The 144,179-nt window shown below is 24.4% G+C and overlaps 1 pseudogene; it reads left to right on the plus strand.

The window, feature by feature from the left end:
- The first annotated feature begins 91,248 nt into the window (after positions 1–91,248).
- On the plus strand, positions 91,249–93,816 carry LOC147067683 (uncharacterized; annotated as a pseudogene).
- The last annotated feature ends 50,363 nt before the right edge of the window (positions 93,817–144,179 follow it).

The following is a 144,179-nucleotide window of genomic DNA, read 5'->3' on the forward strand; positions in this document are numbered from 1 at the left end:
GATGACATAATAATTAATCATGTGTAACTGATTAAAATTTCGGTAAGGTGTAACGGTACAAAAAAAAACTGGAATATATAATACACATAAATTTACATATCATGAATAGAAAAATAGATCATAAGGAATTTTTAACAAAATAAGTCATCAAAAAAAAATCATTAAAATTATAAACAAACATTAAAGTTTAATTTATCAAACATAAAAGGAAATATAATAAACAAAATTGTGTTATAATATATGTGCAAAAACATTATAATCAAATTCAGAATTCATAAAGGTTTTAATGTATAAATTAGTAACAAAATATATTTATTATCGACATACAAGCATGTTCAACATTTAAATACATTCGATTAAATGTTTTAAGACTTGATATAAAGGCTTGATGTATGATATTTCTTCTAATACTCTAGACTCGAATTTTTTTTTCTTTTATATTTTTTATAAGCTTATTAATACTTCAATTTTAATCCGAAAACAGATGGTAGAATATATTCTTTAAAAATTTTGAATAATTATGAAGCGAAAATTCTTTGTTAAATACAAAAAAAAAATTAATATCGCAAATTTTTCATAAGAAAACGCTATTTGTCTATAAATATTTGTGGCAATATTTAACTAAAAAAAATATTGGTATTTGACTATACCATAGACTCGTAAATACATTTATGTTAAAATTTTATCGTGATAGAACGTGTTCCATTTTTCACGCTTCAGATCAAGATTATCATAATTAATTTAAAAATCCAATTTTATTTTATTTAAAAATGTATAAACTCGTTTGTGTTAAGTTAGTTTCTAAAAATATATTATTTAGAAATTATGGTTTAAAGTTGAGTTGTGAAGAATTGTTATCTCTTGAAGCCAAAATCATCAAATGATATTGCAAACAATATATTATTTTTTCTTTTGGTTATTATAATGAGCAACACTTTTCATATAATAGTAACATCTAAAACCTTAATCCGTAAGTTTGAATTACTAAAATGATTGTGTTGTATATGCGATATATGTTATGTTCGAGTTTTCGATATTTCTCGTTATTATAATCAGTATAATATAGCAAATTATTTTTTTGGATTTTATAATACAAGAATTGATTAAATTAATCATATATCAAAATTCTTGCATTAAAGGTTTATTTTTTACGTATTGTTTTTATAAAAGATACAGTAATAAAGTCTAAAAAGATATGCAATGATTGTTTGTTCAAATGATAGAAATTTCTTAAATTGTATAACCTTGCTTTGGCTCAAAAGGTAAATATTTATACAGCTAAAAAATACACAATTTATCTCATTTGCAGTTAGATTATGACTGTATCTTCTTTCAAAAAAAAAGTATAAAAGAACGATTGAATAGGTAAAATACATTTGGCTTATAATATACATCAATTTTATTTTTTTTAGCATTGTAAAGATGTTATAAAATTTTAAAAAGTACACAATATAAAAAAATTAAAAATTTATAAAAAAAAACAAAGATTGAACCCTGACGATATTCTTTAAACTTATTACATAATTGGCGATTTACCGTATGAAATGTAGTTTATTATAATAACTTCTTGAATTCGGGCAGTTATAGGGAAAAGCAATATAGTGTACTTTTAATTTCATTTGTCCATGGCTAGAATACTAATCTCTATTTTTCTAGTTAAAAAATCGACTGTGTTTAACATACAGCACTTAGGTTTTCGTAATAAATATGTTTACCTTCAGGTTCAAATATAAATTTTTCAAACCAAATTTTATTTAAACCTGTATAAAAACAGAAATGCGAGCTATTAAATAATTTGTAGAATAAAATTGTTTTGTGTAGCAAGAAAAAATGTTCAAGATATAAGTAAGCGCAGTTATTATCTTGGATTAGTTTGGAAATTTTTCTGTAGTGATAAAAGAATAACTGTGAGCTTGAATTTTAAGTTTTACTTGGCAAAAAATCTTCCTTGAGAGAGTGAAAATGATTCACTCTGTGTTTACACTACATACTTTGATTAACTATTATATTTTTGCACTTCGATAACTGTCTGTGTAGCTATCATTGCAACTTAGTATTAACAATATTAATGATTGAATTTTCTCGTTCTCTTTAAACAAGCTTTTTATGAAGAAGAAGTTCATTAATTAAAGCCATCTTACTGCCAATTTTACAAAACGTACACTTCGATTAATTTATGCGATACATAAATTATCTGCTATAAAACTCACCTGATTGTGGTGTTGGAAGAACTGCTAACTATTCTGAAGAAAATGAATACAATAACAGTCGTTTTTGGCATGATGGTATTTTTACAGACGATCAGATTCTGATTACAAGGTAAAATATTGTTTTTTTAACCTTTAATTTATTTAAAATTGCATTTATTTTTATTATGTACGGAAAAGGAAGAAATTTATTTTTTATATTCTTAAATAAAAAGATATAATTAAGCGGCTTTATATATATGAAGTTACATCTAAAAACGGTTATAAAGGACAAGAAAGTCAAGGATAATTTTTTTTATAAGCTGGCCAAATAATGCAGGGAAATATATTATTTCGGTTTATATAATATAAAAACTTAAACAAAAATATATTTTAGATAAAAAAAGATAAAACTAGACAAATAAATCACTTTTATGGCTTTTTAATGTAAAATACATTAAAAGTACGTAAATATATATTTTTTACAGTTAGGCGTGCCAATATTTATTTATAGGTATAAAAATAAAGTCTTGAAACAGTGCATAAAAATATATTAAATTTTGTATTTATTTTTATAAAATGGTTACTGATGGTCATGCCGAAGTCAAATCATATAAAGACACAAATCATTTTGTACTTTATAAAAATTCATAATTATTTTAAATGCATTTATATAAAAAAAACATTTATTGTATAGAAAATCTAAAAAATAGTGTCATAGAATCTTTTTTTTCAATCGTATTTTAAGACGCATAAAAACCGAATGATATTACTTTTATAATGTGGCAAATCATAGGTCAATACAACATCAGAAAATGTTTTATTGGATACTAGCGTGAAATTGATTTAAAACAATATCAAGCTTTACAATGCAATCTTATCTGGAAATCATTAATGTTAAATATCAAAATAATATTTTAAACAATAATATAAAAAAATTGATTACTATTATTCATTCGTTAAGACATAGTTATTTGTTAGTAATACTTAATTTGCATATCTGCTGAAAAATTGCAATTAAAATAATGTAAAAATATTCGAACGTCATTCTTATTGCACGAGTGTTCAACTTTAGAAAAAGTATTTTTTTAATATATTTCCAAAATTAATTATGTCATATTAAACATTATTGCATAGAATTTACTTTTACTCGAAAAATGTGCCTAAAAAAACCAATAAAATTAACATATAGGTAAATAAATTCTAAATAAGATAAAGTTTTTTTTTCAGAATAGATATCTATTTTTTTCATGATTTATAGTGTCACATAATTTTTTAACTTGGCTATAGATATAATAAGTGTGAATATTTCATTACGAATATAGAAAATTATCAATGAAAATGATTTAAAAATATTTCATATCCTATAATCAATACATATAATCCAGGTACGAAGACGAATTTTTTTTGGATTGTATATAATAAAATTTGTTTACATCTTTAAATTCAAGTTAATACAATTTGCCTTTTAAATATATATATATGTGTATTGTATATATAAAAAATTCGGGAATTAAATATTGCCCAAACTTGACGTACTTATTAGCCAGATGTCTACTTATTTATGCATCTTAGCTGATAAAAGCATCAATTGTTTATAAAATAAATTAAACATCTTTATTTTATACAGAGAATATAAAAAGTAATAAATAAAGAAGATTTTATATGGATATATACAATATTATATGCCCAATTTGCTTTTGAGATTCTATACACGAATCAAAAAATCAAAACATAATTTTGCATATTTGATTTAAAAATAAATTTTATATGTTTAAAATATAATAAAAAGATTGTTTAAATTCAAAAATATGATCCTCTTTAAATAACGAAATTTATTTTATATTAAATTATTTACGGAATTTATCTTCATAGCAAGTAGTATTTTTAGATCTAAAATTTCGTATTTAATGTAATCTTACTGCAAGGTTTACAGCTAACACTATTTGATTAGTCGCCTTTTATTAAAGTTTCTGTTACCAACATACAAATTATTGAGGTGCTGAATGGATTATGAACTGTTCCCGAACGTATAACAAGTAAAAAGGCAATTGTTAGTATGATGAGGTGTTTTCCAGAGACTGGGACTTCTACAACATATATAATTATGATTTACTAGCCGTTTTTACATTATACCACAAAATTCAATATTCAGCAAAGAAAATACATTTTATTTTTTTTATATCAAATAATATAAATTTAAGCCAGATCTATGAGAAGTAATATGTTGCGTGATGATGAAAACTAAATAATATATGTAGAATTTAAGTTGTTTTATTCATGTTAGAGCATTCAATTATAAGATTTACTTTAAGATTTTGTATTACGCAATAAGAAAATTTAATTTAAAATTTATTATAAAATAAAAACAGTAAAGCTATACTAGAAATTACAAGTGTGCAAATTTTTTGCTTTTCATGATATCGTATAAGTTAAATATTTTATGTTTAATGTTTTATACAGTCAGGCATGGCAGAGATAATTTATACGCAATAATAAAAACTTGTAATTGTGTAACAATAATAGCAATTTTTATATTTATTTGCATAAAATGGTACTGATAGCCATGCAAAAGTCAAATCATGCAAAGACACAAATCATTTTGTAAATTACAAAAATATTAAATTCTTTTAAAATGCATTTTCGATACCAAAAACATCTATTGTAAGTGATTTTTTTCAACTAGTGATATAAAATCTTTGTTTCATGGTATTTGAGATAAATAAGTCATTTAAAATATAATTTTTATAATGTGCGAATCATAGGTCAATGCAAAAAACAAAAAATCTATACTTTAAACCCGTTTAAAATTTGTATTTTACACTGCGGGCTTTTTTATGCTTTTGGAGCAGGAATATATTGTTTTTATAAAAAAATGAGTTTTAAAAAAACAATATGCAAAAAGATAAAATTATAATACATCTTAAAACATAGTTATTTAGTATGTAATACTTAATTTAAATATTTGCATATAAAAATCAATATAAAAATAATAAGATTTATGCCGTCAATCGGATTTAACGATTTTTCGAATTTAGAAAAAGCATTTTTTTTTATTTTTCTAAAATAAATTATGTAATATAAAACATTTTTGTAATGAATTTACTTTTATTCGAAAAATGTGTCTAAAAAAAGCAGAATAATTATCATATAGTTACAAAATTTAAAATAAGATGAATTTTTCAACACAATAAGTTAACTGTTTTTTTCATGATATATAATGTCATAACTTTTTTTTATCTAGACTGTGAGCATAATATGTGTGAATTTTTCATTATGAAAATAGAAAATTGTTAATATTTTTGCTTTTAAAACATTAATCATCCTTTTACCTCATATATCATGATACATAAGCAATGATTTTATGGATTTAATATAATAAAATTTGTTTACATCTTTAAATTCAAGTTTATGTAAGATCTAAATCTCAATATTTAGATCTTACAAAAAATACAAATTGCACTAATTACCCAGTATATATAATTTGTGCTTATAAAAAAATCGGGAAGCTTATTAGTGCCCAAACTTATTATACTTAAAAGCAAAATGTCTATTTTTTTATGCATCTTAGCTGAAATAAGGCATTAATTAACAATTTAATAAATTAACAATTTTAGTTTGTAGATAAAATAAAAATAGTAATTGAACAAGGAGGATTTATATTGATATATACAATATTATATGCCCAATTTGCTTTTGAGATTCTATACACGAATCAAAAAATCAAAACATAATTTTGCATATTTGATTTAACAATAAATTTTATATATTTAAAATATAATAAAAAGATTGTTTAAATTCAAAAATATGATCCTCTACAAATAACGAAATTTATTTTATATTAAATTATTTACTGAATTTATCTTCGTCACACAAGTAGTATTTTTAGATCTAAAATTTCGTATTATATGCAATCTTACTGTAAGGTTTACAGCTAACACTATTTGATTAGTCGCCTTGTATTAAAGTTTCTGTTACCAACATACACCTAATTGAGTAGTTGATTTTTTTATATACTACCCGAAAGTATAACAAGTAAAAAGGCTATTTTTGATATGATGTTATGTTTTCCAGAGGCAGTGACTGCTATAATGTAGTTAAATTATATTTTAATAGTCGTTTTGACATTAGATCACACATATAAAATATTATGCATATGACATAGATTTTAATTTTTTATTACGCTGATCGAAATAGGTATAACAAGCCTTGATAACTTGGCTGAAGTTGAGAATTGAAAATATAGGAAATATGACATCTTGGCAAATGAACTTGGTTTAATTTACAAATGCAAAACAAGAATAATAGCATATGTGATGACTTGGGATGGAGTGGTTACAAAATATCATAAAAATTTGTTAAGGAGTTAAAAATACCGGACGAAGTAGAAGCATACATGCAAGCTCTCACACTCCGCAAGACACTTGAACTCATCTCATTTGAGAGAAGAAAGGCAGTTGATGAAGATAGATCAGAGGAAGGTGTCAAAAGATGAATCAACGAGTTGTGCTTACTTTCCAACACGCTGAACACGTCTAAATAGATAAAATCGATAAAAAGAAAATTAACCCATAAAATAAATAAATATAATTAATTTTTAGTATCAAATAATATAAGATACTTGATCTATGAGAAGTAATATGTTGCGTGATGATTAAAAACAAAAAAAATAGAGTTGAATTTAAGCGTTTTTTTATATTAGAGCATCTTATTTCAAGATTTGTTTATCATTTTGCATTACGTAATAAGAAAAGTTAAATAAAAAACTTTTATAAAATAAAAACAATAAAATAGTGATTTAGTTGCACGTGATATAATTTTTTATTTCTAATGTGACAAAAAAAGATCAATATTACATGCTTTATTATCCTAAGCGTTGTATAATTAATATGAAGGTAATAAAAATTAAATCTTAAAGTTGTCCATTAAACTATAGCAATTTTTATATTTATAGGAGTAATCAGGTTTAATATCACCATGTAGCAATCAAATCATAAAAAAACACAAATCATTTTGTAAATTATAAAATATATAATTCTTTTAAAATGATTTTTCAAATAGAAAAAACATCTATTGTAGAGAGAATCTATATACTAGTGTCATAAAATCTTTATTTAAATGTTATTTGATCTACATAAAGCATGATTAATATAATTTATACAACTTGGCGAGTCATAGGTTAATATAAAAACTTGGAATCGATACTTGAAAACCCATTTAGAATTTTATTTTATACACTAGCAGGCTTTTTTATGCTTTTGGAGCTAAAAATATATAGTTTATATAAAAAAAATGTGTTTTAAAAAAACAATAAGAAAAAGATGATATTATAATACATGTTAAAACCTAATTTTTGATTAATAAATACTAGATTAAAACCTTTAAATATCTTATAGTAGCAACGAAACATAATATTTTTAGTTCTTTTTTTGATTGCACTCTTTTAAGGTTTAGAAAAAGCTATTTTTTAATCATATATCTAAGATTAATTATGTCATATTAAACATAGTTGTATAGAATTTACTTTAATTAGAAAAATGTGTCATAAAAAAGTAGAACAATTATCATATAGCTAAAAATATTTAAAATAAGATAAATTTTTTTTTCACAATAGGTAACTGTTTTTTTCATGATATATTCTGTCACAACATTTTTTATATAGACTATAGACATAATAAGTGCGAGTATTTTATTATGAATCCAGAAATTATTGATATTATTACTTTTAAAACATTGTATATCCTATAATCAATAAATATCAAGGTACGAAGATAATAATTTTTTGGATTTGATTAGACAAGCTTTGTATACATGTTTTTTTACAAGTTGATGTAAGGTATTAATTTTTTGATTTAGAATCTTACAATACAAATAAATCCAATTTCCCAATTTAATTATAATTTTATTTAAAAAAATTCGGGTAGATTAACTTAACCCAAATTAATGGTATTCATAGCCAATATGTAATTATTTACGCATATTAGCTAACATATTAGTATAATAAAAATATATTGAAAGCATTTTTATTGTTGTAGAAACGATAAAAGATGCGATGAATATAGAGTTATGAAAAATACAAACAGCTTTTCTTACTCATTATCCCCGTAAAACCCTTTATCCTTACCATATAATAAAAATGTGATTTCGCAGATTTGAATCAAACGATAAACTTTCTAGTATTTTAATTATAATATCACTAAAATTTATTTTCTATTTCAAATAAATCATAATTCATCTTAGAAGCATCAATAAGACATTGATCCATATCTTGTTAAAGATAAAAAGAAATCTATCACAACTTTTTACTTATTGATATTGGTAAATGCTATTTGATATGAACTACCGAAAGTCGTATATCAAAACATTTGGAATGCCAATTAAAGCAGAAACATATGTACAAACAAAACTATTAAGTATAGAAAGACGCAGGAATGAATAGTCTTGAAATGTGGGGGTATGTTTGAGAAATATTAAAAAAAGTATTGATTGGCAGATTTTCGTGTTCAAGTAATTAAAGCGCCTACAGAAAATTCGGATCGGTTAAAAATCATATGTGCCCATAAATATTTACAAATAAGATGTTTATAAAAAGTTGCAAAACCATGGTTACAAAATATTGTGCAGCCCAATAGCATGTCTTAGCGCATATATATAAAACCTTTTTTTAGAAAGTTATCTGTGGGTTCGGATCCAGTTAAAACGATTTTAGAATTGCCTTGCCGTTTATTGATAATGAACATTGAAATTTAAATTATGTAATAAATTACTCTATATTTTGAGATCTTTTGATTTGATTTTCTCTTTTGAAGCGCCTATAAGATTATAATTTGTTAAAAATATATTTTAAAATTCGAGATGCTTTTGAGAACTCGAACTTATATTATTCCAAAGTATCCGTAATATTTTAACTACGCTAAATACTGTCAAAAAAATAAAAAACTAATCATTATCTAAATTTTTTTAAATTACGAATATCATAATAATATAAAATGGGATAAAATACTAAAAATGGATATGAAATACACAAACCGTATTATTTTACATGAAAATAAATAAAAGCGTTTTTAAGTATTTTTAGATCAATAAAGTAAAAAACGTAAGAAATAGAGTTGAAAATATACAGAATGTGTATTTAAATTATTGTATTAGATCGGTTAAATTATTAAGCAAAATATTTGAAATTATATTCTACTATACCAAATGCAACAAAAGCTCATCATTTTATTCATGTGTTAATCTCGAGATAGGAAGGGTATCATGAGGATATAGAATAGGAATAAATAGTAAAAAGTATCTTCGAAATTTTCCCCAAGAATTGTATCCCTCGATAGATTTGAGAATGTATAAAAATATAATCAAAAAATTAACCCGTAAATAAGATATTGTAATTATGAATTAAATCAGAACAAAGAAACTAAAGTAGCAAAAACATCCAAAATGATCCAGTAAAAAAAAAGGTGCAATAAACGGACTAAAACACTCTAGAAAAAATAATAATATGTTTCGAATATCATCATTACGATAAAAGCGTTCAAAAATGCAAGTTTATCAATAGAATGATTTATTCAAGGGGGTATAAATGATTATATATGCTTTAAGCGTATGCCACGACTTCGTTGGTACAATATAATGACTTACATAACGACAAGTTTGCTCTGCACTTGAATTTACAACAAGTAAAGAAGCTAGGAAATATAATTATATTGGTTTAAAATGCATATAAACTAGTTCAAAAATTGGATTGCGAAACTTCGAAAAAAATTAAAATAAAAAGCGATGATATTTCAAATCTTAATACGGATTGAATGGACAGTAATTTTTTAAAATGCGAATCCGATTATCATAAATTATTTTCGATCTAATCAAGAGATAATGGTTTACAAAGAAACGGAATGTAGCCTTAAACGAAGAAAATAGGAAAGTAGTTGCTGATCTACATAATTTTGTCAAGACAAGCGCCAATCAACCTTCAGATATTCATGAAATTATCAAGATCCTTTTAATACATTCAGTTAAATTACGAACAGATCACCAAAAAAGGGGATCTGCATAAATAAAATAATTTAATTTAATTTTAGTAAAAGAAGAAAAAAAGCTATAAAATGTTCGGAATGAAAAAGACTTAGTGCTCCTTTATAGCGCAAGAAGAAAGTACACAAAAAAAATAAAAAAACAGCTTAAGACAATGCGACAGCATAAAAAATCTTGGATATATAACGGATGTATTGGGTGTTTATAATTACAAAATAATATAAATATAACAGAATTACCAATCTTAAAAGTTATGTGAATTCAGATACTAAACAAAAAATTCGTATTAAATATAAGTAAGTTTAATTTACATGTAAAAAAATGAAAAAAATGCCGTTGAAAAACACATTAACAGATTTTGGTAGAAAGTAGGTGAAAAAATAGTGAATGCAGTTTATAAAATAACAGTATGATTATATTAGAGAAAGAACGTGATGATCAGTTTTTTTATAATTTCAAGAATTTGAAAAAAAATTTAAAAACACCTGCTAATGTAAAGGCTGCAAAGTAAATGAAACGCTTAATAACTTTTTTATATAATATGACATCCTTGCATCAATATCTCACGATTTATCACTGAGATTGATGAAAGGAAAAATCTCAAAATAATGGTAATACGAAAAAAATCGCATTTCAAAAAAAAATATTTTAAATTGTGGTGAATATAGACCTGGGTCCTGTATGAATAAATACTTAAGATTGAAAAAAAATGATGACTGAATCTTTATCACTTGAAGTGGAAATATAAAATTAATTATGAAAAAACAACTGCTACCATAAAATGGGTACAAAGAGCTACAGCCCCACACTAATATACACTGTTATAAATGTAAAATCTTGTATATAACAGAGTCCCACCTGGCTTATTTATAAAAGCATAAAGGTCAAAAAATCTTATCTACATATTAGTGATTTTGGCAATACTTAATCTTCCAGAGTGGGTATACAGGTGTATAGATTCGATAACGATAAAATAGAAATTTAAATATGAATTAACAACAATGAAATATTAGTAAAAGCGTTATGTGAGTTTTACTGCAATGTGCTCGTCTGAAACCACTTCTTTCTGTTAGGTGTACGATCCATTATGTAAATTGCAAAACAAAATTTAACACTTTTCTGTATCAATATCATTAGATATTTCTTCCATTAGCACAAATCGTTTCTTAGTCTTTGATGATCTAAAGCTTGTGTCCAAAGACCCGAAAAACCACATAAAAATATTAGAAGTAACAGTCAATTTCTTACATTGCATAGGATTACAATCTGTGACAAATTGATTTTAGGTGTGAGGAATATGCGAATCTAATGGCGGACAAACATGTATTCTAATACATCAGTATATAGAAAATAGTGGATTAGCAAAGTAAGATAAAAAACTCACCACATTTTGTTTATAATTATATAAACAATGCAAAATTCTGTCAAAATCAGCTGCAAAAACCAATTCAAATAATTTAAAGAGCACACAGTTGCACTGTAAATTACTCATTGCGCGTTCTTAAATTAAATTAAAAGAAATTTCTAAAATAGATAGTTAGATAAGGAAAATTTAGTATAGTATCTATTCACTTACAGCCAGAAACCAAAGAAAGAATATTTTTACTTTAAACAACTTATAGGAAACTATTGGGCATTTCTTAATCTAAGCAAATACAATTTTCTGGTAAATAAGACACCTTTAACTGATAATCGTAAAACATGAAAAGAGCAGCTATGACAAAATGATAATGTATGACACGGCCAATCTTTTTATAGAATCCATTGAGTTGAAGCAGAAAGAAAGTTTCATGTGGAAAATAAAAGACTAAGAACTACAAAAAGCTATCTTATCTAGAATAACCCAATGATTGACATGTGTGGATCTGCAATAAGCTATAAATATAAATTAAGCCAAAAGAAGAAGCAATACACAGTTTTTTATTTGGTTAAAAATATTTATATAGAAAAAAAAACATAAATTCAACACTGTGAGACGCATGTAAAACAGTAGATCACCTAGAAATCGGATGTAAAAGCATGCTTAGTTATTACTATACACGAAGACATAGAAGTTTTACGATAAACACACTTATTGCTCAAAAGAAAATACAACCATGAATAATCGAAGAAAATTAGAAAGCACATGTGAGAAGAAATTTTTAAAATCAAACTAGCTAAAATAAAGGAGGATACCATGATAAAAACGGACATGAATTTTTACATGATCGACCAGAAATTTTCGTGTACGATTAAAAGGAAAATAAAATTACGTTTTTAGAAACAGGAATAACGAGTGATGATAATCTGATGAATAAGAAAATGTTTATCTAAGAAAAGACGATAGATAGGCAAATAAACTCTACCTTACATACAATTCTAGAAGTCAAATATTGCAATACTTCATAACTTGAGATTTTTGTATACAAAAAATGATTAATCGCTTATCAAAACATTTGGAATGCCAATTAAAGCAGAAACATACGTACAAACAACAGTATTGAGTATAGAAAGACGCATGAATAAATAGTCTTGAAATGTGGAGTATGTTTGAGAAATATTAAAATAAGTATTGATTGGATGATTTGTGTGTTCAAGTAATTTAAAGTGCCGCCGGAAAATTTGGTGCGGTTAAAAATCATATGTGCTCATAGATATATACAAACAACATGTTTATAAAAGGCTGCAAAAGAACGGTTTTAAAATATTTACAGCCCAATAGAATGTCTTTGTGCATATGTTTAAAACTTTTTTTAAAAAAGTATCCGTGGGTTCGGATCCAGTTAAAACAATTTTAGAATTGCCCTTGCCGCTTATTGATAGTGAACATTGAAATTTCGAAAATGTAATAAATTATTCTATATTTTGAAATATTTTGATTATGTTCTTTTTTGAAGCGCCTATAAGATTATTTTTGTTATAAATTTTTTTAAAATTCGAGCATCACTAGTGCTATTAACATTTGTTAAGAGTTAGTGCTACAGATCTCAAATTTTCTGTCAAAGTAGAAATTAAGCATGCCATTTTATTTAAGTCATGTAATAAAAAAAAAGAAATAAAATCATTAAGTAATTTTTTAAAAAATACGAAGATCATAATAAAATGGGATAAAATCTTGAAAAATGGATTTGAATTTAAACAAACCGTATTATCTTATATAAAATTATATTAAAGCGTTTTTAAGTATTTTTAGATCATTAAATTAAAAAAAGTGAGAAATAGTTTGAAAATATACAGAATGTGAATTTAAATTATAATATCTGATTGACAAAATTATTAAGTAAATATTTGAAATTATATTCTACCATATAAAAGGCAGTAAAAACAATCATATTATGTGTGGATACATATTAGGATTGTATTTTGGATTTTATATTCAAGCATAATGTGACTAATTTCCTGTGAGCTATTCCCATCTATACTCTTGCCCATTAAAAATAATCGTTTTATTTACAACTACTTGTCCATTTGAATATACAGACTCTAGTAAGTTTGCCTTCTTTTAATTAATATTTACAATATTAGGGAATCTAATGTATAGAGTCAGAAATTTATCGACCGGTGATTAACAGTAGATAAACTGCTGATTGATCAAAAATAATATGTTAGCCGGATATAAATAATGCTATTTATTGATTAGATGATGAAACTACTTAGTATGGTTTATTTCTTGTCATTCACAAAATTACCCATATTGGATTTGCTATTAAAGACCAAAAAAACGAGCGGGATATTTTGCTAAACAATAGTCAAATGAACTTGATTCAATCACATTATCAACAAATATACTAAGTTGAAATCATAAAATAGACTAAGTTCCATGATTTTAACCACATACCTGATCCATATTCAGAAAAATACAATTATATACTCTCAATAGTTTTTATCTGTTAAAATAAAAAGTTCAGAATTCACACAGAGATGTCCAAATACTGCACTAATCACCCCTTTTACTAAAGATAGCATTTACGCAAAAAACAAGAATAAAAACTATTAAAGTGTAAAAGTATAGCCAATAAATTAATAGATGCCTTGTTTTTTTTTCATTTTAATGTTATTGGTCATATATCTAAGAATCTTTGTAAAAAAAGTTGTTAATTTTATAATTTTAATGTTATTTTTTAAGATCAAGTAAAATTCAGACGCTTCACTTTCAGTGCCCTTAGAACTACACCTTTCAGCTGAATAATAACGTTTACAGTAGATTTATAAACCTATAAATTGTCATTTTGAAGATAGTTATATGGTTATCTCACATTGCTAACCAAACATATAGAAAAGATAAAGCTTTAATTTTGTATTTAAAACAGAAAATTATTCAGTGGCTTTTTTTAAACGGTTAAATTGTGCGGAAAAAAACTTTTTGTCAACAAACACCAGTTATATAAATACAAAAATCTACCATTAACAAGAACATGACAATGTGTTAGGTGATTCGCTGATAGAACATTGAACCGCCTTTTTGCGATCGCAACGTATTAATACTTAGAAGCCATCTCGAAAAAAATAATTAGCTGAAACATAAAAAAATTAAAGGTTATAGAATAATTAGACACTTATTCTGATACCTAACTAGCTTATAAAGACATATAAAACTATTGAACAATTTTTAAATTTTAAAATTGTGACGTATGTAGGATTTCACAAACACCAATACAAAAAGTTTAGAGAATCAATACCTATTATTTTCAATTTTATATAGAATGACCATTTTTTTGCAACCTAAACGCAACAAAAGATTTTTCACGATCTAGAATAATTTATATATATTGTAATTATGGAGTTTTTGATAACTTGGATTATAAAGTATTTTTTATTTTGTAGTTCTGATGATGAACTTAATCCTTAAATTCGATACATAATTTTCCAGCAGAGAAATATTCGTACATTATTATTATTATTTGAAATTTTGAGATTTGGTTAATAATAGTTTAAGAGGTAAATTATAGATTTAAAACCAAACAATATGAGTAAATCTAATGTTTTTTACAAGTATATAGAAAATCGGTGTACAAAAATAACTAATCTTCCGAATAAAATTTGAAATTAGCAGGTGTAATTTATTTTTACGCTTGAATATCTATGAAGGCTCTAAATCTTACTTGTATGGTCGAATCTTACAATGAGAAGACAAGAAAAGATTCATAATATAAAAATAATGTAATTATAGCGAATGATATTGTTTTTATATTTTCATCACTATGATCTCTATAAATAAAATTTTCTTTTCCGTTTCGATAATCTATTTAAGGAAAGGTAATGCATTTTTAGTGTTAGAAAGAACTTGTTTCTGGATTTATGTCTTGTCGGTTTGTATTAAAATAATAATATGTTTGAACGCATTCTAGTACACGTTCACAGATTAAATTTTATTTATTTTAGACTGTAGTAATAGTATGTTGTATGCAATAATATATTATAAAATCTATGAAAAAAATAAAATAGGGTGAAAATTCAGGTAAAATCAGACACTTGAATATTGAATTAAAATGCGTTTGTAAAATACGGGAAAAACCTTACCGATAGTCTCAAATCATGTATAAAATATGTAGATTCGGCTAGGAAGTTTAGATATAATAACCATACGTCTTTTCTCTATAATCATACAGGGAGAAACTAGGTATCAACGTAAATATGATATTTTAGGTTGTAATAATACCTCAATATAACCAAGCTAGCAACTTCAAATATATATAATAATATCTATGGTTTGTTGATGGCGCCTTTTTACAAAATAGAATTCTTATATTATCTATGAGGATATAAAGGATTATACTGTGATTTTTTAAGAAGAAAAATCCAGATGAAAATTCAAAATGGATTTACGCACATATTTGCTGCAAATTTTTTTTACAGGAAAAGCATATACTATAGTATTTGGATTGTAATTGCATGGAACTTCTTTTTTTTGAAATTACAGATTATAAAGAATTATACAACAGTTAAATCATCTATTGGTAAGTAAGTAAAGTTTTTTGTGATATTTTGTCTTAATTTATCTGTCAGACATCAATGTGAATTTTTCCTCTTCAAATTTGCAATTTTCCAAGAGGTGTATTAATATTTTGTTTTCTGCGCATATATTTTATTAAAATGTAAATACTTAGCATGAAATGACAATTGAAGGAGAATATTCATAAACAATGGCTGTGATAAAAGCACAATAAGTTCATTAGTTTTGAGGGGGTACATAAATAGAAGGAGGCAATAAAAATAGTATAATTTCAAGAATTACAAGCTATATTTGCTCTATAGAGAAATCGAATGTCAAATTGAACAAAACTATAATTTGTGTTATAAAATCACCCACTTTAAAACAAAAAAATTAAAAGAATTAAGAAAATTAATCTTTTTTTAGCTGATTAACAATGTTTCCTTAAAATCATTAATATAGTAGACAAAAAAAAGTTTTTTACAAATAATTTTACCATCATGTTTATTTTATTAACATTTCGAAAACACAATAATTAATCATGTGTAACTGATTAAGAATTTTAGGAAGGTTTAAGGGTACAAAAAAACAACAGGAATATATAATATACATAATTTAATAAATCTTGATTAGAAAAATAGTTAAAAGAAAATTTTTAAGAACATTAGTCATCAAAAAAACTTAGCTAATTGACATTATAAAAAAATATAAAAGTTTGATTTTAAAAACAATAAAAAGATAATATATGAACCATACTTGTAAATAAATTATTCATATTCACATATATTTAAATCGAATTCTGAATTTATCAATAAATTTTTTGAATAAATTAGCAGCCTAAATATATTTCTTATCGACATACAAGTATATTCAACACTTAAATACACTCTTTTAAAAGATTTTAGGAGTAGATCTATTTTACGTTTGATACATCTTCTAGATACTCTAAACCTGAATTTTTATATTTTTATATTTTTATGCAATGATAAGCATATTTATACATCAATTTTAATTAAAAAATAGATTTTAAAATTAATTCCATAATAAATATCGAATAAATATAAAGCGAAAATTCTTTCTAAAATACAAAAAAAATATATTTATATCGTAAATTATTTGTAAAAAAAACGAAATATTTCGTAAAATATCCGTGTAAAAATTTAACTAAAAAAATATTGATCTTTGAATATACCATAAAACCATTTATACATTGATATTTTAAGTTTATCATAAATGAAAGTGTTCCATCGGTCACCCTTCAGAACAAAGCTATCTAAATTAATTTGTAAATCCGTGTTGATTATATTTTAAAATGTATAAACTCGTTTGTTTTAAGTTGGTTTCTAAAAATAGATTATTTAGCAATTATGGTTCAAAGTCGATTTTTGAAAGAATTGATATTTCTTGGAGTCAAAATCTTCGAATGTAAATGCAAAAAAAATATTATTGTAGCTTTTGGTATTATAATGTGCAACACCTTTTATAAAAATTAAAATTAAAGCCTATATTCGTAAGCTTGAATTGATAAGATGATTATGTTGTATATGCAATATATTTTTATATTTCTCGTAATTTTAATCAGCTAAATTTAACAAACGAATTTATTGTAATTTATAATGTAAGGATTTTTTAAATTAATCATATATCATAATTCTTGCATATAAAGTTATACCTTTACTTATTATTTGTATAAAAGATACAGTAAGAAAGTCTAAAAAGATATGCAAGTATTGTTTTTTAAATGTTAGCAATTCCCAAAATTATATAACCTTGTCTTGGCTTAAAAGTAAATATTTATACAGCTAATAAATATATATTAAATCCTATTTGTAGTTCGATTGTACTTAAATTGTTTTTTCGAAAAAAATGTTTATAAAAAACCATGAAATAGGTAAATTTTGGTGTGGCTTATATTCTACATCAATTCTTATCTTTTTTAGCATTGACATAATGAGATAAAATTTTAAGAGGTAATTATATAAAAAAAAAACAAAAATTTATAAAAAAATGTAAATTTATGTTTGAAGATATTCTTATCTCCTTTCAACTTGTTATATATATTGTGATTTACCACATGAAATGTAGTTTATTATAATAACTTCTTGAATTTCAAGCAGTTTTTACGTAAAAGCAAATAAATAGCACTTTACATTTTATTTGCTCCATGGCTATAATACCAAACTTATATTTTTCTTCCAAAATGAATCAAAGTGTCAAATATTTGGCGCTTAGCTTTTTATAAATGTTTACTTTCTGGTTCTGATGTAAATTTTCCAAACCAAATTAAATTTAAACCTGTAAAAAAAAACAGGAATGCGAAGAAGTAAAGAATTTACAGAATAACATCTGATATATTTTTCAAGAAAAATTAATAAAATATAAGTAAGCGCAGTTATTATCCTGGATTAGTTTGTACATTTTTTTTGTAGTGATAAGAAAATAGCTGTGTTCTTAAATTTTAAGTTTTACTAAGCAAAAAAATAGCATGAGACATAGAAAACCTTCTTGCCCTCTTTGCACGTAATACTTAAATTTTTCAGAATATTTTTTTAAGATTAGAAAACCGTCTGGGTAGATATCATTGCGTCTTGGTATTTACAATATAATGATTGAAGTTTCTCGTTCTGTTTAAACAAACTTTTTATGAAGAAGAAATGCATTAATTTTTGCCATCTTACTGCTAATTTTACAAAACGTTTACTTTGATTGTCTTATGCGATATACAAATTTTCTGCTATAAAACTACACCTGATTGTGGTGTTTAAAGCACTGTGAACCATAAGTGAACACAAATGCAAATAATAAAAGCCGTTTTTGGCATGATGGTGTTTTTACAGAAGATCAGATTCTGATTAAAAGGTAAAATAGAGTTTTCTATCCGTTAATATATCTTAAATTCAATTTTTTTTTAATATGCACGCAAAAGGAAGAAATTCATTTTTTATATTCTTAAATAAAAAGATATAATTAAAGTATTTTATATACATGAAGTATCACATTAAAACTATAATAAATAATAAAAAAGTTCAGGATAATTTTTTGTTTAAGCTGGCCAAATAATGCAGGGAAATATATTAGATCGGTTTACATAATATAAAAACTTGATACAAAAAAATATTTTTTATAAAAAAGATAAAACTAGACAAATACCATCATTTTTAAGGCGTTTTTTCTATAAAATTTAAAAAAAGTACAAAATTTGGTAATTTATAAAGTCAGGCGTGGCACAATAAATTTGAAATGATAAAAATAAAATCTTGTAATTGTGTATTATATATAGCAAGTTTAATATTTATTTTAATAAAAAGGTTACTGACCGCTAAAAAAACAAATTATTTTGCATTTTATAAAAATTTATAATTCTTTTTAAATGCATTTTTGAATAAAAAAACATCCATTATAAATAGAATCTATGAACTAGTGTCACAGAATCTTTTTTTTTCAATCATATTTTAAATTGCACGAATATTGAATAATATTTCTTTTATAATGTGGCAAATCATGGGTCAATACAAAAGCAGAAAGTGTTTTATTGAAAACTAACGTAAAATTGATTTGAAAAAACTTCAAGCTTTACAATGCAATCGGATCTAGAAATTATATAAATTTTAATATCAAACTCATATTTTTAACAATAAAATTAATCAATATTTTAGGTTTTCATTCGTTATAAGATTGTTATTTAGTTAGTAATACTTGATTTGCATATCTGCAGAAAAATAGAAATCAAAAAATATAAAAAATTACGACCGTTATTCTGATTTCACGTGTTTTTAAATTTAGAAAAAGCAAATTTTTTATATATTTCTATAATTAATCATGTTATATTAAATATTATTGTATAGAATTTACTTTTATTCGAAAGATGACTCTAAAAAAAGAAGAAAAATTATCATATTGCCAAAAAAATATAAATATGATAATGTTTTAAACACATTTGTTAACGTTTTTATACATGATATATTATATCTCAACATTTTTTAATTAGGCTATGGAAATAATAATTGCGAATATTTCATAAGAACATAAGTAATTATCAATTATTGCTGAGATAAAATTGATAATTTTATAATCAATAAGATATCATGGTACGAAGAAGATTATTTTTCGGATTTGATTAAAACATTCTTTGTTTACATGTTTTTGTACAAGTTGATGTAAGATATAAATTTTGTGATTTAGATCTTACAAAAATACAAATACATACAATTTACCAATTTATATTTGTTTTTTATTTATAAAAAATTCGAGAAGACTAGTTAGTGCCCAAACTAACGTTTTAAATAGCCAGATGTCTACTTCTTTACGCATTTTAGCCGAGATAAGGCATTAATTGTCTATACACATAATATAATATCTATAGTTTGTAGAGAAAATAAAAAAAGTAATAAATGAACTATGATTTATATAAACATATACAAAATTATATGTTGTTGAGATTCTTCACACGAAATATAAAATCATATTGTAAATTGCAAATATAATATAACAATAAATTTCATATGTTTAAAATCAAATAAAAACATTAAAATATTTTTTATTTTAAGTCAAAAATATGATCCTCTATAAGTAACAAAATTCATTTCATTTTTTATTGTTTCCAATGTTTTTCTCTTTACACAAGTAGTATTTTTAGATAAAAAATTTCGTATTTAATGCAATCGTACTGCAAGGTTTCCAGCCAACAATAGTCAATTTTTTCACCTCTTTGTAAAGTCTTTGTTATTAAAATACACCTGAATGAAGGTATTGAATTATTTCTATACTACCCGAAAGTATAATAAAATAAGTAAAAAGGCTATTTTTGATATGATTTGATGTTTTTCAAGGACTGTGACTTCTATAACGTAGTTAAATTATATTTATCTAGCCGTTTTTTTACATTATACTACGACATAAAATATTCTGCACAGAACATTGATTTTTTTTATATCAGTTGATAAAAATTTAGGCTTGACCTATGAGAAGTAATATGTTATGTGATGATAAAAAATGAAAAACAGATGTAAAATTTTTGTGTTTTTTTCATGTTAGAGCATTTTATTTCATGATTTATTTATTTTAGATTCTTTATTACGCAATAAGAAAATTTTAATACAAATTTATTATAAAAAAAACAGTAAAAGTAGAAAATAATATCACGTGATATAATTTTTATTTATCATGATATCAAATAAGTAAAATATTATATGTTTTATACAATAAGGCGTGGTATAGATAATTTATACGCAATAAAAATAAAATCTTGAAGTTGGGCATTAAACTATAGAAATTTTTATGTTAAAAAGAGTAATTAGGTTTTATATTATAAGCCATGCAGCAGTCAAATCATAAAAAGACACAAATCATTTTAAAAATTACAAAAATTAATACTTCTTTTCGAATGCATTTTCGAATAGAAACAACATCTATGTAAGAGAATCTTACACAGTGTCAAAAAAAATCTTTATTTCAATATTATTTAGGATACAAAAGCCATTAATAATCTAATTTTTATAACGTTAAGAGTCATGTTTAATGCAAAAACAAAAAATCGATGCTTGAAAATCCATTTATAATTTTTTTGATACACTAAAGGGATTTTTTTGCTTTTGGTGCTAAGAATAAATAGTTTATATAAAAACAATAAGAAAATATCTTATTATAATAAATATATAAACCTAATTATTGGGTAAAGATACTAGATTAAAAGCTTTAAATATACAATAGTGGCAACGAAACAAAATAGTTTTAGTTCTTATTTTGATTGCACTATTTTAAGATTTAGAAAAAGAAATTTTTTAATATATATATCTAAAATTAACACGGACATATTTACAAATATTGCATAGAATTTAGTTTTATTCGAAAAATGTGCCTAAAAAAAGTAGAACAATTATCATATATCCAAATAAATTTAAAAATGATTAAGTTTTTGACATTATAGTTTACGTTTTTTTCATGATATAATATATCACAACATTTTTTTATAGAGGTTATGGAAATAAAAAGTAGGATATTTCATTTCAATATGGAAAATTATTGATATTATTGCTTTAAAAACATTAAATATCCCATAATCATCACATATATCATGAACGAAAAAGATTATTTTTCGGATTTGTTAGGATAAACCTTGTTTGCATGTTTTTGTTCAAGCTGACGTAAGATATAAATTTTGTGATCTAATCTTACAAAAAAAACAAAATAACTTAATTTCCCAATTTATATACAATTTGTGTTTATTAAAAATTCGGGTTATTAACTTAACCCAGATTGATATGTGTTCATAGCCAATATGTAATTATTTACGCATATTAGCTAATATATTAGTAAAATAAAAATAAATTGAAAGCATTTTTCTTATTTTAGAAACGATAAAAGATGCGATAAATATAGAATATTGAAAAATAAACACAGCTTTTTTTACTCAATATGCCCGTAAAACCCTTTATTCTTACCATATAATAAAAATTTAATAACGCAGATTTGAATTTAACGATACCCTTTCTAGTATTTTAATTATAATATAACTAAAATTTAAATTCTATTTCAAATAAATCGAAATTCATTTTAGAAGGCTCAATAAGACTTTGATATATGTCTTGTTAAAGATAAAAAGAAATCTATCACAACTTTTTAATTATTGATATTGGTAAATGCTATTTGATATAAACTACCGAAAGTCGTATATCAAAACATTTGGAATGCCAATTAAAGCAGAAACTTATGTACAAACAAAACTATTAAGTATAGAAAGACGCATGAATGAATAGTCGTGAATGTTGAGGGAGGTTTGAGAAATATTAAAAAAAGTATTGATTGGCAGATTTTCGTGTTCAAGTAATTAAAGCGCCTACAGAAAATTCGCATCGGTTAAAAATCATATGTGCCCATAAATATTTACAAATAAGATGTTTATAAAAGTTGCAAAACCATGGTTACAAAATATTGTGCAGCCCATAGCATGTCTTAGCGCATATATATAAAACCTTTTTTTAGAAAGGTATCCGTGGGTTCGGATCCAGTTAAAACGATTTTAGAATTGCCTTCCGTTTATTGATAATGAACATTGAAATTTAAATTATTATGTAATTAATTACTCTTATTTTGAAATCTTTTGATTTGATTTTCTCTTTTGAAGCCCCTAAAAGATTACAATTTGTTATAAATATATTTTAAAATTCGAGATGCTTTTGAGAACTCGAACTTATATTATTCCAAAGTAACCGTAATATTTTAACCAAGCTAAATACTGTCAAAAAAATTGAAAACGAAATATTATCTAAATTTTTTTAAATTACGAATATCATAATAATATAAAATGGGATAAAATACTAAAAATGGATATGAAATACACAAACCGTATTATTTTACATGAAAATAAATAAAAGCGTTTTTAAGTATTTTTAGATCAATAAAGTAAAAAACGCAAGAAATAGAGTTGAAAATATACAGAATGCGTATTTAAATTATTGTATTAGATCGGTTAAATTATTAAGCAAAATATTTGAAATTATATTCTACTATACCAAATGCAACAAAAGCTCATCATTTTATTCATGTGTTAATCCGAGATAGGAAGGGGTATCGATGAGAATATAGAATAGGAATAAATAGTAAAAAGTATCTTCGAAATTTTCCCCAAGAATTGTATCCCTCGATAGATTTGAGAATGTATAAAAATATAATCAAAAAATTAACCCGTAAATAAGATATTGTAATTATGAATTAAATCAGAACAAAGAAACTAAAGTAGCAAAAACATCCAAAATGATCCAGTAAAAAAAAAGGTGCAATAAACGGACTAAAACACTCTAGAAAAAATAATAATATGTTTCGAATATCATCATTACGATAAAAGCGTTCAAAAATGCAAGTTTATCAATAGAATGATTTATTCAAGGGGGTATAAATAATTATATATGCTTTAAGCGTATGCCACGACTTCGTTGGTACAATATAATGACTTACATAACGACAAGTTTGCTCTGCACTTGAATTTACAACAAGTAAAGAAGCTAGGAAATATAATTATATTGGTTTAAAATGCATATAAACTAGTTCAAAAATTGGATTGCGAAACTTCGAAAAAAATTAAAATAAAAAGCGATGATATTTCAAATCTCAATACGGATTGAATGGACAGTAATTTTTTAAAATGCGAATCCGATTATCATAAATTATTTTCGATCTAATCAAGAGATAATGGTTTACAAAGAAACGGAATGTAGCCTTAAACGAAGAAAATAGGAAAGTAGTTGCTGATCTACATAATTTTGTCAAGACAAGCGCCAATCAACCTTCAGATATTCATGAAATTATCAAGATCCTTTTAATACATTCAGTTAAATTACGAACAGATCACCAAAAAAGGGGATCTGCATAAATAAAATAATTTAATTTAATTTTAGTAAAAGAAGAAAAAAAGCTATAAAATGTTCGGAATGAAAAAGACTTAGTGCTCCTTTATAGCGCAAGAAGAAAGTACACAAAAAAAATAAAAAAACAGCTTAAGACAATGCGACAGCATAAAAAATCTTGGATATATAACGGATGTATTGGGTGTTTATAATTACAAAATAATATAAATATAACAGAATTACCAATCTTAAAAGTTATGTGAATTCAGATACTAAACAAAAAATTCGTATTAAATATAAATAAGTTTAATTTACATGTAAAAAAAATGAAAAAAATGCCGTTGAAAAACACATTAACAGATTTATTAGAAAGTAGGTGAAAAAATAGTGAATGTAGTTTATAAAATTACAGCATGATTATATTAGAGAAAGAACGTGATGATCAGTTTTTTTATAATTTCAAGAATCTGAAAAAAAAATTAAAAACACCTGCTAATGTAAAGGCTGCAAAGTAAATGGCACGCTTAATTTCTTTTTTATATAATATGACATATCCTTGCATCAATATCTCACGATTTATCACTAGAATGATATAAGGAAAAATCTCAAAATAATAGTTATACGAAAAAAATCGCATTTCAAAAAAAAATATTATAAATTGTGGTGAATATAGACCTGGGTCCTGTATGAATAACTACTTAAGATAGAAAAAAAATAATGACAGAATCTTTATCACTTGAAGTGGAAATGTGAAAATAATTGATGAAAAAACAACTGGTACCATAAAATGGGTACAAAGAGCTACAGCCCCAGCACTATTATACACTGCAATAAATGTAAATCTTGTATAGAACAGAGTGCCTCCTGGCTTATTTATAAAAAGCATAAGGTTAAAGGATCCTATATACATATTAGTGATTTTGGCAATACTTAATCTTCCAGAGTGAGTATATAGGTGTATAGATTCGATAACGATAAAATAGAAATTTAAACATGAATTAACAACAATGAAATATTAGTAAAGGTATTATGTGAGTTTTACTGCAATGTGCTCGTCTGCAACCACTTCTTTCTGTTAGGTGTACGATCCATTATGTAAATTGCAAAACAAAATTTAACACTTTTCTGTATCAATATCATTAGATATTTCTTCCATAGCACAAATCGGTTCTTAGTCTTTGATGATCTAAGGTTGTGTCCAAAGACCCGAAAAACCACATAAAAATATTAGAAGTAACAGTCAATTTCTTACATTGCATAGGTTTACAATCTGTGACAAATTGATTTTAGGTGTGAGGAATATGCGAATCTAATGGCGGACAAACATGTATTCTAATACATCAGTACATAGAAAATAGTGGATTAGCAAAGTAAGATAAAAAACTTACCACATTTTGTTTATAATTATATAAACAATGCAAAATTCTGTCAAAATCAGCTGCAATAACCAATTCAAATAATTTAACGAGCACGCAATTGCACTCTAAATTACATATTAAGCGTTCTTAAATGAAATGAAAAGAATTTCTACAATAGATATTTTGATAAGAAAAGTTCAAGTTGTGTATCTATTAACAAACAGCCAACAACCAAAGAATGAATATATTTTTACTTTCAACAACTTATGGGAAACTATCGGGCATTTCTTAATCTAAGCAAATACAATTTTCTGGTAAATAAGACACCTTTAACTGATAATCGTAAAACATGAAAAGAGGAGCTATGACAAAATGATAATGTATGACACGGCCACTATTTATATAGAATCAATTGAGTTGAAGCAGAAAGATTGTTTTATATGGAAAATAAAAGACTAAGAACTACAAAAAATCGTTCTCATCTAGAATGACCGAATGATTGACATGAGTGGATCTGCAATAAGCTATAAATATAAATTAAGCCAAAAGAACAAGCAATACACAGTTTTTTTGTTTGGTTAAAAATATTTATATAATAAAACCCATAAATTCAACACTATAAGACGCATGTAAAACAGTAGATCACCTAGAAATCGGATTTAAAAGCATGTTTGGTCATTACTATACACGAAGACATAGAAGTTTTACGATAAACACACTTATTGCTCTAAAGAAAATACAACCATAAAGAATCGAAGAAAATTAGAAAGCACATGTGAGAAGAAATTTTTAAAATCAAACTAGCTATAAAAAAAAAGGATACCATGATAAAAACGGACATAAATTTTTACATGATCGACCAGAAATTTTCGTGTACGATTAAAAGAAAAATAAAATTACGTTTTTAGAAACAGGAATAACGAATGATGATAATCTGATGAATAAGAAAATGTGAATCTAAGAAAAGACATTAGATAGGTAAAAAAACTCTACCTTACATACAATTCTAGAAGTCAAATATTGCAATACTTCATAACTTGAGATTTTGTATACAAAAAATAATTAATCGCTTATCAAAACATTTGGAATACCAATTAAAGCAGAAACATACTTACAAACAAAAGTATTGAGCATAGAAAGACGCATTAATAAATAGTCTTGAAATGTGGAGTATGTTTGAGAAATATTGAAATAGGTATTGATTGGCAGATTTGTGTGTTCAAGTAATTTAAAGTGCCGCCGGACAATTTTTTGCGGTTAAAAATCATATGTGCTCATAGATATATACAAACAACATGTTTATAAAAGGCTGCAAAAGAACGGTTTTAAAATATTTACAGCCCAATAGAATGTCTTTGTGCATATGTTTAAAACTTTTTTTAAAAAAGTATCCGTGGGTTCGGATCCAGTTAAAACGATTTTAGAATTGCCCTTGCCGCTTATTGGAAATTTCGAAAATGTAATAAATTATTCTATATTTTGAAATATTTTGATTATGTTCTTTTTTGAAGCGCCTATAAGATTATTTTTCTTATAAATTTTTTTAAAATTCGAGCATCCTTGGTGCTATTAACATTTGTTAAGAGTTGTGCTACAGATCTCAAATTTTCTGTCAAAGTAGAAATTAAGCATGCCATTTTATTTAAGTCATGTAATAAAAAAAAAGAAATAAAATCATTAAGTAATTTTTTTAAAAATACGAAAATCATAATAAAATGGGATAAAATACCAAAAAAGGATTCGAAATCAACAAACCGTATTATCTTACATGAAATTTAATTAAAGCGTTTTTAAGTATTTATAGTAATAGAATTAAAAAACGTGAGAAATAGCGTTGAAAATATACAGATGTGAATTTAAATTATAATATCTGATTGACAAAAATTATTAAGGAAATATTTGAAATTATATTCTACAAACCAAAGGCAGTAAAAACAATCATATTATGATAGGTTCAATATTAGAATCGTATTTTGGATTTTATATTCAAGCATAATGTGACTAATTTGCCGAGTGCTATTCCCATCTATACTATTGCCCATACAAAATAAAAGTTTTAATTACAACTACTTGTCCATTTGAATATGCAGACTCCAGTAAGTTTGCCTTCTTTTAATATATATTTACAATATTAGGGAAATTAATGTATAGAGTCAGAAATTTATCGACCGGTGATTAACAGTAGATAAACTGCTGATTGATCTAATACAATATGTTAGCCGGATATAAATACTGCTATTTATTGAATTGGATGATGAAACTACTTAGTATGGTTTATTTCTTGTCATTCACAAAATTACCCATATTGGATTTGCTATTAAAGACCAAAAAAACGAGCGGCTATTTTGCTAAACAATAACCAAGTGAACTTGATTCAATTACATTATCGATGAATATAACAAATTAAAAATATTAAATAGACTAAGTTCTATGATTTTAACTACATACTTGATACATCTTCAGAAAAATACAATTATATACTCTCAAATGTTTTTATCTGTTAAAATAAAAAGTCCTGAATCCACACAGAGATGTCCAAATACTGCACTAATCACCCTTTTTACAAATGATAGGATTTTAACAAAAACAAGTTCAAAAACTATTAAAGTGTAAAAGTATAGCCGATAAATTAATAAATGTCTAGATTTTTTTCATATATATATTATAAGTCATACATCTAATAATCTTAGTAAAAAAAGTGTTTATTTTTAATTGCACAAAATATGCTTTATTTTTATAATATTAATGATAGATATTGTGATTAAGTAAAATTAAGACGCTTCACTTTCAGTTGTCCTTAGAACTACACCTTTCAGCGGAATAATAACGTTTACAGTAGATCTATAAGTCCATTAATTGTCATTTTGAGAATAGTTATATGATCTCCCCACATTGCTAACCAAACATATAGAAAAGAAACAAATTGAATTATAAAAATTTAAAACTTTATTTAAATCATAAAATTATTCTGTTACTTTTTTCAAACGGTTAAATTGTGCTGAAAAGACTTTTTATCAGCAAACTCTAGTTATCAAAATACAAAAACTTGCCATTTACAAAAACATGAAAGTGTGTTAGGCGTTCGCTTTAAGCATTGAAACACCTTGAAGCAATCGCAACGTATTAATACATAGAAGCAATCTCGAAAAAAATAAATAGCTAAAATTTTAAAATAATAAAAGTTATAGAAAAATTAGACAGCAATCTGATACTTTACTAGCTCCAAAATGCATATAAAACTATTGAACAATTTATAAATTAAAAAATTGTGACGTATGTAGGTCTTCGCAAACACCAATACAAAAAGTTTAGAGAATCAATACCTATTATTTTCAATTTTATATAGAATGACCAATTGTTTGCAACCTAAACGCAATAAAAGATTTTTCACGATCTAGAATAATTTATATATATTGTAATTATGGAGTTTTTGATAACTTGGATTATAAAGACTTTATTATTTTGTAGTTCTGATGATGAACTTAATCCTTAAATTCGATACATAATTTTCCAGCAGGGAAGTATTCGTACATTATTATTATTTGAAATTTTGCGATTTGGTTAATAATAGTATAAGAGGTAAATTATAATTTCAAAACCAAACAATATTAGTAGATCAAACGTTTTTTTTAAAGTATATAGAAAATCAGTGTACAAAAATAACTAATCTTCCGAATAAAATTTGAAATTAGCAGGTGTAATTTATTTTTACGCTTGAATATCTATGAAGGCTCTAAATCTTACTTGTATGGTCGAATCTTACAATGAGAAGACAAGAAAAGATTCATAATATAAAAATAATATAATTATAGTGATGATATTGTTTTTATATTTTCATTACTATGATCTCTAAAAATTAAATTGTCTTTATCCGTTTCGATAATCTATTTAAGGAAAGGTAATGCATTTTTAGTGTTAGAAAGAACTTGTTTCTGGATTTATGTCTTGTCGGTTTGTATTTCAATAAGAATATGTTTGAACGCATTCTAGTACATGTTCACTTATTCAATTTTATTTATTTTAGACTGTAGTAATAGTATGTTGTATGCAATAATATATTGTAATAATCTATAAAAAAAAATAAAATAGGGTGACAATTTAGGTAAAATCAGACACTTGTATATTGAATTGAAGAATGCGTTGGTAAAATACGGGAAAAACCTTACCGATAGTCTCAAATCATGTATAAAATATGTAGATTCGGCTAGGACGTTTAGATATAATAAATATGCGTCTTTTCTCTATAATCATACAGGGAGAAACTAGGGATCACGTAAATATGATATCTAAGGTTGTAATAATATCTCAATATAACCAAGCTAGCAACTTCAAATATATATAATAAGTATCTATGGTTTGTTGATGGCACCATTTTACAAAATAGAATTCTTAAATTATCTATGAGGATATAAAGGATTATACTGTGATATTAAAAGAAGACAAATCCAGATGAAAATACATTATGGATTTACGCACTTATTTGCTGCAAATTTTTTTTACAGGAAAAGCATATACTATAGTATTTGGATTGTAATTGCATGGAACTTATTTTTTTGAAATTACAGATTATAAAGAATGATACAACATTTAAATCATCTATTGGTAAGTAAGTAAAGTTTTTTGTGATATTTTGTCTTAATCATCTGTCAGATATCAATGTGAATTTTTCCTCATCGAATTTGCCATTTTCCAAGAGGTGTATTCAATATTTTATTTTCAGCGCATATATTTTTTAAATATAAATACTTAGTATGAAATGTCAATCGAAGGAGAATATTCAGAAAAATGGCTGTGAGAAAAGTACAATAAGTTCATTAGTTTTGAGGGGTACATAAATAGAGGAAGGCTACAAAGATAATATGATTTCAAGAATTATAAGCCATATTTGCCCTATAGAGAAATCAAATATCAAATTTGAACAAAACTGTGATTTGTGTAATAAATTTATTAACTGTAAAACAAACAATTTAAGAAAATTAATCTCTTTTAGCTGATTAACTATGTTTCCTTAAAATCATTATTGCTATATTACAAAAAAACGTTATTTACAAAAAAATTTACCATCATTTTTATTTTATTAAAATATCGAAAACACAATAATATATCATGTGTAACTGATTAAGAATTTTGGGGTGGTGTAAGAGTACAAAAAAACAACAGGAATATGATATACACATAAATTAATAGATCTTGAATAGAAAAATAGCACAATGAAAATTTTTAAAACATTAGTCATCAAAATAAATTAGCTAATTATCATTATAAACAAATATTGAAGTTTGATTAAACAAACATAAAAAGATATTGAGAGAGTATAATTGTATTTTAATTCATATGAAAACATATTTAAAAAGATTTCTAAATTTATTAATATTTTTTTTGTATAAATTAAGGAACTAAATATATTTCTTATCGACATACAAGCATGTTCAACTTTTTAAATACATAATATTTAACGATTTTACTCGTAGATCTAAATATTTGATGTTGAATATTTCTTCTAGATACTCTAGACTCGAAGTTGTATTTATTCATGGTTTTTATAAGCGTACTTATACATCAATTAAAATTAGAAAATAGATGGTAAAATTAATTCCATCTAATTATCGATCAAATATAAAGCAAAAATTCTTTGTAAAATACAAAAAAAAACATATTTATATCGTAAATTCTTTGTAAAAATATAAAAAAATATTTATATCGTAAATTCTTTGTAAAAAAAACAAAATATTTCGTAAAATATTTAGTTCAAAAATAACTAAAAAAAATATTCATCTTTGGGTATACCATATAAACCATTTTTACATTGATATTTTGTATTTATCAAAATAGAACGATTTCTGTCGGTCACACTACATAAAAATAGTATCTAAATGCATTTACAAATTCGAGTTTATTATATTTAAAAGATGTAATAATTCGTTTGTATTAAGTTATTTCTGAAAATATATTATTTAGCTATTATGGTTCAAGGTCGATTTTTGTAAGAATTGAAATCTCTTGAAGTCAAAATCTTCGAATTTAATTGCAAACAAAATATAATTTTAGCTTTTGGTTATTATAATGTACAACACCTTTCATATAAAAGTAAAATAAAAATCCTTTATTCGTAAGTTTGAATTACTAAAATGACTGAGTTGTATATGCGATAATTCGTATTTTTATATTTCTCGTTATTTTAATCATCCAAATTTAGTAAATGGATTTTTTTGTAATTCATAATAAAAGGATTAATTAAATTAATCATATATAAAAATTATTGCATTAAAAGTTAAATTTTTACTTATTGTTTTTATAAAATATGCAGTAATAAAATCTAAAAAGATATGCAATTATCGTTTTCCAAATGTTAGTAATTTCCAAAATTTTATTAACTTTGTTTTGGCTCAAAAGGTAAATATTTATACAGCTAATAACTACACATTAAATCTTATTTTTAGTTCAATTGTACGTATATTGTTTTTTTTTAAATAAGCATATAGAACATGAAATAGGTAAACTTTGGTGTGGCTTATGATAACCATCAATTTTCATTTTTTTTTGCATTGAATAATGAGATGAAAATTATAAAAGTATATTTTATAAAAAAACAGAATTTTATGATTATATCAAAATAATTCGTGAAGATATTCTTAATTTCTTATAACTTGTTACATATATAGCAATTTAATATATGTAATTTAGTTCATGATAATAACTTCTTAAATTCAAGCAGTTCTTACCCAAAGCAATATAATAGCACTTTTGATTTCATTTACCCCATGATTAGAATGCTAATCCTTCATTTTTCTTGGACAAAGAATTACTGTGTTAAACATTTAGCACTTAGATTTTTGTAAAAATGTTTACTTTCTGGTTCTGATGTAAATTTTCCAAACCAAATTAAATTTAAACTCTGTATAAAAACAGGAATGCGAACAAGTAAAAAATTTACAGAATAACACATGATATTTTATTTTAAGAAAAATGCATAAAATATAAGTAGTCGCATTATTATCTTGGATGAGTTTGTACATTTTTTTTGTAGTGATAAGAAAATAGCAGTGTTCTTGAATTTTAAGTTTTATTAACAAAAAAATATAGCATGAGATATAGAAAACCTTTCTGCCTCTCTTTACACCTAATATTTGGATTTTAAATAATTATTTTTGCGCTTAGATAGCTGTCTGCGGAGTCATTATTTTTACTTTTAATTTTCAATATCAATATTTTAAGTTTCATGTTCTCTTAAAAAAAGGCATCATTAAGTAGAAATTTTTAATTAAAAGTCATCTTACTACCGATTTTACAAAACATACACTTTGATTGTCTTATGCGATTAATAAATTTTCTCCTAAAAAACTACACCTGATTGTGGTGCTGAAAGCACTGCAAAACATGCGTAAAGAATGCAAATAATAAAAGCCGTTATTGGTATCGTGGTATTTTTTTTATAGATTGATTCTTATTACATGGTAAATTTAAGTTTGTATATACTTTCATTTTTTTTAAATTATATTTCTTTTTTATTATGCACGGAAAAGGAAGAAATTTTTTTTTATAGTCTCAAATAAAAAGATATAAGTGAGAGGCTTTATAAATATGAAGCTGCATCTTATAAAAGAAAATAAAGCACAAAAAAATACATGATGTTTTTTTTAAGCTGGCCAAATAATACAGGGAAATATATTATTTCGTTTTACATATAACAAAAACGCAAAACATAATTTTGTTTAAGATTAAAAAGATTAAACCTTCAAAATAAAATCATTTTATGCCCTTTTCCTCCACAAGACATATTAAGTTCAAAATTTTATATTTTATACAGTCAGGCGTGGCAAAGTTAATTTGAAAGTAATAAGATTAAAATCTTGAAGTGTACAATAAACCAAAGTAATTTATGTCTTAATTAATAAAAATGAAACTAATTGCATAAAAAACACATAATTTTGAATTTTACAAAAATTCATAATTCTTTTCAAATGCATTTTCGAATAAAAAAAAACCATTTTAAAGAGAATCTAACAACTAATTTCACCGAATTTTTGCTTTCAATCATATTTTAAGATGCATAAATATTGAATGATATTACTTTTATAATGTGGCAAATCATGGGTCAATACAAAAGCAGAAAATGTTTTATTGGATACTAGCGTAAAATTGATTTAAAACAATATCAAGCTTTACAATGCAATCTTATCTAGAAATCATTACTGTTAAATATCAAAATGATATTTTTAACAATAGTATTTTTTATTTAAGGGCTATATTTATAGTCGTAATTTTAGTTTTTGTTCTCAGGCACAGCTTGCTTGATTCTCTGTACATACAGCGTATTTATACTTTCGGCTATCTTCTCCTTTCCAAAGTCTTCTTCAATACCCCTCCTTCTTTCGAGACCTATTAATTCAAGGGTTTTTCTCAATCCCAAGGTTTGAATATATGCCTCAACCTGGTTCGTGACATCTAGTTCCTTCTGGTACCTTAATATCACAATCATATTTTTAACAATAAAATTAATTAATATTATTATTATTCATTCGTTAAAAAATAGTTATTTATTGGTAATACTTGATTTGCATATCTGCAGAAAAATATAAATTAAAAAAATATAAAAATTTCGACCGTCATTCTGATTGCACGAGTTTCAGAATTTAGAAAAAGTATTATTTAATATAATAGTAAAATTAATCATGTCATATTAAATATTATTGTATAGAATTTACTTTATTCGAAAAATGTGTCTAAAAATAGAAGAAAAATTATCATATAGCCAAATAAATATAAAATAAGATGAAGTTTTTTTTCACTATAGTAAAGTGTTCATTTCATGATATATTATGTCACAACATTTTTAACTAGGCAATGGAAATAATAAGTAAGAATATTGCATTAGGAATATATAAAATTATCAATATTATTACTTTGAAAACATTGTATATCCTATAGTCAATACATATATCATGGTACGAAGACGATGATTTATCGTATTTGATTAGATAAGCTTTGTTTACATGTTTTTCTCAAATTGATGTAAGACATAAATTTTGAGAATTAGATCTTAATTAAAAATCAAATTTTAAATTTCCCAATTTATAATTATATTGTATTTATTAAAAATTAGGGTAAATTAATTTAACCCAAATTGATTTTGCTCAAAGCTAATATGTAAATATTTACGCATTTTAGCTGATATTTGGTACAATGAGAATAATTTAATGCAATATATTTGTTTTAGAAACGATATAATTAATAGGTCTCGAAAGAAGGAGGGGTATTGAAGAAGAATTCGGAGAGGAGAAGATAGCCGAAAGTATAAATACGCTGTGTGTAGAGAGAATAAAGCAAGCTGTGCCTGAGAACAAAAACTAAAATTACGACTATAAATATATCCCTTAAATAAAAAATAATAGAAATTAGAAACGATATTATACATAATATATATAGAGCTTATATAAAATACACATAGCTTTTCTTACTCAATATAGCCGTTAAACCCTTTATCCACACCATATAATCAAAATGTAAAATCGCAGATTTGAAGTTAGCAATACCCTTTCTGTGTTTTATCTATAATACCACTATAATATATTTTCTATTTCAAATAAATCGAAATTCATGTTAGAAGCCTCGATATAACATTGATCTATGTCTTGTTAAAGATAAAAAGAAATCTATCACAACGTTTTACTTATTGATATTGGTAAATGCTATTTAATATAAACTTCCAAAAGTCGAATATCGAAACATTTGAAATGTCAACTGAGGCAGAAACATGTATACAAACAAAAGTATTCAGTAATGAAAGACGCATAAATAAATAGTCTCGAACAGTAAAGGTGGTTTGGGAAATATTGTTATAAGTATTGGCAGATACGTGTGTTCAAGCAATTAAAGTGCTATCAGAAAATTTCGAGCATTTAAAAACCATATTAACTCATAAATATATACAAACAAGATGTTTATGAAAAGTTGCAAAACAGCGGTCATAAAATATTTTGCAGCCCAATAGAATGTCTTAGCGCTTATGTTTAACACTTTTTTTAGAAATGAATCCGTGGGTTCTGATCCAGTTAAAACGATTTTAGAATTGCCCTTGCCGCTTATTGAAAATGAACATTGAATTTAAATTATGTAATAAATTACTCTACATTTTGATATATTTTGATTATTTTCTCCTTTTAAGGCCTATAAGATTATATTTTGTACAAAAATATATTGTAAAATTTGAGACTGATTTTTATTTAAGGCTCAAATTGACAAAAGTAGACAAGTACTCATACTATTTTATCTAAGCTACGTACAATAAATTTATGGATATTCAATCATAATCTAAATGCAAAATTATAATAAAATGGGATAAAATAAAATGGAATAAAATACACAAACCGTATTATTTTGTATAAAATTTGATGAAAGCTTTTTTAAGTATTTTTAGATCATTAAATAAAAAAAAGTGAGAAATGGTGTTGAAAATATACAGAATGTGAATTAAAATTATATTATCAGATTGGTTAAAATATTCGAAATAAAATCTACCATATAAAATGCAGCAAAAAAATCATTTTATGTATGATTCAATTTTAAAATTAAATTTTCGATTTTATATTCAAGAATAATGTGATTAACTTCTCGTGAGCTATATACATCTATACTTTTGCCCATGAAAAATAAAAGTTTTAATTACAACTGCTTGTCTATTTGCATATACAGGCTCCAGTAAGTTTGTCTATTTCTAACTTAACTTTACAATACAACCTTTAATATATGTATAGAGTCTAAAATTATCGACCGGTGACTAACAGTAGATAAACCATAGATTCATCTAAAATAATGTGTTCGCTAGAAATAAAAGCTCTATTTATTTACAATTGATAGTGAAACGGCATAGTGAATTTACTTTCGTGGCACTCACAAAATAAGCTTACTTTGATTTTCTATTAACGACCAAAAAGACGAGCGGGGTATTTTGCGAAAAAAGATACTGATAAACTTGATTCAATTACATTTTTTACCAATTAAAAAAAACATAAAATAGACTAAGGTTTATGATTTGAACTGTATATCTGATCCATCTACATAAAAACCAATCATATACTCTCAATAGTTTTTATCTGTTGGAATAAGAAGTCCAGAATCCACACAGAGTTGTACAAATACAGCAATAAATACTTCTAACATTAAAGCTCGCACATTTAAACAAAAAATAAAATTAGCATAACGCGTCAAATAAATTACTAAAGTGTAAAATTTTAGCCGATAAATTTATGTATGTCTTATTTTTTATTCATATGAATGCTATTATTTATATGAATAGAATCTTATTAAAAAGGTTTTATTTTTTTAATTTCACAAATATACTTTTAATGTTATTTATATAATGATCTATTTTATGAAAAAGTAAAATCCAGACGCTTCACTTTCTGATGCATTTGTAACTACATCTTTTAGAGAAATAATAACATTTGCAGTAGACCTATAAGCCTTTAAATCGTTATTTTGAGAATATTTATATGTTTATGGTCTTATTGCTGATCCAACATCTAGAAAAGATAAAACTTATATTTTGTATTTAAATCATAAAATTATTTTTTGACTTTTTTTAAACGGTTGAATTGTGCAGAAAAAACTTTTTGTTAACAAATACTAGTTTACAAAATACAAAAATCTGCCATGAAAAAAAAACAAGAAAATGTATAAGGTGAATCGCCTTGAAGCGATCGATACGTATTTATACTGAGAAGCGATCTCCAAAAAAATATATATCTGAAACTAGAAATTTCATAACGATTATAGAAAATAAGACACGCATTCTGATGCTTATCTAGCTCTAAAATGCATACAATACTATTAGGTAATAAATAAATCCAATAATAGACATGTGTTTAGGATTTCGCAAAACACCAGTATAAAAACTTTAAAACATCAACACTATTATTCTCTATTTGTTATAGATTGACTTATTGTTTGCAGACTAAACGCAAGAATACCGATTTTTCTGGATCTAGCATAATTTTTATTTTTTTTTGTGTATTTATGGAGTTTTTGATTACTTGAATTACAATGCTTTATTATTTCGTAGTTTTTATAAAATTCTTAATCCTTAAATACCATACATAATAAAACAGCAGAAAATATTTATACTTACTTATTTACATTTGATTATGTATTATTTTGTAAATATTAGCATAAGAGGTACATCATGATTTCATAACCAAACAATTTGAGTAGATCTAATGTTTTTTTTTGAAAGTATAAGAAAACTGGTGTACAAAAATGAAAAATGTCATGTACAAAATTTTAATAAGAGAGTGTGATTTTTTTATACCCTTGAATATCAAAGAACGGATTTACATCTTACTTTTATGATTGAATTATATGATAAGAAGGCAAGAAAAGATTCTAAAATGGTAATTAACTGTAATTATAGCGATATAAAATATTTGTTTTTTAATACTTTTTTACTATTATCTATATAAAGTAGATTGTCTTTATCCGTTTCGATAATATCTTTTAACTGAAGGTAATGGATTTTTAGTGTTAGAAAGAACTTGTTTCTGGATGTATGTCTTTACGGTTTGTATTATAATAAGAATATGCTTTGGGAGCATTCTAATATACGTTCACACATTATATTTTCTTGATTTAGACTGTAGCAGAAGTACGTTGTATGCAAAGATATATTGTAATAATCACAGAAAAAATAAAATGAAGAGACGATTTAGATAAAATCAGACACTTGAATTTTAAATCATAGAATGCGTTTTATAAATACGTAAAACTATACCATATAGTGTCGAATCATGATATAATTCGTAGATTCAGCTAGAAAGTTAATATATAATAAGCATGCGTCTTTTCTCTATAATTATACGGGGAGAAACTAAGTATCAACGAAAATTGGATATCTACCGTCTATATAATAGCTCAATGAAACTAAGCTAGAAACTTAAATTTTTATAACGAGTATCCATGGTTTATTGATGGCGCCATTTTACAAAGTATGATTCTTTATTTATCTATGAAGATTTAAAGAATTACAGTGTCATTTAAAAAGTAAACAAATCCGGATTCAAATACAAAATGGGTTGCTGTGCTATTTTATGCAAATTTCAACCGGAACAGTCTATGCTTCAGCACTCAGATTTTAATTACATAGGAGTTCTTTTTTTTCGAAATTACAGATTATAAAGAATGATACAACAGTTAAATCCTTCATTATTTTGTAATCAAAGTCTTTTTTGGCTTCTTTTGTCATAATTTTTCTAATCGATATCAATGTGAATTTTTCCTCTTTAAATTTGCCATTTTCCAAAGGTGTATTCAATATTTTGTTTTCAGTGTATATATTTTATTAAAATATAAATACTTAGCATAAAATGACAATTGAAAAAAAAAGAATATTTACAACCAATAGCTTTAAAAAAATAACAATAAGTCGATTAATTTTTAGGGGGTACATAAATAGAGGGAGGCAATAAAAATAGTATGATTTCAAATATTACAAGCTATATTTGCACTATAGTGAAATCGAATATCACATTGAACAAAATGAAATGTTAAATTAAATTACCGACTTTAAAACAAAAAAATAGAGAAAATTAATCTCTTTTTAGCTGATATGCTATGTTGACTTAAAATTATTATTATTATTATATTGCAAAAAAAAACGTTATTTACAAATAATTTTACCATCATGTTTATTTTAGTAACATTTCGAAAACATAATAATTAATCATGTGTAACTGATTAAAATTTCGGTAAGGTGTAGCGGTACAAAAAAAAACTGGAATATATAATACACATAAATTTACAAATCATGAATAGAAAAATAGATCATAGGGAATTTTTAACAACATTAGTCATCAAAAAAAAATAACTAATTAAAATTATAAACAAACATTAAAGTTTTATTTATCAAACATAAAAGGAAATGTAATAAACAAAATTGTGCAATAATTCATGTGAAAACACATTATGATCAAATTCAGAATTCATAAAGGTTTTTTTATATAAATTAGAAACCAAATATATTTATTATCGACATACAAGCATGTTCAACATTTAATTACATAATATTAGATGTTTTAAGCCTAGATAAAAGGCTTGCTGTATGATATTTCTTCGCATACTCTAGACTCGAATTTTTTTTATTTTTAATTTTTTATAAGCTTATTAATACATCAATTTTTATCCGAAAACAGATGGTAGAATATATTCTTTAAAAATTTTGAATAATTATGAAGCGAAAATATTTTGTTAAATACAAAAAAAAATTAATATCGCAAATTTTTCATATGAAAACGCTATTTGTCTCTAAATATTTGTGTCAATATTTAACTAAAAAAAATATTGGTATTTGACTATACCATTAACTTGTAAATACATTTATGTTAAAATTTTATCGTGATAGAACGTGTTCCGTTTTTCACGCTTCAGATCAAGATTATCATAATTAATTAAAAAATCCAATTTTATTTTATTTTAAAATTTATAAACTCGTTTGTGTTAAGTTAGTTTCTAAAAATATATTATTTAGAAATTATGGTTTAAAGTTGAGTTGTGAAGAATTATTATCTCTTGAAGCCAAAATCATCAAATGATATTGCAAACAATATATTATTTTATCTTTTGGTTATTATAATGTGCAACACTTTTCATAAAATAGATACATCTAACACCTTAATCCGTAAGTTTGAATTACTAAAATGATTGTGTTGTATATGCGATAAATTGTGATGTTCGAGTTTTCGATATTTCTCGTTATTATAATCAGTTAAATATAGCAAATAATTTTTTTGGATTTTATAATACAAGAATCGATTAAATTAATTATATATCAAAATTCTTGCATTAAAAGTTTATTTTTTACGTATTGTTTTTATAAAAGATACAGTAAGAAAGTCTAAAAAGATATGCAATGATTGTTTGTTCAAATGGTAGAAATTTCCAAAATTGTATAACCTTGTTTTGTCACAAAAAGTAAATATTTATATAGCTAATAAATACACAATTTATCACATTTGCAGTTAGATTATGCCTATATTGTTCTTTTAAAAAAAAGTATAAAAGGACGATTGAATAGGTAAAATTCATTTGGCTTATAATATACATTAATTTTTATTTTTTTTAGCATTGTAAAGATGTTATAAAATTTTAAAAAGTACACAATATAATAAAATTAAAAATTTATAAAAAAAAAACAAAGATTGAAGCCTGAAGATATTCTTTAAACTTATTACATAATTGGCGATTTACCGTATGAAATGTAGTTTATTATAATAACTTCTTGAATTCGGGCAGTTATAGGGAAAAGCAATATAGTGTATTTAATTTCATTTGCCCATGGCTAGAATACTAATCTCTATTTTTCTTGTTAAAAAATCGACTGTGTTAAACATACAGCACTTAGGTTTTCGTAATCATTATGTTTACCTTCAGGTTCTGATATAAATTTTTCAAACCAAATTTTATTTAAACCTGTATAAAAACAGAAATGCGAATTATTTAATAATTTGCAGAATAACATCTGGTCTGGTCTATACGGAAAAATGTATAAAATATAAGTAAGCGCAGTTTTATCTTGGATTAGTCTGGAAATTTTTTTTTGTGATAAGAAAATAGCTGTATTCTTGAATTTGTAGTTTTACTGAGCATAAAACATAGAAAGCCGTTCTATCGCTATTTATACTATATACTTTTATTTTCTATAATATTTTTCTGCGTTCTATAACTGTCTGTGTAGATATCATTGCAACTTGGAATTTACACTATAATGATTGAATTTTCTCGTTCTCTTTAAACAAGCTTTTTATGAAGAAGAAGTCCATTAATTAAAGCCATCTTACTGCCAATTTTACAAAACGTAAACTTCGATTATCTTATGCGATATATAAATTTACTGCTATAAAACTCACCTGATTGTGGTGTTGGAAGAACTGCTAACCATTCTGAAGAAAATGAATAAAATAACAGTCGTTTTGGCATGATGGTATTTTTACAGACGATCTGATTCTGATTAAAAGATAAAATAGTGTTTTTTTTAACCTTTAATTTATTATAAATTGCATTTATTTTTATTATGTACGGAAAAGTTTGAAATTTATTTTTTATATTCTTAAATAAAAAGATATAATTAAGCGGCTTTATATATATGAAGTTGCATCATTAAAACGATAGTAAATAATAAAAAAGTCCAGGATGATTTTTTTTTAAGCTGGCCAAATAATGCAGAATTATATCATTTCTGTTTACATAATATAAAATCTTGATACAAAATTATATTTTAGATAAAAAGATATTATTTTCGTAATAAAAATCATTTTTATGGCATTGTTCCTTACAATACATAAAAAGTACAAAATTTTATATTTTATATTTTATACAGTCAGGCATGCCAAAATTAATTTATAGGTAATAAAAATAAAATCTTTAAGTTCTGCATTAAAATATAGAAATTTATTAATTTATTTCAATATAAAGGTTACTAATCGCTAAAAAAACATATCATTTTGTACTTTACAAAAATTCATAATTCTTTTTAAATGCATTTTTGAATAAGAAAAACATCTTTTGTAAAGATAATCTATAAAATAGTGTCATAGAATCTTTTTTTTCAATCGTATTTTAAGACGCATAAAAACTGAATAATTTTACTTTTATAATGCGGTAAATCATGGGTCAATACAAAAGCAGAAAATGTTTTATTGGATACTAGCGTAAAATTGATTTAAAACAATATCAAGCTTTACAATGCAATCTTATCTAGAAATCATTACTGTTAAATATCAAAATAATATTTTAAACAATAATATTAAAAAATTGATTACTATTATTCATTCGTTAAAACATAGTTATTTGTTAGTAACACTTGATTTGCATATCTGCTGAAAAATAGCAATTAAAATAATTTAAAAATATTCGAACGTCATTCTTTTTGCACGAGTTTCAGAATTTAGAAAAAGTATTTTTTTAATATATTTCCAAAATTAATCATGTCATATTAAACATTATTGCATAGAATTTACTTTTACTCGAAAAATGTGCCTAAAAAAACCAATAAAATTAACATATAGGTAAATAAATTCTAAATAAGATAAAGTTTTTTTTCAGAATAGATATCTATTTTTTTCATGATTTATAGTGTCACATTATTTTTAACTTGGCTATAGATATAATAAGTGTGAATATTTCATTACGAATATAGAAAATTATCAATGAAAATGATTTAAAAATATTTGAATCCTATAATCAATACATATAATCCAGGTACGAAGACGAATTTTTTTTGGATTTGATATAATAAAATTTGTTTACATCTTTAAATTCAAGTTAATACAATTTGCCTTTTAAATATATATATATATATGTTAAATGTATAAATAAAAAATTCGGGAATTAAATATTGCCCAAACTTGACGTACCTATTGCCAGAAGTCTACTTATTTATGCATTTTAGCTGATAAAAGGCATCAATCGTTTATAAAATAAATTAAACATCTTTATTTTATGGAGAGAAATAAAAAAGTAATAAATAAAAAAGGATTTATATGGATATATACAATATTATATGCCCAATTTGCTTTTGAGATTCTTCACATGAATCAAAAAATCAAAACATAATTTTGCATATTTGATTTAACAATAAATTTTATATATTTAAAATATAATAAAAAAGTTGTTTAAATTCAATAATATGATCCTCTACAAATAACAAAATTTATTTTATATTAAATTATTTACTGAATTTATCTTCATAGCAAAGTAGTATTTTTAGATCTAAAATTTCGTATTTAATGTTATCTTACTGCAAGGTTTACAGCTAACACTAGCCGATTTTTCGCCTTGTATTAAAGTTTCTGTTACCAATATACACCTAATTGAGGTGCTGATGGATTATGAACTGTTCCCGAACGTATAACAAGTAAAAATGCAAATGTTGGTATGATGAGATGTTTTTCAGAGACTGGGACTTCTACAACATATATAATTATGATTTACTAGCCGTTTTTACATTATACCACAAAATTAAATATTCAGCAAAGAAAATAGATTTTATTTTTTTTATATCAAATAATATAAATTATAGCCTGATCTATGAGAAGTAATTTGTTGCGTGATGATGAAAAATAAAAAATATGCGTAGAATTTAAGTGTTTTTATTTATGTTAGAGCATTCAATTATAAGATTTACTTTAAGATTTTGTATTATGCAATAAGAAAATTTAATTTAAGATTTATTATAAAATAAAAACAGTAAAGCTATAGAAATAATTACAAGTGTGCAAATTTTTTGCTTTTCATGATATCGTATAAGTTAAATATTTTATGTTTTATACAGTCAGGCGTGCAGAGATAATTTATCTGCAATAAAAATAAAATCTTGAAGTTGTGCATTAATAATAGCAATTTTATATTTATTTGTAAAAATGGTACTGATAGCCATGCAAAAGTTAAATCATAAAAAGACACAAATCATTTTGTAAATTACAAAAATATTTAATTCTTTTAAAATGCATTTTCGATACCAAAAACATCTTTGTAAGTGGAATCTTCAAACTAGTGATATAAAAGTTTTGTTTCATGGTATTTGAGGTATATAAGTCATTTAAAATGTAATTTTTATAATATGCGAATCATAGATTAATGCAAAAACAAAAAATCTATACTTGAAAACCCGTTTAGAGTTTGTATTTTACACTGCGGGCTTTTTTATGCTTTTGGAGCAGGAATATATTGTTTTTATAAAAAAATGAGTTTTAAAAAAACAATATGCAAAAAGATAAAATTATAATACATCTTAAAACATAGTTATTTAGTATGTAATACTTAATTTAAATATTTGCATATAAAAATCAATATAAAAATAATAAGATTTATGCCGTCAATCGGATTTAACGATTTTTCGAATTTAGAAAAAGCATTTTTTTTTATTTTTCTAAAATAAATTATGTAATATAAAACATTTTTGTAATGAATTTACTTTTATTCGAAAAATGTGTCTAAAAAAAGCAGAATAATTATCATATAGTTACAAAATTTAAAATAAGATGAATTTTTCAACACAATAAGTTAACTGTTTTTTTCATGATATATAATGTCATAACTTTTTTTTATCTAGACTGTGAGCATAATATGTGTGAATTTTTCATTATGAAAATAGAAAATTGTTAATATTTTTGCTTTTAAAACATTAATCATCCTTTTACCTCATATATCATGATACATAAGCAATGATTTTTCGGATTTAATATAATAAAATTTGTTTACATCTTTAAATTCAAGTTTATGTAAGATCTAAATCTCAATATTTAGATCTTACAAAAAATACAAATTGCACTAATTACCCAGTATATATAATTTGTGCTTATAAAAAAATCGGGAAGCTTATTAGTGCCCAAACTTATTATACTTAAAAGCAAAATGTCTATTTTTTTATGCATCTTAGCTGAAATAAGGCATTAATTAACAATTTAATAAATTAACAATTTTAGTTTGTAGATAAAATAAAAATAGTAATTGAACAAGGAGGATTTATATTGATATATACAATATTATATGCCCAATTTGCTTTTGAGATTCTATACACGAATCAAAAAATCAAAACATAATTTTGCATGTTTGATTTAACAATAAATTTTATATGTTAAAATATAATAAAAAGATTGTTTAAATTCAAAAATATGATCCTCTACAAATAACGAAATTTATTTTATATTAAATTATTTACGGAATTTATCTTCGTCACACAAGTAGTATTTTTAGATCTAAAATTTCGTATTTAATGCAATCTTACTGTAAGGTTACCAGCTAACACTAGTCGTTTTTTCGTCTTATTTAAAAGTTTCTGTTACCAATATACACCTAATTGAGTAGCTGATTTTTTTATTTACTACCCGAAAGTATAACAAGTAAAAAGACTATTTTTATAATGATGTTATGTTTTCCAGAGGCAGTGACTGCTATAATGTAGTTAAATTATATTTTACTAGCCGTTTTGACATTAGACAACACATATAAAATATTATGCATATAACATAGATTTTAATTTTTTATTACGCTGATCGAAATAGGTATAACAAGCCTTGATAACTTGGCTGAAGTTGAGAATTGAAAATATAGGAAATATGACATCTTGGCAAATGAACTTGGTTTAATTTACAAATGCAAAACAAGAATAATAGCATATGTGATGACTTGGGATGGAGTGGTTACAAAATATCATAAAAATTTGTTAAGGAGTTAAAAATACCGGACGAAGTAGAAGCATACATGCAAGCTCTCACACTCCGCAAGACACTTGAACTCATCTCATTTGAGAGAAGAAGAGCAGTTGATGAAGATAGATCAGAGGAAGGTGTCAAAAGATGAATCAACGAGTTGTGCTTACTTTCCAACACGCTGAACACGTCTAAATAGATAAAATCGATAAAAAGAAAATTAACCCATAAAATAAATAAATATAATTAATTTTTAGTATCAAATAATATAAGATACTTGATCTATGAGAAGTAATATGTTGCGTGATGATTAAAAACAAAAAAAATAGAGTTGAATTTAAGCGTTTTTTTATATTAGAGCATCTTATTTCAAGATTTGTTTATCATTTTGCATTACGTAATAAGAAAAGTTAAATAAAAAACTTTTATAAAATAAAAACAATAAAATAGTGATTTAGTTGCACGTGATATAATTTTTTATTTCTAATGTGACAAAAAAAGATCAATATTACATGCTTTATTATCCTAAGCGTTGTATAATTAATATGAAGGTAATAAAAATTAAATCTTAAAGTTGTCCATTAAACTATAGCAATTTTTATATTTATAGGAGTAATCAGGTTTAATATCACCATGTAGCAATCAAATCATAAAAAAACACAAATCATTTTGTAAATTATAAAATATATAATTCTTTTAAAATGATTTTTCAAATAGAAAAAACATCTATTGTAGAGAGAATCTATATACTAGTGTCATAAAATCTTTATTTAAATGTTATTTGATCTACATAAAGCATGATTAATATAATTTATACAACTTGGCGAGTCATAGGTTAATTCAAAAACTTGGAATCGATACTTGAAAACCCATTTAGAATTTTATTTTATACACTAGCAGGCTTTTTTATGCTTTTGGAGCTAAAAATATATAGTTTATATAAAAATAATGTGTTTTAAAAAAACAATAAGAAAAAGATGATATTATAATACATGTTAAAACCTAATTTTTGATTAATAAATACTAGATTAAAACCTTTAAATATCTTTTAGTAGCAACGAAACATAATATTTTTAGTTCTTTTTTTGATTGCACTCTTTTAAGGTTTAGAAAAAGCTATTTTTTAATCATATATCTAAGATTAATTATGTCATTTTAAACATAGTTGTATAGAATTTACTTTAATTAGAAAAATGTGTCATAAAAAAGTAGAACAATTATCATATAGCTAAAAATATTTAAAATAAGATAAATTTTTTTTTCACAATAGGTAACTGTTTTTTTCATGATATATTCTGTCACAACATTTTTTATATAGACTATAGACATAATAAGTGCGAGTATTTTATTATGAATCCAGAAATTATTGATATTATTACTTTTAAAACATTGTATATCCTATAATCAATAAATATCAAGGTACGAAGATAATAATTTTTTGGATTTGATTAGACAAGCTTTGTATACATGTTTTTTTACAAGTTGATGTAAGGTATTAATTTTTTGATTTAGAATCTTACAATACAAATAAATCCAATTTACCAATTTAATTATAATTTTATTTAAAAAAATTCGGGTAGATTAACTTAACCCAAATTAATGGTATTCATAGCCAATATGTAATTATTTACGCATATTAGCTAACATATTAGTATAATAAAAATATATTGAAAGCATTTTTATTGTTGTAGAAACGATAAAAGATGCGATGAATATAGAGTTATGAAAAATACAAACAGCTTTTCTTACTCATTATCCCCGTAAAACCCTTTATCCTTACCATATAATAAAAATGTGATTTCGCAGATTTGAATCAAACGATAAACTTTCTAGTATTTTAATTATAATATCACTAAAATTTATTTTCTATTTCAAATAAATCATAATTCATCTTAGAAGCATCAATAAGACATTGATCCATATCTTGTTAAAGATAAAAAGAAATCTATCACAACTTTTTACTTATTGATATTGGTAAATGGCATTTAATATGAACTACCAAAAGTTGTATATCAAACATTTGGAATGCCAAAGTAAGCAGAAACATATATACAAACAAAAGTATTCAGTAATGAAAGACGCATGAATAAATAATCTTGAATGTTGGAGGAGGTTTGAGAAGTATTAAAATAAGTATTAACTGATTTGTTTGTTCAAGTAATTTAAAGTGCTGCCAGAAAATTTGGTGCGGTTAAAAATCATATGTGCCCATAAAATATACAAACAAGATTTTGATAAAAAGTTGCAAAACGATGGTTATATACTATTTTGCATCCCAATAGCATGTCTTGGTGCATATATATAAAACCTTTTTTAGAAAGGTATCCGTGGGTTCGGATCCATTTAATTCGATTTTAGAATTACCCTTGCCGCTTATTGATAATGAACTCGAAATTTCGATTATGACATAAATTACTCTATATTTTGAAATATTTTGATTATGTTGTCTTTTGAAGAACCTATAAGATTTTAATTTATTATAAATATAGTATAAAATTACAGCAATTAGTCTAAAGTGGCTTGAATTTATTCGCCAAATAAAGTACCCATAATATTTTATCTAAGCTATGTACTATTTAAATAATTGAAATCTCAATATAATCTAAATTTTCAAAACACAAAAATCATAATAAAGGGATAAAATCGAAAAATAAATGGGATTTAAATACACAAACCGTATTATCTTACATAAAATTATATTAAAGCGTTTTTAAGTATTTTTAGATCATTAAATTAAAAAAAGTGAGAAATAGTGTTTAAAATTTACAGAGTGTGAAAATGAATTATAGTATCAGATTGACAAAAATTATATTGCAAAAAATTTGATTTTTTATTCTGATATACCAAATCTAGAAAAAACAAATCATTTTATGATTGATTCAATATTAGGATTATATTTTGGATTTTATATTCAAGGATAATGGGACTAATTTTCCGTGTGCTATTCACATCTATACTCTTGCCTATTAAAAATAAAAGTTTTTAATACAACTACCTGTCTATTTCAATATACAGACTCTAGTATGTTTGCCTTCTTTTAACTGATATTTACAATATTAGGGAAATTAATGTATAGAGTCAGAAATTTATCGACCGGTGATTAACAGTAGATAAACTGCTGATAGATCCAAAATAATATGTTAGCCAGATATAATAACTCATTTATTGCATTAGATTGTGAAACTACTTAGTATGGTTTATTTCTTGTCATTCACAAAATTACCCATATTGGATTTGCTATTAAAGACCAAAAAAACGAGCGGGATATTTTGCTAAACAATAGTCAAATGAACTTGATTCAATCACATTATCAACAAACGTACTAAGTTGAAATCATAAAATAGACTAAGTTCCATGATTTTAACTACATACCTGATCCATATTCAGAAAAATACAATTATATACTCTCAATAGTTTTTATCTGTTAAAATAAAAAGTTCAGAATTCACACAGAGATGTCCAAATACTGCACTAATCACCCCTTTTACTAAAGATAGCATTTACGCAAAAAACAAGAATAAAAACTATTAAAGTGTAAAAGTATAGCCAATAAATTAATAGATGCCTTGTTTTTTTTTCATTTTAATGTTATTGGTCATATATCTAAGAATCTTTGTAAAAAAAGTTGTTAATTTTATAATTTTAATGTTATTTTTTAAGATCAAGTAAAATTCAGACGCTTCACTTTCAGTGCCCTTAGAACTACACCTTTCAGCGGAATAATAACGTTTACAGTAGATTTATAAACCTATAAATTGTCATTTTGAAGATAGTTATATGGTTATCTCACATTGCTAACCAAACATATAGAAAAGATAAAGCTTTAATTTTGTATTTAAAACAGAAAATTATTCAGTGGCTTTTTTTAAACGGTTAAATTGTGCGGAAAAAAACTTTTTGTCAACAAACACCAGTTATATAAATACAAAAATCTACCATTAACAAGAACATGACAATGTGTTAGGTGATTCGCTGATAGAACATTGAACCGCCTTTTTGCGATCGCAACGTATTAATACTTAGAAGCCATCTTGAAAAAAATAATTAGCTGAAACATAAAAAAATTAAAGGTTATAGAATAATTAGACACTTATTCTGATACCATACTAGCTTATAAAGACATATAAAACTATTGAACAATTTTTAAATTAAAAAATTGTGACGTATGTAGGATTTCACAAACACCAATACAAAAAGTTTAGAGAATCAATACCTATTATTTTCAATTTTATATAGAATGACCATTTGTTTGCAACCTAAACGCAACAAAAGATTTTTCACGATCTAGAATAATTTATATATATTGTAATTATGGAGTTTTTGATAACTTGGATTATAAAGACTTTATTATTTTGTAGTTCTGATGATGAACTTTATCCTTAAATTCGATACATAATTTTCCAGCAGAGAAATATATGTACATTATTATTATTATTTGAAATTTTGAGATTTGGTTAATAATAGTTTAAGAGGTAAATTATAGATTTAAAACCAAACAATATGAGTAAATCTAATGTTTTTTACAAGTATATAGAAAATCGGTGTACAAAAATAACTAATCTTCTGAATAAAATTTGAAATTAGCAGGTGTAATTTATTTTTACGCTTGAATATCTATGAAGGCTCTAAATCTTACTTGTATGGTCGAATCTTACAATGAGAAGACAAGAACTGATTCATAATATAAAAATAATGTAATTATAGCGAGTGATATTGTTTTTATATTTTCATTACTATGATCTCTATAAATAAAATTGTCGTTATCCATTTCCATAATCTATTTAAGGAAAGGTAATGCATTTTTAGTGTTAGAAAGAACTTGTTTCTGGATTTATGTCTTGTCGGTTTGTATTTCAATAAGAATATGTTTAGACGCATTCTAGTACACGTTCACTTATTCAATTTTATTTATTTTAGACTGTAGTAATAGTATGTTGTATGCAATAATATATTGTAATAATCTATGAAAAAAATAAAATAGGGTGACAATTTAGGTAAAATCAGACACTTGTATATTGAATTGAAAAATGCGTTTGTAAAATACGGGAAAAACCTTACCGATAGTCTCAAATCATGTATAAAATATGTAGATTCGGCTAGGACGTTTAGATATAATAACCATGCGTCTTTTCTCTATAATCATACAGGTAGAAACAAGGGAACAACGTAAATATGATATCTAAGGTTGTAATAATACCTCAATATTACCAAGCAAGCAACTTCAAATATATATAATAAGTATCTATGGTTTGTTGATGGCACCATTTTACAAAATAGAATTCTTAAATTATCTATGAGGATATAAAGGATTATACCGTGATATTAAAAGAAGACAAATCCAGATGAAAACACAAAATGGATTTACGCACTTATTTGCTGCAAATTTTTTTTACAGGAAAAGCATATACTATAGTATTTGGATTGTAATTGCATGGAACTTATTTTTTTGAAATTACAGATTATAAAGAATGATACAACAGTTAAATCATCTATTGGTAAGTAAGTAAAGTTTTTTGTGATATTTTTTGTCTTGATTTATATGTCAGATATCAATTTGAATTTTTCCTCTTCGAATTTGCCATTTTCCAAGAGGTGTATTCAATATTTTGTTTTCAGACCATATATTTTATTAAAATGTAAATGCTTAGAATAAGATGACAATTTATTGGGAAGAATATTCATAAAAAATAACTAGGATAAAACCACAATGATTCGATTAGTTTTGAGGGGGTACATAAATAGAGGAAGGCTACAAAGATAATATGATTTCAAGAATTATAAGCCATAATTGCCCTATTGAGAAATTGAATATTATATTAAGGAAAACTGTACATTGTGTGATAAAATTACTGACTTTAAAACAAACAATTTAAGAAATTTAATCTCTTTTAGCTGATTAACTATGTTTACTTAAAATCATTATTGCTATATTACATAAAAGGCGTTATTTACGTATAATTTTACCTCGATATTTATTTTAGTAGTATTTCGAAAACACAATTATTAATCATGTGTAACTGATTAAGAATTTTAGGAAGGTTTAAGGGTACAAAAAAACAACAGGAATATGAAATATACATAATTTAATAAATCTTGATTAGAAAATAGTTATAAGAAAATTTTTAAGAACATTAGTCATCAAAAAAACTTAGCTAATTGACATTATAAAAAAATATAAAAGTTTGATTAAACAAACATAAAAAGATATTGAGAGAAAAAAAATTGAATTTTAATTCATATGAAAACATATTTAAAATAATTTCTAAATTTATAAATATTTTTTTTGTATAAATTAGGGAACTAAATATATTTCTTATCGACATACAAGCATGTTCAACTTTTTAAATACATTATATTTAACGATTTTACTCATAGATCTAAAGTTTTTATGTTTTTTATATCTTCTAGATACTCTAGAATCGAACTTTAAATTTTTAATATTAATATAAAACATATTTTTACATCCATTTATATATGAAAATAGATGGTAAAATATATTCCTTAAAAAATATTGAAATAATATAAAGCGAAAATTATGCAGTAAAATACAAAAAAAATTATTTATTTTCCAAATTATTTATAAAAAAACGAAATATTTCGTAAAATATCAGTGTCAATATTTAACTAAAAAAAATATGGTATTTATCTATACCATAAAACCATTAATAAATTGATATTCTTATATAATATAAATAGAATGTATTCCGTTTTTAGGCATTAGAACAAGGCTATCTAAATAAATTTACAAATCCGTGTTGATTATATTTTTAAGGTGTATATATTAGTTTGTGTTAAGTTGGTTTCTAAAAATATATTATTCAGCAATTATGGTTCAAAATTATATTGTGAAAGAATGAAAATCTCTTGAAGTCAAAATCTTCAAATTTAATTGCAAACAATAAATTATTTTAGCTTTTAGTTATTATAATGTACAACACTTATATATAAAAGTAAAATAATAAACCTTTATTCGTAGGTTTGAATTACTAAAATGATTGAGTTGTATATGCAAAAAATTTCTATTTTTCGTGTTTTTTATGTTTCTCGTTATTTTAATCAGCTAAATTTAGCAAATGAATTTTTTTGTAATTTATAATAAAAGGATTAATTAAATTAATCCTATATAAAAATTTCTTCATTAAAAGTTGAGCTTTTACTTATTATTTTTATAAAAGATACAACAAGAAAGTCTAAAAAGATAGGCAATGATTGTTTTTTAAATGATAGCGATTTCCAAAATTGTATAACCTTGTCTTGGCTTAAGAGTAAATATTTATACAGCTAATAAATACATATTAAATCCTATTAGTAGTTCGATTATCCTTAGATTGTTTTTTAAAAAAAAATGTTTATAAAAAACCATGAAATAGGTAAAATTTGGTGTGGCTTATATTCTACATCAATTCTTATCCTTTTTAGCATTGACATAATGAGATAAAATTTTAAAAGGTACATTATATAAAAAAAAACAAAAATTTATGAAAAAAATGTAAATTTATGTTTGAAGATATTCTTATCTTCTTTCAACTTGTTGCATATATTGTGATTTACCACATGAAATGTAGTTTATTATAATAACTTCTTGAATTTAAACAGTTTTTACGTAAAAGCAAATAAATAGCACTTTACATTATATTTGCTCCATGGCTAGAATACCAAACTTATATTTTTCTTGCAAAATGAATTACAGTGTCAAATATTTGGCACTTAGATTAATTTTTCTAAAAATAATGTTTACCTTCTGGTTCTGATGTAAATTTTCCAAACCAAATTAAATTTAAACCAGTATAAAAACAGGAATGCGAAGAAGTAAAGAATTTATAGAACGACATCTGGTATTTTATTATATGAAAAATGTATAAAATAAAAGTAAGTGCATTTATTATATGGATTAGTTTGGACTGTTTTCTTAAGGGTAAAGAAAATAGCTGTGTGCTTGATTTATAAGTTTTACTAAGCAAAAAAATATAGCGTGAGACATAGAAAACGATTCTGTATCTCTTTACACTAAATACGTAAATTTTACAGATAATTTTTTCTGCTTCAATAACTGTCTGCGGAGTCATAATTTTAACATATAATTTTCAATATCTATGATTTAGGTTTATCGTTCTCTTTGAAAAATGCATATAGAAAGTAGAAATTCATATATCTAAGCCATCTTATTGCCAATTTTACAAAACGTACACTTTGATTGTCTTATGCGATATATAAATTTTATGGTATAAAACTACACCTGATTGTGGTGCTGAAAACACTGCAAAACATTCTGAACACAAATGCAAATAATAAAAGATGTTGTTGGCTTGATGATATTTTTTTACTGAAGATGTGATTCTAATATCATGATAAAATAGAGTTTTATAACCTTTCATCTATCTGTAATTGCATTTATTTTTATTATGTATGGAAAAAGAAGAAATTTATTTTTTATGTTCTTAAATAAAAAGATATAATTAAAGTATTTTATATACATGAAGTATCACATTAAAACTATAATAAATAATAAAAAAGTTCAGGATAATTTTTTTTTCTAAGCTTGACAAATAATGCAGGGAAATATATTATTACGGTTTACATAATATAAAAACTTCTTGCAAAAATATATTTTACATAAAAAAGATAAAACTAGACAAATACTATCATTTTTAAGACGTTTTTTTGTATAAAATTCAAAAAAAAAGCACAAAATTTTGGAATTTATAAAGTCAGGCGTGGCATAATAAATTTGAAAAAATAAAAATAAAATCTTGTAATTGTGTATTATTAATAGCAGGCTTAATATTTATTTTAATAAAAAGGTTACTGACCGCTATGTAGAAGTCAAATCATATAAAGACACATATCATTTTGTACTTTATTAAAATTAAGAATTCTTTTTAAATGCATTTTTGAATAAAAAAACATCCATTTTAAAAAGAATCTATAAACTAGTGTCACTGAATTTTTTGTTTTTTAATCATATTTTAAGATGCATGAATATTGAATAATATTCATTTAATAATGTGGCAAATCATGGGTCAATACAAAAGCAGAAAATGTTTTATTGAAAACTAGCGTAAAATTGATTTGAAACAACTTCAAGCTTTACAATGCAATCGGATCTAGAAATTATATATGTTTAATATCAAAATCATATTTTTAACAATAAAATTAAATAATATTTTAGGTTTTCATTCGTTATAAGATTGTTATTTAGTTAGTAATACTTGATTTGCATATCTGCAGAAAAATATTAATCAAAGAATATGTAAAATTTCGACCGTCATTCTGATTTCACGTGTTTTCAAATTTAGAAAAAGCAAATTTTTTATATATTTCTATAATTAATCATGTTATATTAAATATTATTGTATAGAATTTACTTTTATTCGAAAGATGAGTCTAAAAAAAGAAGAAAAATTATCATATTGCCAAAAAAATATAAATATGATAATGTTTTAAACACATTTGTTAACGTTTTTTTTCATGATATATTATATCTCAATATTTTTTCATTAGGCTATGGAAATAATAATTGCGAATATTTCATAGGAACATAAGAAATTATCAATTATTGCTGAGATAAAATTGATAATTTTATAATCAATAAAATATCATGGTACGAAGAAGATTATTTTTCGGATTTGATTAGACATTCTTTGTTTACATGTTTTTGTACAAGTTGATGTAAGATATAAATTTTGTGATTTAGATCTTACAAAAATACAAATACATACAATTTACCAATTTATATTTGTTTTTTATTTATAAAAAATTCGTGAAGACTAGTTAGTGCCTAAACTAACGTTTTAAATAGCCAGATGTCTACTTATTTACGCATTTTAGCTGAGATAAGGCATCAAATGTTTATACAATTAATATAATATCTATAGTTTGTAGAGAAAATAAAAAAAGTAATAAATGAAGAATGATTTATATAAACATATACAAAATTATATGCTGTTGAGATTCTTCACACGAAATATAAAATCATATTGTAAATTGCAAATATAATATAACAATATATTTCATATGTTTAAAATCAAATAACAACATCAAATAATTTTTAATTTTAAGTCAAAAATATGATCCTCTATAAGTAACAAAATTAATTTCATTTTTTATTGTTTCCAGTTTATTTTCTCTTTACACAAGTAGTATTTTTAGATAAAAAATTTCGTATTTAATGCAATCTTACAGCAAGGTTTCCAGCCAACAATAGTCAATTTTTTCACCTCTTTGTAAAGTCTTTGTTATTAAAATATACCTGAATCAAGGTGTTGAATTACTTCAATACTACCCGAAAGTATAACAAGTAAAAAGGCTATTTTTGACATGATTTGATGTTTTTCAAGGACTGTGACTTCTATAACGTTGTTAAATTATATTTATCTAGCCGTTTTTTACATTATACTACGACATAAAATATTCTGCACAGAACATTGATTTTTTTTATATCAGTTGATAAAAATTTAGGCTTGACCTATGAGAAGTAATATATTATGTGATGATAAAAAATGAAAAACAGATGTAAAATTTTTGTGTTTTTTTTCATGTTAGAGCATTTTATTTCATGATTTATTTATTTTAGATTTTGTATTACGCAATAAGAAAATTTTAATACAAATTTATTATAAAAAAAACAGTAAAAGTAGAAAATAATATCACGTGATATAATTTTTATTTATCATGATATCAAATAAGTGCAAAATAATATGTTTTATACAATCAGGCGTGGTATGAATAATTTATACGCAATAAAAATAAAATCTTGAAGTTGTGCATTAAACTATAGAAAGTTTTATGTTTAAAAGAGTAATATGGTTTTATATTATAAGTTATGCAGCAGTCAAATCATAAAAAGACACAAATCGGATTGAAAATTACAAAAATTAATACTTCTTTTCGAATGCATTTTCGAATAGAAACAACATCTATGTAAAGAGAATCTTACGCTTGTCAAAAAAATCTTTATTTCAATATTTTTTGAGATACAAAAGTCATTAATAATATAATTTTTATAATGTTAAGAATCATGTTTAATGCAAAAACAAAAAATCGATGCTTGAAAATCCATTTAGAATTTTTTTGATATACTAAAGGGATTTTTTTGCTTTTGGAGCTAAGAATACATAAGTTATACAAAAATAATGTGTTTTAAAAAAACAATAAGAAAAATATCTTATTATAATAAATATATAAACCTAATTATTGGGTAAAGATATTAGATTAAAAGCTTTAAATATACAATAAGGGCAACGAAACGTAATAGGTTTAGTTCTTATTTTGATTGCACTATTTTAAGATTAGAAAAAGAAATTTTTTAATATATATATCTAAAATTAACACGGACATATTTACAAATATTGCATAGAATTTAGTTTTATTCGAAAAATGTGCCTAAAAAAAGTAGAACAATTATCATATATCCAAATAAATTTAAAAATGATTAAGTTTTTGACATTATAGTTAACGTTTTTTTCATGATATATTATATCACAACATTTTTTTAATGAGGTTATGAAAATAAAAAGTTTGGATATTTCATTTCAATATGGAAAATTATTGATATTATTGCTTTAAAAACATTAAATATCCCATAATCATCACATATATCATGATACGAAGAAGATTATTTTTTGGATTTGATAGGATAAACCTTGTTTGCATGTTTTTGTTCAAGTTGACGTAAGATATAAATTTTGTGATTTAATCTTACAAAAAAAACAAATTAACTTAATTTCCCAATTTATATACAATTTGTGTTTATTAAAAATTCGGGTAGATTAACTTCACCCAGATTGATATGTGTTCATAGCCAATATGTAATTATTTACGCATATTAACTAATATATTAGTAAAATAAAAATAAATTGAAAGCATTTTTCTTATTTTAGAAACGATAAAAGATGCGATAAATATAGAATTATGAAAAATAAACACAGCTTTTCTTACTCAATATGCCCGTAAAACCCTTTATTCTTACCATATAATAAAAATGTGATTTCGCAGATTTGAATTTAACGATACCCTTTCTAGTATTTTAATTATAATATAACTAAAATTTAAATTCTATTTCAAATAAATCGAAATTCATTTTAGAAGCCTCAGTAAGACTTTGATATATGTCTTGTTAAAGATAAAAAGAAATCTATCACAACTTTTTAATTATTTATATTGGTAAATGCTATTTGATATGAACTACCGAAAGTCGTATATCAAAACATTTGGAATGCCAATTAAAGCAGAAACTTATGTACAAACAAAACTATTAAGTATAGAAAGACGCAGGAATGAATAGTCTTGAAATGTGGGGGTATGTTTGAGAAATATTAAAAAAAGTATTGATTGGCAGATTTTCGTGTTCAAGTAATTAAAGCGCCTACAGAAAATTCGGATCGGTTAAAAATCATATGTGCCCATAAATATTTAAAAATAAGATGTTTATAAAAAGTTGCAAAACCATGGTTACAAAATATTGTGCAGCCCAATAGCATGTCTTAGCGCATATATATAAAACCTTTTTTTAGAAAGTTATCTGTGGGTTCGGATCCAGTTAAAACGATTTTAGAATTGCCTTGCCGTTTATTGATAATGAACATTGAAATTTAAATTATGTAATAAATTACTCTATATTTTGAGATCTTTTGATTTGATTTTCTCTTTTGAAGCGCCTATAAGATTATAATTTGTTAAAAATATATTTTAAAATTCGAGATGCTTTTGAGAACTCGAACTTATATTATTCCAAAGTATCCGTAATATTTTAACTACGCTAAATACTGTCAAAAAAATAAAAAACTAATCATTATCTAAATTTTTTTAAATTACGAATATCATAATAATATAAAATGGGATTAAATACTAAAAATGGATATGAAATACACAAACCGTATTATTTTACATGAAAATAAATAAAAGCGTTTTTAAGTATTTTTAGATCAATAAAGTAAAAAACGTAAGAAATAGAGTTGAAAATATACAGAATGTGTATTTAAATTATTGTATTAGATCGGTTAAATTATTAAGCAAAATATTTGAAATTATATTCTACTATACCAAATGCAACAAAAGCTCATCATTTTATTCATGTGTTAATCTCGAGATAGGAAGGGGTATCATGAGGATATAGAATAGGAATAAATAGTAAAAAACATCTTCGAAATTTTCCCCAAGAATTGTATCCCTCGATAGATTTGAGAATGTATAAAAATATAATCAAAAAATTATCCCGTAAATAAGATATTTTAATTATGAATCAAATCAGAACAAAGAAACTAAAGTAGCAAAAACATCCAAAATGATCCAGTAAAAAAAAGGTGCAATAAACGGATTAAAACACTCTAGAAAAAATAATAATATGTTTCGAATATCATCATTATGATAAAAGCGTTCAAAAATGCAAGTTTATCAATGGAATGATTTATTCAAGGGGGTATAAATAATTCTATATGCTTTAAGCGTATGCCACGACTTCGTTGGTACAATATAATGACTTACATAACGACAAGTTTGCTCTGCACTTGAATTTACAACAAGTAACGAAGCTAGGAAATATAATATTATTGGTTTAAAATGTGAATAAACTAGTATAAAAATTGGATTGCGAAACTTCGAAAAAAATTAAAATAAAAAGCGATGATATTTCAAATCTTAATATGGATTGAAGAGACAGTAATTTTTTAAAATGCGAATCCGATTATCATAAATTATTTTCGATCTAATCAAGAGATAATGGTTTACAAAGAAACGGAATGTAGCCTTAAACGAAGAAAATAGGAAAGTAGTTGCTGATCTACATAATTTTGTCAAGACAAGCGCCAATCAACCTTCAGATATTCATGAAATTATCAAGATCCTTTTAATACATCCAGTTAAATTACAAACAGATCACCAAAAAAGGGGATCTGCATAAATAAAATAATTTAATTTAATTTTAGTAAAGGAAGAAAAAAAGCTATAAAATGTTCGGAATGAAAAAGACTTAGTGCTCCTTTATAGCGCAAGAAGAAAGTACACAAAAAAAATAAAAAAACAGCTTAAGACAATGCGACAGCATAAAAAATCTTGGATATATAACGGATGTATTGGGTGTTTATAATTACAAAATAATATAAATATAACAGAATTACCAATCTTAAAAGTTATGTGAATTCAGATACTAAACAAAAAATTCGTATTAAATATAAGTAAGTTTAATTTACATGTAAAAAAATGAAAAAAATGCCGTTGAAAAACACATTAACAGATTTTGGTAGAAAGTAGGTGAAAAAATAGTGAATGCAGTTTATAAAATAATAGTATGATTATATTAGAGAAAGAACGTGATGATCAGTTTTTTTATAATTTCAAGAATTTGAAAAAAAATTTAAAAACACCTGCTAATGTAAAGGCTGCAAAGTAAATGAAACGCTTAATAACTTTTTTATATAATATGACATCCTTGCATCAATATCTCACGATTTATCACTGAGATTGATGAAAGGAAAAATCTCAAAATAATGGTAATACGAAAAAAATCGCATTTCAAAAAAAAATATTTTAAATTGTGGTGAATATAGACCTGGGTCCTGTATGAATAAATACTTAAGATTGAAAAAAAATGATGACTGAATCTTTATCACTTGAAGTGGAAATATAAAATTAATTATGAAAAAACAACTGCTACCATAAAATGGGTACAAAGAGCTACAGCCCCACACTAATATACACTGTTATAAATGTAAAATCTTGTATATAACAGAGTCCCACCTGGCTTATTTATAAAAGCATAAAGGTCAAAAAATCTTATCTACATATTAGTGATTTTGGCAATACTTAATCTTCCAGAGTGGGTATACAGGTGTATAGATTCGATAACGATAAAATAGAAATTTAAATATGAATTAACAACAATGAAATATTAGTAAAAGCGTTATGTGAGTTTTACTGCAATGTGCTCGTCTGAAACCACTTCTTTCTGTTAGGTGTACGATCCATTATGTAAATTGCAAAACAAAATTTAACACTTTTCTGTATCAATATCATTAGATATTTCTTCCATTAGCACAAATCGTTTCTTAGTCTTTGATGATCTAAAGCTTGTGTCCAAAGACCCGAAAAACCACATAAAAATATTAGAAGTAACAGTCAATTTCTTACATTGCATAGGATTACAATCTGTGACAAATTGATTTTAGGTGTGAGGAATATGCGAATCTAATGGCGGACAAACATGTATTCTAATACATCAGTATATAGAAAATAGTGGATTAGCAAAGTAAGATAAAAAACTCACCACATTTTGTTTATAATTATATAAACAATGCAAAATTCTGTCAAAATCAGCTGCAAAAACCAATTCAAATAATTTAAAGAGCCCACAGTTGCACTGTAAATTACTCATTGCGCGTTCTTAAATTAAATTAAAAGAAATTTCTAAAATAGATAGTTAGATAAGGAAAATTTAGTATAGTATCTATTCACTTACAGCCAGAAACCAAAGAAAGAATATTTTTACTTTAAACAACTTATAGGAAACTATTGGGCATTTCTTAATCTAAGCAAATACAATTTTCTGGTAAATAAGACACCTTTAACTGATAATCGTAAAACATGAAAAGAGCAGCTATGACAAAATGATAATGTATGACACGGCCAATCTTTTTATAGAATCAATTGAGTTGAAGCAGAAAGAAAGTTTCATGTGGAAAATAAAAGACTAAGAACTACAAAAAGCTATCTTATCTAGAATAACCCAATGATTGACATGAGTGGATCTGCAATAAGCTATAAATATTAATTAAGCCAAAAGAAGAAGCAATACACAGTTTTTTAGTTGGTTAAAAATATTTATATAAAAAAATCATAAATTCAACACTATAAGACGCATGTAAAACAGTAGATCACCTAGAAATCGGATGTAAAAGCATGCTTAGTTATTACTATACACGAAGACATAGAAGTTTTACGATAAACACACTTATTGCTCAAAAGAAAATACAACCATGAATAATCGAAGAAAATTAGAAAGCACATGTGAGAAGAAATTTTTAAAATCAAACTAGCTAAAATAAAGGAGGATACCATGATAAAAACGGACATGAATTTTTACATGATCGACCAGAAATTTTCGTGTACGATTAAAAGGAAAATAAAATTACGTTTTTAGAAACAGGAATAACGAGTGATGATAATCTGATGAATAAGAAAATGTTTATCTAAGAAAAGACGATAGATAGGCAAATAAACTCTACCTTACATACAATTCTAGAAGTCAAATATTGCAATACTATATAACTTGAGATTTTTGTATACAAAAAATGATTAATCGCTTATCAAAACATTTGGAATGCCAATAAAAGCAGAAACATACGTACAAACAACAGTATTGAGTATAGAAAGACGCATGAATAAATAGTCTTGAAATGTGGAGTATGTTTGAGAAATATTAAAATAAGTATTGATTGGATGATTTGTGTGTTCAAGTAATTTAAAGTGCCGCCGGAAAATTTGGTGCGGTTAAAAATCATATGTGCTCATAGATATATACAAACAACATGTTTATAAAAGGCTGCAAAAGAACGGTTTTAAAATATTTACAGCCCAATAGAATGTCTTTGTGCATATGTTTAAAACTTTTTTTAAAAAAGTATCCGTGGGTTCGGATCCAGTTAAAACGATTTTAGAATTGCCCTTGCCGCTTATTGATAGTGAACATTGAAATTTCGAAAATGTAATAAATTATTCTATATTTTGAAATATTTTGATTATGTTCTTTTTTGAAGCGCCTATAAGATTATTTTTGTTATAAATTTTTTTAAAATTCGAGCATCACTAGTGCTATTAACATTTGTTAAGAGTTAGTGCTACAGATCTCAAATTTTCTGTCAAAGTAGAAATTAAGCATGCCATTTTATTTAAGTCATGTAATAAAAAAAAAGAAATAAAATCATTAAGTAATTTTTTAAAAAATACGAAGATCATAATAAAATGGGATAAAATCTTGAAAAATGGATTTGAATTTAAACAAACCGTATTATCTTATATAAAATTATATTAAAGCGTTTTTAAGTATTTTTAGATCATTAAATTAAAAAAAGTGAGAAATAGTTTGAAAATATACAGAATGTGAATTTAAATTATAATATCTGATTGACAAAATTATTAAGTAAATATTTGAAATTATATTCTACCATATAAAAGGCAGTAAAAACAATCATATTATGTGTGGATACATATTAGGATTGTATTTTGGATTTTATATTCAAGCATAATGTGACTAATTTCCTGTGAGCTATTCCCATCTATACTCTTGCCCATTAAAAATAATCGTTTTATTTACAACTACTTGTCCATTTGAATATACAGACTCTAGTAAGTTTGCCTTCTTTTAATTAATATTTACAATATTAGGGAATCTAATGTATAGAGTCAGAAATTTATCGACCGGTGATTAACAGTAGATAAACTGCTGATTGATCAAAAATAATATGTTAGCCGGATATAAATAATGCTATTTATTGATTAGATGATGAAACTACTTAGTATGGTTTATTTCTTGTCATTCACAAAATTACCCATATTGGATTTGCTATTAAAGACCAAAAAAACGAGCGGGATATTTTGCTAAACAATAGTCAAATGAACTTGATTCAATCACATTATCAACAAATATACTAAGTTGAAATCATAAAATAGACTAAGTTCCATGATTTTAACCACATACCTGATCCATATTCAGAAAAATACAATTATATACTCTCAATAGTTTTTATCTGTTAAAATAAAAAGTTCAGAATTCACACAGAGATGTCCAAATACTGCACTAATCACCCCTTTTACTAAAGATAGCATTTACGCAAAAAACAAGAATAAAAACTATTAAAGTGTAAAAGTATAGCCAATAAATTAATAGATGCCTTGTTTTTTTTTCATTTTAATGTTATTGGTCATATATCTAAGAATCTTTGTAAAAAAAGTTGTTAATTTTATAATTTTAATGTTATTTTTTAAGATCAAGTAAAATTCAGACGCTTCACTTTCAGTGCCCTTAGAACTACACCTTTCAGCGGAATAATAACGTTTACAGTAGATTTATAAACCTATAAATTGTCATTTTGAAGATAGTTATATGGTTATCTCACATTGCTAACCAAACATATAGAAAAGATAAAGCTTTAATTTTGTATTTAAAACAGAAAATTATTCAGTGGCTTTTTTTAAACGGTTAAATTGTGCGGAAAAAAACTTTTTGTCAACAAACACCAGTTATATAAATACAAAAATCTACCATTAACAAGAACATGACAATGTGTTAGGTGATTCGCTGATAGAACATTGAACCGCCTTTTTGCGATCGCAACGTATTAATACTTAGAAGCCATCTTGAAAAAAATAATTAGCTGAAACATAAAAAAATTAAAGGTTATAGAATAATTAGACACTTATTCTGATACCTAACTAGCTTATAAAGACATATAAAACTATTGAACAATTTTTAAATTAAAAAATTGTGACGTATGTAGGATTTCACAAACACCAATACAAAAAGTTTAGAGAATCAATACCTATTATTTTCAATTTTATATAGAATGACCATTTTTTTGCAACCTAAACGCAACAAAAGATTTTTCACGATCTAGAATAATTTATATATATTGTAATTATGGAGTTTTTGATAACTTGGATTATAAAGTATTTTTTATTTTGTAGTTCTGATGATGAACTTAATCCTTAAATTCGATACATAATTTTCCAGCAGAGAAATATTCGTACATTATTATTATTATTTGAAATTTTGAGATTTGGTTAATAATAGTTTAAGAGGTAAATTATAGATTTAAAACCAAACAATATGAGTAAATCTAATGTTTTTTACAAGTATATAGAAAATCGGTGTACAAAAATAACTAATCTTCCGAATAAAATTTGAAATTAGCAGGTGTAATTTATTTTTACGCTTGAATATCTATGAAGGCTCTAAATCTTACTTGTATGGTCGAATCTTACAATGAGAAGACAAGAAAAGGTTCTAAAATGAAAATCGAATGTAATTATAGCGAATGATATTGTTTTTATATTTTCATCAATATGATTTCTATCAATAAAATTTTCTTTTCCGTTTCGATAATCTATTTAAGGAAAGGTAATGCATTTTTAGTGTTAGAAAGAACTTGTTTCTGGATTTATGTCTTGTCGGTTTGTATTTCAATAATAATATGTTTGAACGCATTCTAGTACACGTTCACAGATTAAATTTTATTTATTTTAGACTGTAGTAATAGTATGTTGTATGCAATAATATATTATAAAATCTATGAAAAAAATAAAATAGGGTGAAAATTCAGGTAAAATCAGACACTTGAATATTGAATTGAAGAATGCGTTTGTAAAATACGAAAGAAACCTTACCGATAGTCTCAAATCATGTATAAAATATGTAGATTCGGCTAGGAAGTTTAGATATAATAACCATACGTCTTTTCTCTATAATCATACAGGTAGAAACAAGGGAACAACGTAAATATGATATTTTAGGTTGTAATAATACCTCAATATAACCAAGCTAGCAACTTCAAATATATATAATAATATCTATGGTTTGTTGATGGCGCCTTTTTACAAAATAGAATTCTTAAATTATCTATGAGGATATAAAGGATTATACTGTGATTTTTTAAGAAGAAAAATCCAGATGAAAATTCAAAATGGATTTACGCACATATTTGCTGCAAATTTTTTTTACAGGAAAAGCATATACTATAGTATTTGGATTGTAATTGCATGGAACTTCTTTTTTTTGAAATTACAGATTATAAAGAATTATACAACAGTTAAATCATCTATTGGTAAGTAAGTAAAGTTTTTTGTGATATTTTGTCTTAATTTATCTGTCAGACATCAATGTGAATTTTTCCTCATCGAATTTGCCATTTTCCAAGAGGTGTATTAATATTTTGTTTTCTGCGCATATATTTTATTAAAATGTAAATACTTAGCATGAAATGACAATTGAAGGAGAATATTCATAAACAATGGCTGTGATAAAAGCACAATAAGTTCATTAGTTTTGAGGGGGTACATAAATAGAAGGAGGCAATAAAAATAGTATAATTTCAAGAATTACAAGCTATATTTGCTCTATAGAGAAATCGAATGTCAAATTGAACAAAACTATAATTTGTGTTATAAAATTACCCACTTTAAAACAAAAAAATTAAAATAATTAAGAAAATTAATCTTTTTTTAGCTGATTAACAATGTTTCCTTAAAATCATTAATATAGTAGACAAAAAAAAGTTTTTTACAAATAATTTTACCATCATGTTTATTTTATTAACATTTCGAAAACACAATAATTAATCATGTGTAACTGATTAAGAATTTTAGGAAGGTTTAAGGGTACAAAAAAACAACAGGAATATATAATATACATAATTTAATAAATCTTGATTAGAAAAATAGTTAAAAGAAAATTTTTAAGAACATTAGTCATCAAAAAAACTTAGCTAATTGACATTATAAAAAAATATAAAAGTTTGATTTTAAAAACAATAAAAAGATAATATATGAACCATACTTGTAAATAAATTAATTATTCATATTCACATATATTTAAATCGAATTCTGAATTTATCAATAAATTTTTTGAATAAATTAGCAGCCTAAATATATTTCTTATCGACATACAAGTATATTCAACACTTAAATACACTCTTTTAAAAGATTTTAGGAGTAGATCTATTTTACGTTTGATACATCTTCTAGATACTCTAAACCTGAATTTTTATATTTTTATATTTTTATGCAATGATAAGCATATTTATACATCAATTTTAATTAAAAAATAGATTTTAAAATTAATTCCATAATAAATATCGAATAAATATAAAGCGAAAATTCTTTCTAAAATACAAAAAAAATATATTTATATCGTAAATTATTTGTAAAAAAACGAAATATTTCGTAAAATATCCGTGTAAAAATTTAACTAAAAAAATATTGATCTTTGAATATACCATAAAACCATTTATATATTGATATTTTAAGTTTATCATAAATGAAAGTGTTCCATCGGTCACCCTTCAGAACAAAGCTATCTAAATTAATTTGTAAATCCGTGTTGATTATATTTTAAAATGTATAAACTCGTTTGTTTTAAGTTGGTTTCTAAAAATAGATTATTTAGCAATTATGGTTCAAAGTCGATTTTTGAAAGAATTGATATTTCTTGGAGTCAAAATCTTCGAATGTAAATGCAAAAAAAATATTATTGTAGCTTTTGGTATTATAATGTGCAACACCTTTTATAAAAATTAAAATTAAAGCCTATATTCGTAAGCTTGAATTGATAAGATGATTATGTTGTATATGCAATATATTTTTATATTTCTCGTAATTTTAATCAGCTAAATTTAACAAACGAATTTATTGTAATTTATAATGTAAGGATTTTTTAAATTAATCATATATCATAATTCTTGCATATAAAGTTATACCTTTACTTATTATTTTTATAAAAGATACAGTAAGAAAGTCTAAAAAGATATGCAAGTATTGTTTTTTAAATGTTAGCAATTCCCAAAATTATATAACCTTGTCTTGGCTTAAAAGTAAATATTTATACAGCTAATAAATATATATTAAATCCTATTTGTAGTTCGATTGTACTTAAATTGTTTTTTCGAAAAAAATGTTTATAAAAAACCATGAAATAGGTAAATTTTGGTGTGGCTTATATTCTACATCAATTCTTATCCTTTTTAGCATTGACATAATGAGATAAAATTTTAAGAGGTAATTATATAAAAAAAAAACAAAAATTTATAAAAAAATTTAAATTTATGTTTGAAGATATTCTTATCTCCTTTCAACTTGTTATATATATTGTGATTTACCACATGAAATGTAGTTTATTATAATAACTTCTTGAATTTCAAGCAGTTTTTACGTAAAAGCAAATAAATAGCACTTTACATTTTATTTGCTCCATGGCTATAATACCAAACTTATATTTTTCTTCCAAAATGAATCAAAGTGTCAAATATTTGGCGCTTAGCTTTTTATAAATGTTTACTTTCTGGTTCTGATGTAAATTTTCCAAACCAAATTAAATTTAAACCTGTAAAAAAAAACAGGAATGCGAAGAAGTAAAGAATTTATAGAACGACATCTGGTATTTTATTTCAAGGAAAATTAATAAAATATAAGTAAGCGCAGTTATTATCTTGGATTAGTTTGTACATTTTTTTGTAGTGATAAGAAAATAGCAGTGTTCTTACATTTTAAGTTTTACTAAGCAAAAAAATAGCATGTGACATAGAAAACCTTTCTGCCTCTCTTTGAACGTAATACTTAAATTTTTCAGAATAATTTTTTAAGATTAGATAACCGTCTGGGTAGATATCATTGCGTCTTGGTATTTACAATATAATGATTGAAGTTTCTCGTTCTGTTTAAACAAGCTTTTTATGAAGAAGAAGTGCATTAATTTAAGCCATCTTACTGCTAATTTTACAAAACGTACACTTTGATTGTCTTATGCGATATACAAATTTTCTGCTATAAAACTACACCTGATTGTGGTGTTATAAGCTCTGTGAACCATAAGCGAACACAAATGCAAATAATAAAAGCCGTTTTTGGCATGATGGTGTTTTTACAGAAGATCAGATTCTGATTACAAGGTAAAATAGAGTTTTATATCCGTTAATATATCTTAAATTCAATTTATTTTTATTATGCACGGAAAAGGAAGAAATTCATTTTTTATATTCTTAAATAAAAAGATATAATTAAAGTATTTTATATACATGAAGTATCACATTAAAACTATAATAAATAATAAAAAAGTTCAGGATAATTTTTTGTTTAAGCTGGCCAAATAATGCAGGGAAATATATTAGATCGGTTTACATAATATAAAAACTTGATACAAAAAAATATTTTTTATAAAAAAGATAAAACTAGACAAATACCATCATTTTTAAGGCGTTTTTTCTATAAAATTTAAAAAAAGTACAAAATTTGGTAATTTATAAAGTCAGGCGTGGCACAATAAATTTGAAATGATAAAAATAAAATCTTGTAATTGTGTATTATATATAGCAAGTTTAATATTTATTTTAATAAAAAGGTTACTGACCGCTAAAAAAACAAATTATTTTGCATTTTATAAAAATTTATAATTCTTTTTAAATGCATTTTTGAATAAAAAAACATCCATTATAAATAGAATCTATGAACTAGTGTCACAGAATCTTTTTTTTTCAATCATATTTTAAATTGCACGAATATTGAATAATATTTCTTTTATAATGTGGCAAATCATGGGTCAATACAAAAGCAGAAAGTGTTTTATTGAAAACTAACGTAAAATTGATTTGAAAAAACTTCAAGCTTTACAATGCAATCGGATCTAGAAATTATATAAATTTTAATATCAAACTCATATTTTTAACAATAAAATTAATCAATATTTTAGGTTTTCATTCGTTATAAGATTGTTATTTAGTTAGTAATACTTGATTTGCATATCTGCAGAAAAATAGAAATCAAAAAATATAAAAAATTACGACCGTTATTCTGATTTCACGTGTTTTTAAATTTAGAAAAAGCAAATTTTTTATATATTTCTATAATTAATCATGTTATATTAAATATTATTGTATAGAATTTACTTTTATTCGAAAGATGACTCTAAAAAAAGAAGAAAAATTATCATATTGCCAAAAAAATATAAATATGATAATGTTTTAAACACATTTGTTAACGTTTTTATACATGATATATTATATCTCAACATTTTTTAATTAGGCTATGGAAATAATAAGTGCGAATATTTCATAAGAACATAAGAAATTATCAATTATTGCTGAGATAAAATTGATAATTTTATAATCAATAAAATATCATGGTACGAAGAAGATTATTTTTCGGATTTGATTAAAACATTCTTTGTTTACATGTTTTTGTACAAGTTGATGTAAGATATAAATTTTGTGATTTAGATCTTACAAAAATACAAATACATACAATTTACCAATTTATATTTGTTTTTTATTTATAAAAAATTCGAGAAGACTAGTTAGTGCCCAAACTAACGTTTTAAATAGCCAGATGTCTACTTATTTACGCATTTTAGCTGAGATAAGGCATCAAATGTTTATACAATTAATATAATATCTATAGTTTGTAGAGAAAATAAAAAAAGTAATAAATGAAGAATGATTTATATAAACATATACAAAATTATATGCTGTTGAGATTCTTCACACGAAATATAAAATCATATTGTAAATTGCAAATATAATATAACAATAAATTTCATATGTTTAAAATCAAATAAAAACATTAAAATATTTTTAATTTTAACGCAAAAATATGATCCTCTATAAGTAACAAAATTCATTTCATTTTTTATTGTTTCCAATGTTTTTCTCTTTACACAAGTAGTATTTTTAGATAAAAAATTTCGTATTTAATGCAATCGTACTGCAAGGTTTCCAGCCAACAATAGTCAATTTTTTCACCTCTTTGTAAAGTCTTTGTTATTAAAATACACCTGAATGAAGGTATTGAATTATTTCTATACTACCCGAAAGTATAATAAAATAAGTAAAAAGGCTATTTTTGATATGATTTGATGTTTTTCAAGGACTGTGACTTCTATAACGTAGTTAAATTATATTTATCTAGCCGTTTTTTTACATTATACTACGACATAAAATATTCTGCACAGAACATTGATTTTTTTTATATCAGTTGATAAAAATTTAGGCTTGACCTATGAGAAGTAATATGTTATGTGATGATAAAAAATGAAAAACAGATGTAAAATTTTTGTGTTTTTTTTCATGTTAGAGCATTTTATTTCATGATTTATTTATTTTAGATTTTGTATTACGCAATAAGAAAATTTTAATACAAATTTATTATAAAAAAAACAGTAAAAGTAGAAAATAATATCACGTGATATAATTTTTATTTATCATGATATCAAATAAGTGCAAAATAATATGTTTTATACAATCAGGCGTGGTATGAATAATTTATACGCAATAAAAATAAAATCTTGAAGTTGGGCATTAAACTATAGAAAGTTTTATGTTTAAAAGAGTAATTAGGTTTTATATTATAAGCCATGCAGCAGTCAAATCATAAAAAGACACAAATCATTTTAAAAATTACAAAAATTAATACTTCTTTTCGAATGCATTTTCGAATAGAAACAACATCTATGTAAGAGAATCTTACACAGTGTCAAAAAAAATCTTTATTTCAATATTATTTAGGATACAAAAGCCATTAATAATCTAATTTTTATAACGTTAAGAGTCATGTTTAATGCAAAAACAAAAAATCGATGCTTGAAAATCCATTTATAATTTTTTTGATACACTAAAGGGATTTTTTTGCTTTTGGTGCTAAGAATAAATAGTTTATATAAAAACAATAAGAAAATATCTTATTATAATAAATATATAAACCTAATTATTGGGTAAAGATACTAGATTAAAAGCTTTAAATATACAATAGTGGCAACGAAACAAAATAGTTTTAGTTCTTATTTTGATTGCACTATTTTAAGATTTAGAAAAAGAAATTTTTTAATATATATATCTAAAATTAACACGGACATATTTACAAATATTGCATAGAATTTAGTTTTATTCGAAAAATGTGCCTAAAAAAAGTAGAACAATTATCATATATCCAAATAAATTTAAAAATGATTAAGTTTTTGACATTATAGTTTACGTTTTTTTCATGATATAATATATCACAACATTTTTTTATAGAGGTTATGGAAATAAAAAGTAGGATATTTCATTTCAATATGGAAAATTATTGATATTATTGCTTTAAAAACATTAAATATCCCATAATCATCACATATATCATGATACGAAAAAGATTATTTTTCGGATTTGATAGGATAAACCTTGTTTGCATGTTTTTGTTCAAGCTGACGTAAGATATAAATTTTGTGATCTAATCTTACAAAAAAAACAAAATAACTTAATTTCCCAATTTATATACAATTTGTGTTTATTAAAAATTCGGGTGATTAACTTAACCCAGATTGATATGTGTTCATAGCCAATATGTAATTATTTACGCATATTAGCTAATATATTAGTAAAATAAAAATAAATTGAAAGCATTTTTCTTATTTTAGAAACGATAAAAGATGCGATAAATATAGAATTATGAAAAATAAACACAGCTTTTTTTACTCAATATGCCCGTAAAACCCTTTATTCTTACCATAAAATAAAAATTTAATAACGCAGATTTGAATTTAACGATACCCTTTCTAGTATTTTAATTATAATATAACTAAAATTTAAATTCTATTTCAAATAAATCGAAATTCATTTTAGAAGGCTCAATAAGACTTTGATATATGTCTTGTTAAAGATAAAAAGAAATCTATCACAACTTTTTAATTATTGATTTTGGTAAATGCTATTTGATATAAACTACCGAAAGTCGTATATCAAAACATTTGGAATGCCAATTAAAGCAGAAACTTATGTACAAACAAAACTATTAAGTATAGAAAGACGCATGAATGAATAGTCGTGAATGTTGAGGGAGGTTTGAGAAATATTAAAAAAAGTATTGATTGGCAGATTTTCGTGTTCAAGTAATTAAAGCGCCTACAGAAAATTCGCATCGGTTAAAAATCATATGTGCCCATAAATATTTACAAATAAGATGTTTATAAAAGTTGCAAAACCATGGTTACAAAATATTGTGCAGCCCATAGCATGTCTTAGCGCATATATATAAAACCTTTTTTTAGAAAGGTATCCGTGGGTTCGGATCCAGTTAAAACGATTTTAGAATTGCCTTCCGTTTATTGATAATGAACATTGAAATTTAAATTATTATGTAATTAATTACTCTTATTTTGAAATCTTTTGATTTGATTTTCTCTTTTGAAGCCCCTAAAAGATTACAATTTGTTATAAATATATTTTAAAATTCGAGATGCTTTTGAGAACTCGAACTCTTAAATCCCTCCAAAGTAACCGTAATATTTTAACCACGCTAAATACTGTCAAAAAAATAAAAAACTAAATATTATCTAAATTTTTTTAAATTACGAATATCATAATAATATAAAATGGGATAAAATACTAAAAATGGATATGAAATACACAAACCGTATTATTTTACATGAAAATAAATAAAAGCGTTTTTAAGTATTTTTAGATCAATAAAGTAAAAACGCAAGAAATAGAGTTGAAAATATACAGAATGCGTATTTAAATTATTGTATTAGATCGGTTAAATTATTAAGCAAAATATTTGAAATTATATTCTACTATACCAAATGCAACAAAAGCACATCATTTTATTCATGTGTTAATCCGAGATAGGAAGGGGTATCGATGAGAATATAGAATAGGAATAAATAGTAAAAAGTATCTTCGAAATTTTCCCCAAGAATTGTATCCCTCGATAGATTTGAGAATGTATAAAAATATAATCAAAAAATTATCCCGTAAATAAGATATTTTAATTATGAATCAAATCAGAACAAAGAAACTAAAGTAGCAAAAACATCCAAAATGATCCAGTAAAAAAAAGGTGCAATAAACGGACTAAAACACTCTAGAAAAAATAATAATATGTTTCGAATATCATCATTACGATAAAAGCGTTCAAAAATGCAAGTTTATCAATGGAATGATTTATTCAAGGGGGTATAAATAATTCTATATGCTTTAAGCGTATGCCACGACTTCGTTGGTACAATATAATGACTTACATAACGACAAGTTTGCTCTGCACTTGAATTTACAACAAGTAACGAAGCTAGGAAATATAATATTATTGGTTTAAAATGTGAATAAACTAGTATAAAAATTGGATTGCGAAACTTCGAAAAAAATTAAAATAAAAAGCGATGATATTTCAAATCTTAATATGGATTGAAGAGACAGTAATTTTTTAAAATGCGAATCCGATTATCATAAATTATTTTCGATCTAATCAAGAGATAATGGTTTACAAAGAAACGGAATGTAGCCTTAAACGAAGAAAATAGGAAAGTAGTTGCTGATCTACATAATTTTGTCAAGACAAGCGCCAATCAACCTTCAGATATTCATGAAATTATCAAGATCCTTTTAATACATCCAGTTAAATTACAAACAGATCACCAAAAAAGGGGATCTGCATAAATAAAATAATTTAATTTAATTTTAGTAAAAGAAAAAAAAAAGCTATAAAATGTTCGGAATGAAAAAGACTTAGTGCTCCTTTATAGCGCAAGAAGAAAGTACAGAAAAAAATAAAAAAACAGCTTAAGACAATGCGACAGCATAAAAAATCTTGGATATATAACGGATGTATTGGGTGTTTATAATTACAAAATAATATAAATATAACAGAATTACCAATCTTAAAATTTATGTGAATTCAGATACTAAACAAAAAATTCGTATTAAATATAAGTAAGTTTAATTTACATGTAAAAAAAATGAAAAAAATGCCGTTGAAAAACACATTAACAGATTTATTAGAAAGTAGGTGAAAAAATAGTGAATGCAGTTTATAAAATTACAGCATGATTATATTAGAGAAAGAACGTGATGATCAGTTTTTTTATAATTTCAAGAATTTGAAAAAAAAATTAAAAACACCTGCTAATGTAAAGGCTGCAAAGTAAATGGCACGCTTAATTTCTTTTTTATATAATATGACAAATCCTTGCATCAATATCTCACGATTTATCACTAGAATGATATAAGGAAAAATCTCAAAATAATAGTTATACGAAAAAAATCGCATTTCAAAAAAAAATATTATAAATTGTGGTGAATATAGACCTGGGTCCTGTATGAATAACTACTTAAGATAGAAAAAAAATAATGACAGAATCTTTATCACTTGAAGTGGAAATGTGAAAATAATTGATGAAAAAACAACTGGTACCATAAAATGGGTACAAAGAGCTACAGCCCCAGCACTATTATACACTGCAATAAATGTAAATCTTGTATAGAACAGAGTGCCTCCTGGCTTATTTATAAAAAGCATAAGGTAAAAGGATCCTATATACATATTAGTGATTTTGGCAATACTTAATCTTCCAGAGTGAGTATATAGGTGTATAGATTCGATAACGATAAAATAGAAATTTAAACATGAATTAACAACAATGAAATATTAGTAAAGGTATTATGTGAGTTTTACTGCAATGTGCTCGTCTGCACCACTTCTTTCTGTTAGGTGTACGATCCATTATGTAAATTGCAAAACAAAATTTAACACTTTTCTGTATCAATATCATTAGATATTTCTTCCATAGCACAAATCGGTTCTTAGTCTTTGATGATCTAAGGTTGTGTCCAAAGACCCGAAAAACCACATAAAAATATTAGAAGTAACAGTCAATTTCTTACATTGCATAGGTTTACAATCTGTGACAAATTGATTTTAGGTGTGAGGAATATGCGAATCTAATGGCGGACAAACATGTATTCTAATACATCAGTACATAGAAAATAGTGGATTAGCAAAGTAAGATAAAAAACTTACCACATTTTGTTTATAATTATATAAACAATGCAAAATTCTGTCAAAATCAGCTGCAATAACCAATTCAAATAATTTAACGAGCACGCAATTGCACTCTAAATTACATATTAAGCGTTCTTAAATGAAATGAAAAGAATTTCTACAATAGATATTTTGATAAGAAAAGTTCAAGTTGTGTATCTATTAACAAACAGCCAACAACCAAAGAATGAATATATTTTTACTTTCAACAACTTATGGGAAACTATCGGGCATTTCTTAATCTAAGCAAATACAATTTTCTGGTAAATAAGACACCTTTAACTGATAATCGTAAAACATGAAAAGAGGAGCTATGACAAAATGATAATGTATGACACGGCCACTATTTATATAGAATCAATTGAGTTGAAGCAGAAAGATTGTTTTATATGGAAAATAAAAGACTAAGAACCACAAAAAATCGTTCTCATCTAGAATGACCGAATGATTGACATGAGTGGATCTGCAATAAGCTATAAATATAAATTAAGCCAAAAGAACAAGCAATACACAGTTTTTTTGTTTGGTTAAAAATATTTATATAATAAAACCCATAAATTCAACACTATAAGACGCATGTAAAACAGTAGATCACCTAGAAATCGGATTTAAAAGCATGTTTGGTCATTACTATACACGAAGACATAGAAGTTTTACGATAAACACACTTATTGCTCTAAAGAAAATACAACCATAAAGAATCGAAGAAAATTAGAAAGCACATGTGAGAAGAAATTTTTAAAATCAAACTAGCTATAAAAAAAAAGGATACCATGATAAAAACGGACATAAATTTTTACATGATCGACCAGAAATTTTCGTGTACGATTAAAAGAAAAATAAAATTACGTTTTTAGAAACAGGAATAACGAATGATGATAATCTGATGAATAAGAAAATGTGAATCTAAGAAAAGACATTAGATAGGTAAAAAAACTCTACCTTACATACAATTCTAGAAGTCAAATATTGCAATACTTCATAACTTGAGATTTTGTATACAAAAAATAATTAATCGCTTATCAAAACATTTGGAATACCAATTAAAGCAGAAACATACTTACAAACAAAAGTATTGAGCATAGAAAGACGCATTAATAAATAGTCTTGAAATGTGGAGTATGTTTGAGAAATATTGAAATAGGTATTGATTGGCAGATTTGTGTGTTCAAGTAATTTAAAGTGCCGCCGGAAAATTTGGTGCGGTTAAAAATCATATGTGCTCATAGATATATACAAACAACATGTTTATAAAAGGCTGCAAAAGAACGGTTTTAAAATATTTACAGCCCAATAGAATGTCTTTGTGCATATGTTTAAAACTTTTTTTAAAAAAGTATCCGTGGGTTCGGATCCAGTTAAAACGATTTTAGAATTGCCCTTGCCGCTTATTGGAAATTTCGAAAATGTAATAAATTATTCTATATTTTGAAATATTTTGATTATGTTCTTTTTTGAAGCGCCTATAAGATTATTTTTCTTATATATTTTTTTAAAATTCGAGCATCCTTGGTGCTATTAACATTTGTTAAGAGTTGTGCTACAGATCTCAAATTTTCTGTCAAAGTAGAAATTAAGCATGCCATTTTATTTAAGTCATGATATAAAAAAAAAGAAATAAAATCATTAAGTAATTTTTTTAAAAATACGAAAATCATAATAAAATGGGATAAAATACCAAAAAAGGATTCGAAATCAACAAACCGTATTATCTTACATGAAATTTAATTAAAGCGTTTTTAAGTATTTATAGTAATAGAATTAAAAAACGTGAGAAATAGCGTTGAAAATATACAGATGTGAATTTAAATTATAATATCTGATTGACAAAAATTATTAAGGAAATAACTGAAATTATATTCTACAAACCAAAGGCAGTAAAAACAATCATATTATGATAGGTTCAATATTAGAATTGTATTTTGGATTTTATATTCAAGCATAATGTGACTAATTTGCCGAGTGCTATTCCCATCTATACTATTGCCCATACAAAATAAAAGTTTTAATTACAACTACTTGTCCATTTGAATATGCAGACTCCAGTAAGTTTGCCTTCTTTTAATATATATTTACAATATTAGGGAAATTAATGTATAGAGTCAGAAATTTATCGACCGGTGATTAACAGTAGATAAACTGCTGATTGATCTAATACAATATGTTAGCCGGATATAAATACTGCTATTTATTGAATTGGATGATGAAACTACTTAGTATGGTTTATTTCTTGTCATTCACAAAATTACCCATATTGGATTTGCTATTAAAGACCAAAAAAACGAGCGGCTATTTTGCTAAACAATAACCAAGTGAACTTGATTCAATTACATTATCGATGAATATAACAAATTAAAAATATTAAATAGACTAAGTTCTATGATTTTAACTACATACTTGATACATCTTCAGAAAAATACAATTATATACTCTCAAATGTTTTTATCTGTTAAAATAAAAAGTCCTGAATCCACACAGAGATGTCCAAATACTGCACTAATCACCCTTTTTACAAATGATAGGATTTTAACAAAAACAAGTTCAAAAACTATTAAAGTGTAAAAGTATAGCCGATAAATTAATAAATGTCTAGATTTTTTTCATATATATATTATAAGTCATACATCTAATAATCTTAGTAAAAAAAGTGTTTATTTTTAATTGCACAAAATATGCTTTATTTTTATAATATTAATGATAGATATTGTGATTAAGTAAAATTAAGACGCTTCACTTTCAGTTGTCCTTAGAACTACACCTTTCAGCGGAATAATAACGTTTACAGTAGATCTATAAGTCCATTAATTGTCATTTTGAGAATAGTTATATGATCTCCCCACATTGCTAACCAAACATATAGAAAAGAAACAAATTGAATTATAAAAATTTAAAACTTTATTTAAATCATAAAATTATTCTGTTACTTTTTTCAAACGGTTAAATTGTGCTGAAAAGACTTTTTATCAGCAAACTCTAGTTATCAAAATACAAAAACTTGCCATTTACAAAAACATGAAAGTGTGTTAGGCGTTCGCTTTAAGCATTGAAACACCTTGAAGCAATCGCAACGTATTAATACATAGAAGCAATCTCGAAAAAAATAAATAGCTAAAATTTTAAAATAATAAAAGTTATAGAAAAATTAGACAGCAATCTGATACTTTACTAGCTCCAAAATGCATATAAAACTATTGAACAATTTATAAATTAAAAAATTGTGACGTATGTAGGTCTTCGCAAACACCAATACAAAAAGTTTAGAGAATCAATACCTATTATTTTCAATTTTATATAGAATGACCAATTGTTTGCAACCTAAACGCAATAAAAGATTTTTCACGATCTAGAATAATTTATATATATTGTAATTATGGAGTTTTTGATAACTTGGATTATAAAGACTTTATTATTTTGTAGTTCTGATGATGAACTTAATCCTTAAATTCGATACATAATTTTCCAGCAGGGAAGTATTCGTACATTATTATTATTTGAAATTTTGCGATTTGGTTAATAATAGTATAAGAGGTAAATTATAATTTCAAAACCAAACAATATTAGTAGATCAAACGTTTTTTTTAAAGTATATAGAAAATCAGTGTACAAAAATAACTAATCTTCCGAATAAAATTTGAAATTAGCAGGTGTAATATATTTCTACGCTTGAATATCTATGAAGGCTCTAAATCTTACTTGTATGGTCGAATCTTACAATGAGAAGACAAGAAAAGATTCATAATATAAAAATAATGTAATTATAGTGATGATATTGTTTTTATATTTTCATTACTATGATCTCTAAAAATTAAATTGTCTTTATCCGTTTCGATAATCTATTTAAGGAAAGGTAATGCATTTTTAGTGTTAGAAAGAACTTGTTTCTGGATTTATGTCTTGTCGGTTTGTATTTCAATAAGAATATGTTTGAACGCATTCTAGTACATGTTCACTTATTCAATTTTATTTATTTTAGACTGTAGTAATAGTATGTTGTATGCAATAATATATTGTAATAATCTATAAAAAAAAATAAAATAGGGTGACAATTTAGGTAAAATCAGACACTTGTATATTGAATTGAAGAATGCGTTGGTAAAATACGGGAAAAACCTTACCGATAGTCTCAAATCATGTATAAAATATGTAGATTCGGCTAGGACGTTTAGATATAATAAATATGCGTCTTTTCTCTATAATCATACAGGGAGAAACTAGGGATCACGTAAATATGATATCTAAGGTTGTAATAATATCTCAATATAACCAAGCTAGCAACTTCAAATATATATAATGTGTATCTATGGTTTGTTGATGGCACCATTTTACAAAATAGAATTCTTAAATTATCTATGAGGATATAAAGGATTATACTGTGATATTAAAAGAAGACAAATCCAGATGAAAATACATTATGGATTTACGCACTTATTTGCTGCAAATTTTTTTTACAGGAAAAGCATATACTATAGTATTTGGATTGTAATTGCATGGAACTTATTTTTTTGAAATTACAGATTATAAAGAATGATACAACATTTAAATCATCTATTGGTAAGTAAGTAAAGTTTTTTGTGATATTTTGTCTTAATCATCTGTCAGATATCAATGTGAATTTTTCCTCATCGAATTTGCCATTTTCCAAGAGGTGTATTCAATATTTTATTTTCAGCGCATATATTTTTTAAATATAAATACTTAGTATGAAATGTCAATCGAAGGAGAATATTCAGAAAAATGGCTGTGAGAAAAGTACAATAAGTTCATTAGTTTTGAGGGGGTACATAAATAGAGGAAGGCTACAAAGATAATATGATTTCAAGAATTATAAGCCATAATTGCCCTATTGAGAAATTGAATATTATATTAAGCAAAACTGTACATTGTGTGATAAAATTACTGACTTTAAAACAAACAATTTAAGAAAATTAATCTCTTTTAGCTGATTAACTATGTTTCCTTAAAATCATTATTGCTATATTACATAAAAGGCGTTATTTACATATAATTTTACCACGATATTTATTTTAGTAACATTTCGAAAACACAATAATTAATCATGTGTAACTGATTAAGAATTTCGGGATGGTGTAAGGGTACAAAAAAACAACAGGAATATGAAATACACATAAATTGAAAAATCTTGAATAGAAAAATAGCTCATAGAAAATTTTTAAGAACATTAGTCATCAAAAAAACTTAGCTAATTGACATTATAAAAAAATATAAAAGTTTGATTTTAAAAACAATAAAAAGATAATATATGAACCATACTTGTAAATAAATTATTCATATTCACATATATTTAAATCGAATTCTAAATTTATCAATAAATTTTTTGCATAAACTAGGAAACCAAATATATTTCTTATCGACATACAAACATGTTCAACTTTTTAAATACATTATATTAAATGATTTTATTCTTAGATCTATATAATTGATGTTGAATATTTCTTTTAGATACTCTAGACTCGAATTTGTATTTTTTCATGGTTTTTATAAGCGTATTTATACATCAATTTTAATTAGAAAATATATGGTAAAATAAATTCCATCTAATTTATGATCAAATATAAAGCGAAAATTCTTTGTAAAATACAAAAAAAAAGATATTTATATCGTAAATTCTTTGTAAAAATCAACAAAAATATTTATATCGTAAATTCTTTGTAAAAAAACGAAAAATTTCGTAAAATATCCGTGTAAAAATTTAACTAAAAAAATATTGATCTTTGACTATACCATAAAACCATTTATACATTGATATTTTAAGTTTATCATAAATGAAAGTGTTCCATCGGTCACCCTTCAGAACAAAGCTATCTAAATTAATTTGTAAATCCGTGTTGATTATATTTTAAAATGTATAAACTCGTTTGTTTTAAGTTGGTTTCTAAAAATAGATTATTTAGCTATTATGGTTCAAGGTCGATTTTTGTAAGAATTGAAAACTCTTGAAGTCAAAATCTTCGAATTTAATTGCAAACAAAATATAATTTTAGCTTTTGGTTATTATAATGTACAACACCTTTCATATAAAAGTAAAATAAAAAACCTTTATTCGTAAGTTTGAATTATTAAAATGACTGAGTTGTATATGCGATAAATTCGTATTTTTATATTTCTCGTTATTTTTATCATCCAAATTTAGTAAATGGATTTTTTGTAATTTATAATAAAAGGATAAATTAAATTAATCATATATAAAAATTATTGCATTAAAAGTTAAATTTTTACTTATTGTTTTTATAAAATATGCAGTAAAAAAATCTAAAAAGATATGCAATTATCGTTTTCCAAATGGTAATAATTTTCAAAATTTTAAAACCTAGTTTAAGCTCAAAAGTAAATATTTATACGCTAATAAATATACAATAAATCTCATTTGCAGTTCATTGTACTTATATTATTGTTTTTTTAAAAAACGTATAAAAAAACCATGAAATAGGTAAACTTTGGTGTGGCTTAATATAACCATCAATTTTCATTTTTTTTTGCATTGAATAATGAGATGAAAATAATAAAAGTATATTATATAAAAAAACAGAAAATTATTAGTTAAATCAAAATAATTCGTAAAGATATTCTTTATTTCTTTCAACTTGTTACATATATAGCAATTTAATATATGTAATTTAGTTTATATTAATAACTTCTTGAATTCAAGCAGTTCTTACCCAAAAGCAATAAAATAGCACTTTTGATTTCATTTGCCCCATGTCATGAATGCTAATCCTTCATTTTCTTGGACAAAGAATTACTGTGTTAAACATTTAGCACTTAGGTATTGTAAAAATGTTTACTTTCTGGTTCTGATGTAAATTTTCCTCACCAAATTAAATTAAAACCTGTATAAAAACAGGAATGCGAACAAGTAAGGAATTTACAGAATAACATATGATATTCGATTTTAAGAAAAATGCATAAAATATAAGTAGTCGCATTATTATCTTGGATGAGTTTGTACATTTTTTTTGTAGTGATAAGAAAATAGCAGTGTTCTTGAATTTTAAGTTTTATTAAGCAAAAAAATATAGCATGGGATATAGAAAACCTTTATGCCTCTCTTTACACCTAATATTTGGATTTCGAAGAATATTTTTTGCGCTTAGATAGCTGTCTGCGGATTCATTATTTTTATTTTTAATTTTCAATATCAATATTTTAAGTTTCTCGTTCTCTTAAAAAAAGGCATCATTAAAGTAGAAATTTTTAATTGAAAGTAATCTTACTACCGATTTTACAAAACATACACTTTGATTGTCTTATGCGATTAATAAATTTCTGCTATAAAACTACACCTGATTGTGGTACTGAAAGCACTGCAAAACATGTGAATACAAATGCAAATAATAAAAGCCGTTATTGGTATCATGGTATTTTTTTTATAGATTGATTCTTATTACATGGTAAATTTAAGTTTGTATATACTTTCATTTTTTTTAAATTATATTTCTTTTTTATTATGCACGGAAAAGAAGAAATTTTTTTTTATAGTCTCAAATAAAAAGATATGAGTAAGAGGCTTTATAAATATGAAGCTGCATCTTAAAAACGAAAATAAAGCACAAAAAAATACATGATATTTTTTTTAAGCTGGCCAAATAATACAGGGAAATATATTATTTCGTTTTACATATAAAAAAAACGCAAAACATAATTTTGTTTAAGATAAAAGTAATTAAACCTTCAAAATAAAATAATTTTATGCCCTTTTCCTCCACAAGACATATTAAGTTCAAAATTTTATATTTTATACAGTCAGGCGTGGCAAAGTTAATTTGAAAGTAATAAGAATAAAATCTTATAGTGTACAATAAACTAAAGCATTTTATGTCTTATTTAATAAAAATGTTACTAATTGCATAAAAAACACATAATTTTGTACTTTACAAAAATTCATAATTCTTTTCAAATGCATTTTCGAATAAAAAAAACATTTTAAAGAGAATCTATTAACTAATTTCAATGAATTTTTGCTTTCAATCATATTTTAAGATGCATAAATATTGAATGATATTTTTTTTATAATGTGGCAAATCATGGGTCAATACAAAAGCAGAAAATGTTTTATTGGATACTAGCGTAAAATTGATTTAAAACAATATCAAGCTTTACAATGCAATGTTATCTGGAAATCACAAATGTTAAATATCAAAATCATATTTTTAACAATAAAATTAAAAAATTGATTACTATTATTCATTCGTTAAAACATAGTTATTTGTTAGTAACACTTGATTTGCATATCTGCTGAAAAATAGCAATTAAAATAATTTAAAAATATTCGAACGTCATTCTTTTTGCACGAGTTTCAGAATTTAGAAAAAGTATTTTTTTAATATATTTCCAAAATTAATCATGTCATATTAAACATTATTGCATAGAATTTACTTTTACTCGAAAAATGTGCCTAAAAAAACCAATAAAATTAACATATAGGTAAATAAATTCTAAATAAGATAAAGTTTTTTTTCAGAATAGATATCTATTTTTTTCATGATTTATAGTGTCACATTATTTTTAACTTGGCTATAGATATAATAAGTGTGAATATTTCATTACGAATATAGAAAATTATCAATGAAAATGATTTAAAAATATTTGAATCCTATAATCAATACATATAATCCAGGTACGAAGACGAATTTTTTTTGGATTTGATATAATAAAATTTGTTTACATCTTTAAATTCAAGTTAATACAATTTGCCTTTTAAATATATATATATATATGTTAAATGTATAAATAAAAAATTCGGGAATTAAATATTGCCCAAACTTGACGTACCTATTGCCAGAAGTCTACTTATTTATGCATTTTAGCTGATAAAAGGCATCAATCGTTTATAAAATAAATTAAACATCTTTATTTTATGGAGAGAAATAAAAAAGTAATAAATAAAAAAGGATTTATATGGATATATACAATATTATATGCCCAATTTGCTTTTGAGATTCTTCACATGAATCAAAAAATCAAAACATAATTTTGCATATTTGATTTAACAATAAATTTTATATATTTAAAATATAATAAAAAAGTTGTTTAAATTCAATAATATGATCCTCTACAAATAACAAAATTTATTTTATATTAAATTATTTACTGAATTTATCTTCATAGCAAAGTAGTATTTTTAGATCTAAAATTTCGTATTTAATGTTATCTTACTGCAAGGTTTACAGCTAACACTAGCCGATTTTTCGCCTTGTATTAAAGTTTCTGTTACCAATATACACCTAATTGAGGTGCTGATGGATTATGAACTGTTCCCGAACGTATAACAAGTAAAAATGCAAATGTTGGTATGATGAGATGTTTTTCAGAGACTGGGACTTCTACAACATATATAATTATGATTTACTAGCCGTTTTTACATTATACCACAAAATTAAATATTCAGCAAATAAAATAGATTTTATTTTTTTTATATCAAATAATATAAATTTAAGCTTGATCTATGAGAAGTAATATGTTGCGTGCTGATGAAAAATAAATAATATATGTAGAATTTATGTGTTTTTATTCATGTAAGAGCATTTTATTTCATGATTTACTTAAAATTTTGTATTACGCAATAAGAAAATTTAATTTAAAATTTATTATAAAATAAAAACAGTAAAGCTATTAAAATAATTACAAGTACGCAAATTTTTTGCTTTTCATGATATCGTATAAGTCAAATATTTTATGTTTTATACAGTCAGGCGTGGCAGAGATAATTTATACGCAATAATAAAAACTTGTAATTGTGTATTAATAATAGCAATTTTATATTAATTTGTATAAAATGGTACTGATAGCCATGCAAAAGTCAAATCATAAATAGACACAAATCATTTTGTAAATTACAAAAATATTTAATTCTTTTAAAATGCATTTTCGATACCAAAAACATCTATTGTAAGTGAAATCTTCAAACTAGTGATATAAAATCTTTGTTCCATGGGACTTGAGATACATAAGTCATTTAAAATGTAATTTTTATAATGTGCGAATCATAGGTTAATGCAAAAAACAAAAAATTATACTTGAAAACCCGTTTAGAGTTTGTATTTTACACTGCGGGCTTTTTTTTGCTTTTGGAGCTAGGAATATATAGTTTTTATTAAAAAAATGTGTTTTAAAAAACAATAGGAAAAAGATAAAATCATAATACATCTTAAAACATAGTTATTTAGTTAGTAATACTTAATTTAAATATTTGCATATAAATATTAATATAAAAATCATAAGATTTATGCCGTCAATCGGATTGTACGATTTTTCGAATTCAGAAAAACGATTTTTTTTATATTTTTCTAAAATAAATCATGTAATATTAAACATTTTTGTATTGAATTTACTTTTATTCGTAAAATGTGTTTAAAAAAAGCAGAATAATTATCATATAGCCACATAAATTTAAAATAAGATATATTTTTCGACACAATAAGTAAACTGTTTTTTTCATGATATACAATGTCACAGCATTTTTTTATCTAGACTGTGAGCATAATATGTGTGAATTTTTCATTATGAAAATAGAAAATTGTTGATTCTTTTGCTTTTAAAACATTTATCATCCTTTTACCTCATATATCATGGTACATAAGCAATGATTTTTCGGATTTGATATAATAAAATTTTTTTACATCTTTATATTCAAGTTAATGTAAGATCTAAATCTCAATATTCAGATCTTACAAAAAATACAAATTAAACCAATTACCCAATATATATAATTTGTGTTTATAAAAATTTCGGGAAGCTTATTAGTGCCCAAACTTATTATACTTAAAAGCAAAATGTCTATTTTTTACGCATCTTAACTGAGATAAGGCATTAATTAACTATTTTATAAATTCAACATCTTTAGTTTGTAGATAAAATATAAAAATAGTAATTGAACAAGAAGGATTTATATGGATATATACAATGTTATATGCCCAATATGCTGTTGAAATTCTTCACACGAATCATAAAATCAAATCGTAAATTTGCACATTTAATATAACAATAAATTTCATAACAAGAAAATCTAATAACAGAAAAAAATATTTTTTATTTTAAATCAAAAACATGATCCTCACAAGTAACAAAATTCATTTCATTTTTTATTATTTCCAGCGTTTTTTTCTCTACACAATTAGTATTTGTAGATTTAAAATTTCGTATTTAATGCAATCTTACTGTAAGGTTACCAGCTAACACTAGTCGATTTTTCGTCTTATTTAAAAGTTTCTGTTACCAATATACACCTAATTGAGTAGCTGATTTTTTTATTTACTACCCGAAAGTATAACAAGTAAAAAGACTATTTTTATAATGATGTTATGTTTTCCAGAGGCAGTGACTGCTATAATGTAGTTAAATTATATTTTACTAGCCGTTTTGACATTAGACAACACATATAAAATATTATGCATATAACATAGATTTTAATTTTTTATTACGCTGATCGAAATAGGTATAACGAGCCTTGATAACTTGACTGAAGTTGAGAATGAAAAATATAGGAAATATGACATCTTGGCAAATGAACTTGGTTTAATTTACAAATGCAAAACACGAATAATACTATATGTGATGACTTGGGATGGAGTGGTTACAAAATATAATAAAAAATATGTTAAGGAGTTAAAAATACCGGACGAAGTAGAAGCATACATGCAAGCTTTCACACTCCGCAAGACACTTGAACTCATCTCATTTGAGAGAAGAAGAGCAGTTAATGTATATAGATCAGAGGAAGGTGTAAAAAGATGCATCAAGGAGTTGTGCAATATTCCCAACACGCTGAACACGTCTAAATAGATAAAATCGATAAAAAGATTATTAACCCATAAAATAAATAAATATAATTAATTTTTAGTATCAAATAATATAAGTTACTTGATCTATGAGAAGTAATATGTTGCGTTATGATGAAAAACAAAAAAAAATAGAGTTGAATTTAAGCGTTTTTTTATATTAGAGCATCTTATTTCAAGATTTGTTTATCATTTTGCATTACGTAATAAGAAAAGTTAAATAAAAATTTTTTATAAAATAAAAACAATAAAATAGTGATTTAGTTGCACGTGATATAATTTTTTATTTCTAATGTGACAAAAAAAGTACAATATTACATGCTTTATTATCCTAAGCGTTGTATAATTAATATGAAGGCAATAAAAATAAAATCTTAAAGTTGTCCACTAAACTATAGCAATTTTTATATTTATAGGAGTAATCAGGTTAAATATCGCCATGAAGCAATCAAATCATATTAAAACACAAATAATTTTGTAAATTACAAAAATAAATACTTCTTTTAAAATGCATTTTCGCATAGAAACAACATCTATTGCAAGAGAATCTTTATACAGTGTCATAAAATATTTGTTTCAATGTTATTTGATATACATAAAGCATGATTAATATAATTTATATAACATGGCGAGTCATAGGTCAGTGCAAAAACATGAAATCGATACTTGAAAACCCATTTAGAATTTGATTTTATACACTAGCCTGCTTTTTTATGCTTTAGGAGCTAAGAATATATAGTTTATATAAAAATAATGTGTTTTAAAAAAACAATAAGAAAAAGATGATATTATAATACGTCTTAAAACCTAATTTTTGATTATAAAATACTATATTAAAACCTTTAAATATCTTATAGTAGCAACGAAACAGAATATTTTTAGTTCTTTTTTTGATTGACTCTTTTAAGAATTTAGAAAAAGCAATTTTTTCATCCATATAACTAAGATTAATTATGTCATATTAAACATTATTGTATAGAATTTACTTTAATTAGAAAAATGTGTCATAAAAAAGTAGAATGATTATCATATAGCCACATAAATTTAAAATAAGATGTATTTTTCGACACAATAAGTAAACTGTTTTTTTCATGATATATAATGTCACAAAATTTTTTTATCTAGACTGTGAGCATAATATGTGCGAATTTTTCATTATGAAAATAGAAAATTGTTGATATTTTTGCTTTTAAAACATAGATAATCCTTTTTAACCACATATATCATGGTACGAAGACATTTATTTTTCGGATTTGCTATACTAAAATTTTTTTACATCTTTAAATTCAAGTTAATGTAAGATCTACATCACAATATTTAGTTCTTACAAAAAATACAAATTAATCCGATTTCCCAATATATATAATTTGTATTTAAAAAAATTTGGGAAGATTAATTTAACCTAAACTGATAGCTGCTAAAAAGCCAAGATGTAATTATTTACGCATATTAGCGGATATGTTAATAAAATGAAAATAAATTAAAAGTATCATTCTTGTTGTAGAAACGATAGAAGATGCGATGAATATAGAGTTTATAAAAAATACACACAGCTTTTCTTGCTCATTATGCTCTTAAAACCCTTTATCCTTATCATATAATCAAAATGTGATTTCGCAGATTTGAATCAAACAATACCCTTTCTAGTATTTTAATTATAATATCACTAAAATTTAAATTCTATTTCAAATAAATCGAAATTCATGTTAGAAGCCTCAATAAGACTTTGATCCATATCTTGTTAAAGATAAAAAGAAATCTATCACAACTTTTTACTTATTGATATTGGTAAATGCTATTTAATATGAACTAATAAAAGTTGTATATCAAACATTTGGAATGCCAATTAAAGCAGAAACATATGTACAAACAAAAGTATTAAGTATACAAAGACGCATGAATAAATAGTCTTGAAATGTGAGCATGTTTGTGAAGTATTGAAATAAGTATTAACTGATTTGTGTGTTCAAGTAATTTAAAGTGCTGCCAGAAAATTTGGTGCGGTTAAAAATCATATGTGCCCAGAAATATATACAAATAAGATGTTTAAAAAAGTTGCAAAACGATGGTTACAAAATATTGGGCAGCCCAATAGCATGTATTAGCGCATATATAAAACCTTTTTTTAGAAAGGTATCCGTGGGTTCGGATCCAGTTAAAACGATTTTAGAATTACCCTTGCCGCTTATTGATAATGAACATTGAAATTATGATTATGTAATAAATTACTCTATATTTTGAAATATTTTGATTATATATTCTCTTTTGAAGCGCCTATAAGATTATTTTTGTTATAAATATATTTTAAAATTCGAGCCTTTCATATGACTCGAATTCTTAATAGTCCTCAAAAGTATCCGTAATATTTTTACTACGCTATGTACTATTATAATTATTGAAATCTCAATATAATCTAAATTTTTTTAAATTACGAATATCATAATAATATAATATGGGATAAAATACTAAAAAATGGGTTTAAAATACACAAACCGTATTATTTTACATGAAAATTAATTAAAGCGTTTTTAAGTATTTTTAGATCAATAAAGTAAAAAACGTGAGAAATAGAGTTGAAAATATACAGAATGTGAATTTAAATTATAGTATCAGATTGATAAGAATTATTGGGCAAAATATTTGAAATTTTATTCTAACATACCAAATGCAATTAAAACAAATCATTTTATGAGTGTGATAAGATTGGTATTGAAATTTTGGATTTTATATTCAAGCATAATGTGATTATTTTCCCGTGAGCTATTCACATCTATACTCTTGCCCATTAAAATTAGGGTTTTAATTATAACTACTTGTCTATTTGATTTACAGGCCAAGTAAGTTTACCTACTTTTAACTAATATTTACAATATAACCGAAAATTAATGTAAAGACACAGAGATTCATCGACCGGTTAATAACATATGCTAAACTGCTGATTGATCTAAAATAATATGCTAGCCAGATAAGAATACACTTATTTATTGCATAAGATATTGAAACTACTTAGTATGGTTTATTTCTTGGAATACACAAAATAACCTTTATTAAAAATACTAAGACTAGATATAAAAATTATTTGAATAACTCATTTAAATGTGTATAGCATTCAATTTAAATTGTAAAGCTAATGCAAAGATAGCATATAATTAAATCAGGGTGATAAATAATTCCAATTAAATTTTTTTTTTAAGCTAAAAGGGGTGGTATCTAATTCTTGAAATAATCTTTGAATTCTGTTATCATCAAAATTTTCATCTTTTTTAAAATCACGAATATATATCAACACCTAATAAATATTCTTGTGGCATAAAATACAAAACATTAAATCTTGATATCCTATATATGTTATTTCTTCTTATAATTTTTTAGTTTTTCTTTGGTGTCAATTTTTTAAATTATTTGATGGAATTGTTTATTCTTCTTTCTTACAATATGGTGGTGAGATTTATTCCTTCTTTTTTTTAACATTTGATGGTTAGATTTATTCCTTCTTTTTTGAAACATTTGATATAAAATATTAAATGGTGTGATTTATTCCTTGTTTTTTCAAATTTTTCATGGGACTTATTTATTCCTTCTTTTAGAAATATTTGATAGAACTTATTAATATCGTCTTTTTAAAATATTTGATAGAAACCATTTGATGGTGAGATTAACTCCTTCCTTATTGAAAAATTCAATATCAATAAATTTTTTGAGATTTTATAACATTTTTGGGAATTATTGAACCATTTCTTTTAATTTTTTTGGATAGTAATTTTTTCTTTATCTCCACAATTTCTAAAATGTAATTATTTATTCCTTCTTTTATATTTCTTTGATAAGAATTATTTATTCCTTCTTTTTAATTTTTTCTTGTATTATTTCAATTACATAAATATTTTTTTTGTGATCCCCTCAAATGGTCGATCTTACAATGGACAAGGTCCATAAATTGATGCATAACCAGTCGAATATCCGTAACATCTCTGTGATTGCGCATGTCGATCATGGAAAGAGTACACTTACAGATACCTTAGTTATTAAAGCGAAAATAGCTTCGGTTGATAGTGGAGGTGGTCGATATATGGATACGCGAGCTGATGAACAGCAACGTGGTATAACTATCAAATCCACCGCTATTTCAATGCAATTTTCCATGAAAGAAGAGACATTAGAAACTTATTGTCAGGAGGAATTCTCAGGAAATGATTTTTTGATCAATTTAATTGATAGTCCTGGTCACGTCGATTTCTCATCTGAAGTTACAGCAGCATTGAGAGTTACTGATGGTGCTCTTGTGGTAGTTGATTGTGTGGATGGTATTTGTGTGCAAACCCAGACTGTTCTTCGCCAGGCTGTTTCCGAAAGAATTAAACCTACTCTTTGTTTGAACAAACTTGATCGTGCTCTTCTTGAGTTAAAAGTTAGCAAAGAAGACTTATTTACTAACTTAAGAAAGGTGGTTGAAAACTTCAATTCTACTTTACAAACAATAGGACTCGCCTATGATAATCCAGAATTTAGTGTTCCGTCATTAGAACCCGAACTAAATGAAGTTTCTTTCTGCAGTGGTTTACAGCAATGGGGATTTACACTTCGACAGTTTGCAAGTTTTTATCTCTACAGATTTAAGAAGAAAGATGTTAAGGATGCCGAGGCAAAGTTTTGCAAGTTATTGTGGAGCACCAAAATGTACTTTACAAGTGACGATCCATTCGATGAGACTGGCACCTTTGTAAAGAAAGGTCCAAATGAGAGACGACCATTCATTGTTTTTGTTCTTAATCCAATATATAAGGTGACAGAAATGTGCAATAATGGTGATATACAGGGCATTAAAGATTATCTCGCTAAATTTAAAGTTGATTGTTCTAAAGCAAATTTCTACGGAACCGGTAAAGAGCTCTTCAAGATTGTCATGAGAACATGGTTACCTGCTGCCGATGTGCTTCTCGAACAAATTATTTTACAATTACCATCACCGATCAAAAGTCAAAAATACAGAGCATCTCTACTTTATGAAGGACCAGAAGATCAGGCTATGGTAGCTATTCGAAATGCTGATAGTAGTGAAGAAGCCCCTTTGATGCTTTACATAAGTAAGATGGTTCCATATGGGGATAATAGGTTTATAGCTTTTGGCCGTGTATTTGCAGGAAGAGTTACGCCAGGAAAACCAGTTAGAATTCAGGGTCAAGACTATGTCCCAGGGAGTAAAAATGATTTATTCCATAGGAATATTCAACGGGCAGTGGTGATGATGGGAAAAGTTATTAAAGATGTTCCAGATTGTCCCGCTGGTAATATTATTGGTGTAATAGGAATTGATAATGAGCTGAAAAAGACAGGTACAATTACAAATTTTAGTGCTGCCCATAACATCAGGTCTATGAAGTTTAGTGTATCACCCGTTGTGAAATACAGTGTCAAGCCTAAAAACGCTTCAGAGCTTCCTAAATTGAAAGAAGGTCTTCTTAAACTGAGTAAGAGTGATCCTTTGTGTGTCATTAACTTTAATGACAATGGAGAGTGTACAATTGCTGGCGCTGGTGAGTTACATTTAGAAATTGCTCTTAGCGATCTTAGTAAAGAATATGCTCAGATTCCAATAGTGACAGGAGAACCATTGGTAAGTTATATCGAAGGAATCAGAGGCAGTACAAACAATTCCAAGATGTCAAAGAGTGCGAATAAACACAACAGAATATATATGACTTGTGATCAATTGGAAGAGGAAATTATTGATGGTATAGTGAACGGCAAGCTCGTAAACAAAGATCCTAAAGAGAGGGCAGCATTGTTTAGAGATAACCTTGATATTAATGATGATTGGGTTAAGAAGATTCTATTTTATGGACCCGAAGATAAAGGTCCTAATATTTGTGTTGATGATACGAAGGGAATAGCTTATCTCAACGAAATTAAAGAGTTTATGAGAGAAGGCTTTAGAGAAGTAACTACGAGAGGTCCACTTCTCGGTGAACAACTCAGAGGCGTAAGATTCAACCTCGTGGATTTGACTCTGCACGCCGATGCTATTCATCGAACAGGAAATCAAATTACAGCGCCAGTTGTGAGCGTATGTAAGGGGCTTATCATGAACTCTGATCCTATTTTATATGAACCACTTTTCTTCGTTGAAGTTAATGTCAGTAATGAAACAATGAGTGGTGTCGTAAATGCTTTGAGTAAAAGGAGAGGTAATGTCGAAGAATACAGAGATGAAAGAGGTGTAAGAACAACTGTAACGGGATACCTGCCTGTAAGAGAAAGCTTCGGTTTTAACAAAGAACTTATGAGCGAAACCAAAGGAGAAGCCAGCTCAGTTTTATCTTTCAGTCACTATAGCGTTCTCCCTGGTAGAGTTGATGTCCCGGACAGCATAACACACCAAACAGTTATGAAAATCAGAGAAAAGAGAGGTCTAGGGGAACTTAAGCTCGCAGAAGCATACTTCGATAGGCTATAAAGAAAAATAATTAAATTCGATTTAGTTACCATATTTTTGTAAAACACCCCTTTTCTACCCATATGAACTAAAGATACAGATCTTGTTTTTATAATTATATATATAATTTATCTATAGTAAATGTAAAAAATATTTAAAAAAACATAATATAAACAATTAATTGTGATATTATAAAAGATGCAACTCCTTATATAGATGAATGCATAATCGATCTTTTTTTAATGTTCATTAAACTTATTTATGCTGTCATATATGGGCATAAAAGTGAATTCGAACAACTTCTAGAAAGACTTCAAATATAAATAGTAAAGACTTTATAAAATATATAAAGTGACAACAAATATAATTTCAAAACTTCTAGAAAAAGCTTCAAAATGTTAATGATACAGTTTTCATAAAATATATAAAGTGACAACAAATATAATTTCAAAACTTCTAGAAAAAGCTTCAAAATGTAAATGATACAGTTTTCATAAAATATATAAAGTGACAACAAATATAATTTCAAAACTTCTAGAAAAAGCTTCAAAATGTAAATGATACAGTTTTCATAAAATATTTAAAGTCTACAAATAATCTAATGTCAAAACTTCTAGAAAAAGCTTCAAAATGTAAATAATACAGTTTTCATAAAATATTTAAAGTCTACAGATAATCTAATGTCAATAATTCTTGAAAGGCTTAAAATCAAAATAGTATTTATTTCATGAAATATTATACCTCTACAACTAATATAATGTAAAAACTTCTAGAAAGTCTTCAAAATTACAATACTTATAATTTCAAAATATTATACATCACAACTAATCTAATGTAAACACCCGAATTTCTACAAGGGAGAATAATAGTCGTAAATTTTTAAAAAACATATCACGATCTTATAAAATAAGATTACAATACTAATAATATTAGCTTTACTTGAAAGCCTTATATCAAAAAGGTAGTAAAAGGATTTATAATTTATACTTTTATTTTAAAAAACAAAGTGTAATTAAGAAAATACATATGAGACAGATATATTTTATATTTTACTGCCATAAAATACCATTCGATATAGAAGAATAAATAACTAAATGGTTATATAAGAATTAGTACTTACAACTAATACACAGATTTCGTACCATTATTTATAGCCATCTAATATAATTTAGAGCACTTTTTAATCGTTATGTACAATTTAATCATCATAAATTTTTTAAAGCTATGGTTACATTATAACTTTACAAAATAGATATTGGACTCTACATTGAGTGCCTTTTCTATGGTTATGTACGTATTTTCCTATTAATCTAAGCCACAAGATATGATATGTGTGTTTCACTCGAGTATGTTAAACAGGAAAGCCGTGTAGTTGGTGGTTTTATTGCTTTCCACCAAACACTAGAGAGCCTAGAGCTTGTAAGGGCAATAGCTTTACTAAAAATGTTGCTTGTTTTTTTACGCATTGCCAATAATAACTTCTATACCGATATGTTAGTATCACAATCGTAAAATAGCTTGACATATACATGAAAAACCCTTAATATTGAGGTTGAAATGCTATTTACGCATATTAATAACTTGTTAGTCCCATTTATGGCTGAAAGATCTTATATTTATTGCGTCATACTTCGATAAACATCTTCAGGATCTTCCTATTCTCATAAAAAAGGCTATAGAAACACCTATAATACAATCTGCTCGAAAATAGAATTCAGAAGAAAATTGTTGATATAAATTGATAGAAAAAGGTTGCTGTGCTGCTCTGATAGCATTATAGATTTGAAAAGTGGATTCTCTTGTAAAATATAAAAAACGCTTGATATCGAAGGATACATACGTGTTGCCTTGATAGTATTATAGACTTTAAAGGTGGATTATCCGTAAAATATGAATTGCGCTTATTATCAAAGAATAAATAAATGTTACTATGCTACTTTGATGGTATTATAGACTTTAAAGGTGGATTATCCTGTAAAATATGATTGGCGCTTGATATCAAAGAATAAACAAATGTTACTATGCTACTTTGATAGTATTAGAGACTTTAAATAAGGATTACTGTGCAAAAATAAAAAAAGTAAGGGTGGTATTGGAGAATAGATGCGTGATACTATGCGTATCTGCTAGCACTATAAACTTGAAAAGATATAATCACATATACATTAAAATACGCTCTTTTTTTAAGAATATTGCAAGAATAATTACTTTGAAAAATAAAAGATAAACATTTAAATAAAAACGATAAAGACAATTTATAGATGGTTAACTTAATTAATAATCTTAACATATAAATTTATCATGCTTGTAAAAATATTTATCATTTTGAAATAAATTTAATCAAGATCTGTCAAAATTTATCTATATGATATATTACATTAACAAAACAAATGAAATTTAATGGTATTAAAAAACATACACAACCTGATATAATGAAAAAATTCTGTGGCGTTATAATTTTTGTTTTTCTATTAACAATTGTCTTGTCGATGTTTATTTCACATAAAAGTCGCATAGAAAATTATTAAGATGAAAATGTTTCGGAATTTACAAACTAAGCTACGAAGATAATTTAAATATGTAAGCAATCACCAGTTCTCTTCTCTTAATACTCAATAGTTTAAAATTCTTGAAGTTCTAGAAAAAGCTCATGTTCACAATTTTTTTTTTCGGACAAACACACCATGATAATCATTGTAAATAAAATTATAAATTTCTTAGAAGATTTCTAAAACTCTAGTAACTTTATTGATTTATGACTTAAGATCAATTCGATGTGATCATTATGAATTTATTTTAAAATTTTAGCGGATCGATGATAAAATTATATACGAATGTTTTGAATTATGTCCAATATCCAATTATTTTAAATTATAGAAAATGTTCTAATAATGTTAACATAATTTAATTGAATAATCATCATTAGTTAAACTAAAAAAGAACAAAAAGGTATTTAGAGCAGCATAGAAAACCTCAAAAAAATAATAAAATTTTCTTTTTAAATATTTGTGTTGCGTACATCCTATTGTTTTATGCAGAATATAACCTATATATGATTTTTTGACCCAATAATCTCTTATATGTGCTGAAATTAGCCATAAGTTTTTATTTTATATAAAAGTTGCATCCAAAAAGACCTTCAGAATGGAAGTTTGTCTTTTCTAGGTCATGTTTTCGAATATAAACATGTAATAAATAAGGATCTAGATATAATAATAAAAAACCAATTAAATTATACGATTAGATTATTTACTATGATATATGCTCTAATTTTGAATTTAACTTTTTTTATTATAATAATAGTATTTTAACACATTGAATAAATAAATCAGCATTGCTCTAGATTACAATTATTAAAAGAATAAAATCAAATTATTTATAATACACGAGATTGTTATCTAAAATCTAATTTCACATAAAATTTGTTTGTTTTAAAAAAACAAATTCAATTATGTATAAATTTCTTTATTACCGTATTTAGGCAATTTATGATCCTAAAAAATCAGAAAATACACAATAGTTAAAATAACATAAATCTATACATCATCAGAACATAAAAATCCATAATAAAAATATCAGAATTATATTTATTTATCTGCTTTAAAGTACTAAATATTCTTTAATATTCCGTTCACTACGTATTTTAATATGTAAATTAGTCTGTTATCTGACCAGAAAAATCCACTAAAATGGTGTCTAAGTTATATTTGATTATCGTGCTCTTAATTACTAAAAATTATTTAATATTCTATACATCGCATATTTTCATATATAAATACATCTATGATTAGACCAGTTCATTATAAAAATATCTAGGATACATTTGATTATCAGCTATTTTTACCTTAATATTCTATACATTACTTACTTTCATATATAAATACATCTATAATTAGACCATCAGAACAAATACCAAGCCGAATAAGAAATTTATGTAAGACTAAATTTAATGCTGGGAATTTATTTAAAGCCATTAATGAACATGCAATATCACTCATAAATTACCATATAGGCGTATTGAAATTAGAACCTGAAGAATACATTAAACTTTATGATAAGATAAGTGATATTTTAAACGAATTTTCTATTCACCTCCAGCCTAGTAACAAACAAAGATTATATATAAAGAGAAATGAACTAGGACGTGGGCTATGTAATATCGAATTTAAAGCCGAGAAGATGATCTACCAGCTAAAAAATTTGCTTGAAAACAGTAAAAACAGTTCACCGAGGGGGGCTGCAATTTTAAAAGTTGAAAAAGATAACAAGACACATCTCTCACTAATTGAAGAATATCTTAAAAATAAATATCATGCTAATATCACCGACTCCGAAACACTGGAGAAAAATCAGCAAGAAAGTATATTGAGTAAAATAAAAGAAAAACCATTCAACCAAAAACCTTTTGAAGCCAAGAATAATGATTTGGATGATATTGTTGGATCAACAGGATGGATAAAAGATGGCAACATTAAACCAAGTGAAGAAGGAAAATCTTGTTTTATTCAAGACAGAAATGTGTTTTTCGGGTGAGAGGAATAAATGCCCACATTTTAACGAAACCATGAAAACAATGTATCACCTTGCAACAAGATGCAAGAAAATGTTAGGGCATAATTACACGCGAAGACACAATGAAGTTATAAGATGTATCTATTTCCACCTATCAAGACGATACAACTTAAAGAAAACCAAAAAGAACAGAACTCACTCAGTACAAGAGATCTGCGATAACGAAAATGCAGAAATAAAAGTTGATAACCGAATTAAAACAGATATTATAATCAAAAAAAATAGACTTGATATTTTTCTATATGATAAAAAAGAAAATATGATGCCGCTGATTGAAATAGGTATAACTAGCCTTGATAACTTAACCGAAGTTGTGAATGAAAAATATAGGAAGTATGACATCTTGGCGAATTAACTTAGTTTAATTTACAAATGTAAAACAAGAATAGTACCATATGTGATGACTTGGGATATTGTGGTCACAAAATATCATTAAAAATATGTTAATGAGTTAAAAATACCGGACGAAGTAGAACCATCACTTTCGCAAGACACCTGAACTCATCTCATTTGAGAGAATCAGAGCAGCTGATGAAGATAGATCAGGGGAAGGTGTCAAAAGATGCATCAAGGTGCTGTGCAATTTTCCCAACACTCTGACTACGTCTAAATAGATAAAAAGTAAATTTACCTATAAATATATAATATATTGATTAGACCATTAAAATAGGATTTATAAAAATTTAGATGATACTATCTAACAATCACTATATATAAACTTTATTTCTGATAAAATCTACACAGACAAAACCTGACATTAAATTTAGGATTGGCGTAATGGAATAATAATATTAAATGGAATACACAGATTCACACATCTTTTATCATATAGAAAGAAATTTAGTGTAGATTGATTTCTACATTACATAAAGAAATTCATGTTCATTTTTACCTGTTAATGTACATTATGGTGATAAAACAATTGAGAAATCCATATGGCATAGCCTTTTACATAATTTACTATTAATTTCAAAATAATTTTAGAATTTCTGTATTGGAATAGAACTTATTTCAATATCGATAATATTGTTTGTATGTAAATTATATAAAATTGTACAACAAACGAATATAAATAATATCAACTTACCATAGAAAAATATTGAAAAACAAAATACAACAAGGCAGATTTGGAACTAGTCATTCTGTTTTAATAAATTGAAAAATCAGAAATAAATTTTATGCTCATATTTCTAATAACCCGCTGACTATATAAATTAAAATTTACAATCTTCGTATTTTTTTATTTCTATTTAATCAAAATTTGTAATATTTATTTTTATATGGTAATTTTAAATTTGAAATACGATGAAGCATATTATCTCAGATGAAATTCCGTTCTTGTATTTTTTCTGTAATAAAAATTAAGAATAATAATTACAACTATTATAATATATTCTTTCTGCTTATACCGTTATCTTAAAATCAATTTTTTTGGATTTATAATACTAAATTCCCAAGTTATTTCCTATATTTCTGAAAATATTCCATGAATGACGATTCTATAGTCTAAGAAACTATATAAACAATATATTTTTATATAAATTTTGTATTAAAACTTATACTTCCCGTTTAAATTAAGAACAAGTTGTAATATTTTGCATAAATAAGAGAATAAATAATGAATTATATTACAATTGTCGGTTTATGGAATTATTCGAATGTTTAAGCTTGCAATATTTTAGCCCTAATATAGTTTATTTTCGCGTGACTTAACTAAAAAATTTTCCGGGGCTATCACCTTAATAAAAAAGATTTGTTACGCTTGCCTGTTTTTTTTTGAACTATATATAAGTAAGATTCTTAGCAATTTATATTTTATATGCTTAATCCAAGGTTTATTTTCTTTTATAACACAAAAACCCCCCAAAAAGTCACAAACATGGAAACTATATTAATCTATTTATAGTAAATTTTAAGAAAATAGTGATTTCGAATCGATATATTACAAAAAAAAAGGTTTAAATTATATAATAATAGAAAAATGCAGAATCGGTTTCGTAAAACATAAATTATAAACATATAAATATTATAGATCTAAAATTTAGATCAGATAATATATATTCATTTTTATATTTAAAAAATGAATTGCCGAAAATTATCTCTCAAGAGAACAGAAATTACTAAAATCAGTGTTTAAATCCAAAACATAAAATATAAGCAAAAAGTTTTCGCGAAAATAGAAAAGAATGTAAAACTTAAAAGGTTTACTTTTTTGTAAAACAATACGACTTCTTTTTATAATAAAATGCTTGCAAAAATATATTTACAAAGAATTAACGGTTTATAATGTGTGATATTTACTATATAAAATATATTTTATGACTCAAGAAATTTACAAAACACTTTTTTGAAAATAATGACATAGCATTTATATTTTCTAGCTGAAATCACGAAAAGTATTATTTATATTTAACTGGTTTCTTAAGTATCACATATATTTCATCATAATTTATACAAATTTTAGAATTACTAGTGATGCACAAGCCAAAAATATCTAGCAATATTTAAAAATGTTTTCGATTTTAGGAAATTTAACTAAGGATAAATTTTTTGGGAAGTTTTCATTATAAAAATTTTCAAGAACCAATTTACACTATAAATTCCGTAAGTGTAATAAAAGCAGAGATCTAATGTGTTCAATAGAACTTTGAGAATGATCAAAAGATCCCCCCTACTTTAAATTTATATTTGGTATATTACGTCAAATAATTATACAAAGATATTTGATATTCTTTTTAACAATATATTCAGAGGAATTTTAGAATTTATATACCTTTGAACTGATAATATTTAAAATACAACTGTTATTATTAGAAGTATAATATTCATAAACGCAGATTATATGAATTACTTTTTATGATATAACACGATTTTATTGTAAAGATTTAAAATGAAAAAATTATATGATTTGTTTTAGCAATGTTTTGAAAGTATAGAAATTGAAACATAATGTACAATTTGAATTTTATTTGTATGATATTTGCATATAATACCACCGTTTTCGTTCTTATTAGGTGGATTATCAAGTTTTTTTTTTGATATATTTAATGCATGCTTACCGATTTATGATTTTTATATTTTAATTAAACAACCAAAAAAATATAGAAAACGGCGCAGCAGATTATAACTGAAAAAAGGCAAAGATTTAAATATGACACGTAAACCAAAAAATTTCAAGTATGATAAAAATATAAACTTTATCATATTATTTAAAATATAAATAACATGTATTTATAACAAGAAAATGCAGAAGAACTTATGAAAATATGTTTTACCAGAAAATAAACACATACCCAGTTAAAAATTCATTAGATGAATAAGACCATACACTATAACATGGAATATATTGTCTTAAATTACCATAAGTTGTAAATAAGTTATTAGTAATCGCATCAACATATAAAAAAGAGTCTAAAATTACTATAATTTGTATATTAGGATTTTAGTAACGCTAAAACATATAATATAGAGGCTAAAATTACCATAAGTTGTATATTAAGGAGTTAGTAATCGCCACAAGATGGAATTAAGGTGTTATAAATGCCAAGTGAAAAACGATATGCATGCAAAGTAATAGGAATAGTCACAAGTAAAAAATTTGAATTTATAAGTCTTTAAATGAGAAGATACAGATCGTAAAGATTACTTGACTTTATGTAGTTTTAATAAGGCCGAGTCAAAAACTTGAATTATTTTTTTTCAGGTGAATATACACAGTCAGAATTATTTCTTATAAAGGCAACAGAATTTTTTTAGCCACATCTGCACGAAAAGGCTGAAATAGCGTTTTCTTAAATATATTAAGTGGTTAAAAAACAAATTAACTCAATAATAAAAATATTACTTTGTCATGATTTAATATATAGTTCATTTTTGTAATATTGAAATACGAACTCTAGGTAGCACTATAGCTAAAAATTGACTCATTTAGAAATTAAACAACAACATATGTTTTAGATAACAAAATGTATACACTAGTTAAATAAATTTAAAGACAGTTATAGTCAGTTATACGATCCTTGTATGCCTTTGAAGTTGATTTTCGTGCAATTATGTTGTTTTATAGTGTCACTTCGTTAAAAATATTTGATGTTATCAGATTCATAATTTTTAAATTTGTTGAAATTAAGAGATGGATATCTAAAAACCATTGTTTTTATATACAAATTTAAACTCACAGGCTAATAGACACTGTAAAATAATTCTAAGATGTTTGAAAATGCAAGAGGTACATGTGCAGACTCTTTTGTTGTAATTAAAGAAAAGAAACAAGAATTTTCACCGATTATTGATTCTTTAAAAGAAAAATGTATTTTTCAAAAGCATAGTGGACGATATAACATAGTGAATTTTTTATATCCACCATGCAGATTTTGATACTTTTACCCGTAGTCTATACTTTCTAGTTTTATGATGGTAAACATATTAAACAAAGTAATCATGCGCTGTAAATCGATACAAGATTTCAAAATTAAAAACATGTAAAATAGGCTTCATTGATAAAAATGGAGATGAATTAATGCCATTTAAAGATGTGAATATTATTTAGAATATCTAAATAAGAATGAAATGCAGCTTTTTATGCTCTTTTTTTTGTATATTCAACCCAAAATCCACAGTAAAGCACTTTAATTTTTTTGATGTGATTTTATATATATAAAAAAACAAAAAGTTGTTTAGCGAAATGTCAAAACCCTCTAAAAAGACTTGATGGTACTTATAATGTTTGTTTTTTGCAAAACCTGAATAGTGTAATTACTATTCTTAAGTGATATTTTTTTTTATTATATAATTAAAAAAGAATGAATAAAGGCTCCTCAAGATATTAGTTATTCAAATAACAGGACCAATTATGTAATATGCGGTATAATATGATTTTTAGCAATATAAAATTTTTCGAGCAAAACTTTAAGTTGCTCTACTAAGCAGATTTATTATACACCACATTCTTTTTATACGTTTATAATTTTATCAATGCATATTATTCTTTCAAGACATATTGATTCAACTGTTTTCCTCAATCCTATTGTTTGTGAGTATGATTTATCTAGACTTGGGCTTTTTCACAAAAAACATTTTTATGAAAAACCATTTTGTTTTTTTATTTTATCATATAATTATTGGATTTTTAAAGTCGAATATTATCCTTGATATATTTATTTATATTAAGCCTAAATTATCTGTAATAATTTTAGTTTTTGTTCTCAAGCACAACTTCTTGATCTCTCATGCGCACAGCATATTTATACCATCGACTATTTTTTCCACTCTGAAGTCTTCTTCAATACCTCCCCACTGTTAAAGACTTTTGAACTCAAAGTTTGAGCTCAATTCTAAGGTTTGTATATGTGCCTCAATCTGGTTAGTTATTATCTCTTGATCATTCATACATTTCATATTAGGGTTATACATCATTTAAGTGTCTGTGAAGTTTGATGTATATTTAATTTAAATTAAAAAAATGATTTTAGAAATATGCATGAATTGAACCTTCGAGAGTTAAATTCCGCAATATCTGTTAAAGTTTTTCTTATAGTGAGATTTAAATAAAATAATTGACAAACGTCTAATGCCACTTTATAAAAGTTTACGCTGCTTTACATTATTATTTCATCATAAACTTAATTAAATTGCAATATTGAATTGAAATAATAACGCAGTTTCTTATCAATTCACTAAATGGAATAAATCATTAATATATTTGTTGTTATAACATATTATGTCTACGATAAAAAAGTAATATAATTACGTTGATTGAAATGGGTATAACTTGCCTTTATAACTTAAATGAAGTTAAGAATGAAAAATATAGAAAGTATGACATTTTGGTGAATGAACTTGGTTTAATTTACATATATAAAACAAGAATAATATCATATGTAATGACTTGGGATGGAGTGGTTACAAAATTACATAAAAAATATGTTAATGAGTTCAAAATCCAGGACGAAGCATACATACAAGCTCTCACACTTCGCAAGACACTTGAACTCATCTCATTTGAGAGAATAAGAGCAGTTGATGAATATAAATAGTTGAGGTGTCAAAAGATGAATCAAGAAAATGTGAAAAGTTTACAATTGCCTGACCACGTCTAAATAGATAAAATTAATAATAAGAAACTTAACCCATAAATAAATGTAACATATTATGTCTATTTAAAAAAATTCATGATATAATAGAACAGATGAAATGATTCTAAGCAAAAATATCATTTTTTTTAAATTATTGTCATATCGATTCACCTATAATCGACCCCACACCATAATATTATTAACGAAAGCAGATCTCTATTTTCTATTTAGAAAAGTGTGTATCTTATTTTATCTAAAATTTATTCAAAATAAATTAAAGCAACATATAGGAATTATATTGAACCATCTAAATGAAATTTTGTTTTTATATATAAAGCACACATTTCGTTTTTTTGTACCAAAATATTTACAAATCTTTTTAAAAATATCGAAAAGGTTTTTAAAGAATAGTTTTGATGTTTTTTACATATTTATTGCATATCAAGAGCCCATTGAAACTATTTTAAAAGTATATATTAATAAAAGCTTGTTAATTCATATTCAAATATTATTAAACAGGGTTATTCTTTTTAATTATAAGAGATTTTTAAATGGCCTGCTATAGTAAAACATATAATCAATATACAAATAATTTAAAGAAACGACAATAATTATAATAAATGAATTTGAATTTCATAAAAATTCAAAGAAACACCAATAATTATTATAAATGAGTTTAATTTTCATTTCATCATCATGCAAATATTTAAAAAATCCCATACATTATTATAATGAGTTTGAATTTTACTTCATCAATATTTAAAGAAATGCCATAAATCATTATAAAAGAGTTTAGACTCCATATTAATAATATAAAGAGAAAAGCCATAATTATAATAAATGAATTTGAATTTCTTAAATATTCAGAGAAACACCAATAATTATTATAAGTGAATTTAAACTTCATTTCATCATCATGCAAATATATAAAGAAATCCCATACATCATTATAATGAGTTTAAATTTTATTTCATGAAGATATAATTCGCATAAATTTTATTCACAAGTTGCTTATCGGATTCGATTAAAATGACGAAAAAAATTTCTTATTGGACATTATTTTATCCTAAAAGCAATCATTGATTTGATGTCTTTGACATTTAATTTACCATTTGAATGCATTTTAATCACAGATTTATATTATGAATTATCCATCATCGGATTGAAAAACAGTGAAAGAGAAAATAGAAATGCGAAAGAATATACTTAGGATTTAAACTTGAAAATTAAATGTTTTATCGAGCAATATTTAATCAAGTTTTCATCTCATTTTAAAACAAAAAGATGCACAATCTTGTAACACACCAAATTCATAATTTTATATTTTATTGCTGGCTATACATTTACAGTTTAATAATACCGTTCTTAATTTTGATTTTCTTTAACATGTCAAATTATTTGACACATTATTAATATTATATTTCTACTTTAGTAACTTTACAATCAAGTGATAACAACTATTAAGGAATATATAAATTAACCAAAAAATATAGTTTTAATGATAGATGGATTCAACAATATTCTGGTAACAATATTTTTGATTATTTTACTGATATTTGCGGCTACTGCTAAATTACTGGAAAATTATGATCCAGAGTTAGAGTACCTACAGGGTGATGATGTTAGACAAAGAAAATTATATAGAAGTGTAAGCTATCCTAGTAGCTATTCATGCAGAGGAAGAGATAATTTTAAAGACATTTTCACGGGTAAAAATAGCTAAAATAGTAAAGTACTAATAGATTAATAAAGTCTACTTCTAAATTATTTTTTTAAATTACAAGAATTTTAACTACATATAAATAAAGTTGAGTTTCTCACGATACAATATAATTTAATATTTTTTTATTTTTAAGGAATTATAACCAATAATCTCACCCTTACTTAGTTTTATTTACATTGCTTAATAATCTATTAAAAAAATAATCATTCTACTCATTCGATCATTCAGGGTCTCACACATTCAAAGATAATTAAAAAAAATATATAAACGAATTACTGGTATAAATAAATAATAATATATAAACCCGCTGGTCGAAACATATGTGATGTTACGGGAATAAAAAAACACAAAAAGTATATGAATCCATAAAAGTACCGGACCGAATAAGGTGATTAATTTAAGCCATTATTTATGGTATAACCACCGAATTTGAAGGCATCTATAGAGAAGATGTGATAATAAAATATAACACAAGGGATAAAGCACATAGTAAAAAAAATATGCGCCTTTAAAAAATATTTGCAATGGTTCAATAAAAAATAATGAAAATCTATATCGAAATAAATTCTTTAATAAAAATTTATATATAGACACTTATTCTTCATTGCAAAAAACTCAAATTAAAACCTTTTTATACACTAACAAGAGATAGAATTTTTACAACACACATAAAAATTTATTTCCAAAACATATTTATCGTATAAAGATTATAACTGATCTTTTTAAAAATTATATGTTAGCTAGTTTTAGGATTTAAAACACCTATTACGGCGCATAAAAACCCATTATAAATCCACTATTTCAAAAAAAAACATGAAATTTCTGTGAGCTTATATTATGTGTATAAGCAATTCAAGTACATAAACCTATACTGGATTTTTGAAGCCAGATTATCATATAAAATGTAATTTTTAACTAAATAATCAGGCGAGGCATGATCATATACAGGTTGTCACAAACAAATATAACATTAGATAAATATTTATATTAAAAGTAAAAAATTAGAAAAACTACTTATAAATTAAAAAAAGATATTCTCGAAATTTTTTTCAATTATAATCTTGTTCTACTGGTTCTAAAAAATTGTAATTATTCTTTTAAACCATATTATTTTTATCTCGTCTATTTTATTAGCAGACTCATTAGAGAGTATTTTTATTAGTTTTGGGATAATGTATATTGGAGGCACAAGTTATACTGATTCGATTGTAATATTTGTGCGAATGACACCCCATGATCATTCTAAATTATTCAACTTTTTAGTATGGCTTCTAACGTGTTTTAAATCAATGAAAATAAACGGATAAAGAAAGAGACAGAAAAATACTTATTCGAATTTATTATATTTGGCAAAAAATTATATTATTTTAATATTATATCAAAAAAGCTATCGAAATTGTCAAATATAGCCAAATTAAAACCACAAGATACTATAAATTTATTTCATTGTAGATTTTATAAGCTTGACAAAAATATATGAATACTAAAATACATAAATAACCTTTTATTTTTAGAAGTTAAAATTAAGAAAAAAATAATATATATTTCATTTTCGAAGTGCATATTTAACACTAGATGACACATCGAAAATATTTTTTCTGTATTTCCGAACCATATCATATTAAAAATGCATAAAATCGGTTTTATTTGTTGTAGTTCAATAATTATTATTTTAATATATTTGCTTCAAGAAATTATCACAATCTTTGTAATTATAATAGGCCCATATTTTGTGGCAAAGTTGAGAGGAGCGAATCTTTTCTTTTTTAAATAAAAAATATATAGAAACATTACCATCTTTCGATTATGTTTATATAAATCAAGTTTTTGAATTTTTTTACATAAAAGATCCTTTATATAAATATTATTATGCACTGTTATTATTAAAGATACTCTTATTTCTCTAATTTTGCCTTTTATTTATTTTATATCAAAGATATAACTTTTTAAAGAATCTGCTTTTGTAATCCTTTGTTTTTAGATAAAACTTAAAGTGATAAAAGTATAAATTTTGAACTTAATTGGTGCGATGCTAATTTATTACATATTAGTAAAACAATATAAAAGGATTACAGTTATTAAATAAGATTTGCAAAAAAACACTCTTTTTTGTCTAAAATTCTGTTTTTAACTTTCTAATATATACGAAATATTGGAAATTATATCACAAACGCCCAATTTTAGCTATAAAAAATAGAATTTTTAGGTAGATATACAACACCCCGTAATCAAGTAGTATAAAAATTCCCTCTTTTGATAGAATTTACCATAATCATTTAGATTTATTTAAGTGAATATAGAAAATTATATAGTATTTTGAAATTTTTTTTGAAATATAGTGCCAAAACTGATATAACATTATAATTAAATCCTTACGAGTTTATTCTCTTATTTATAAGTCAATGAGAGATACATTAACCATGGACTATATTTTATATTAAACATGAAAGGCAAAAACGTTCGTCTCTATTATATTTATACAGCCTTTTCGTTTTTTAAATTCTGTGTATTAGCTTTTTGTTGTACAATGCAATATATTTAGCATAGATAATAAATCAAGAGCAGCAAAAATTTTAATAATGTGTGGTTCTACAGTGTTCATAGATATCAAATCCGACATCCAGTTCCCATTTTCATCCTTCTTATACAATAATAAACCGTCCATACCGACTCTCTTAATACATTAATATAAGTTGCTTTTTTTCTATGCGATGCAAGTGTAGCCAACCATTGCTACATGACTCTCTCGTATCTACAATATTCAAGACACAAGTGAGATCTGTTGACCAGAAACTCGATGAGACAAAACTTATGGTTGAACAGTGTTTATGAGGCTTTATAAGTATGAAGTTATAAAAATCATAATTGCTTTTTGCTATAATGCCGTGATTTGGGTTTATCTTTCCCATTATTAATCAGCCGAGGAACTTGCATTCATGCTAAAACTTCGTATTTTTTTTTGTTTTGGATTTTTAAATATAATTAAAAAAAACTATAAAAAAGGAAAAAAAATAGATTTTAACATTGCTCAAAGTGCATTTTCTCTAATAACTATGAAAGTTTGGTATTTATTACTCTATGATTCATATGGTATATGTTATAACCATTACAGCTATAATTCATATGGTTACTGTTATAACCATTACAGCTATAATTCATATGCCTAAAGTAATTACCATTACAGCTATTATTCATATGCCTAATATTATAGCCATAATAGCTAAAATTCATATGCCTTTATTTATAAAAATTGAAGCTTTAATCTATATTTTATAAAGCCACTGATGAAATTGGTTGCATTAAAGAAGTATTTTAACATTTATTTATGTAATGCGAAAATAATCACATATTAATATATTACTTTGATTTGGATCCTGAAAATCACATTTTCAAAGTTAATTTCTTTATGATTTTTATTTATGTTAAGTAAGTTTGATAATTGTTTTTTTTCCTAAAGTTTACATCGTACCAGATCAGTTTTTTTAATCTAATGATTTTTTTTGAAGAATACAAGCTAGAGAATAAAAGCTATATTTCTACATAATATTTTACTATATATATTCATGTTATACATTTTTTTAAAAAATTTATATATTTTTAGTTATCACAGTAATAGTTTTCTTATTTAAAAATAACTATAAGTATATTTTTCATCGTTTTTCTTGAATTATTTTCTGTAGGTACAAGAAACAATAAGATCAACAAGCAAAAAGCATTTATATACATACAATATTTATAAGGTAGTTAGCCATGATATAAACAGTATAAAGTATGAATGAATAAATATTTATATGGAAAATAAAAAAGCTTGAAAATTTTCTTCTTAAGTAGTATTGCAGGTTAAAGAGATAGCACTTTGATAGTTATAAAATAGAGATATAGTTTCATTTGATTTATTATAAAAAAATGGTATATATACCCCATTTGATTTTATCTTATAAGCTTTTTAAAACGTAGAATTCAGTTATATAAAATTTAATTTTTTCAGAAATCAAAATAAGTGTTACGTAAGAAAAAATCTATATCATTTTCTATATTTTTTTTATAAAAATCAAGAAGTTTTTATATTTAACTTTATTGCATATAGCTTAGAATAAATAATTGTTTGAAGATTATTTATGACGTCTTTTTACACAATTTTCTATATGTTTTTCTGTTTTTTCATCGATTATAATCTCAAGTTCATCATTTTTCGGCTCTTTACTTGCAATTCTTCGCTCAGCTAAGTTATTATATCTCCTCGACGTTGATTTTTTGTTCTCCATTTTTTTGACTCTTGGTTTTACACATCGTATTTTATTTTTTCTTTTGATATCGGATTCAAAAAAATCGTCTTCTTCAGAGAATATATTTATTCTGTTTTTTTCGGGAAGTATCTTTGCCGCTCTATTTTTTACAATATTTTTGTTTTTATTTACATCAACACACCTTTTCGATTCATCGTTGCCAATTTGATTGTTTATATCCAAGTCAACTGCTCTCGATACTTTATTTTTTACCTCTGTAGTATCGTGTCTATATCCACCGACTATGAATGTCGATGATTTACTTACAAATTCTTCTTTCGATTCAACATTATTTGTGTATTTTTTATATTCTTTGCCGTTGAATGTTGTTCCTTTTTCCTTCTTATTTTTGGTTCTATAATTTTCATTTTTTCTTCTTGGTTTGATTTCTGGTATATCACAAACCATATCATTCGATTCAGAAAAAGTATTCTTAAATTCACCAATAAAAGTGGATTGCTCCTCGCTCTTAGTTATTTGACAATTTCTAAAAGAAACATGAAATATTTTTTGTTCTGTTGCACCCGGAGAACTATATATATTTTGTTTGATGCCTAATGGTTCTATTTTAATGTCTTTTGTATATGGTTCTTGCTCATAAATATTTTTTTTTCTGTAAACTTTTGGCTTTTCATAACAGTTTTTAATGTTGGCTGATGAATAAAAAAATTTTAGTTTTAATTTATTGCTCAAAAATTCTTGATTTAAAACTTTGGAAAGCTTGGTGTAGTAATTTCGAACCCATGATGAAAGAACAAAGGCTATCTCATCTATACGAATTTTACTTATTTCAAATGGGGATTCGTATTTTTCAGTCTCACGCAGCAAAGACACAATTTCAAGCACATCGCTATAACTATAGTTTTCTTTTACCACTAATATGATTTCATTTTGTTTAACTCGAATATTTTTATCAAAAATCGTGCTAGACTCATCAAAATTCAGTTTTGACAAGTTATTCTTAACGATTTCTAAAATATTTGAAATTTCAATAACCCTACCTTCGGACATCTTTTCGTAAAATAAGTGAGAAATGTATCTTGTGTAATCATAATAAAGCACAAAAACTATAGAATTTGTACTTTCTTTGATTTTTTCTGCAATAGAACGATTCAAAAGGCGGCAAACCATATCGTGATCATATATATCCACTATATTGGATTTGTATTTAGAAAATCCGCTGATAATTTTATGGAATTCCATAAAAGATTTTTTGTGTTGGATATTATGTGAATTTATCAGGTACATTTGCTTGGTAAATAATGTTATAAACGATTCTTCAGACTTCATCATTTTGAAAAAAGAAATTGACGCCGGTTTTAATATTTTTGATGTGAAGGCGGGATCGGAACTGTATTTTTTAAAAATTTCAAGTGAAGTTAGATAGCGAGTATCAGAACAATCTAATAAATCATTATCCTTTATGAATTCCTTTTTTAATATGTTCATACGAGCATACATTTTTATAAGTGTATTATTATTTTTTTCGTCACCCAAAAAGCTTTCGTGAGCTATATAAAAGATATATCTAAATGCAACATCGGCCTTATCTCGTAAAGGTATATATTCAGTCTTGGATTTACAGCTATTCTCTATATATAAGTCGAGTTCTGCTTTTGAATGATTCATGTGTTTATACAGAGAAAATCTAAAATCCGCTTCGTCAGGCAAATAAAAACTACAATATGCGAATTCAACATAATTTTGCATATTTTTAGACCTATTAAATTGTGCGCTTTTTAACTTAAACATGCAGTAGACACAAGCCAAAAGCATAATACATATGACGTAATATATCATTGAGTTCGGAATATAATAAGATTATATACAAAAAATTGAATAAAGTTTCATATTTTTAGGAAAATCTTTTTTTGTATGATAAATGTCAAATTTGATATATGCTATTATATGAATGAATTTCCCAAAAAAGAAGCAACGCAATTTAAATCTTTGGTAGCCAAAAATGGTCTGAAATGTAAAACTACAATTCAAAAAAATAAAAAACATATTAATATGTTCTTATAGATTGGATAATAAACGTATAAATTATTTTATTTGATATGGTTCATACATAAAAAGAATAAATATATCTATAATCTGTGAATAAACAAGATACTTTAGCCATGATGTAATATGTTAATTTTACTGCATATTATATTTAAATTCAGCAAACAAATAATTTAGATTTCAAAAAAATAAAATACCAGATTTTATACAAACAATGCCTTTAAAATATTATTAGTAAAGAAGCCAATATAAAATATCAATCTAAGATACTATAAAGTTTTCGTATTTGTCTAAAACACACCAGAGTAACAGTAAATATGATGATTACAAATCATTTAAAATTCTTTTATTGTGTTACAAAGTAAATATAAATTATTCAATGGACATATAACATAGTTATAAAAGTTATTTGAGCAAGAATATGAATTTTTAAAATTGATTCGTTTAGAAGCAATAAATTCACAATATTGAATTCTTTTAAAAAAATGCTTGGAAATACTACAAAAAAAACATTCTAACGTTGACTCTTCGCAAATATCAATAAGTAAATAATAATACTACACTTTAACTGTTTATTTATGCAATTACTCACGATTAAATTACAAATTTAGGTAATATAATTGCAAGCAAGCTATAAAATAATATTTAAATGCCCAATTCTTCTCAGCTTAAAACCTTTTCAATGCAAAAGATCTTTAGAGAGAAAGAAATTTCTCTAAAAAATGTGAATTTAAAAGTCGTCGTTATACTATTTAACCTTACTAAATATCATTAATAATGTTATAATGATAAATTTCAAAACATAAAACAATTAAAATTATTTACTAAAAAGGAATAAGTAACTTTTAGGCAAAATATAGCAATTTAGGTTGATATTAGCACCATAATAAAAATATATTCTGATATATATACCTGTTTAGTCATTTTAAACCACACTAAGAAAAAGTTCACGTTAAAATTTTATATAAACTAAAAAAATATAATTCGCGTATAAATATGGATAAAAGTCACAAAAAACATATCAAAAAGCATTAATTCCTTGTTATATATAGAATAAGTGAAATAAATGGTTTTTTTGATGTTTCGGTATTACAATATAAAATCACTCATATTGATGCGTAATTTATTTAGGTTCACATGCAAAACAATCATATATATATTCAATCCTATTTGTTGAATTATTTTTTTTTAAAAGTATTACATCATCCATTTAAAAGAAATGCATATATTTTGAAGAGCACCAATCTAAAATATACGGAAAAAAGGTTTATGATATTTTATGATTAAGAATCCCGTGAAGAGCAATAATCATTGTAAACTGTGGGAGTAAAACCCAGATTAAATATAATATAACAAAAAATATAATGAAATTAAATCTAAAATTTTATTCTCTATATGTTTTTGCAACATTGAGAATAAAATACATATTCAACATTTTTATTACAATATATTACTTTTACACGTGGATTTTCAAACAATTTATTTGGTATGAAAATCCATCAAATCCTTATTGCATCAATTACATACCCTGGAAATTAGTATACGTGACATATTATATTACATAATGTATTTTATGCCATGTAATGCTATTCAACTATTTCTTTTCTCAATAGCGTAGTTAATACATGATTATAAAATTGACAGCCGTTAAATCGCAAAAATACCATGATTAAATTAGAGAAATAGTAAATAACATTTTTATTATTTAGTTATGCATTTTATATTTATTGTAAATTGGAGATCGTTTATACCAGGTTTAAATGTGACTGTTACGGAGGCAAAAAACCGATTCAAGACCAGTTTTTTTATATTGAATATTACAGCCTAAAAAAAATACCCTCAAGACTTTCACATATACGTGTAAGAATTTGAAAATATGGAGTTTTATAAAACGTGTTAATATTTATATAACCATTTCAAATCTCTACTCGTTAAATCCGAATCATTAACTTCAAATAAATAATTTTAATTTACATTTTTATACATTAAAACTGCTTGCAATTTGTTTCTTTTATAGATAAATTTTTAATTGTATGGTATAAACATAACTTCTAGCATTTTTAGCACATTAAAATGTACTTTTTGAAGTCCCCTAAAAATAGATTTTAAATGAATTAATAATAGATATATGGTAAATTTTTATTTTTTTATATATTTATTGCCGCATAGACTTTTTTCTGGAACATACAGGATGTGTTTCAGGAAATTTCAATGAATAAAGTTAAATAATTTATTGCCTATTTTTAACATTGAAAAAAATATTTGAGGAATATTGGTCTATCTATTCCAGAGAGTCATTGAAAAATTATTATATTTTCAAACTTATGTTTCGAGAATACTTTTTTTTATATGTTACTTTTTTTCATGATTTTTCAACATCTTTTTATATATATAAATGGATAACCTAAATAATATTCTTGAGTTTGTCTGCATCTCTTTTTATATTGTTTTGCAACCCATTTCCTTTTATTAAAAATATTTATTTGCAGTTGAATCCATTTATCTATATTCAAATCACCATTTTGGGTGACTTACGTCAATTTAAATTTATTCAAGCTAAAAATACATCCGTGTTATATGATAAAATTATGATTTAATCATTATATTACAATAATAAATGTATTTCATTGAATTTTTAAATTTAAATTTCTAAATATATTCGCATAACAATTTCGTGCGTTGTATTTCAACGGAATTTTAGTCGCAAACTTGTGTTTTAAACGTAAAATCGACCTTTTATAAGAACACGTACTATAAATTTTACTATGTATAATGCATGACAAAATATGCAACTCTATCACATACTTTAACTTATGCTCACACTAGATTGAATCTTATATGCAATTATGGATGCAGATAATCTAGGTGATGGTATATTTATGCGTCACAGATCTTTTAAATACAATAATTACATTTATATATTTTATTATGTTTGTAACTGACAGAAAAAACATTTAAAATTGTATAATGAATCATTTTTATCTAATTAATTATGCAAAAATTTTCAGGAAACAGAAAAAAAACAAATATTATCTTAAATATACGCTAATCTGCAGATGTCTGTTGATAATAAAAAACACAACAGTTTATTTTTGAAGTAGATTTTATATTGAGTTTGCATGATATGTCTATAAAAAATCGATTAAATAGTGTAAGAATATTATAACTGTTCAACGCTATCAATATAGAAACATTTATACAGATTACATGAATCCAAAAATATTCTACCAACCCAATCATATAGAACATCACAAAATATAAGAAGATGTTCAAGTGTATTTGTAAAATAAATTTCATAAAGGGTTGTAAAATAAAATCACAAAAACGCAAAAAAGAAAAATCTTATTAAATTATACCCATAAATATAATATTAAAATATATCTATGAATTGAGGAAGATAAAATTATAGCAAAAATATAAGAAAATCACAAAATTAAAAATTTTATTATCTTCCTTTTAATTGATTCGATTTTTTACTATTGGTATTATCTACCCAGTTCTTCTTAAAATATAATATTGAAATTTTTTTACTTTGGGGCCATCTAAATCATTTCTTTGCCTTAATTTATTATCAGCAAGTATATTATATATTTTTTTTTGGATTAAAAAAAAATTTAATCGTTTATAAGAAATACTATACTATTAAAACATATAGATATTTATGCATTTTAGTTTCTATATATATAAAAAAAATGATTTTATTTCTATATTTTATTATGCTTTGCTTATATTTTGCAGCATATCTATCCCTTTTTGTTATTAGGGTCCTATAAAACTAGTACTTTGTTTTTTAGCTAATTATAATAGACATTTATATAAGATTAAGCATATTTTGGTGTTAGGCGAGTATGAATAAAGACCATTAAGAACTTTTTATGTACAACAGAAAATAGTGGAAATTAATACCTAAAATTATTCTTTTAGAAAAACTTCTTTTTTATACAAAACCATTTTTGACAACCTAAAAAGCACTTATAATATAAATTGGCAATATTCTAATTCTAATATTTTTAGTACGATACAAAACAAAACATATGGTAAAATACATTTCTTTGGGCATAATCATATCCAATCTAACGTCGTTTTAAACTTAAAAAATTACAGTTCGTTAATTGCGTTTCTAATTGGAATTTATTCTGTAAAAATTTTATGAAATTTCTAATTCAAACGGTAGAGATCTTTTCTAAAACTATGATCTATAAATAGCGCATAAGTATTCTTGTATTAATTTTTAACTTCTCAAGATCATGCCAAAATTTTAGTAAAGTAACGTTATAAAAATACCAATAAAAAAACCCAATATTTTTTGATCATAAATAACCCATTCTTTTTACGTATAGAATTAGGAAAATGAAAAAATAGTTTACGTTGCCTAGAAAATATATCAGCTATTATTTTTTACGCGTTTGATTGTTATATTAATAAAATAAGCGACACAGGTAACATTATAAATAAGAAAAAAAATACATTTCAACGTATTTAAATTCTATTGACAAATTCACGACCATTTAAAAATTTCTAGAGGTAATTCTCTTAATATTCTAAAAAATGCTTTATTCAATAAATGAATGTAAATTAGTTACTCTTCTAACAATTTTATTTAAAAAAATACAAGAAAATATTTTCTATAATTGAGCCAACATCTTTATCGGATTTTTTCAGATATTGTCTCATTTTTTTAACAAGAAACAGATTGGATGTTTCACATTTATCAATATAAAGTTGTAATTTGCTTACTGCATTATGAAATACCATCTATTTTATACTAGTTTTACAAAGATACATTATATTTTTAAGAATCTCAAAGTTGACATTTTAATATTCTATCGAATTTAACTATTTTTATACAAAGCAAATTTATAGAACTAATGAAATATCGAAAACTTTTATTTTTTTAAAAAGTGATATATTTACTATTGTTATCTAAAAACGCAATCTTCCTATAATATGTTTTTCTAGAAATCCATGAATGAGCTACTGTTATTCGTTTACATAAAGTAATCGTATTCTGCAGCCATTCTACTATTATAAATATATAATTTTGCCTATTTTCAAATTAAGTTTTTCCTTTTAAATTACAACGAAAATAAAAGTTTTACAGCCATATAAGGCTATTCTAAATTAGACTAAGAAATTTAATATATACTAAAAACGTAAAAAGTAAAAATTGAAACTAAACAAAAAAAAACAGAAATTTTTTTTTATGGCGCATAAATTAGTCATTTAAATATATAAATGAATAGAAAAATAGAAGAAAAAAATATAAATTCATAAGCTTTTAGTAAGCCAATTTAGGCGTTTTTATTATAATTAATTATGAAATAAACATTTATTTGAAAAAACCTTTAAACAGTGAATTTTTTAATGATAACATATTTTTATAAATATTTATATATAATACTAAATATAAAGGTTTATCGTATGTTTATTTTAACCTTGCTTTGTAAATATTTTTTCCTCATTATCTCCTCCATTTTCGACGATAATTAATAGAAGATTTTCCGGTGTTTTTTTATTTTGATATATACCAAAATTTGATTGGGATAAGAAAATATTTTAGTTTTGTCAACTTTTACATGAAAATTATAGCTCTTTTTTTCTTCTGTATTGACGTGATTAGTTTACCATGCGCGTATCCTGATCATGCCTTTAGTTACTCATATTTAACTGATAAGCCATTTTTAAGACTGGTATATAATTTTTGGGTTTTTTTTGTACTTAAAATTGGATATTTACCATTATTAAACGATTAACTGCCGAGAATTTTATATTATTATGTGATTATGTCCTATCACAGTTAATTATGCGATATATCGTAAAATAATAAAATATAGATGTATATTATATATGATTAGAATACTCTAATTTCATATTCAGATGGTCTTTTATACCCCATAATATATATCTTTCATAGTATATAAAATAAATTCAGATTAACTCAATCACATCTTGTTTTCGACAGATAAAAATTTGTTTTTTTTAAACAAACTTTATCAATATATTTAATGCGAAAGCCATTTACAATATAAACACGTATATTTGATCTTTTTAGAAATTTTCTATATGACTATTAGTGGCTTTTGCATATCAAATACACCCTCGTATATAATCGTTCAAATACTACGTTACCAATTTTATATCGATTTATATGTCCTGTTTTCATAAAGTGTTATCAACATGGGAACTAAAGTTTCTTTAATATAGGAGCTTGTATATTATAGTGCCACAACCACAATAAACCTATAAATATACTTTCTGAAAAAAACTGGCTTCATATAAATATATAACACTTTTTTTTCCGTACTAAACATCAAGCCCTCAATTTTTTAGAATTGTTATAGAGGTTTAGGTTTAGCTTTCTAATTAAAACAGTACTTCTCTTTTCTGGCATTTCTTTTTTTTGTAACATCAAATGAATTTTTTTTTAATATTTAATCTAGTTCCTACATGATTTCATATTTTTATACATAATTTCACTGCCTATATCTATAATTTAATTTTTACGTATAAATAAAAGCATCTTATAACCTAAAATGAAGACATAAGACCATTTAAATTATTTCCATATTTTTCTAGATAAGCTCTTTTATAAATACTAACCTAGTTATCACACATTTAATATGGTTCATTGCAGTATTGTTATCAGTTCCTTACCAAAAAATAAGTTCCGAACTTTAAGAAAGACGGCATAGACATTTATGTCAGAATAGATAAATCTTAGCAGGATTAATACAAAATATGCGTGTTTTGTGTCCCGAAAAGTTAAACCTTCGCGTATACTTTTTTTAAAGGAATTAAAAACTTAAAATCACTATCAAGAATTAAAGAACATTTTTTATGATATAAAAAGAGAGTAAAGCCCCGTTAATTTAATTTTTATACAAAAGAATTCGTTTAAATAATGCTATATATAAGTTACACCTATATAAAAAACAAAATATATTATCAATATATGTTACTATCGCGTACTTGAATAAAATATAAATTTCAATTTAGTTATATAGTAAGAAATAGCACTATCCTATTTTGATGTCTATTTTGTAAGAATATACATCCAAATAATATTTTCTATGAGTTATTATTTATTAATACTAATACTTTCTATTTTTATAAAAATCTACGAAATCAATTATGATCCATTAAAAAATATTATTCTTCGACTAAATATAGCTTTTCTCGATTTTAGTGTGTAGATGGAGAAATACATTCTTATTATAATTATAATCACGGATATTTTAGCTTATTTTTCTGTTTTTTATTTAATTATTTAGGTTCGATATTGCAAAATATTTTTATAAGGTTATTTTAATAAAATAAAAGGAAGTACCATCTATTATAAACAAATTTAGTAAATTTTATAATCTGTTTTAATATTAATACATATAAAGTATACCAAAAGTCAGCATTCAATTCTTTTTTTTGTACTAATTTCGTTTTATAATTTAAATGATGATATAGACATGCAGATATACACACAATCGATCTTTTGTGCAATCTCTTTTTTTTACATTCATATTTCTATTTTTACAAATATTTGTTTTTGAAATTATGAATCGTTACTCTCTAAAAAAAATTTTCAATTACTATATATGTTGTTTCTTGCATTTAGAACTTTTGTTTTATCACTCTCATATTTGACGATACCAAATTCATTTTAATTTACTTTATAGATTTAAATATAAATTTGGTAGGGTGCCGTTAAGATATATGTTGTATCAAATGTAAATATACAATTTAATTTTAAGCCTCTCAAAATGAATGCGGGATCTACTCGAATCGAGGCTTCAAAAATCCAGAGATTCATACAATAATGACAATTGAAGAAGGAAATGAATTGTAATATACTAGTTGTTCGGGAAAATAGCAAACCATAGAATGATATAATATATACCACTATTTTAAGCTGGTTAAATGCATCATTATCACGCTGAATATAATCCAATCGAGGTACCAAAAATCCATAAATTTATTTAATAATAGCACTTAAAGAAAAAAATAAAATTGAAATATATTAGTTGTTCTGGAAAAGCGGAAACCATGCAATGATATAATATTTTCCACTCTGTAAGCCGGTTAAAGGCATCATTTTCACGAATAATATAATAAACAAATAAATATATTTTCTAGCAAGAAAAATTATATTCGAAAACCAGTATTTATATGATTAATTTGATCTATAGTGCCACCAACAAATTTTGATATCAATATTTGGTTGGAGTGTATTCTGAATAGCTTATTTTATAACATCAAAATATTTTATAAATCGTATTTTGAGGGCTTAAAACAACAATAATGAACTTTTTACGTATTTTTAAACTTTGAAAAATAATATCTGCTTTATAGGGTTGAAAAGTTGCCTTAACAGAATTTAAAATACCAAATTTAGATATCAAAAAAATGCAATTTCGAAGCATCATTAGATACTAAGACCTTTATATGTTTTACATGTAAATTAAAAACATACAAGATTAAATATCTAAAATACATTATTATTAATTATTTTTTGTTTAATCATTGTAAAAGGAATGTTACTATTTTATATTGCCGAAAAAGTTAATCTTTTATGGTTTGAAACATTTTGAATTTTCTGTTATAGACGATATAAAATATAAAATATTACATTTGTATACACATCATAAAAATATGCCTAAATATAAAGGATTAACGTCAAAAAATATAAGTTTTTGCAAATTAAACATAATGTCGTAAATTTAAAGGTTTTTTATAAAGGCCCAAACTAGAGCTGATGTGTCAGTTGGGTAAGTTTTGTTACTAAGAAATTAGGATAACAATAAATTGAGAATTTTATGATTTTAAATGTAAATTCTATTTAAAATATACATCTGCGGTCGATTTGAAATATTTAATGCACCCTTAAGTTTGCGTTTTTTTATTACCGAAGTTTTTTGTCTTATTGTATAGAAGGAAATTTCTTTATTTACGAAGAAGATTACAGCCCTAATCAAAATTTAACAACACATAAAATCATTTTAAATTTTATAAAAGAGCTTCAAAAAGGCTTTAGGGTTGCATAAAATGCGATAATAGAAAATAAAAATATAAATGTAAGTAAATATAAATTAATTGCACGTAATAATACAACAGTACCTAAAACTTTAGATTTATATATTTCATTTTAACACAAATAATAATCACCAGAAAAAAAGACTTAAGTCATTGCAATTTTCTATATCTAATAAACTGCTTTTTTTTGGGGTTTTTGAACATAAATAAAATAAAAATAGCAAGATGCCGGTAATTAATATGTACATTGCGTATCTTATCTAATTAATATGATGGATCATTATTTCTTACTTGTATAATTCATATACCTATATTTATAAAAATTGCAGCTACTATCTATATTTTATATAGCCACTGATGACATTGGTTGCATTAAAGAAGTATTATAACATATATTTATGTAATGCTAAAATAATCACATATTAATATATTACTTTGATTTGGATCCAGAAAATCACATTTTCAGAGTTAATTTTCTTTATGATTTATATTTATGTTAAGTAAGTTTGATATTTGTTTTTTTTCCTAAAGTTTACATCGTACCAGATCTGTTTTTTTAATCTAATGATTTTTTTTGAAGAATACAAGCTAGAAGAATAAAAGCTATATTTCTACATAATATTTTACTATATATATTCATGTTATACATTTTTTTAAAAAATTTATATATTTTTAGCTATCACAGTAATAGTTTTCTTATTTAAAAATAACTATAAGTATATTTTTCATCGTTTTTCTTGAATTATTTTATGTACGTACAAGAAACAATAAGATCAACAAGCATAAAGCATTTATATACATACAATATTTATAAGGTAGTTAGCCATGATATAAACAGTATAAAGTATGAATGAATAAATATTTATATGGAAAATAAAAAAGCTTGAAAATTTTCTTCTTAAGTAGTATTGCAGGTTAAAGAGATAGCACTTTGATAGTTATAAAATAGAGATATAGTTTCATTTAATTAATTATAAAAAAATGGTATATATACCCCATTTGATTTTATCTTATAAGCTTTTTAAAAAATAGAATTCAGTTATATGAAATTTAATTTTTTCAGAAATCAAAATAAGTGTTACGTAAGAAAAAATTAATAGAATTTTTTATATTTAACTTTATTGCATATAGCTTAGAATAAATAATTGTTTAAAGATTATTTATGACGTCTTTTTACACAATTTTCTATATGTTTTTCTGTTTTTTCATCGATTATAATCTCAAGTTCATCATTTTTCGGCTCTTTACCTGCAATTCTATGCTCAGCTAAGTTATTGTATCTCCTCGACGTTGATTTTTTGTTCTCCATTTTTTTGACTCTTGGTTTTACACATCGTATTTTATTTTTTCTTTTAATATCGGATTCAAAAAAATCGTCATCTTCAGATAATATATTTTTTCTGTTTTTTTCGGGAAGTATCTTTGCCGCTCTATTTTTTCCAATATTTTTGTTTTTATTTACATCAACACACCCTTTCGATATATCGTTGCCAATTTGATTGTTTAAATCCAAGTCAACTGCTCTCGATACAACATTATTTACCCTTAAAGTATCGTCTCTATAGCTATTAACGATGAATTTCGATGTTTTACTTACAAATTCTTTGCTCGATATCAAATTATTTGATATCTTATACTGCTCTTTGCCGTTGAAAGTTGTTCCTTTTTCCTTCTTATTTTTGGTTCTATAATTTTCATCTTTTCTTCTAGGTTTTATTTCTGGTATATCACAAACCATATCATTCGATTCAGATAAAGTATTCTTAAATTCACCAATAAAAGTGGATTGCTCCTCGCTTTTAAGTATTTGACAATTTCTAAAAGGATCATTAAATATTTTTTGTTCCGTGGCACCCGGAGAACTATATATATTTTGATTTATACCTAAAGGTTCTATTTTAATGTCTTTTTTATATGATTCTCGCCTCAAAATATACTTGTTTCTGTAAACTTTTGGCTTTTCATAACAGTTTTTAATGTTAGCAGATGAATAAAAAAAATTTATTTTTAATTTATTGTTTAAAAATTTTTGATTCAAAACCTTGGAAATCTTGGTGTAGTAATCACGGACACATGATGAAAGAACAAAGGCTATTTCATCTACTTGAATTTTACACATTTCAAATGGAGATTCGTATTTTTCTGTCTCACGCAGCAAAGACCAGATTTCAAGTACATTACTAAAACTATAGTTCTCTTTTATCACTAATATTATTTCATTTTCATTTTCTCTGAAATTCTTATCAAAAATTGTGCTAGAATCATCAAAATTCAGTTTTGACAAATTAATCTTAACAATTTCTGAAATATCAGAATTTTCAAAAATCACATCTTCAGACATTTTTTTGTGAAATAAGTGAGAAATATATCTTGTGTAATCATAATAGAGCACAAAAACTATAGAAATTTTACTTTCTTTAATTTTTTCTGCCATGGCTCGATTCAAAAGGCGGCAAATCTCCTCGTGATCATATATATTCACTTCATTGAATTTGTATTTATAAAATCCGCTGATAATTTTATGGAATTCCATAAAAGTTCTTTTGTGTTGAATATTATGTGAATTTATCAGATACATTTGCTTGGTCAATAATGTTATAAACAATTCTTCGCATTTAATCATTTTGAAAAAAGAAATTGACGCCGGTTTTAATATTTTTGATGTGAAGGCTAGATCGGAACTGTATTTTTTAAAAATTTCAAGTGAAGTTAGATAGCGAGTATCAGAACAATCTAATAAATCATTATCTTTTATGAATTCTCTTTTTAATACGTTTATACGAGCATACATTTTTACAAGTAAATTCGTATTTTTTTTGTCACCCAAAAAGATTTCTTGGGCTATATAAAAGAAATATCGTAATGCAACATCAGCCGCATCTTGTATAGGTATGAAATTCGTCTTGGATTTACACCTATTCTCTATATATAAATCGAGTTCCGCTTTTGAATGCTTCATGTATTCATAAAGAGAAAATCTAAAATCCACTTCATCTGGCAAATTTAAACTACAATATGCGAATTCAACATGTTTTTTCTTTTGTTTCAACCTATTAAATTCCGCGCTTTTCAACTTAAACATGCAGTAGACACATACCAACAGCATAATACATAAGACGTAATATATCATTGGGTTCGGAATATAATAAGATAATAAAAAAAAATTCAAATAAAGTTGCATATTTTTAGGAAAATGTTTTTTTTTGTATGATAAATGTCAAATTTGATATATGCTATTATATGAATGAATTTCCCAAAAAAGAAGCAACGCAATTTAAATCTTTGGTAGCCAAAAATGGTCTGAAATGTAAAACTAAAATTCAAACAGATAAAAATATTAAAATATATTCTAATAGAATTATATAATAAACGTATATAAGATTGTATTTTCTCTGATTCACACATAAAAAGAATAAAGTATCTATAAACTATGAATAAACAATCCACTTTTCTCAATTCTGTGATATGTTACTATTACTGCATATTGTATTTAAATTAATATATAAAATAAATAAGATCTGAAAAATATTAAATACCAGATTGAATACAAACAATGCCTTTAAATATTATAAGTAAAGAAGCCAATATAAAATTCAAATCTAAGATACTAAAAGTTAAATTTTTATCTGAAACTTAACCAGATAAACGGTTAAATATGATATTTACAAATGAATTTAAAATTCTTTTATTGTTCTTTAAAACATGCAATAGACATATTACATAGTTATACACAGAAATTTGTGCGTGAATATGACTATTATGATTGATTTGTTTAGATGCAATAAATTCACAATCTTAAAGACACAAACGTATGTATATATTGTTCAAAATGAACACTTTTGCGATAATAAAAAATATAACAAGTCGAAGTTAAATCCAAAAAATCTCTATCATACCAATGTTTGCTATATTTTATTGATTTTAGTTTGCGAAATAAGCAAAGATGGTTCAGTTGAATAATATAGTGTATGGAAACAACAGAAAAACATTTTAAATATTTTCGGCGTCACAATTTTTTTGTAATTCCTGTGATTATGCGATATTAATCTTCTGTTTGGTGATTCCCATATGCTAGTTCTTGAAGAAAACCAGAAATTTTATTTTTTTTTGATTCATGTCAATTATTTCTATCAGTAAGTCAGATAAACTATACTCAATGCACTTTTACCTAGTCATTTTCTTTGTATTTTAATTTTAGGTATAAAAATTTCTGATAAATTGGTTGAAACTCTTATTTATTAAGCTAGAAAATATGGACATACAATTATCAAAATACAGTTTCTTTAATATTATGTAACAATAAGCGACTATATATAGAATACCAGATTTTTTGCTTTACTTCTTCTATATTAAATATATATTTGCCACTCATTTTTATATAGATTACATATATAAGTATTATTGATATCCATGATATTTATAATGTTAGCTTTCATGAAAAAAAAGTAAAAAGGTTTATCAATCATTTTACCATAATGATCGTTTTAAAATTGATATTATTATTTTATATAAACATTTGTGGGGGGGGGCGGCATTAGAAATTTAGTAGTACATAGTGCCTCTGTTATGAGAGAATATCATATCAAAATATTTTTTATGTTATAAAACAGCCTAAAACATTTACTCGGTACAATAATCATATAACAACATTTCTATAAATAGGAAAATCGCACAAGTTTAAAATTCATTTATTAATCGAAAAAAACATGCACTAAAACTTTATTTCATGTTAAGCCTTTTTTATCTGATTATAAATATTATAGATTACAGGAACTATAATTTTTGCAATCACGAACATATAATTTTTATGAAATGTGAAGTAGGTTTTTATAAAATTGAAAATAGTTCATGTAAAGTTTACTAAAATCAAATTAATAAAGAAAAATTGCTGCGTTTTATAAAATTTATAATTTGCATACCAAGAATTATTTGTTATTTTGTTATAATTATTAAAAATAATGTGCATAAATTGAAATAAAAACCTCTAAACCAAAAAAAAACTTTAATGTATATATTTTAAGACTAGCTTATGCATGCTTAGCATCTATAAAAATTATCTCATAATATTTCTAATTATATATGACTACATGTGGTAGCTAGACTGGTAGAATTGAGATATTGGTAGATTTCAAAATACTTAAAAACCGAAATATACGGTATATGTTTAAATATACCAAAACTTTTTAATATAGACGCTTTGTCCAATAAAACAGATACAGAAAGAATCTATTTAAGATATGATAGTTGAAAATGAGAAAGAATATATATTAAACATTTTTGAAAAAATAAATATATGATTATATATTTCTGAAGGTTTTTACACTAAGCTAATCGTTGAAATTTTATTTTTTATACAATGAAAGCCAATAATATGTAATAGAATATATGAACATCTTTTTAAGAGTAAGATTCAATTGCAAATACGAAACAAAAACTCTTGTTTATTTTTTTCGCAAATTTTTATAATAGATGGCTTTATCTAACAATTATCCAATCTAAACACAACTTTATACTTAATTTTTTCGATAATCGTTGCAGCTTAAAATAAAAAACTAAATTTATAAAATTTTCTATTTATTTCAAAGCTATAGTAAATATATGCTGTAAGTAATGACATTACTCATACGATAAAAAAAATTTCACAAGGTCATTTGTGTTTGCGTATGGATAAGTCGACATATTATGCATTATAAATTGTAATAAAGCAGAAGGTTTATAGATTCATAGGGCATTTAAAAGTTCTATTTGTTATAAAAAAATGAAATTGAATTTTTTTAAAAAAATAAGCGTTTATAAATAGACAGTATAAAATGAATTGGCTATATTTAATCTTAGTCCGGTATTTTTTTTCATTTTTAATATTTTTTTCGCATAAAATTAGAGAAGATTTATGACATTTTTAACCTACGATTTACTTTTATGGTATAACATTGACTTTTAAACTTTTAATATTTAAATATATCAGTAAATCACTATAAAATTATTAGCACATTTAAAATTTTTATGCTTAAACTACACAGGACATGGTGGGTTTTAAATATATTACATACGTGGCAATGATTGTCTGATGTAAATATTCGTAGCATGAGCACAAAATTGTGATATAGCAGCGAATAGTTTATACACCAAAGCTTTTTTTAATGTCAATATGATATATAATGCTATAAGAGGCAAAGAATACAGTCAACAATGTTAGGCCACCTAAAACGAAAAAAGTCTCTCGTCTATATAAATAGAACTTATGTTTCACTATAACAACTTGACTAGAATATATAATTCAAGAAAAAGTCAATAGGCGATATTTTCAGATGAGGATGTTGCCCCGCAGCTTAACCTAGATTCGCGTTATCAATACATTTTAATTTTTGTAGCGATAATTACGTGACATAAAATTTGATCTAAAATTTATAATTTTTGTTAAAATACAGCACTTTTAACTTTAACAAATAAAATATAAGCGTAAAGCAATAATCATCTAGATCTACCACAGAAAATTTTACTGCACCCAGAAATAACACATAAAAAAACTACTCTAATAATAAATATCGAAATCATTCTATTTTGTAATTATAACGCGATACATGTAATTTTTATATGAAAATGTTGTTTAATAGTTCGTTAAGATTTATTCGTAACATTTTTTTTTGAAAAAAAAGTTTAAAAATTATTTGTGTACAATCATTCTATGTCTTTTTTTCTTTATTTAAATAAAAAAACTAAGTAACAGACATTAAAAGAGAAATATATAAAAAAACCATCATCTATTCTTAAAAAATATTTCTAATCAACACATAGTATACATTCTATATCGATGATATGTAAATACCAATAATTAAACTATTTTCTACAATATAACTGCTTTTTAATGTTTTTATTAACAATTAAATCATATTTTTAGTTTAAATAAGCAAAAGCAAGCCAAAAAATACATATTCATATTTTCAATTATTCTCAGCTGAAAATTTTTTTTAATTCAGAATATTCATAGTGCAAAAGGAATATACGAAAAGTAACAAAATTCTATCAAACATCGTTATATCGAACGCGGAAATATATTTGGATTTATTGTTTTGATATTAAACCCATTTGATCATACCTTTGCAACACAAAGTGTATATCTTTATGTTATTTAGGAAACAATATATGTTATTAAAATTTTATATAGGCTTCAAAAACATTTTTCAATTACAATAAATAAAAAAAAGTGTATAGTCAGAACGGGTAAGCAAAAAAAAGCCGATTCGGTATATATTAATATCTAAAAACATTTAAAAACAATAAAACATGAATATATAACATAATTTCAACCCCACTAAGTAAATTTTTCTTCTTTATTTTCTATGAACTAAAAAAAAGACACACTTATATATGTAGAAAGAATAGAAAAAAACGTATCAAAGCAAAATAATTATTTTTTTTATTTGAAGCATAAGTAAAATACAAAGTTTTTTTTTAAGTTTCGGCAATACAATAAAAAAAGACATTGATAAATATGAAATTTTAGTACGAATTTACATGTATATGGATGTAATATACAGGTTTATTATATTTTGTTTAATTCTCTTTTTTTGAATTTTGTTTCAAGTATTATATCACCCATTATAGATAAAACATTTAATACGATCGAGTCAGAATTTACAATAATCAGCAAATAACGTTATTTGATTTATTACGATTTATACACGGATGAAGACAAAAATTTTCAAAATCTGTGCGTGTAAAATGCAGATTATATATAAAATAACAATGAATCCAATGAAATTTACAAAGAAATTTTTATTTTCAATATTGCAATAATAAAAAGAGAAAAAAATATAAAAAAACGTTTATGAAACAATCATTTACTTTTAGACGTGAATTTCATAACAATTTTACGTTTTAAAAACTCTATTATTTTTAATTGCATAAATAAGAAGCCATTGAAACAGAAATCGTGTCATATAGTATAAATGTGTGCATTTATTACCATTCGAACGCAATTATCAGTTTTTTAACTAGCGTAGTTCGTGCATGATTTTTATATTCTCAGCTGCAAGTTGTAAAAATACTATTATAATTGCAGAAACAGTAAAAAAATACTTTTATTGTAGATGTGCTATTTTCATGTATTTAAATATAAAAGATACGCTTATACCAGGTTTAAATTAGACTTAAGCGTAGTGAAAACTGATTTAAGTGTACTTTTTATACATAATAATAGAGCTCCAATAATAAAGCATGAAGAAATCTTGTATCGTTGATACTATCTGCAAAAGACAAGTCTAAAAAACTCAGAATATTTTTACAAATACTTTAAATGTCTATGGTTAGATTCTTATATGTAAATTTATCTTCAAAAATTTTTATTTTGCATTATGCTCGTTAAAAAACAAAAAATAAGTTCCTTTATGTTTTAATTACGATTGTATGCTATTAAAAAAACTTCTAAAATTTTTGTCGCATATACATGTATTTTTTTAATTCCAAAAATCACTTTTTCTTTTAAATATTTCTTGTAGCAAATCCGTTTTCGGGAACATACAGGATGTGTTTCTTAAAATTTCAATGAATAAAGTTAAATTTCTTATTGCATATTTTCAACATCGAAATAAATATTTTAGGAATATTGCTCTATCTATTTCAGATTTACATTGAAAAATTACTATATGTAAAAACTTATGTTTTAAGGAATACTTTTCGTTATATGCTCCTTTTTATATGATTTTTCAACATCATTATAAATTTATAAAAATTGATAACGGAAATGGAAATTCCGAGTTTATCTGCATTTGTTGTGATATTTTGTTGCAGCTATATTCCTTAAAAAAACTATTTATTTTTTGCGTGAATGCTTTATTCTATATTAAAAATACCATTTATGTTGACTATCGTCAATTATAATTTATTAAACTTAAAAATACATATATGTTATAATTATTTTTTATTTACTGGCCATATTTATAGTCGTAATTTTAGTTTTAAATATTTAAATTACATAAGATATTCGTAGAACAATTTTGTGCGTTGTATTCCAAAATTATTTTAGTCGCAAACTTGTGTTTATAACGTAGCTTCTAACCTATATAAGAATACGTACTATTATTTTTACTGTTCTAGATGCATCACAGAATACGCAACTATAGTATATAGTTTAACTTAAGCCCACAGAAGATTGAATCTTATATCAAATTATGCATTCAGATAATTTAGGTGATGGTATAATTATGCGTCACAGATCTTATGAATACAATATAAAAATCTGTATTTTTTTTTGTTCTTTACTGGTATAAAAGCCTATTTAGATTGTATAATGATTTATATTATATTAATTTGCAATTATTTTCTGAAAACAGGAAAAATAGATACAATATTATCTCGAATTATGTTATGCGCCAATATGCTTTGATGAGCTTCAATTGACAACAAAAAACACGTTAGATCATTTTAAAAATTGATTTTATGTTGAATTATGTATTATATGTCTATAAAAAATGAATTAAATATTATAATAATATATTATTGATCAACGCTATCAATAAAAAAACATTTATACAGACTACATGAATCCAAAAATGTTCAAAAAATGTAGAAAATTACAGAACATGAGAAGAGGTTTGAGTGTATTCGTGTAATAAACTAAACATAAAAAATAAAGTTCATCAAGGTTTTTAGAAAATATCTATAAAAACGCATTTCTTAGTGCACTATACATTTAAATACGGAATTATATGGTATAATTGGATTAAGGAAAAAAATTAATCCAGAAAGAAAGATAAATACTAAAATGGATAATCAAAAACTCTTCGCTAGAATTGATTAAATTTTTTTACCATTAGTTTTATCTAAAATAATGTATTCTTATCAGTTTGCACTGAAATTATCTCTTTAAGACTATTAAAAATTATATGTTCTTGGTTAAATATTAGAAAATGAATTTAAGATTTTTTTTAGATCTGAAAAAAACATGTTACTCTGTGTTTTTTTACTAACACCTTGCCCAAAAAATTCATGAATATTCCAATATATTACAGAAATTGTATATTATTACTAATATACCAGTAAAGAAAAAGAACGCGAAATGTATATTGGTTTCTATATTTATAAAGACAAAAGATTTTCTTTACATATTTTATTGTGCCTTGCTTATATTTTGCAGCATTACTATCCCTTTTTGTTATTAGGGTTCTATAAAACTAGTACTTGTTTTTTTTATATTATAATAGACATTTATATAAGATTAAGCATATTTTGGTGTTAGGCGAGTATGAATAAAGACCATTAAGAACTTTTTATGTACAACAGAAAATAGTGGAAATTAATACCTAAAATTATTCTTTTAGAAAAACTTCTTTTTTATACAAAACCATTTTTGACAACCTAAAAAGCACTTATAATATATATTGGCAAGATTCTAATTCTAATATTTTTAGTACGATACAAAACAAAAAATATGGTAAAATACATTTCTTTGGGCATAATCATATCCAATCTAACGTCGTTTTAAACTTAAAAAATTACAGTTCGCTAATTGCGTTTCTAATTGGAATTTATTCTGTATAAATTGCAAGAAATTTCTAATTCAAACGGTAGAGATCTTTTCTAAAACTATGATCTATAAATAGCGCATAAGTATTCTTGTATTAATTTTTAACTTCTCAAGATCATGCCAAAATTTTAGTAAAGTAACGTTATAAAAATACCAATAAAAAAACCCAATATTTTTTGATCATAAATAACCCATTCTTTTTACGTATAGAATTAGGAAAGATAAAAATATAGTTTACGTTGCCTAGAAAATATATCAGCTAATATTTTTTTTTGCGTTTGATTGTTATATTAATATAATAAGCGACACAGGTAACATTATAAATAAGAAAAAAAATACATTTGAACGTATTTATATTCTATGGACGAATTCACGACCATTTACAAATTTCGCGAGGTAATTCTCTTGATAATGCAAAAAATGCTTTATTCAATAAATTAATGTAAATTAGGTACTCTTCTAACAATTTTATTTATAAAAATACAAGAAAATATTTTCTATAATTGAGCCAACATCTTTATCGTATTTTTCAGATATTTTCATATTTTTTTAACAAGAAACAGATTGGATATTCTTCATTTATCAATATATAGTTGTAAGTTGCTTGCTGCATTATTAAATACCGACGATATTTAAATAAGTACATAAAGATCAATTATATTAGTAAATATCTCAAAGTCACACTTTTTATTATTTTATCGAATTTTAATATTTTTATAGGAAGCATGCCATAGAATTAATTACATATCGAAAACCGTGCATTTTTTTTATTAGTGATATATTTACTGTGTTTATATATAATCAACACAATTTTCCTGCAATCAGTTTTTAAAAAATCTAAAATGGGCTAATATTATTCGTTTACATAAAGTTATCGTATTATCCCAGTCATTATAAAATTTAAAATAATGGTTTTTGCCTATTTTTAAATTGGGTTTTTCCTTTTAGATTACAACGAAAATTGAGGTATTACAGCACTATTAGGCTATTTTAAATTGGACTAAGCGATTTAATATATAATAAGAACTAAATTTTTAAAAATTGAAATTAAGCAAAAAAAACACAGATAAATTTTTTTATGGCGCATAAATTAGTCATTTAAATATATAAATAAATAGAAAAATAGAAGAAAAAAAAATAAATTCAAAGCATTTAGTAAACCAATTTAGGCGTTTTTATTATAATTAATTATGAAATAAACATTTATTTGAAAAAACCTTTTAAACAGTGAATTTTTTTATGATAACATATTTTTATAAATATTTATATATAATACTAAATATAAAGGTTTATTGTATGAATATTTTAACCTTGTTTTGTAAATACTTTTCCCTCATTATCTCCTTCATTTTCGACGATAATTAATAAAATATTTTCCGGTGTTTTGTTATTTAAATATATACCGAAATTTGATTGGGGTAGAAAATATTTTAGTTTTGTCAACTTTTACATGCAAACTTTAGCTCTAGTTTATTTCTGTGTTGACGTGATTAGTTTACCATGCGCGTTCATGATCATGCCTTTAGTTACTCATATGCAACTGATAAGCCATTTTTAAAACTTATAAATAATTTGGGGGTTTTTTCGTATTATAAATTGGATATGTACGATTATGAAACGATTAACTGCTAGGAATTTGCTATTATTTTGTGATAATGTCCTATCACAGTTAATTATGCGATATATCGTAAAATAATAAAATATAGATGTATATTAAATATGGTTGAAATACTTTAATTTCATATTCAGATGATCTTATATACTCCATAATATAGAGATTATTCATAATATATAAAATAAATTCAGATTAACTCAATCACATCTTGTTTTCGACAGATAAAAATTTGTTTTTTTTTTAAACAAATTTTATCAATATATTTAATGCAACAGCTTTTTACAATATTAACACGTATATTTATTTCTTTTAAAAATTTTCTATATGACTATTAGTGGCTTTTGCACATCAAACGCACCCTCGTATATAATCGTTCAAATACTACGTTACCGGTTTTATCTCGATTTATATGCCCTGTTTAATTAAAGTGTTATCAACATGGGAACTAAAGTTTCTTCTACTATAGGAGCTCGTATATTATAGTGCCAAACCACAATAAACCTATAAATATACTTTCTGAAAAAAACTGGCTTCATATTTATATACGAGTCTTTTTTTTCCGTACTAAACATCAAGCCCTCAATGTTTTAGAATTTTTATACAGGTTTATGTTTTGCTTTCTAGTTAAAATAGTACGCCTCTTTTCTGGCATTTCTTTTTTTTGTAACATCAAATGAAATTCTTTTTTAATATTTATTCTAGTATTTACTTGATTTAATATTTTTTAATTCAAGATTTCCCGCCTATATGTATAATTTAATTTATCATAAAAAATCAATACATCTTATTAACCTAAAATGAAGAAAAAGACCATTAGAATTATTTCCATATTTTTCTAGATAAGCTCTTTTATAAATACTAACCTAGTTATCGAACATTTAATATGGTTCATTGCAGTATTGATAATAGTTACTTACCAAAAAAATATAGTTTTGACTTCAAGAAAGACAGCATAGACATTTATATCTGAATAGACAAATATTACAATAATAAATACAATATATGTGCGTTTTTTGTTGACAAAAAAGGTTAAACCTACGCGTATACTTTTTTGAAAGGGATTAAAAACTAAAAATCAATATCAATAATTAAAGAACATTTTTTTTGTAAAAAAAGAGAGTAAAGCCCCGTTCATTTTATTTTTATACAAAAGATAACGTCTAAATAATGCTATATATATAAAGTAGCACTCATATAAAAAACAAAATATGTTACTATCGCATCTTGAATAAAATATAAATTTCAATTTAGTTATATAGTAAGAAATAGCACTATCCTATTTAAATGTCTATTTGTAAGAATATAGATCCAAATAAAATTTCCCTTGGGTCATTTACTATTAATATTATTGCTTTCTATTTTAATAAAATTTCAAGGAATGAATAACGATCCATTACAAAATTTAATTTCCTCATTAACTACATGTTGCTCGATTTTAGTGTTTCGATAGGTAACTACCATCTAATTCTAATTTCTGTTACGCTTGTTATAGCTTATTTTTCAGTTTTTTATTTAATTATTTAGGTTCGATATTTAAAATATTTTTTTAAGGTTATTTTAATAGAGTAAAAAGAAGTCATATCTATTATAAACAAATTTATAAATTTTAAAATCTGTTTTATTATTAATACATATAAAGTATAACAAAAGTCTGCATTTAATTTTTTTTTGTGCGTATTTCATTTTATAATTTAAATGATGATATAGACATGCAGATATACACACAATCGATCTTTTTTATAAAAACGTTTTTTTAGCCATATTTTTCTATTTTTACAATCATTTGTTTGCGAAATTATGAATCGTTACTCTCTAAAAAAAAAGTTTCTGGCACTATTAATGTTTTTTTCTTGCTATTAGACCTTTTTAATATCATTTTCGTACTTGACGATATCGAATTCATTTTAATTTACATTATAGATTTAAATAAAAATTTGGCAAGGTTGCGTTATGATATATATTGTATCAGCTGTAAATATACAATTGAATCTTAAACCCTGCAAAATGAATGCTAAATCTACTCCAATCGAGGTTTCAACAATCAATAAATATATGTAATAATGCCACTCAAAGAGAAAAATTGATTGAAATATACTAATTGTTCTAAAAAATCGCAAACCATACAATGATATAATGTTTCCTATTATTTTAGGCTGATTAAATGCATCATTATCACGCTGAATCTCTTCTAATCGAGGTTTCAAAAATTCTTAAATTTAAAAAAGCATGACAATTAAAGAGAAAAATTAATTGAGATATAGTATTTGTTCTAGAAAAGCGCAAACCATTCTATCATATAATAGTTCCAAATATTTAAGGTCGGTTAAATGCATCATTATCACGAATAGTAAATTAGACAAATAAATATATTTTCTAGAAAGAAAAATTACATTTTAAAACCCAGTATATTTATGAATACTTTAAGAAATAGTGCCACTAACAAATTTTGATATAAATATTTGGCTGTAATGTATTCTGAATAGCTTATTTTGCAATAAAATATTTTATAAATCGTACTTCAAGGGCAATAACAAAAACAATACATTTTTGAAGTATTTTTAAACTTTGAAAAATATAATCGGCTATATAAGCGTAGATCAATTGCTGAAACACGTATTATAGTACTACATTAAAATATCAAAAAAATGCATTTCCGAAGCATCAATAGATACTAACACCTTTATATATTTTACTTGTAAATTAAAAAAATACAAGATTAAATACCTAAAATACAAAGCACAATATTTGAATTTGTTTTTCGTTTACTTATTTCAAAATGAATATTTTGAAGTGAATTTCTAAAAAAGTTAACGTTCTATGGTTTAAAACATTATGTATTTTCTGTTACAAAAGATATAAAATATTATATTTATATCAAAAATCACTTTAATGTAATATAATATGAAGGAAAATCGTCAAATCATATAAGATTATGAAAACAAATACCATATCGTAAATGTAGAGGTTTTGTCTAAAGGTCTAAACTAGAGCTAATGTGTCATTGGGGTAAGTTTTGTTACTAAGAATTGAGATAACATAAAAAAAGAAGTTTTTGCTTTATCATTTTACAGCTATCAAACGAAAAAAGACTCGGGTTTATTTACAATAATTTATCCCCCCTTAAGTTTGCGCTTTTTTATTACCGAAGTTTTTGTCTTATTGTGTAGAATGAATATCGTTTTTTACGTAGTAAATTATCACCCGTAAAAAAAATTATACAAAAAGTCAAATCATTATCAATTATTAAAAGAGCTTTTAAAGGCTTTAGGTTACCATAAAATGCGATAATAGAAATAAAAAAATATAATTTAAATAAACATAATTATAGTAAATGTAAAAATAAAACGCTTGAAATAAATTCATGATTCCTAATTTCATTTAAATCACAAAATATAGTCACCAGAAAAAAAAGACGTATGAGATTGAAATTTATAAAATCCAATAACAGGTTTTTTTTACTTTGGGTTTTTAGACATAAAAACCATATAAATAAACAGATGCCGCTTTTTTGTATTCTCATTGCGTATCTTTTCGAAAAATATGATGGATTGTTATTTATTACTTGTATAATTCATATATCTATAGTAATAGCCGTAACAGATATAATTTATAACTTTAGAAGCCATCGATAAAATTAATTGCAATACTGAAGTAATAAAACAAATAAGAATTCAATAAGAGAAAGACCTCATCTACATTTCAAAGTCTAAATTAGATTGTAAAAATCACATTTTTACGGTTTATTTTATTCATGATTTATATTTAACTAAATAAGGTTGATGTTTGTTTTTTTCCAGAAGTATATCTCGTGCTAGACCTATGTTTATTAAAATGATTTTTTGATAGAATTAGAGCTATAGTAATAAATATCCTTATTCTTTACAAGATTTTGCTACATATATTCAGATTATACATTGTTTTTACAAAATGTATGCACTTTGAGGAATCATAGTAATGGTTTTTCTATAAAAATAAAACTATAATTATGTGATTATGTCGTTTTTCTTATATGATTTTCTGTACTTTACAGGAAACACTATATTCAGAAAAAATGGAATATTCAAATTCTTACAATATTTACAAAGTATTTAGCCATGATATATACAGTTTAAAGTATAAAGAAAAAATCATAAAACACTAAAAAAAGCTTGAACATTTTTAATTATAGTAGCATTATAATTTACAGAATTAGCATAGTGATAGTTTAAAATTTACAAAGAGTTTTATTGAATTTATTCTTCAAATGTGGTTTATTAGTTTCTCTATGATTTTTTCTATGTATTCTACAAAAAAATAGAGTAAAGTTTATGAAATTTATTATTATAGATTACAATATACTTGTTACTTAAGAACAAATTTACATCATTTTTTATATTTTTTTTATAAAAATCTTAAAACTTTAAAAGCTACCAATATTTTACAGAGTATAAAACATAAAACCTTTTATAGACTATTTATTACGTCTTTTTATACAATTTTTGCATGTTTTTGTTTTTATATCGATTATAATATTAAGTTAATCATTTTTCGGCTCTTATCTTGCAACTTTTCGCTCAGCTTAGTTATTATATCTCCTCGAGGTTGATTTTTTGTTCTCCATTTTTTTGACTTTTGGTTTTACACAACGTATTTTATTTTTCTTTTTGAAATCGGATGCAAAAAAATCTTCTTTTTCAGATTCTATTTTTTTTCTGTTTTTTTCGGGAAGTACGTTTGCCGCTGTTTTTTTTCTAATATTTTTGTTTTTATTTACATCAACACACCTTTTCGATTCAGCGTTGTCAATTCGGTTGTTTATATCCAAGTCAACTGATCTCGATACAACATTTTTTACCTCTAAAGTATCGTGTCTATAGCCACCAACTATGAATGTCGATGGTTTACTTACAAATTCTATTTTCGATATATCATTTTCTGAATTCTGATTATGCTCTTTGCCGTTGAATGTTGTTCCTTTTTCCTTCATATTTTTGGTTTTATAATTTTCATCTTTTCTTCTTGGTTTGATTTCTGGCATATCACAAACCATAATATTCGATCCAATTGAAGTATTCACAAATTTACCAAAAAAATTAGATCGCTCCTTGCTCTTAGTTATTTGAAAATTTCCAATAGGCACATTATATATTTTTTGTTCTGTTGCACCCGGAAGTCTATACATATTTTTATTTATGCCTAAAGGTTCTATTATCATGTCTTTTGTATATGGTTGTCGCTCATAAATATTTTTTTTTCTGTAAACTTTTGGCTTTTCAAAACAGTTTTTAATGTTGGCAGATGAATAAAAAAATTTTAGTTTTAATTTATTGCTTAAAAATTCTTGATTTAAAACTTTAGAAAGCTTGGTGTAGTAATTACGAACCCATGATGAAAGAACAAAGGCTATTTCATCTAAACGAATTTTACAGATTTCAAATGGAGATTCGTATTTTTCTGTTTCACCGAGCAAAGACCAAATTTCAAGTACATCGCTAAAACTATAGTTCTCTTTTACCACCAATGTAATCTCATTTACATTTTTTTTAAGATTTTTATCAAAAAATATAAGAGAGACATCAAAAGATAGTTTTAACAAATTATTCTTAACCGCTTCTAAAATATCAGAAGTTTCAAAAATCTTATCTTCAGACATTTTATCATGAAATACGTGAGAAATATATCTCGTGTAATCATAATAAAGCACTAGAACTTTAGAAATTGTACTTTCTTTAATTTTTTCTGCAATAGAACGATTCAAAAGGCGGCAAATCTCCTTGTGATCATATATATCTACTATATTTGATTTGTACTCTTTAAATCCGCCTATAATTTCATGGAATTCTCTTAAAGTTCTTTTGTGTTTAACATGATGAGAATTAAGCTGATACAATTGCTTGGTCAAATATGTTATAAAAGATTCTTCAGACTTCATAATTTTGAAAAAAGAAATTGACGTCGGTTTTAATATTTTTGATGTGAAGGCGGGATCGGAACTGTATTTTTTAAAAATTTCAAGTGAAGTTAGATAGCGAGTATCAGAACAATCTAATAAATCATTATCTTTTATTACTTCCCTTTTTAATACGTTAATACGAGCATACATTTTTAAAAGTGTATTATAATTTTTTTCGTCATCCAAAAAGCATCCCTGGGCCAAATAAAAGAAATATCTTAATGCAACATCGGCCTTATCTCGTATAAGCATCAAATTTGTCTTGGATTTGCACCTATCAGCTATAAATATATCCAGTTCTGGTTTGCGATGCTTAATGTATTCAATAAGAGAAAATCTAAAATCCGCTTCATCTGGCAAATAAAAACTACAATATGTAAATTCAACATGTTTTTTCATATTTTTAGACCTATTAAATTGTGTGCTTTTCAACTTAAACATGTAGTAGACACATACCAACAGCATAATCCATAAGATGTAACATATCATTGGGTTCTGAATAAAAAAAAGATTATATAAAAAAAAATACAATAAAGTTGCATATTTTAGGGAGAATGTTTTTTTTTTGTGTGATAAATGTCAAATTTGATATATGCTATTATATGAATCATTTTCCCAAAAAAGAAGCAATGCAATTTAAATTTTTCGTTGCCAAAAATGGTCTGAAATGTAAAAATACGATTTCAACAGAAATTTATAAGAATATATTCTAATAAAATTTTATAATAAACGTACATAAGATTGTATTTTCTGTGGTTTACACATAAAAAGAATAAATTTATCTAAAAACTATGAATAAACAATCCACTTTTCTCCATTCTGGGGTATGTTTCTATTGCTGCATATTTCATTTAGATTGATAAATCAAAATAATTAGATTTCAAAAATATTAAATACGGGATTTAATACAAACAATGCCTTTAAAATATTATTAGTAAAAAGGCCAATATAAAATATAAATGTAAGATACTATAATTTTTTTATTTTTCTAAACTTAATCAGAGTAACAGTAAATATGATGTTTACAAATCATTTAAAATCCTTCTATTATGTTACAAGGCAAATATAAATTATTCAATGAACATATAACATAGTTATACACAGTTTTTTGAGTAAGAATACGACTTTTTAAAACTGATTCGTTTAGATGCAATAAATTCCCAAATTGAATTCTTATAAAAGTAGGCTTAGAAATACTACAAAAAAAAACATTCCTACGTTGACTCTTCGTAAATATCAATAAGTAAATAAAAATACTACACTTGTACTGTTCGATAATACTATTACTAACGATAAAAAGACGAATTTAGGTATTATAATATAAAGAAAGCCATAAAATATTTATTCGTATGCCTAATTATTCTCGGCTTAAAACCTTTTCAATGCAAAGATCTTTAGGGCGAAAAAAATTACTTTAAAAAAAACGGATTAGTAATGCATCGTTATACTACTTATAAAATTCGATATGGATTTATTATTTTGATTTTAAACCCATGTGATCATACATTGGTATCATAAAGTGTATATTTTTATACTATTGTACCAAAATAAAACCAGTAAGAATGTTTAAATGATTTATTTCAAAACAAGAGATAATCAAAATAATTTACAAAAAATGAATATATATTTGTACCAAAAAGCAAGCAAATTAGGAATATTTTTATCTAAATATAAATATCCACAGTAAGGTATATATGTTTAGTCATTTTAAGCCACACTAAATAGAATTTCACTTTAAAATTTTCAATGAACTAATAAAGTAAATATCGCGTTTACATTCAAATAAAAGTCACCAAACATATCAAAAAAATATAAATTCCTTGTTATTTATAGCATACGTAAAATAATTGGTTTTGTTGACGTTTCCACATTTCAATATAAAATTACTTTTATTGATGCGTAATGTAAATAGGATTCACATGCAATATGATCATATATACAGATGTAATAATATTTGTTGAATTCTTTTTTTTTTAATTTTTGTTACAAGTATTATATCACGCATTCAAGGAACATGCATTTATTATAAAGAGCCAGAAAACACAATAAACAGAAAAATAGGTTGCATGATTTATTACGATTTATACTCCCATGAAAAGCAATAATTATTAGAATGTGTGTGTGTAAAACCAAGATATTATATAATATAAAAAAAATAATATTTCATTTGCATCTAAAGCTTTTTTCTCTATATATTTTTGCAAATTGGTAATTAAATTGCAATTCAACGCTTTTATTACAATATAGTACTTCCATACGTGAATTTGTAAGCAATTTAATTCATATGAAACTCTATTAAATCCTAATTCCATCAGCTATATGCCCTCAACATTAGTACTGGTGAGATATTTAATTATAGAATATATTTTATACGATCTAAATACTATTTACGCTATTGACCAGATTTTGCTCAAATAGCATAGGTAATACATGATTATGAAATTCACAGCAGCTAAATAACAAAAATACCAATATTGAATTCAAGAAATAGTCTGACAAATTTTATATAATTTATATGCAATTTTTAATTTATTAAAAATAAATGTACGCTGATACTAGGTTTAATGTGAACCATACGGAGACAAAAAACCGTTCAATATCAGTTTTTTTATATTGAATATTACAGGTTAAAAAACATACCTTCAAGATTTTCACAAAGAATTTGAGATATTTGAAAAATAAAGTTTTAAAAATCCATAAATATACCACAAATATTTCAAATCACTACTCGTTGAACTCCGTTCATAATTCTATAAATCAAAAATTTTCTTTTACATTTTTATAGGATAAAAATGCTTTATATTCAGTTCGGCTTTTAGATAAAATTTTTATTGTATGATATTAACACAAATTCCAGCATTTTTAGCACATAGATATATATTTTTCGAATTCCCCAAAATAAAAGGGTTTTCATGATTTAAAGAATATATGGTATTATTTATATATTTTAAAAATTTCTTGCTGCATAGAATTTTTTCTGAAACATACAGGATGTGTTTCAGGAAATTAAAATGAATACAGTTAAATATTTTATAGCCTATTTTCAACATTGAAATAATAATTTTAGGAATATTAGTCTTTCTATTTCAGAATGTCTATATAAATTTTTATACATCAAAACTTATGTTTCTGAAATCTTTTTTTTATATGTTCCTTTTTATATGATTTTTCAACATCTTTTTATATATATAAATATTAACAGAAATTATGATTCTGAGATTATCTGCATCTCTTGTCATATTTTTTTGCAGCACATTCCTTTTATAAAAATATAAATTTTGCAGTTTAATGCATTTATCTATATTCAAATAACCATTTTGGTAGACTTACGTCAGTTTAAATTTATTCAAGCTAAAAATACATCCGTGTTGTATGATAAAATTATGATTTAATCATTATATTTCAATAATAAATGTATTTCGTTGAATTTTTATATTTTAACCACAAAATATAATCGCATAACAATTTCGTGCGTTGTATTTCAACGGGATTTTAGTCGCAAACCTGTGTTTTGTACGTAGCTTTTAACCTCTATAAGAATATGTACTATAACTTTTACTATGTTCAATGCATCACAAAATATGCAACTCTAGCACATACTTTAACTTAAGCTCACAGTAGATTAGAACTACTATCAAATTATGGATGCTGAAAATCTAGGTGATAATATAATTATGAGTCACAATTCTTATGAATACAATTTATAAATCTATATATTTTTCTATGTTTTTTTACTGATATAAAAGAGATTTAAAATTGTATAATATACTATATTTATCTAATTAATTATGCAAAATCTTTATAGGAAACAATCAAAAAATACAAATTTTTTCTCAATTATACGCCAATGTGCTTTTATGTGCGTCAATAGAAAATAAAAAAAGCTCTAGATCATTTTAAAAATTGATTTTATAATGAATTATGTATGATATGTCTATAAAAAATGTATTAAATAGCATAATAATTAATTATTGATCAACGCTATAAATACAAAAACATCTTTACAGACTACATGAATTCAAAAATGTTCAAAAAAAAAATATAGAACATCACAAACATGAGAAGAGGTTTGAGTGTATTCATGTAATAAATAAAACATAAAAAATAAATTTCATCAAGGTTTTTAGTAAATATCTATAAAAACGCATTTCTTAGTGCAAAATACGTTTAAATATGCAATTATATGGTATAATTGGATTTAGGAAAAAAATTAATCCAGAAAGAAAGATAAATACTAAAATAGATAAACTTAAACTTTCGTTCGAATTGATCAAATTTTTTTACTATTAGTTTTATTTACCATATTGTATTCTTATAAGTTCGCACTGAAAATATCTACTTTAAGACTATTAAAAATTTTATTGTCTTGACTAAATATTAGAAAATGAATTTAAAAATTTTTTAAGATTTACAAAAAAAACCAGTTACATTGCGTTATTACTCTAACACCTTTCCCGAAAAATTCATAAATATTCCAATATTTTGTAAGCAATCTTATATTTTTACTGGTATACCAGTAAAGAAAAAGAACGCGAAATGTATATTGGTTTCTATAATTTAAATGGCAAAAGATTTATTTTACATATTTTAATATGCCATGCTTATATTTTGCAGTTCAATATCCGT

The sequence above is a fragment of the Rhyacophila brunnea genome, unplaced genomic scaffold, assembly GCF_057557595.1.
Source record: "Rhyacophila brunnea isolate RB1 unplaced genomic scaffold, BYU_Rbru_1.0 scaffold_34, whole genome shotgun sequence".
Classification (NCBI taxonomy): Eukaryota; Metazoa; Arthropoda; class Insecta; order Trichoptera; family Rhyacophilidae; genus Rhyacophila; species Rhyacophila brunnea.